General features: G+C 38.2%; 2 protein-coding genes and 2 long non-coding RNA genes across 5 annotated transcripts in view; 2 read left to right on the top strand and 2 right to left on the bottom strand.

The window, feature by feature from the left end:
- Positions 1-33,373: 33,373 nt before the first annotated feature.
- On the bottom strand, positions 33,374-47,822 carry LOC136855642 (enolase-phosphatase E1-like). Its single transcript, XM_067132834.1, has 4 exons — positions 47,629-47,822; positions 42,806-45,407; positions 41,813-41,947; positions 33,374-35,974 (listed from the first exon to the last, which is right to left on the bottom strand). Exons 1-4 carry the CDS (start codon positions 47,772-47,774, stop codon positions 35,558-35,560), a joined length of 3,300 nt encoding a protein of 1,099 aa, XP_066988935.1. The 5' UTR covers positions 47,775-47,822; the 3' UTR covers positions 33,374-35,557.
- A 7,590-nt stretch (positions 47,823-55,412) lies between these two features.
- Positions 55,413-109,975, top strand: LOC136855636 (glutamine amidotransferase-like class 1 domain-containing protein 3, mitochondrial). Its single transcript, XM_067132821.1, has 6 exons — positions 55,413-55,737; positions 65,752-65,892; positions 69,901-70,046; positions 75,857-76,026; positions 92,548-92,624; positions 109,158-109,975. The coding sequence occupies exons 1-6, from the start codon at positions 55,648-55,650 to the stop codon at positions 109,293-109,295; spliced, it is 762 nt and encodes a 253-aa protein (XP_066988922.1). The 5' UTR covers positions 55,413-55,647; the 3' UTR covers positions 109,296-109,975.
- A 6,496-nt stretch (positions 109,976-116,471) lies between these two features.
- On the top strand, positions 116,472-125,108 carry LOC136855633 (uncharacterized). The gene is made up of 3 exons (XR_010858090.1): positions 116,472-116,697; positions 119,403-119,460; positions 123,175-125,108. It is a non-coding gene; the product is annotated as an uncharacterized lncRNA (long non-coding RNA).
- Positions 125,109-136,286: 11,178 nt separating this feature from the next.
- LOC136855635 (uncharacterized) overlaps positions 136,287-144,179 on the bottom strand; it is a 16,674-nt gene continuing 8,781 nt past the window's right edge. For both annotated transcript variants that reach the window (XR_010858091.1, XR_010858092.1), the window contains exons 2-4: positions 144,049-144,179; positions 138,780-138,911; positions 136,287-137,972 (exon numbers count right to left, since the gene is read on the bottom strand). The exon at positions 144,049-144,179 is cut by the window's right edge and continues 45 nt beyond it. This is a non-coding gene — a long non-coding RNA (uncharacterized lncRNA). The remainder of the gene's footprint in view (positions 137,973-138,779; positions 138,912-144,048) is intronic.

The raw sequence follows: 144,179 nt of genomic DNA, 5'->3' as shown, positions 1-144,179 counted from the left end.
ATAATGTTCACTTTGAAAACCAATAGGCCTACCGTAGCCCCTACCGCTGTTATAGATAAAGATTGACCCTATGCCAGGGCGTGCTCGTGCTCATTCAAATTACTGTTGGACCCAAGGTAACCTGCCAGTGGAAAATAAAAAAGTACTTTTATCAATTACCATAATCGATGAAAATCAAACAACCATTGCTAGCAATACCCTCGCATGAGAGCCCGACACTGTGGGTAAATAAGTGTTAAGGAAATCCAGGATAGTTACTAGGTCTAGTTCAAGTATCAAACGTATGTTTGTTCATTTTGGCGGTTGTGCTCTTTAGTGTAAAATTACAAGGGTCTTTGTTTATGGCTTAAGAAACAGATAGCAGAGAATAAATAAGGACATTGAATATCAGATTATGATAGATTTTTGTTGGTGTCTTGCCACACTTTTGTAAGACCTGGCCTTCTTACGTGCTCGTAAAAATTCATATCATAAGCAGTGAATAGGAATTTTATTGTGAAAACTATAATTTTAGAATTCTGTTCGTTTTAGGATTGTTTAAATCCCAAAGTCATTATACATTTTTAGGTCCCTTTAATGGTAACCCATTGCAAAAATGAATAGACTGTAAGGCTGGAGGTCAGGTCAGCCAGGCGAGAACGATCTATTTTATCCTTCCAGTCATCCGTCACATCTCAAGTTCCAACTTATATTTTATGCCTCCTGTCTTCCGTGACAACATCAGGTTTCTGTCCAATTTCAGTATATTTAAATTGTTTCTCCTCTTGTCTTTCTTGTTTGGTTACTGAAGAGCCTTACATCTCTCTCTTGTTCGGATAAATATATGAACATGTGCAAGTTGACAAATGTGAATTTTGCGGACATTGATAAACCCAAAACATAGAGCGTCAATCACTGGAGTGGTGATCTCCCTGCCGACCGTGTGACCTCGGGGGGCCATATTGAAAGGTCTCGGTCCAGCTCATAGAACTATACTTTATTACTGTTATTATTATTTTTATTATTATTTTTTTTATCTGCATTATTATTATTATTACTGGACCCAATTTAACAGAGAAAAATTAACTTACAAAAGCAGGTTGGCCTAAGCGCTCCAACCGTTGTGGTCAAGGCCTAAGCATCTGCTCTTGGATCTAAGCAGTGTTTAGCATAGATGGTTCCTGTAAATTAGAGGACTTTCTTTGCATACAGTCATTAAACACTAACCAAACAGTAATGTACAATCACTAACACTGACATTCACAGTACACTTACACTCACTAAGCACACACTGCTGTATACACTCACACTCACTAAACACACACTACTGTATACACTCACACTCATTAAACACACACATTTACTATACACCCACACTCACTAAACACTCACACTTACTATACACTCACACTCAATAACACTAAACACTCACAGAATACTCAGCACTCACTAGGCACTCAATGTACTGTACACTAAACGCTCACTAAACACTCACTAAATACTCACTGTACTCAGAACACTCAGTAAACATTCATTAAACAATCACTTGTAATCCCAAACATTCATTAAACACTAAACACTCACTAAGCATTCACTAAGCACTCATTATACACTAAACATTCACGAAGTACTCACTATACACTAAACATTCACTAAGCACTACTAAACACTAAACACTTACTTACGAACCCTAAACTCTCATTAAACACTAAATACTCACTAAACCCTAAATGCTCATTAAATCTCTAAACACTCATTAAACACTAAATAGACAATGAACATTCACTAATCACTCAATAAATACTCACTAAACACTTACACACTAAACATTCACTAAACACTAATTTTCACAAGGCATTCACTAAACGTTCACTGAATACTTACTAAACACTCACTAACTCACTAAACACTAACATTCACAAAACATTCACTAAACCCTATACACTCACTGAACATTCTCTGAATACTTACACATTAAACATTCACTGAATACTTACACACTAAACATTTACTAAACACTAACATTCACTAAACCCTAAGCACTCCCTTAACACAAACTAAACATTCACTAAACCCTAAACATTCACTGAATGCATACACACTAAACATTCACTAAACACTAACATTCACAAAACATTAACTAAACCCTAAACAATTGCTAAACATTCACTGAATACTTACACTAAACATTCATTGAACACTTACACACTAAATATTCACTAACAACCACAACACATTCACTAAACCCTAAACTAAGCATTCACCAAACATTTACTCACTAAACCCTAAACATTCGCTAAACACTTACTTATTAAACATTAACAATAAAAAAAATTCACAATAGCGCTAAGCCCTTGTTCAATTTGCCGTTTACAGTGTTTATATTTATTTTAAGAGAGCACCAATTGCTCACCTTGCTAGTAGTGATAAATGAAGCTTGGGCTAGCCTTGGCTATGCATAAGCCTTATGCCCACCAACTATTCTGTTCGTGAGAAATTTATATTTTTATTTAGCCTTTTTTGGCGCAATTTCATTCAAAAGATATCAGATTACTTTTATACGTTAGCTTATATTGGATCATCATACACCATGGGAGGTTCCTATGCCTATAAAGAAGTATGATAGCCTTAAACCTTTGTAAGACTAGTAATAGCAAAGAAAGAGAGAGAGAGAGAGAGAGAGAGAGAGAGAGAGAGAGAGAGAGAGAGAGAGAGAGAGAGAGAGAGAGAGTGTGTGTGTGTGTGTTGGGAACTATATCGTACTATTTTAGCTTTCTTTCACTAATAATTAGTTGTTGAATCGTCCAATCCAACTAATGTTCCCATGCTTGGGAAGAAAAATCTGGGCCAGCCTTTTAAGCTATATATTTGTTTACAACTCCCCAAGCTTGAGAGGAGAGATCACATTCAGGTCAACTTTTCCCAACCGTTTGGAAAAACTAGTTGCCCCGTCATTACTTCCTGAGATTAACAAGTAAGGCTAAACGGCGCCTCTGCAGCTCAACATGCCATTGGAGTACGTGTATGATACCACCTTAAAATGCGCTCCAGGTACGATTTAACGCGATATTCTCTGGTCAGGGGTTCCCAACCTTTTTAAGCTGATGAGCACCCACCTGTTTTCTGGATAACTGTGAGAGCACCACAATAATTTTATAGTTTGGGAATTAAGAAGCAGTCCAATTAGTAAGTGAAAGACTTAGTCTTCGTTTATTGAAAGGTAACAAAATTTTAAATTACTTGCACTGAAGATTCAAAAATGAATTTTTACTGCTTGGATGTTTATTCAAAGTTACTGACATTCACCAATCAGGCATATTTTACATAACTGTCATAGATAATATAGTACTTTAGCGGCAAACAATGATTCACAGGTAATATGTTTGCCTCTTTAGTCAGATTATATTGATATCTGAAAATTATATATATATATATATATATATATATATATATATATATATATATATACTGTATATATAAAATATATATATATATATATATATATATATATATATATATATATAAAATGTATCACATGCACAATTGTTCTGTGCATTAGTTGAAGTACTAACAGGACCTCATTCAAACTGGATCGTATCTGATGGAGTATGAGGTCCTGTTAGTATATATATATATATATATTATATATATATACATATATATATGTGTATATATATATATATACATATATATATATATATATATATATATATATATAATATAAATATATATATATATAACGAAAAAAGGCGGAAGGGTATTGTTAATTCGGCAGTTAGGCCTACGAAGAGTTTGTGCTCGCGAGCATGATTTTAACAACTTCGAAAGAGCACAGAGAGCATCAGAGGTGCTTGTGACAAGGTTGGGAACCCCTGCTCTAGACCTTGGTCTATAGGCCTATATTATGATAAAGTCGAGTTTTTGGCTCTACGTGTAAAACGAAATTTTTGGTGAAATAATCCGTTATTCAAATGGATTATTTTGTATTGTCTGTGGGTTTTTTCCTTAATCCGTAATTCGAATGGATTATTATGTATTGTCTGTGGATTTTTTCCTTTTTACGTGTCACTGCATCTTTCTTGTTGTAATTATTGAAGCCCTTACCGGTGAACATGGGCGGAGTCGAATATAAAACATGTTTAAACGGAATTGCCCCAAGAAATATGGGACAGAAATACTTAAGAGAAGAGTCTTTCTCAAGCTATACTAAGTGTAACTACACGTAGGATCATGGATGAATATACCTTACAGAAGAGATACCCTACAAAATATAAGGAAAAGGAATCTGAGGCACAGTTCCTAGGCTATCGTAAACATATGTGAAAACGTTTGGTTATTGGAGAGCCTCACGACATGCCCGTTCAAAAAACACTCATCACCATCATCATCATCGCCTCCAACGCCGTGTGACGTAAAGGGCCTCTTTTGAAATTCCGTCACTCATGTCTTTCCTGTGCTTTCATTTCCACGAACCTTCGCCCATCTCCAGCTTCCCGTCTCATACTTCTCCTCCAAGTAGGTCTGGTTTTTTGAGGGGTTTATCGTTAATTTGTCTGCCTTATTAAGTAGCCCTTGTAACGTCTTCATGAAGTAAATTGGTCGAAGAATATAGAAGCAATTACATAAGACTGTTGTGACCAATAGTTAATAAGAATTTTTAACGCATTTCTACGTAGATGTTTCTTCATGGAACTATATTCCGAAATGCCCCAATTTCCTTTTTCCGTATTGAGTATTTGATCTGCTGTATCAGTGTCTTTCTGTGTATTTTTTAATTATAATTTCGTATATTTTCACTTTTTTGGCGGTATTTATATGTGTTATGTTTTATTCTGTTCGTTTCAATACTTTCTGTACGCTCGTATGAACATTTTGAATAAGTTCTGTTTTGAAGATATTTATGGAATTGCCTGTGACCAGGTAGAACTGCGAATCATCAATGAAAAGTTACGGTTTGCTTCATGTTTTTATATATAAATCAAGGATATTCCGACAGTTTGTATACTAAATAATGATAATTATGGGACCCATCACATTGCCTTGTGGTACTCTCCCTGACAAGTCATTCAATTTGCAATTTTACTGCATACTCTGCAACACCTGCCTGTTCTAAATCTTGTACTCTGAGCACATGTGTTACTTTATCAAATGGTGTACTGAAGTCCAGTCATGTAATCTGTTGCAGAATTACCATTATCTCTGCATCTTAGAAGCTTGTTTATCTCAGAGCTTAAAAATTCCGTTTCAGAAAAGCGATTTTCTTTTTAACGGAGGTTGATTATATGGTAAGATATGTTGGATATTGGTCTATACGATCCGAGAGATTTCTAGATCACTTTTACTCTTTAATTTAATATCATAATTTCTTTAAAGACTTCCGCTGTCTAAATTTTTAACCCTGTAGGGGGTTAGTGCCGTCAGTGCACCTCATGCAGTGCACTGTAGGCATTACTTAAGGTTCTTTGCAGCGTGCCTTCGGCCCCTAGCTGCAACCCCTTTCATTCATTTTACTATACCTCCTTTTATATTCTCTTTCTTCCATCTTACTTTCCTCCCTCTAGTAACAATTGATTTATAGTGCAACTGCGAGGTTTTTCCTCCTGTTACACTTTCAAAACCTTTTACTGTCAATATCCGTTCCGGTGCTGAATGACCCCGTAGGTCCCAGAATTCTATATTCAGTTCAGTTCTAAATTTTTAAGTAGGTTTACACAGGACTTCATAGATTTAATTTTACATATTTTTTTCGAAAGATGATTATTTGGCTCGTTTTCAAAAGTAATCATCACATGATAAAAATCTGTCTTGCTTTCAAAAATTTTTATCAGTTCGCTACTTATTTCGCCTACGACAAAATTTAATGTGTGACTAGGTCTTGTGTTTGGCTCATTTGCGTAGTTTATCTATCAGTGACTATTCAAAATATTTATGAAGTCGGTCTTAACGCTTCTGTTTTATTGTCATCCTAAGCGTCAGTTTTATTCCATCGTAACACGCCTTTACATCTTTTGTATTCACTACTGAACACTATCTTTTTGTATTTGGATACAGTTTAGAGCAACCATTCTTCCCTAAAATGGAAAACTGCAGTATCTGCAAAATTTTCGAAATTGAGATATGCCACCTATTGGGCTCATGGAACACTAATACACAAGTTACTGCAGTTTCAGAATGATTCTTCAATGCTTCCCACGAGTGTATATTTATCTATCACTCCTTGCACGTTCATTTGCAAAAAACAGTAATTAAAGTGATATTCGTTTTGAAACTTAGAAATATTATCCAAAAGTCATGTTAAAAATGTAACGAAAGAAAGGAATATTTAGGGGGTCCCATTTGCAGTATCTGCAAAATCAGTAGTAAGGCAAGGGAGTACCCTATTTTTCTCACTTTGTATTTTTGCAGGTACTGCTGTCTCCCATTTTAGGGCAGCATTCTTGTCCGTGTTCTTGTAAGTCACTTTAAATATAGATATAATAATGTTCCTTATCTAGAATGGCTCGTTGTATTCTCTTGTTTTAGTTGTTAGCGCTCAATAAGGTTAGGGAGTAATGTTGCTGAATGAGCTGGCCCTACGCCAGCACGGGCTCTTGCCCCAGGAGCCACAAGTTCTGATTGACTTGGGTACATGATCAAATGCATGGGTGGCCGATACCACTTTCTTATTTTTCCATCTTATTTTTCTTCCTGTATGGGGGTAGTGCTTTCAGTGCATCTTATACAGTGAACCGTAGACATTGCTTAAAGTTTTTTGCAGCGTCCCTTCGGCCCCTAGCTGCAACCCCTTTCATTCTTTTTACTGTACTTCCGTTTATATCCTGCCTCTTCAGTCTTACTTTCCACCCTCTCCCAGCAATGGTTTTCTAGTACAATCGGGAGGTTTTCCTCCTGTTACGCCTTTAATGTCTTCTTAACTCTCAAATTCCCTTTCAGCGATGAATGACCTTATAGGTCCCAGCGCATGTCATTTGGCCTTAATTTTTTATCCCAATTCCAGTGCCAATCTAAGTTTTCTTTACTTCACCGATAATTAATTAAGCTGTATTTCCTTTTATTCTTTGGTATCACAATCTGTTCTCTCATCTTAATAGCTTCGAATTGGTGATTCCAAAGTCGCGCTTGCAATTAGAATTCTCTTCCGCGGTCGGTTGTATTTTTCTTGGGTGTTCCTCATTTCACGCATGCGTTGTTTCCTGCGATGCGTGGCCTTGGACACTACCTACACAGTTTGGCCCAGAAATCTTAGTCTTTTGGCCTTGCCCACTCTTTGGACATTAAGTTTCCTTGTGTTGTTGCCTTTCCGTCCATATTCCTGGAATTACATTTAGGATTACGGTTCACTGTAACCCTTTGCTCTTTAGGCCTACATACGTACATCTTGTTATCGATTGTGAAGATTTGATGACAGAATGTTACAAATAATTGGTCATGGGTCTTAATATTGCACCTCTCTTGAAGTAAAAAAAAATAATATTTTAAGCCACGGAATATTTCTCCTTCTTCATAGTAGAGCAAACCTGTCATAATCTTGTTTTTTTTTCATTAGCTGTAGTTTTGATTTCTTCTGTTTTCCATAATGTTGCTTTTAGCAATATGTACGTGTTCATTTCTCATGATTTATGCACTTAATATGAGTTTCTCAAATTCCCAACGTAACATAGTATCTCAAATCCCCAACTCCCTTCGGTGGGGTTATTGCCATCAGTGCACCTGACTTGGTACACTGTAAGCATTGCTGAAGGGTGTTTGTAGCGTCCATCGGGCCCCTAGCAGCGCCCACTTTGTAGTCTTTTACTTTACTTTCGTTCCTGCCTCCTGCCTTCAATCTTGCTGTCCAACCTCTCTAACTGTTACTTTCCATCTGTGGGGTTTTTCTCCAAGTTGCATCTTTAGATCCTTGTACTTCATCTCCTGTATTTTCTGGATCTCTTTATCTTGCTGTCCAACCACTCCAACTCTTTTTTTTTTTCACTGGCTTAAGCGCTGAATGGCCGAAAGTGCCCCAGTGCTTGGCTTGACAGCCTAAATTTCATAAAATCAAATCATAAGAATGTGTGAATATTTCACATGATTTATGCACTAAAGAAATTTCCCCTTTTTGGGGTAGTGCCGCCAGTGCACCTCACGCGGTGCACTGTAGGCATCATTTAAGGTTATCTGCAACGCCCCTTTGGCCCCTATCAGTAACCCCTTTCATTCGTTCTAGTGTACTTCCGTACATCTTTCTTCCATCTTATTTTCCACCCTCTCCTAACAATTGTTTCACAATGCAACTGCGAGGCTCTCTTCCTGTTACACCTTCAAAACCTTTTTACTCTCAATTTCCGTTTCAGCGCTGAAATTGGCCTAAATTTTATATTCAATTCCAACTAGAGGAATTTCTCAAATCCCCATCGTAACTTTTGCTGTGGGGACGAATGATTTGTGATTCAAAGTATTCGTTGAAGGTATAAAATGAACCCTATTCATATGGAACAAGGCCACAGGGGTCATTGACTAAGAAGCTTCCAAAGAATATGGTGTCCATTAGAAAGTAGTAGCAGAAGGTAATAGGAAATAAGCATCAAAGATTTTGGGCACCATTTTCCATTCGTTTACTCATTATTATTATTATTATTATTATTATTATTATTATTATTATTATTATTATTATTATTATTATTATTATTATTATTAAGGAATTCACAATTTCGTGAAAAACAGTTTGTGTAATAAAAATCCACAATTACGTAGTAAACTGTATTACTATGCTGAAGACAAAAAGAAGTAGCAGAAGGCAATGGGAAATAAGTATACAAGAATTTGGCGCCATTTTCCATTGGTTTATTCACGGCTTCCGTTGTTTCTTCCATCATGGTATATTCAGAACCCTTATCTTTTCATCCCGAGCGGTTATCAGCCGTCGTCACCCCGTGGAGAGAGAGAGAGAGAGAGAGAGAGAGAGAGAGAGAGAGAGAGAGAGAGAGAGAGAGAGAGAGAGACCATGCGCAGTCTCATCGAATTTTTCAATGGCCGTTGACCCTTGTCCTCCTTTTCCTTCCCACGGACGACATACAAAGAGGATTCGAGATATTTCCCTTTTTCAGTCATTTACGTCACTGGAACACAGACCACAGTCCGGGTGATGCCACAAGTGTCAAAATTAAGGTTGGTTCTAGTTCTCCGCTCACCGTGTTATAGAGTCGAGGTTCTTCCCTCATTTGTAGAGATCAGTTTGTATTTTTCCACCCCACGGACGACATACAGGGAGGATTTGCGATAATATTCCCCTTTTTCATTCGTTTATGTCACTGGAACACAGACCACAGTCTGTGTGATGCCACAAATGTCAAAATTAAGGTTGGATCTAGTTCTCCGCTCATCGTTGTACAGATACAAGGTTCGTCTGTCATTTGTAGAGGGAGATCAGTCTGTATTTTTCCACCCACGGGCGACATACGAAGAGAATTTAAGATTAAATTTTCCTTTTTCATTCATTTACGTCACTGGAACACAGACCACAGTCTGTGTGTTGCCACAGTTTTCAAAATTAAGACTGGTCTAGTTCTCCGTTTATGGTGGTATAGATTCGAGGTTCGTTTGCCATTGGTGGAGACCAGTTTTTCATTCGTACAAGTATTAATCAGGTATTATTTACTGTTGTGCTTTATTCAGTATGCTTCATATATTATCCCAAATCTTGCGTTTGGTTTCAGTTTCAAATTTTACTCAAGACTTGAGTTTTTTCCAACATTCGACAGTGTGCCGATGTCACGGAGAACATGTTGAGACACGTCCGCCGCTCACTATAGTCTCTAGAACGCCATACATATTCCTACATTTGTCACTAGAAAGCCTTATATCCAAATACAAGAATATGGAGTAATTCTGTATTTCTGATGTCCGCAGCATAGGATTTGAACCTGCATCCAGAGTATCAGAACGAAGTCAAATTGTCGAGTCTTGCTGCGGACATCGGAATTACTTTATATTCTTGCATTTGGATCTAAGGCTTTGTAGTGACAGGCGTATACAAAAAATGTGGAGAACTCGAGAAGTTAAGAGGGCATTGCGTTTATTACAATTACATACGTATCTGGTAAACAGTGACCAGTATATTGTATAATATATATATATATATATATATATATATATATATATATATATATATATATATATATATATATATAGGCCTGTATATATTATATATCATATATACGTAGGCCAAGAATACTTTTGAGACAGTAATTGTCACATCACAAAAATAATTAGTACAATTATAAGGCTCAGGATGTGGTGGTAAAACTATAAAGGAAGTTATGATGATAAAAATTATACTAGAATTGTGATAAGTCTGTTAGTAGGAATTAGGCCTATGACAACTAGCCTGAATAGACAAGCAGGATGCATCTCAGTGGCTACCCTTTCCGCCTACTTCCAAGCTTTGGAATTCTTTTCGTGTCTTCGTTTTCCTGGCTCGTATAATCTTTTTTCCATTACTTTTCTTATCTCCTTTGATTTTTTTTTTTTGAGCCTGGGCTAGAAAAGGACATAAGATTTGAGCTTCGTTGGCCTTTGGTCTCTCTCTCTTGCTGTCTCTCAAATAAATAAGTAAATAAATAAACAGGTAAATAAATAGGTAAGTTATTAGGTAAATTAATAGATACATTGTTAGGTAAACAAATAAATAAATATGATAAAATAAAAGAAAACTCCTTCAGTAGTACAGCGTACGAATATTTGGAACATTCTCCTTCCGTAGAAGTTGACAGCTACATGATGACATTACAAAGGAGAGAAAAATTCAAGACTGTGTTAATGTTTTCGGAAGCACTTCTTCCAAATTTGAAGTGAGAATCTGGGTACAGGTTGTACTGGGGAGGTCTGGAATGACTGAAGGAAGAATTATTATAAATTATTCAGATGATGAGCCTTTTGCATTAGAACAAGCCCACAGGCGCCAATGACTTGAAAATCAAGCTTCCAAAGAATATGGTGTGCATTTGAAAGCAGTAACAGAAGGTAACGGGAAATGCAGAAAGAAACATCAGTTAACAAGTGGGTTTCAAGAGATTGACTCCGTAGGGGGATAGTGCCCTTAGTGCACCTCACGCTGTGCACTGTAAGTATTACTTACGGTTCTTTGCAGCGCCCCTTGGGGCCCAAGCTGCAACCCCTTTCATTCCTTTTACTATACCTCCACTCATATTTTCTCCCATTTCACTTTCCACGCTCTCCTAACGATTGTTCATAGTGCAACTGCGAGATTTTCTTCCTGCTACAACTTGAAAACTTTTGTACTCTCAATTTCCCTTTCAGTGCTGGATGACCTCATAGGTCCTAGTGCGTGGCCTTTGGCCTAAATTTTATGTTCCCTTCCATGCCATTCAAGGGATTGAGAAACCTAGCGCTTTAAATGTCACGCAAAGTGAAGTCTTAACATCAAACTCCTTAATATTTGTGAAGGAATAAAAAGAAGCGTGTTAGCAGTAAGATACTGCCATGGATGGAACCAAAAACGAGATGAGTTGCCGTTTCCCCAACGACATAGTCAGTGCGTTGTCGGTTAAAGGAGATCGCCATATTGTGTAGACTTACAACGGCGTGTTGAAATTATGGTGGTATCAGAACGTAAGCTCGTTTTTCATTTACTTATATATTTTATATCATTATTAATTTTTGAAAGATAAAGTCCGCAGTAGTATGTATGTATATTGCTATATACAAGAAGCTTTCGCCAACTTGGTCAGTTGGCCTCTTCAGCCTGAAGAAGCCAACTGATCAAGTTGGCGAAAGCCTTTCTGTATATAGCAATAAACATACTACTGCGGACTTTATTTTTCCATTTAAGATCACGAGAAAGTGATGATATCAATTATTAATTTTGTTTAGTCGAGACGTCGAATGGAAGAACAGTGAAAATTGACAAGGAAATAATTCTGTTTTACCATTTTTGCTTAACTCCAAGTGATTGTATGTTAAAGAAAATTAAAAAAGACTTAAGCTGCAATACGTTGGGCCTTACCAAAGTTTTTTTTTTTGTCAAATTCTTTTCATTTCTTTCCTTGCTTTCCTAATAATACTGTTCTCTTTAACTTTGTTACTTCAATTTTAGCCGTGTCATCAGCTAATTAGCCTAAGAATCTTGATATTATCCCAACATGAAAAATTATGTAACTGCAAAAATATCCTAGTGATTACAGTGGCTATATGCTATTTGTCATCTTGTCTATTAGTAATTTGTGTACAGTATACTGAACTGAGACAGCTATAGGGGTAGTAACCCGGTACGTATCCACCTTTGTCAAAGTCCAGGTTAAACTCATGCTAAGTAAAGTAGACGGCCGCACGAAGATATAATTTATTAATATAAAAATTTGTCGACCACACAATATAGAAATGGGTGTAAATAATAGTTTGATCCTCGAGGGGCTAGTACTAAACACGGCGTCCCAAGAAGCTTCCGCCATGTTAAGTACCTCGGTGGATACATACCCGCCCAAAGTTGGTAGTCAGGAAAAGAAATTATGTAAATGAGGTAGAGTCGATTAATAATTTATAATATAAGTGAACATCCCAGTAGTATTTAATTTATATCGAGGGTAGAAACTGTCAAGTTATTGTAAGTATAATGATATATATAAGGAAGCTTAGATTTTTTCCCTCCTTCAGTTTGATCTAGGCCCATTTATTTAAATTATTTCAATCCTAAAAAAGATTATAGGGAACTCTAAGCATTATCTCAAAACTGTGAACAGATCCGAAAGTATTTCTCAATATAGTCAAATTGCAAATGTACTCACTTGGTTTCCATACATCATAATTATAACCAGTTTTTTTCAAACCTTATGACCAGTATTTTCAAGGGTGTTCTCAAACCTTTTTACCAGTGCTCTCAAACAATATCATCAGTGTCTTCAAACGCTATAAACAGCGTTCTCAAACTGTTTATCATATATTCTCAATCCTTTACAACCAGTACTTCCAAACTTTATAGTGTTCTCAGCCCTCTTAAGGGGGTTCTCAAACCTTTTCACCAGTGCTCTCAAACCTTACAGTCAGTACTTTCAAACTTTATAAGCAGTGTTCTCAAACTGTTTAACCTGTGTTCCCAAACATTTAAAACCAGTGCTTCCAAACTTTATAGTGTTCTCAGCCCCTTTTAAAGGGTTCTCAAACCTTTTAACCAGTCCTCTCAAACCTTATAGTCAGTGTTCTCAAACTGTTTAACCTGTGTTCTCAAACCTTTTAAACCAGTGTTCTCAAACCTTATGGTGTTCTCACCCTTTGGGCTGTGCCTTAGCTCCTGTACCATGGACTCTAGTGGTTTTGGGTTTGAATTTCATTACCTGAGTGTTTATTGTAGCACACTGTCCTCTATTGATTAATTAATTAAACAGTATTAAATATACTTGAATAACTGAATGTCATTCCAGTACCTATTTTCATTTTTATTCATTTCTTCTTTTTTACTCCAGTTTTTTTTATCACTATGTAATTCTAATAGGTGGCAAGTTGGAATACAGGTAAAAAAGTCACATAAAAAAGTGATAAAAAAGTCATAGGAAAAAGTCATAGTAATCTTTCGTAGATAGTGACCCCCAAGGGTTGTAAGCCGGTATGTATCCACCTTTGCTGCGTGTTTAGTACTAGCCCGTTTGGGGATTTCCGCTTAAACATAAACAAAAGACTGTAAATATCATAAAGATAATGACTCCCAAGAAATATTGTGAATTCTTCCCCTGTGACTTTATTACCAGCCACCATAATGTAATTTTTTCCCGTGACTTTTTTTTTCCTAGCCAAAATTGTAACTTTTTTTTCCTGTGACTTTATTACCGGCCACCGGCAAGTTGTTATTCAATTTCTTGGCCCTTTGGTTTGTTCCTGAAGCTTGTATGTTCATTATTATTATTATTATTATTATTATTATTATTATTATTATTATTATTATTATTATTATTATTATTATTATTATATAGTGGTTGTGAACAGTATCCTTTTTCATGGTTATTTTGAACTGCTGACTAGTGAGACACTATGGTAACTTTGTATCTACTCAACTACAGTTTGCATAGCCACACATGAGCCAAATATGCCACTCCGTATGCCTGGAATCACAGTGGTTACCATTGCATCCATACCTATGGTATTATCCTCTCGTCCATTAATAGTATCATGGGTTTTATAATAATAATAATAATAATAATAATAATAATAATAATAATAATAATAATAATAATAATAATAAATGATGATGTGTTAGTAGAGAATCTGCATCTCATCTTTTGAGTTAATTTTTAGGAGACTTTCGATTAAACCTTTTATTCCTTGGCAATTAGGCGTATAATTATCTTGAATAGCTTCGTCTTCGGTGATGACAGTTATATTCTCTTGTTAAGACTTTAATCTCTTTTCGAAATTTTTCGAAATCCTCAGACTTTTTTGCGTTTAATTGTTCTTGGGACACCAGATCCAAATTAGTATACCTAAAATGTTCTTGCAGTCTTCCTGACACCAGCTGAATAACCATACCGTTTTACACAAGGTCTAGAGAGTATAGGAGGTCTTGTCAGCGCTGGCCCAAAATAAGTCCTCTTCTGCGCAGGTCGAGAGCGTGACGTCAAAACAACCTCATCAGAGGCTACCACGAGGAAGGTCATTTATCAATCCAATGGACAACAGCAGAGAAATACGTATTCGCAGCTTATTAGAAAATAACTTTCTTGACCATGGATATACTGTATATTGCCGGGTGGTACGTACGCTCACAGTGGTCCAGTTAGAGAGCTAATAAAGAGGAGCAAAAGTGATTTTCGGATAGCATATAAACTTTCCGAAAAACATATCATTGTTAGCCTACAGGTATTCAGCGCATGAGAGTTAAACTTGCCGTGAAACTGCTGTCCGAAACTACATATAAATCTGTTGATCACTTTGGCAACCAAGGTAAATTTGAAGATAAGGACTGGAAAAGTACAAGCCAGTTCATTCGGCTTGTTGATAGGTTGTTTGATTTGTTTAATTCTCGAGTTCCAATAGATAGAAAACCATCAAGAAATGCCAGACAAAATCTTACAAGACATGATTAAAACCGCCAGAGATATGAAAGTGATGAAAAGTAAAGTGCTCTCTCTATCCTTTTCAGAAAGGTCTGGTTATATCCTGCTCGTCTTTGTCTAACTTGCTGAAAATGGTAAAAGAAAAATTTGGCATGGCGTATATTCTAACTTACAGACTAAACCAGGATGGGATGGAGCACTTTTTTGGTTGCATAAGGCAAATGGGAACGTGCTCTCACCACCCACCACCAGTTGCATTTAAACATCGGTCCCAGAGCCACCTTTTAGGAAAAGGCAGCACACTTGTAAGCTCAAAGAGCAACGTTGAAAACTGCAACAGTGAAAATGTGACATGGTGCTCATTTTCCCACATCCTTGACAAACAGGACGCATCGTTCGAAGACGAAGGAAATTCTCTTCAGAAAGAACTCAGTTCATCCGCAATTTTGTTTTGCTTATCAGAATTTGATGTGGATGATCAAAGTGCTGACTTCAAAGACCAGGAAGCCTAAGAACAAACATTGGAAGATGCCTCAGAAGAGGGTTTGCGATATGTTGGCGTTTTCATTGCTCGCAAGTTTCCATAATATGAACATTTAGGGGCAAAAGTAACAAACGTTGATGACACATGGATTGGTGCCGTAAGCTTTAGAGAGGGTAAATTAATGAAACCTAGTGAAGAGTTTCTTGAACATATGAAGTGTATGGGTAAGATATTTGATTCTCACCTTGGGGGGAAAAATGTTTAACATCAGGAAAAGGAGCGATCATTAAATTAGCTGATATAATTATCAGTCACATCTAATTACCTTCAAAAGTCATAAAATATTTTGTTCGTTGGCGTACATTTTTTTGGAATTCGAAATTTGAACACAGTCATTAGTTGTTCCAGAAAAGTGGTGAATAAGATGAAAAGGTTAATGACATTACCTGTAATGCTGTTAAAATATGTGCAAAATGTGATTTTATGGATATATGTTAAGTGTGTATAATTCTAGAAATATATTTATATTATTTTTTAGAATGTTCTTTAGAGCTCCTTTATGATTTTTTGTTTTAACGTAATAAAATATAGTTTTTTTTATCTATTTTCCTTAACAAACAGATAATATTTTTTAAAAACGGAAAAAGAAGACAGCAAAGGTACGTTTTCTATAGTTTTAATGTTATTTGACGAAAATGTTCTAATCTTTCTTATGAATATTCCTTTTAACATATTAGAATGAAGAATCTTTATCAGACTATTACTTCGAATAGCTTAAAGTATTTAAAAAAGAAAAAAAAATGTAATGGCAGGATTTCAATAGGTTTAAGGATCCTGATTTTACAGTTAGGCATGTTATCAGTTTAACCGACCACCTACTAAAAAAAATAGTTAAGTTCTTAACCTTCACAGGGGTGGCCCAACAGGTTAGATGTTATAAAGTAAATCACAGTTATATTTTATCCTGTATATAATAGCTTTGTGGCAACGATATCATTAGATGGACTGAAAATGTTGAAGATACTGGCAATAAATGCGAAACTAATTACATCCGTTGTTGGTTGTAAAATTAATTTCATGTGGAAAAACGAGTTCTTTCTCGGTAACCAGTCTGTAGTGTCTCAGTTACCAGTCTGTATAGATTATGTTTTCACTGAGGGTGCTGAGTAAATTGTCGGTATCTGACTGTAACTAGAATATTTGACCAAACCGTATACACTTCTTTTTTTTTTTGAGGGGTTTTGCGGGGGGGGGACCGTTTAGAAAACTCAATATCGGTCTAGCTTTCGGTAAAAGGTGCTGCCGTATAACGCGTGACTAACCTATGGTATATGCTGAAACATGGTGCTTCTTCCCCAGGGTTACCCTAAACCTCTTCATCCGCGCTATATTACAAATAGTCCACAGAAAACTGAATCCATCTTGATGAAACGCAACGGGTAAACTGAACATGAATCCCGGAGCACCATTCTTAATTTCTTTTATAACATCCGGTTTGCCGTCATTTCCAAGCGCACCTATATCTTTCCTTGCGTTTTTACGACCGTAAAAATAATTACGAGAAGCAAAGTAGTCATAGATAGAATGCGGTTACGCAACGAACCTTCCATAAACTAACTCGTCAAACGAATGGAAAAGAAGCAAATCCACGTTAAGGTAACAACATGTTGGAAATATCTAAATCACACAGTTAAGTAACAAACCAGAACATCTGGCCGAATGAGAGTGAAGATGCCACTTGCAGCTCAAGTTGCCACTTGGTGGATTTTGACGTTTTGTAATCCAGGTGAAACGTTGCTGTCATTTCAAGGGGAAATTAATAAATGTTACAAACAAAATTATTTTCTAGGCCATGCTGACGACATTGACACGTAGTAATTTTAATAACTTATGGATGTAATAAATTAGTTATAATTCCCATTGCACTCTAGAGCCATGAATTACATCTGTACCGCTCTCTATAAAATAGTCAAGAGTTAAAATGCTGTAACTTTGGTTAGTATTCAGATTTAAGAATTACAGGCTGCCCAGGTGCAAGAACCCGTGCTGGCTTATGGGCAACTTAATATAAATCATGATCAGACCTAAGAAACTATGTTAACAAATAAGCTGGAAGCTGTATCATATGACAAGGATGTTAACTGGTAGCAAATCATGAAAGTGTTTTGATGCTATGGCACTGATGAGAAAGGTCGAAGAGGAAAGGCGTGAAGTTGCTCACACTGTGAGAAGTAATGGAGGATAGAGCCATAGCAATGGTTGTACCATAGACTAAAGGGTAGCCGCAATCTGCTGTGGCGTTTGCAAGGTAAAAGTTCGTCTTGCCATGGACGCTTGGGTAACGAAAAATGTGTTTCTAGACCAGAACAGATTAATGGAGTCAGGCCACAATGAATACCTTGTTTCTGAAGAAGGCGCTGAAAGAAGAGAGTTCATGACGTCATAGCAGTGAGGCCCTTGTTTTATAAGAGATTAATATGCTGACAACAGCTTGTATAGTTGACGAATCGCCGTGTAACACTAACGAGTATGTTCTAAAATATATTATGTAAGGTGCTCTCCAGTACGACATTTCTGTTGTACAAAAGCGCACAAGATATTGGTCATCAACTTAACGACACCTAGAAATTGACGTCTATGAAGAAATCCACGAGAGACGAACTAGGCCTAATAAAAAGAACAAGAATTGTTCAGCCAAGACTGTGGAGGCTAGGTATAAAAACTGAGAGATAGATGAACAAGAGAAGTAGGAATTCGGCAAAGCCAGCAACTAAATGTGACACGTGAGGTTTGCCAGTGTTACCGTGTAATTTGCTCCTAATGCAAAATCATTTATTTCTATTTCTACAGCTGAATATCGCTCCAAAAACATTATTTCTCATCCCGTTTAGCTCACGATTGTGTGTTAGCGCTTGAGAAGTCCAAACTTGCTGTAAATGCATTTTTTTTTTTCAGTAGGCTGACATGAGTTTCATTTTGTAATTTTTTTTTTATTTTCCATTATTATTTCACTGTTATTTATCTTATTTGTTTTTCTTTGTTAGCTCTCTTTCACAGTTTATTCTTCTTAATTTCATTTATCGCGTTAAGCTGCTTGCCCTGTCGGTGCCCTTGGACATGTCGCATTCTGCTTTTCCAGCTATGGTTGCAGCTTGGCTTGTAATAATAATAATAATAATAATAATAATAATAATAATAATAATGTTATTATTATTACGAGCTTGGCACGTGCTGAAACTCGGCGCTGCTGTTTCCCCTACCCTCCCGATCCCCTACCGACCCTGCCCCCACCCGGTGCGGACAAACAGGTTTGCAGGAGGAGGGTGGATGTCACCCCTACCTACCCCGCCCCCACCCAGGGCGGACAAACAGGTTTGCAGGAGGAGGTTGGTGGTCTCCTCTACCCTTCCGTTCCCCTACCTACCCCACCCCCACCTTGGGCAGACAGGACAAACCAGTTTGAAGGGGGTGGGTGGCTGTGTCATGTCTCCCCTACTGTCACCCGGGGGAGGGCAAACAAGATCCACTCGGATTTTAGTATTATCGATTATTATTATTATATTGTGTGTCCAATTATTATTATTATTATTATTATTATTATTATTATTATTATTATTATTATTAGTAGTAGTAGTAGTAGTAGTAGTAGATAGATCATTTCAAACAAGTGGGATTAAATATGATTGCCGTATCAGCTACATTCAGTTGATATAAAGTCTTATCAGTATTTCGGCGGAATGCAACAACAGAGATATAGCAATTATAGGAAAGATTGAAAAGACTACACATTGAGTGCAGGTGGTGGAGAAATAATAATAATAATAATAATAATAATAATAATTCAACTAAGAATGGAATAAGTTGTGAAGCTTAGCATACTAACATGTCCTTATGGGGTCAGTTACTGCCTGGTTTTATTTCCAGTTGAGCCAAAACAGCAATTTGGTAATTTGCTTACCAGTAATGGTTTCCATATGAATACTTCACAGTCATGAGTTCCCGTTTTTGCTGTTCCTAATTTCCTCCTGATGCAAGTGGAGATCACCTTTAAACAAATTTAATCGATGCGTTTGACATATTGATAGAGAAAACTGTGTTGCATTCTTGCCTTTTTATTTCTATACCAAGAGTATTCTGGGGTACCGTTACCGTTCTTCTCAGGTTCCTTATTATAAGATCCTTGCCATTTTATTCATAAAGTACAAAGATGCACAGTTACATCCATTGCTGTATTCTGAATGTGTACATCGTTTACTTCCTTAGAAAATGGCTAAGAATTCCTCTCTCTTTTATTCTTGCAAGGTGAGACAATACTGTCAAAGGGTATTGTCGTGATTGTAGTTTTGACGAGGAAATATAAGCCGTTAGAAAGAGGGGCACTGAAATGATATCTAATAGGAAAAAGCATATCGGCAAGAAATGTGATAATGCGTTTATCATGGAGTAACTTGATCAAAACACGCACTCGCACACACTTGCTTTGATACAGTAGTCCGTTCCTGAGGTGAAGGATTAGTGAATGAGCTTAAGTGTGATGTGATCAGGAGATTGTTGATAACAGATTGGGAGTGTAACTAATGGTGCGATATTAAAAACCATTTTAATTTATCGCTAAACGTTAATGTAAGTCTAAATGAAGTGGAAGATACGCATGCACAAGGGAACGGAGGCGCCATTCCTCTTTGGTGCTTGAACAAAACGGTTGGTAAGATTCGAACCTGCAAACACACTCGACTCTCCCTAACGACAAATGTATCGAATCAATTTCTACCGGTTTCCTCGAATTCTTGTATGATTCACGTGCTGTTTTCTGTCTATAGATACGCTTTGTTTAACTGTTTTGATTTGCGCTCACGTATACACATAACCCGAACATTTTTACCCCGTAAGAGGATAAGATAATTGATCGGTATATTTTCGTACGTACGAGTATGTTCCGCATAAGGAAAATGCGCATTAGTCGTGAAGGCATAGTTTTGTAAATGTTTGGGCGTTTATTCACTTTAATGAACGTAATGGTAAGAAAAGTGTGAATATTGTAATACCAAAGATAGCTGAATAGAGTAGGCTCAATAAAAATGATTGAGATAAAGGGCCTATAGGACGAGCAATTAGCTATAGACTTAGCTCTTAGAAGAAGATTATAAGCAGGGCAAGATTTCCAAAGCGGCGAATTGCACGATAATAGTTTGTTGTTATAATTCGCATAACAAACGGACAACTTCAGCCGAAACAAGACAGTTTTCATGTTCCACATGCATATGTATTTATAAAAATAATTTATATAAGTCTAGTTATATTTTTGTTTCTTTTGCCCGTTTGGACTCAAACTTCTAAGCTTTTAAGAACCTCTTTGAATCATTTCAGCTAAAAAATAACATTGCGATTAAACATCGTTTTCAAATGTAATTTGGTATTTTCACGTTTTTCGAAGTAGCACATTAATATCAGTCTTGCCAAACGCTTCTGAGATATTAAAAATCAATATTTATCAGTGGAACTGGCGGGGTTAATGCCTGGTTATCATATTTCCATGTATAGACTCCAATAAAAATCGTTGTAATATCAAACATGAACTGAAACATGAGTGGATAACTTGAATAACTTCGCACATTTTTGCTTCAGTCTAATTTTTGAAAAGTTTTTTTAAATGTGGAAGGCAACCTGGTGTCCTTTTCCTGAACATGCCCGAGAAACTTTATCTTTAGTAAAATAAAGGGAAGTATTTCAGTTTAATATTGTAAAAATGGCAGTTATCACAATTTGAAGAACTCTCTGTGGTAACAAGATCTGCACATAAATTATGACGCTGTAATACGAAGAAAGAAATGGAAGGAAATAGTTTAAGATTTTGACCAGTCGTGACCTTTTCAGTTTAAATGGGAAACTATGGAAGAAAACTTGCATGGCGATAGTGAATACTAAAGGGAATATAAATATTTTGGTCAGAACCAGTTAATTATATAAAATTAATGATAATAAATACATTTTGAAAATAAAGTAATAAAAAAATTCAAATGAAGTAGCATTTGAGCAAAGAATAAAAATTCGAAAGATCACACACACAAGCCAGTTTTAGACTAAAAGGGGTTAAAACAACTAATGAATCGAAAGATAATGGCTCCTTAGGAAATGTTCATAAACTAAGACCTGGCATAGGCTACTGAGTAAAGCCGCAGCAGGCGTATAAAAAGAAAAAAAAGAGAGAGAGAGGTGGGGTGGGTGAGGGTGTAATGTCGATGTTGCATTGGGCTCTAACATTCAAGAGAACAGGAATGGAGTTCTGGTCGCCAAATATTTGTGCTAAACGAGTGTGTCCAGTTCGGAAACGGGATACTACTCTGTTGCTAGTAATTGAGTATAGTCTTTACTTACATTTTTATCTATTTATGTATTAATTTGTTAATATATTTTTTCTTTTCTAAAAAAAAAATTATCTATTCTTTCTTTATTTCCCATTACCTTCTGTTACTTCATTCTATGAACACCATATTCCTCGGAAGCTTGAATTTCAAGTTAGTGGCCCCTGTGGGCTTGTTCCAAATGAATAGGGTTCATGTTCTGAATGTCAATAATAATTATAATAAAACCTATCTGACATTTTTTTATTTCTTGGCTTGGGTAATATTTTTTGTAAAATATTTATCTTTTGTTTTATACGTTTTGTTCTTGTATCGTTAATGATTTTTAAACAGCTTTTGAAGCTTATTTAATTCTGACAATGCGAATGTAAGATCAGTTTGTTAGACTAAGTCCGAAACATTCCTCTGTGACATGGAGAGGACAAGTCTGCCCTGTTATACTAAAGCATTAAACCGTTTATTCTAAGAGGCGTGGTTCCAAGGGAAAAAAGAAGACACTTGTCACTGCTACACTCGTACTTTGCTGAATCATTAATGAACTTCTTCAACAGCAAAGTTTTGAATCCCCTACCATAATGTGCCATTCACCTTTACGAATCAACCACTTCCATCTTTCCACCATCTAGACTTCTATTGCTCCATCTTCCAGATTTCCATTTTCCCTTATAACCTTATTCCCCTTATGTTTACTCTCGACTTTTTCCTCTACCGTACACTTCCAAACAGTTTAATCCGGTATGTACCCACCTTTGTCAGTCCAGGGTAAACTTATGCTAAGTAAAGTAAGACGGCCGCGTGAAGATATCGTTTATTAATATAATAATTTGTATACCACACAATATAGAAATGGGTGTCTATAATACTTTGATCCCCGAAGGGCTAATACTAAACACGGCATCCCAAGGAGCCTCTGCCGTGTTTGTTACTAGCACCTAGCTCCTGCCGTTGTTCTTCGCTATCCCTGGTCAGTACTATATGGTCTGATAACATTAGCCATTTACACTCCATTCACAACTTTGCAGATATATCTGATTTTCAGTGCCTAACTTCTTGCACCTGCTGAATGTATCACGTGAGAATGGTCAGGTTTTTTGATTTATGAAAGATTACTTTTTTATTTACTTTATTAAAGCTACACTTAGACCGGTTGCTCTTTAAAAATTTTATTTTTCGCTCTTACCTTTATGAGTTCTTGTTTTTTTTTTTTTCATATTCTTAGGGGGGTCTACAGTCTGATTTTTTTTCCTGAAAATTTACCTAAAATTAATATGCAGTTTTCTTTAGTATTTATCAGATGAATGGCACAGGCATCTATTCTCATGATATTTAGTGTCTTGCCTTTTTAATTTTACATCTTTTGAAATGACCCATAGCATTTATCAGGGTTTTTTTTTTTTGTTACAGTCCCAATTTCGGTACATGATTCTATAAAGCACTCAGGTTTCATTGTGTACTTTCATCCCATTGTGATAAACGTTGTGTCACCCTCCTAAGTGGTTAAATGTGTAATGGAAGAGTAACAGCACGGGCTATCGAGTCTTTCCATACCTTCTTCCGTGTTAATGACCTTTCCATTGTTTTAGTACGCTGTCAATTGCATTTGCAAAATTCATAGATATGGCATATAACCTCCTCCTCTTTGCGTAGTAGTACTTTTTCTGTCGTTGCCCCTTTATAGACTATAGAGTGCTTCTCTTGTTATCTCCTCAGCAGTGGAGTAAATTGACAAATATTGCTTTTAGTTTCCTGAAAAAGAAAACTATTGAGATGGCTATTTGCCTGTCCGTCTGCACTTTTTTTGTCCACCCTCAGATCTTCAAAACTACTGAGGCTAGAGAGCTGCAAATTGGTACGTTGATCATCCACCCTCCAGTCATCAATTATACCAAATTGCAGCCCTGTAGCCTCAGTAGTTTTTTTAACATTTTATTTAAGGTTAAAGTTAGCCATAATCGTACGTTTGGCAACAGTTATAGGCACCAACAACACAGGGCACCACCGGGCCGTGGCTGAAAGTTTCATACAGCATTATAAGCTGTACAGAAAACTCGATTTTTTTACTTGTTTGCAATGTTTCTCAGCCTTTCTTCCAGCACCCTTTATAGCACTTTCATAGAGTACTCAAGGAAGCAGTCTTTTTCCCACTTTTCTGGGCATTGTCAAATTACGTTTTGTAAGGTCATGGATAACTGGGTCTCCTGCTGCTTGTGTGAAATCACTTGGTGTTCCATATTGTCCTAAGTCTTTTCAATTTTCCATTTTCATTTGTGCCCTGTTAACCTCTTCGTGTATTTCATTCTGTAATGGTCCTGCTATTTTTCCATCCTCCAGGTATTAATAATTTTCTTCATCCAGAAGATTCCCAAAATGCTACCTTTATCTTTTCAGTGTCTTTATTTTAACCCTTTTTTTTTATACTATGCCCCCTTACATCTGACCATCATTCCTCAGCCACTTTGCTATCTTGAATATTTTCTCATCTGATGTCGAGATTCTGAAGTCATTCCCATCAACTACTCTTCTTTACCCTTGTCACATTTCTTTTAAGTCTCCTTTTTCCCCCTGTCTTCTTTTCTGCTTCTCCATTTTCAGAGCGTGAAGGATTTCTCCTCAATCATCCTTTGGACGTCTTGATTCCTGCACCATGTCTCTTTCTCTACAAATCGTAGATTTGTGTTGAGAAATTGCTCGTCGTAAGATAATAAGATAATTTATATCTTTTTTTCTCTCTCTGTTTTTCTGTCTGTATCTCTCTTTCCTTATTCATCATTTGAAGGTAATTCCGAAAGAAATCGAGCTGAAAGTAAATTCAATAGAAATCAAGCTGTTTAGCAGAGACAACCTCCACGTATAGACGCATACTAACCGGTCATAAGTCTCTTTTTCTCAATGGCATCGTGCTTCAGCAGCAGTAAGAGGTCACACTGCATGCCTCTGCTGGCTTTTGCAAGCCATTTTTGCCGTTCCATTTTTCGGGTTCCGTGTTTTTCTTCTTTTTTTCATCTTTCCGTCCCTCACCGTTAGATTGATTGGTTTATAGATTGTAGGCATACATGCCAAGCACTGGAGCAACTATTCAGCGCTGAAACGGAAGTTGACAGTGAAAAGGTTTGAAAGGTGTAACAGGAGGAAAACCTCGCAGTTGCAGTATGAATCAGTTGTTAGGAAAGGGTGGACAGTAAGATGGAAGAAAGAGAATATGAACGGAGGTACAGTAAAAGGCATGAAAGCAGTCGCAGCTAGGGGCCGAAGGGACACTGCAAAGAACCTTAAGTAATGCCTACATCACACTGCATGAGGTGCACTAACGGCACTAACCCCCTAAGGGGGTTTCACTGGCAGAGCAACTTGCAGTAATCAGAGTGGTGTTAAGCATATCACACCTGATATGACACTTGTGCACAGAACTTTTATCTGTGATCGTAAATTATACCTGGTAAGTTGGTAGTAATTTTAACTTATTGTTATTATTAGCCTATTATTCAGAAGATGAAACCCATTCAGATGGAACCCTTAAAATCCAAGAGGAACAAGAGGCTTGGCAGATAGGGGGAATAGAATGGCCCATTGTTGTAGGGGTTTTGACATGCTGCTGATGAGACTTCATACAGGTGAAATAAGTAGCTAAGTGTTCAAGTAGCTTTATTGTGCAGGTGGTTCAGTGGCATTTCAGCAGTTAAATTATGAATGTGGTAGACGTGTTGGTTTTTCTTTGGAGACACCCTGTGGTAGAGGAGGCAGCTTAAACTTGGAATTGTGTGTATATATGTATATGTATATATATATATATATATATATATATATATATATATATATATATATATATATATATATATAAAATGTACATGAATTTCTGACTCATATTGGGATCGATCCCAGGTCTTTCATTTCAAAGGCAAGGGCACTGCCAACTGAACTACACAGGTTCCAAAAGAAGTTGGAACCTAAGTACCACTGTACATAAGGCTTTTACCTGGACAGGCGTATTGCCTAGCATACCAGCAGGTTTACCCAACTGACAGCATTTCATTCGTATTATCCCTTCTGAGTGAATATTGTAGAAGTAATGAGAACACAATCAGATGTGGAACAGAATAAATTTCTGACTCGCATCATGATCGATCGCAGGTCTTTCAATTGAAAGGCAAGGGCGCTGCAAACTATTTGGCAAGGAAGTTAAAACTACATTGATAATTCAAAGGTTGGTACAGGTTCAGTCTTCAGGCCCCCAGACTGCACATACAGGTATCTCTTTACTGCAGCCTTTTACCTTGCATGTATCGTAAAATTTTGGACACATGCAAAACAAGCACTCTTGCCTGTTTTCACCAAGATTTTTATATTTTTAGCGGTGTGGAAACATGGTAACTGATAAAGAAAATGGCAGAGATTCTGAAAAGTTGTGATTGCAGAATGTCCAAGTTTCATGGCAAGTGTAGTAGGAAGATCATATTACAAATTAAGAAGTGGCCAAGAGATATGGTGTCTAACAGATGAAAACAGCATATCTCAGACTGACGAGGTCTGAGCATATGCTTTGAAAGTATGAGAATAGTGGTAGGCGTGGAAGTAACAGGATATAAACCTGTAGAAAAATCCAAGAAGTTATGGAACTGAAGAGCAGATGAAGACATAGACCTGATAGGAGTTCAGACAAAAGGTACAGAAAGGAGAGGAGAGTTGACAGAACTTACTTTGTCCAGTGCCATAATTATTATTACTCAGAAGATGAACCTATTCATATGGAACAAGCCCACAGGGGTCATTGACTAGAAGTTAAAGTCAGTTATTGGAAAATAAAAATTAAAAAATGTAACGTCTATGACGATGCTTTGTGCAATGAATTTCACCATGACAGTCTGAGTATAGAATGGTAGCCTTTCCATCTATTCACAAACATCTATCACAGGTATACCTACATTTTAATTTGTAGAGATTTTATGTAGAATTTTCTTCCTCCTGTTGAATAAGGAAAGTACTGTAATATTATTCCCTAGATGTAATTGAATCGTCTTTATCACTTCATTTCTTTTATACTATATGAAAAACATTGGACTGATTTTTGAATTTAGTAGTTTTAATCATCTCTTCATCTGGTTTTTGAAGTCTATAAGACAACTCCTGTGTTGGATATCTACAGAGTAAATTTATCTGAATCTTATGAAAGAATTATTCTTTCAGTTTTGAGAACAGAGAACCTTGATAAACTTTCAACTAAAAATACAAACAAAATATGGTCGAGTTGGCTGAGGTTTGACAATTTTTAACATTTTTTGTCATTCATGTGATTTTGGAGTAACCACACCCTGGTTTTCAATTGGACCCTTTTGCTTATCAATAACTATAATATGGGTTTATGGAATTTAGGCTAAAAAGCCAAAGACTTGGGGAGCTTCAGCCATTTAGCACTAGAGATAGTGAAAGGAAGGAATTGGAGTGGTTGGACAACAAGATAAAAGAGACCTGGAAAATAAATTAGATGAAGTACTAGGATCTAAAGCTGAAACTGGGAGAAAACCCCACAGTTGCACTAAGAGGTAACAGTTTGAAGAAGGTTGGACAGCAAGACTGAAGAGAGGAAGTGGGCATAGAGGTAGAGGGCTAAAAAGTGAGTGCAGCTAAGGGCTGAAGGGATGCTGCAAACACTGTTTACTAATGCTTGCAGTGCATTGTGAGATTCACAGATGGCACGAAACCTGTACAGGGTCCATAACTATACAGTGCTACTTGTTTCCTTGTTACCTTTTAATAAATTACAATTTTGCATATGAATTGTAGTACATGTAATTTCATTTGGGCAGCTTCCTACCCTCCAGGGGGATTACTGGGGATAAATGTTTCATCTTGTCACAGCTGGTAACCATCCTGTGAGAACTTCTCAAGCCCTCTGCATAAGTGCCTTAAGAGTTATTATCAGTCAACTACAATTTGTTGGATGTGTCACTGAAGTTATGATTTGACATAAATGTTTCCCCTTGAACAACCACATCAGGTTCTCCAGCTCTTTAACTTGAGAGGTGTGTCATCCAACCCAACATCCTTCACATCTAGCATGCAGTCAAAACCTGGTGAATTTCGTTAAGGGGTCATCAATGAAATGTTCCAAGAACAGGAAGGGAAGAAGTGAAATTAGACATTGGATCGACAGAGCACTTGAATTGGCTTTAACAGCACAGTACTGATATACTGTACCTGCCTTGGTAGAGAAATGATCCTACCCTAATTCCCCAGTTGTTGCTTGCACCCCACAAGCTAGCCCCTGCCCCCCCCCACACAAAAAATAGGAAATGGGGGGGGGAGTGAGGAGGAGGAGACAGGATGTAGTAATTCAGCTCAAGTAACCTTGACTCCCTCTTCAACATTTTCCTTTTTTTATGCATAGCCAGGCAAGGACCCTGAATGTTTCATTTTTACACCATCCTCTTGTAACTTATCTCCTCACCTATTGGTGTGTAGGTATTAGCTATCTTTAACAGTAGGTAAGATTCCACCCAAGTAATATAAAATTTTGGTATAGCCTATAACTGTTCAACCTTAACCATAAAATCAAGGTTTTTGTTATAGTAGGAACACAGAGGAAAGAACAAGTTCTTAAATGACTTCTGACTTAATGAAACTACCAGGAATTTGCCAAACTACTCTGTCACAACCACGACCAGGTTTTAAGGCTGGGGATTCTAGTGGTCAACCACTACATCCTTAAATTTCACCATGCAAAAGGTCACACAGTAGGGCACAAACTAAAAAGATGAAGTTTTGGCAGATCTAGTACACTTTGTACTAAATTTTATTTCAAAGACTTCTATAGAATGGCCAATTCATAATATTTGAACAGCTTAGATGTAAATCATTTGGAGAAATAAAAAAACTAAAGTTCCACAAATTCAATTTCAGTAATAGCAAAGAGTTACTTATTAAATCTTGTACAAAAAACATTCATATGCATAACATGTACTAAAAAAGTTTATTGGATAGCAATTGTCAGTCTATATATAAGGTATATAATATTTATGTATGAATATACACATCTATAAGTGACTACTTGTCCATAACAAAAATAGATGAATGAAATTTAATTTTAATGTTTAATCACAGATAATGATAAATTTTCATGAATTAAATCATGCGGTGCAATCATGGTCAAGTGTTATAAATATGTATGATGTATCCAGCTGCAGATACAGTTCCTATCTAGACCCCGAAAGTTCTATGAAGTAATGCCCTCAAGAAAACATTACGGAGTTGATAGATGTACAGTACTTAAGTCTCCATACAGTACTAAATAAACATTACCCATGGGTACAATTAATGTACAATCCAGTTCTATAAAATGGATTTATTCTAGAGGTTGGTAACAAAATAAAGAATGTAAGAAACCTTACAAGGAAACTCAAATACAGTTTCGACACAGAAAAAGAAAGGAAAAGAGAAATGAACAGCACATGCAATATTATACAATATGTTCAACTAAGATGGAGGGATAAAATGCAAAACATTGTTATGGGAACTTACACAAGTATTCATTGGTCACACACATGAAACTTTGAGCAATAGTCCTAGATATTATGCTGAGGTACACTAGCATTTTATATATACATAATATAGTGTAACTGTTACAAGAGCTGAAGAAACATAGAACTGACCATGGTTAAACATCTTATTTTCTGTCAAGATGCACATCGAGAATAATTATTACAATCTAAGTTACAAAGAAAATCCGAGTTATGCCACCCATAACTTTACATTCTAATCACCAGCTCATTTCTCCTGAAATAACTTGTCAAATTTCACATACTACGAGACAGTTACCAACCTGCACTAGATACAGTACAATTTTTACCGACTTTGTTTGTCCTCTTTGTAATCTTCACAACTGACTCGTCAACTTCACTTTTCCATGCCCTAGATTTCTCCTTTAATTTACTGGCTAAGTTGTCTGGTTATCATCCTTATTATCATAAAGTTGTCTAGCAGTGATCTAGTTAAACTACCATATTCAATGGCATGTTGGAAGCATAAGGTCTCCTTTAGCTATATTACTGCTCACTATAGGCATTCTACATAGCCCAAGTCCAGATGGTATTTACCTGAATATTATTACTATTATTATTAGCCATGCTCAGGAATACTACACAATAATGACATTCATGCATAGAAGCATGTCAAAAGCACAATTTCATACAAGCCTAGTTCATATATTTAGTTATGGTTGTCCTGTAATATGAATATTCAAAAATTGTTTTCAACATAAAATTAATGAAATAAAGGCCTAAGTTCAAAATCAACAGAAAATTAGAACATTTTTTTGCCTTTTTTTAAAATCAGATGTTTACTCATGTTGTTCTTTTAACATACTGATGCACAGCACAGCTTTCATTTTTCTTACGTCAACTGTATTCTGCAATTCCATAGTAAAGCTTAGAAATTTAGACTAGGCAGTATAAATACAGAAATAAGATACCGTATCCTCAGCACAAGATAAATAACTTATGGGTAATACTTTTTTAATACTAATAAAACAAGGCAAGATAACGTTCACTTGTCTATTACGACAAGCATTATGTAGAAGCAAGGCACTGCACAGAAAAACCCCATTTTAAGGCATTACCAACACAGTGCAGTCCTTAAACAACCCCCCAAAATTTGTAATTTGTATGTTTTTGGGTGGTTTTTGACTGTTGCAAAGCTTTACTTCTGGTTATCTTTTTTTTATCTAAAGTTGAAAAAAAAAAAAAAAATAATTTGAAAGACAAATGTAGTTTATCATGAAAAAAATTGATGAAATGCTGTCCTTTTTCAGGCAAAGAGTATTGTGTAATGTACAAACGAAGGTACTATAAGATAATTGTGTCTTTCACCTGAACACACACTGTACTTATCTACAGTCCAAAATAATGTTGTTAGTTACTGCAATGTTTACTATAAATAGTTATTGAAATGTTTACTATAAAAAGAACAGGTGTTTGGATTCAAACCTCATTTCACAACTTCTACACAAAGGCCAAAAAGGTCCAAGACAGCATTTAATTTCATATTATATCATTCATGGCTATGTTCTACCTAATGCTAACACAAGTGACACTGAAGACCTCCCATCTCTCATAATACTTCTCCCCATTCTTGCTTATAATTAACTTCACATCTCACTACTTGGTTAGGCATAGGTAATTAAATTCAAATCTTGAAAAATGCAAGCTGGATTTTTTAGTTTCCTCTATATCAGCTCTTACTTCTATTCCTAAATATTTATGCTTGGACACAAATGTTTCCTTCTGAACATACAAATTTCACTGTCTTGACAATTCTGCATTCAGATTCAAGATCAGCCAACCCAAATACCTCATTTTATCTGGACCATTATTTACTAAGAAAAGTTACAAAGGGTGAATAGGCTTCAAAACATAGACTTCGTACTAAAAATTACACTTGGCATTTTGCTTGATCCACAGCAAACTCACTTTGATATCAAAGTCATTGTAATAATCTTTTAGTGACTCACTAGCTCATATTCACTTTAAGAAAAGAGAGCAAGAGAGAATACCTAAAGGGTATAAAAAGGAGGACAACATAAATTGTGAAAGTTTGTCATTTCTGTACACCAAGCTAAAATTAGGACTGCTTCATAGCATCCTTTGTTTATATGCCTCATGTATTTCAAAAGGCCTATGACACCCACAACCAACTATTAATTTTTTTAACAATTTTCATGATCATGCACAAGTACAATTCAAAATATGGAATATAAAGATTGCTTGAGAAGTTTAATAAACTTTTGTAGCATTTCTTCACTGCCTTAATCAAATTACATCCAGAGACATAGGTTCCAAAAATCATTCATAAATCCTACTGCATAAATTAAAAGTTTCTAAAAGAAAACTCAACTACAACAAACCTCCTGAGTATAAACACATTGCATCACAACACAATACTTAACCATTTGTCTACTTTGCTAATTTCTTATTTCAACTCAGTACAATATCTAAGGGTTAAAACAAGATATGTGTTATGCTTACATTTTCGTCAAGTCATCAGATACCCAAGTACACTTCTGAAGTAAATATTATGATAATTTTTAATGTTTTCTGATATGCACTCATATATATTTTTTTAATCACACTTTCTAGATCAGTTAAAAAATACTTTTAACTAGGTCTACTATTCACCTCTTGTGTGATGTCTTCATTTATTAATCTCCCTCTGTTACTGTATTATCAATACAGTATTATTGTTATTAATCCTCTTCAGTCCTTATAATTCCTTTTCATATTAACCTACACATTACTGGTGTATGGAAGTAGCAGAACATAGTGTGATATCACACCATAGGAATTACTTATAGTATATGGGCTTTTCTTGAGACTTATAATTTCCCCTTTCTTTGTACATTCATAGTCCCCAAAGGCTTGGTAAAAACCACAAACATACTAATACTAACTGTTCCCACCCTCTCTATTGCCAAAATTTTAGACATCCAGTTTCATTCCTCTTTACTGTTCATCATAGCCTATAAAAAAATACCAGTAACTGACTGCCATACTATAGAACAATTACATTTCTTCTTAAGGACAACATAAAAAATAATGCTTGGTCTCAACTTCTAACAAAGTCATTGAGATATATACTAACGTTAGCATTCTCTTTCTCTTCATTAATCTCCTGATGGTTGGCCCTAGTGTTTTAACCAAGCTTTGGACTTTCAAAAATTAGTATTAGTACCCATTTACTGTACATTACTCAAATCCACAACCAAACTCAGTTCATGAACAGCCATCTTTCTGGCCATGGACCTTTTGAGTCTGACTAATAGGTCCATGGTTTCAATTATTTTCTCTGCAACTTCCACCTCAGTCGATTTAGCACTGGAGAACTTATTCATGAAGTTCTCCAATCTCCAGTTAAAAGTTTTTAGCAAGTTTCACTTTTTATGCTCACTCCTTCAAAAGAATCTTCATCCTCAATTTTGTTAATAAAAAATCAAAATGCAGACAAAAATTTTCCTTTCTCTTCATATGTGCTTGTATGATATTTGCTTGGCAATACTTCTGTAAAGTACTACCCTATGTCTTGTATTGTTGGAGAGGACGACTGGGTGCTGATTGTGTGTGTTTTGACATTGCGCAACAGTGAATCAACTGTCTTTTGCCTTTAAATAAGCACTGATAACTTACAGTAATTCCAAAGTCTTTTACCAGGATTATATCTAGGACTGAGTTTACACGCTCTGGATTGTTCCATAGAGCCTATTTTCTAAACCAAAGTATAAATTACCTGCCTTATTATCCCACTAGCAGCCTCCAAATATTTTGAAACCATTGCTTTCAGTTTTATTCCTTTATATCTTCAAATAAACTTCTGCTTTTGCTCTGCCATCAATACACTGAAAATTGAACATGATGTTTCAATCTTGATCTTCTACAACTGCCTTCTTACAGGATGTTTCTTCATGATCTTGACTCACTTATCCACTTTTGTAATTTCAAATCATTCACAATTTTGACTTAAATATGATACACTTAAAGGATAGTTCATTATTTCCATCACATGCACATTCACCATCGTTATAACTTAAAATATCAAAATAAGGCTTACTAAGAAAACATCTGCTACACTTTTATCATTGTGATGCCTATACATGCAGACAACTTGGGCTGCCCACATCTACAGGATATAAGTTGTGGTATCAACTTATGCATTTTAGATCTTGTGATAAAGTGTTGTCTATTATTACTATGTCAGAATTACTCACAAAATGGATCCACACAGGTTGGTGTGTGTATGTCTGAATTGAAAATACCACAAACAACTACGGTGTAATGGAAAAATTATTAACTGCAAATCAACATTAACATGTCTCTTGATGTAATTTGTTACAACTAGAAACTTGACTCCTCATTGTCTGAGACAATGCAATATTTTATCTGCAATTATTGCAGATTAGCATGCCCAACAGACAGAAATAAGGTAACTGCAATTTGAGGTACTTATGAAAAACCTGACACATGCTTTGAGACGCAACAGTAAGGCAACCAAGTTGCAAAATCCAAGATTCAAAGCTCTTTCAATCTTGACTGAAGCTTTTACCACCATTTGAAATGACACTGGAATGCAGGCTTGTTCACAATATTCAGTTACAGTACATAGCACTCTACTATAAAAAATTTTGGAGCTGAAGATGAAATTTTCATTATCACTTTGTATTTATAGTTTATTTTTCCAAAACTTTCCCTACTGTAAGGAAATGAAGTGAATATGATTAGAAACTTTAAACAAACAATTCCTTTCAAGAATCATTTTCTGAATAGTAAAAAGACCTAGTTCATATTAGCAGTAAGAACAATAAACGAAAAAAAAAAAAAAAAAAAAAAAAAAAAAAAAACAACTACTGAAAAAATCAGAGAACAGGCCACATATCACTGTTCCAAATTCTGCATATTAGGCTAAGTTATTTGTGATGTCTTGACAACACTAAGTGGGAAAACAATACTGGTTGAGAGAAAAGGGGTGCAACACCAAGAAAGTCAAAAAGATTTTGAGGTACCTTTTTATCGGTGAACTAGACTAGCTGGATCCACACAGTGAAAAACACATCTGTTATTCTTGTTAAAAGTCACCTAATAATAGTTGATATTAAAGACTAATTTTCATGTGAATGTTATTTGTGAGTACCCCGAGGACAATCAAAAAGAGGATTATGGTACAGATAAATAGTAATGGCTTGTTAGTGCAGGATGGTAATGCTGTCATAAGAAAATATCACTTCTCACTCATTAACACAGGTATTTTTTCCTCTATCTCATGTACAAAACAACTGCACTGTATTTTATGGATGGCACAACATTAGAACTGTCTAAAGTGAAAGTACCTGTAGTCTAACATAACTATAGAGAAGAAATATATGGCAATGCTTTATGAAATAACAATGGTAATTCTCTCTGAAGTAATATACCGACTGGACAAGGAAAAAAGGTCTTAAAAAAAATAAATAAAAAGTGACTCCGTTAACAAGATGACCAAACCTTCATCCTCAACAATGGAAAACTATTGCTTCCTGAAATGTTATCACTGTATACAATGCAAGGGCAAACTATGCAAACTTATTCACTTCTGTCAATTAAAGCTGATAAAATCTGAAAAAGAAAATTAAATATATATGCATGAAAGCCATTATACAAATTCTTTTCCATACTTAAGTTTAATATGAAAAAATATTTACACTTTAATACAAGAAGCATAACTCGAGATGATATGCCCCATTAGAGAGTGTTTGCACCCTCATAAAATATTTATCTACTGTATCCTGTACATAAGTACAATTTACAGAATAAAAAGGTAGCAAAATAAAAGATAAAATATTTCAACAAGAAAAAAAAAACAATAATTCCTCCTTTTGAGGGATAGTTTTTGGATATACCTAATTTTTAAAATGTGTAATGGAAAACAATGAAGGAAATGAAAATACATTAGCTATGTGGAATTGAACCCAGTTTTAACTGTAAAGTACACTACTATTTCTCTCTTCACAAGCACCAGAACAAATATATACCATTGTAAGGAACAATGCATTAAACATAATACCCTGATAAAATTTTCTCTATATATATTATAAGAAACTCTAATCTTTAAAGCTAAAGTCCAGCTTCAATAACCAAAACTGAGGCAAAATCGAGCCTCATTTTTTCAATATTTATGTCTCAGCTAACAACATCTACTTCACGTGGGGAGGCGCTAAGGACAGGTAGATTTTCTGGGGTCTTCTGTTGCTGCTGCTGCTGTTGCTGTTGTTGCGGCTGCATCTGCGGCTGTTGGTGCTGTAGCTGATGAGGTTGCTGACTTACTGGTGCTGAATGGGGCTGTACTGGAGGTGAAATTTGTTGAGGTGGATTACCTAAATACTGTTGGTTTAACTGCAAAGGTTTTAAGTACTTCTGGTTCAACACTTGAGTACTTGTTCTGAGCTGGACCTGAGACTGGTGTTGTAAAGGAAGGTGTCCCTGATGATGGTCAATATGAAGGGACATTAAAGGATCAACTGATGTCTGTTCAGCCTCACACGTCGCCTGTTTGATAGCCTCTCGATAAGGTCCCCGCTTTCTTTTATTATATCGAACCTGAAATATATTATTTTACAATAATGTGGAAATTTAAACATAACCAATTACAGTATCAACAACTAATGCAAAGTGCAATTTTACATATAATGAAAATATACCACTATTTTATTAGTGACATGGATAAGTATAAACATGGTAACATTGTACTTTTCCTATTTGTGAAATAAAAGTTATTTTTATAATGGGACTTGAAGACCTTTGGAACATCTGACTTGGAATTTCAAATCAGACAAAAAATAGTACATGTAATCAGATCGACATTAATTTTCAGCATCGTAAATTTTTTCACGATGCCATATGCAGTAATTCCAGTCTACAACACTCAGACATTTAACGAGTGCCTGAATATCCACAAGTATGATTTAATTGTTCCTCAATCAAGAGACTATCCTTATCCAATATAACTGACAGGAAAACAAATCCAAAAACTTAAATCCTTATCCAATATAACGGAGAGGAAAACAAATCCAAAAACTTAAATGTATGGCAAGTGGACAGTAGCAGAGGTCACAAAAGAGGCTAAAATGGAGAAATAACCTTGGGCGCTAAATGAAAAATTTAAATCAAACCAAATACAGGAAACATGATTGCTTCTCAAAGCTAACCTGAGGATGAAATTACTTCTTTGGCTTTCAACTGATAAGCTTCTCTAGAAGTCAATAAACTGTTAAAGTCTAAGTACTGTACTGTAGTTAGTATATGTATGGTAATGAAGAAGAAATAAATTTTTTGATTAATACCACCCTATGGATTGCATGGAGTAAGGATATTAGGGTGACAAGCCTCTGCCATATTAAACTACACTTTATAAAGGTGACTTCCACACCTCCAAAGATGATGCTAATAGCAAGATCTTAAGACATTGAAGAAGAAAGCACTCCCTGACTAAGTTTATACTGAATAGGGCCCTATGAAGAAGAGTGCTGTTGGGAAAGGACCAGGAACTGTGAAGATCTAGAGCCAACAAAATCTTAATGCTTGGAGTCATTTCACATCAGACACCTGCGCAAACACTACATCCTTAATTATGTGCAGTAAGAGTATTACATGAAAGGGCTTTCAACATCTCAGTCAAATAGCTAAAAATTTTGCTTATCCAGCCCCACACCTCGGAAAAAGACACCTCTCCTGGCACTGCCTGGGGTGACTACGTCATCCTTGTAGTGAAATTTGACCATGTGAACAATATTGTTGGACAGATCAAAGCAAGTCTTCTCGTAGGAAGTGTACGTCCTAGAAACTAGTAAGAGTGGCTGTCTAAATGTAGTAAGGTGACCACTGTACAGTGTCACAGGAGCTAAGAAAGTCTTGGACAACAGCCACTGCTTCCCTGCTGAGCAGGGAAGATGTAGCTTCATCACTATTCATCCTCAAACCTCATTCTGGCACTAACAAGAAATACAGGCCATCTGAGGTACCAGCTGTCACATTTCTTAGTGATGATAAGTGCTGTTCAATCTCTTGGCGAGATCTATTTCCTGATACAAGCCCTAGATGTTAAAGCTGATGGTTTTGTCTTAATTCAAACCCTGTGCTACTAAGCTTGATTCAACATTCATGTTATTTTTGAGTTATCATTGGTGCCTATGGTATGTCACTCATATCTGAGGGATGTTCAGCATCTGAACTTCCCATTCAAGTAGTGATTCTGAAATTTAGATAATGGGGTTGCAGCAAAACAAATATACTTTTATAAATGAAACCTTTTTACAGAAAACCATTAATTGTGAGTGCACTCCTTCATACTCAAGGACTTACCCTTCCTTACTCCACTTCACAAAAGTACAACTGCTTTCCATAAGTACGACTGGTTTTATTGCTGTTAATATGTTTTATTTCATACACTGAACTTTTGAAGTTCTTGCTTATTTTGTTTCCTTACAGTTCAACTTTTTGGCTCTTAATTTGAATAAATTTTCTAAAAATAGATTGAAACTAAATATGTGATTTTCTTTATAATGTATCAGATGATTGACACATGCTTCCATTGATGGAAATGTCTGCTGTCTGTTCTTCTATCCCTGATGAAATGTGCAACTGCTTTCATCAGACTGCCTTTTGCTAAATTTCAAAGAATGTGTTGAGATCATAAGATTTGCTGTCTACTTTCATCTGTGGTTGTAAGTTTTAACTGATACAGTAGTAATCCACTCGTGAGAAATGAAGCTGCCCTTACCCTCAATCAGGACATGGACTGGATCAGTGAATGGTGTAGCCAGTGGGGTATGAGGCTGAACTCAGTAATATGAAAACACTATTGATTAGCAAATCTCGTACAGATTTTCCACCCCATCCTCCCCTCCAGGCGGATAGGACTCTCCTGAATGAGTCTGAAGCTTTGAATATTCTAGGTGTAACTTTGGCCTCACATCTTAACTTTAGATAGAGAAACATTTAATGAAAGGTTCAGCAAATGCTACATGAAAGTTAGATATTGTTCATAAGGCCTCATATATTTACAACAGTTATACAATCGATGCAACCTGTTTTAGGTCATTTATCCTTCCTTTACTAGAATACTGTTCTCCCATAAGAATGTCTGTTTCTGCCAGAGATTTCTTTTAGATAGAGTGGTTCGTAGTGGTAGGTTTGTTTCCTAATACAGTACAGTGTTAGCAGTTATGATTTAGACCATTGATGGAGGGTCTCGTTTGTCAATTTTTTATAAGTTGTATTTTAACAGAGATCTTTCACATTCACAATTGATCTCGGATCCCTTTTCCTGCCGCCGAGAGCAGCCAGATTCGCTGAACAGCAGCACCAAAGTGCATTAATTGTATCTAACTGTCAAACTTTTCAGTTCCACAGGTCCTTTATTCTTCACACCGTTCGACTGTGGAACAGCTTCCCTGAGGATGTCGTGCAATTGGAACTTAAGAAGTTCAAGCAAAGATTCAGTGCATTACTACCCTAATACAATGCTCCTTGTATTCTAATAATTTACATTTTTATTTATTTATTTATTAATTTGTTACTTTATCTGTTTTTATAATAACTAATCTCCTGTATTTTTCATTGCCTTCTGTTGCTTTCGAATGAACACCATATTCTTTGGAAGCTTGAATTTCAAGTTAATGGCCCCTTGAGCTTGTTCCATATGAATAGGGTTCATATTCTGAATAATAATAATAATAATAATAATAATAATCTGCTTTTCCATGTTAATTTTGATTTAAAGTTGTAATGTCATTAAAATGTATTCAAAACGGATACATTAGCATTATTGTTTCTTTAATATTTTATAACTGGATTTTGATTGTAGTACTACAGATAAACCAGATTCACTTTCACTATTTACAAACACCCTGCTTTTTATTGGAGGGGAGGAGAGGTAGGGTTTCCTCCTCAAATAATCTCTATTCTTTTATATCATAAGTTTCTGCTTCAAAGATCTGTTCACCTTGTTCTATGGCAGTGCCTCAAAAGGTCTGTGATGTTTTTGGCAATTTCTTGGAGAAGCTGTATACTTCCTTGACTCTGAGTATTCAGCTATGAGGTTTGGGAGATTGTTTTTCAAGGAAGTTGTACAAGGGATTTTCACAGGCTCAAAGAATCCTTATTGCTTTGAATTGTTCTAGCCATCAACTGTTTTAATTTCTGCATTATATACAGGTATATATAACACATTTTTTACATCTGGAAAGGTTGGTGTAAGTCAAGTCTAATTTGGATTGTTTTTATGTGTTTAAAACCATAAAATCTGATTAAATGTTTCTGATAATTAAAAAAAAAAAAAAAAAAAAAAATAACAATATATGCAACACATTGTAAAACTATAATTAAGTTGAAAGTGATCTGCCAAGATGCTGGCATTGCTAAAACATTTTTGCTACCATGCTGGAAGGGAGGTAAGGGTAGTGTGTGTGTGTGTGTGTGTGTGTGTGATTGGTAAGGGTAGGGTAAGTGTGTGGATGTGATTGAAGTCTAAATACAAAAATGTATGCACTTCCAATGATTCACGAATATTTTGTTATTACACAGTAAGAAAGAGATACTGGTAAAGTACTTTACTTGGGAATTTTTGTCAAAAGTGGTAGCCAACTGTGTCATGACAACAGATACCTGTATGTGGAAACATTCTGACAGGTGTTAGAGCACAGGAAATATTTTGCATGTAACCTAATTACTGGACTTGAATTTGTGTTTCTCGTAATTCAGAAACATTTGAGATTATTATATTAGCAATAAAATAAAAAATATGTGAATATAAAACACATGATAAAAATTTATTAATTTTAGTAAAATTTACTTTGAGACATTCTCATGTTCATCTGCTTGATTTCAAGACAAACGTTTTGAATTATATTAGATAGCTCACCTAATGATGTATAATTTTCCATGTGCTTGACAAATTCTAAAGAAAAGGCTTGAAAAAATTACTATAAAAGTCTCTATGAAACCCTAATATAATAAATGCTCACTCTCATGCTCTCATAAAATATAACTATTACTTTTAATTTTATCATGGTTAATAACTTTTACTGGGAGAAAACCATGGAAACTTGTGCGTAACAATTAAGCAATCTGCTAGTCTATAATAAACTGCATTCCCCTTACCCCATTAATTTGGATCATTGACCCACGGACTGCGTAAGTAATCAGAAAAGCACAGATTTCCTCTTAAAAAAATGATAGCCCTAGTTATCTATTATTGGTGGTTTTCCATGAAGTATGCATTATTTCAATTCACAAAAGACAGTAGAAACAAAGAACTGATGAGTAACTCCCATATTCTTTGTGGATAATATTTTAAAGTCAGGACAACACAAGCTGTTGCTTGCAACCTATAGGTTAAGGGTTTACAGTTTTTAGTTACTTTGTCTAAGATAGCCTCTCCCTTGCCAGGGGTATCCTCTAGGGATGAGTGTTGTCTTGTCACAGCTGGTGGCCACTTTGTGGGTTCACTGGTTTGTTAAGATCAAAACCAGCACTGAAGAGAAAGAAATTATAGTTTCCCCCTCACTCAACCATGCAAAGTATCAACTTCTATGTGGCAAGATGTGTGCTGTCTAACTCCACACTCCACCAAACCCAACTTTGGTCAAGTTTGGCCGATTTCCTTGCTGTGGTCACCAACAAAAAATCACTCCAAGAATAAAAAGAGAGAGCTGAAGAATGAGGATTAACAGAGGTCCAATCTTCAGTTGAGGGTACTGAATTGGCCTTTGTAGTATGGTTGCACTTGACAGGGTAGAAAAAGTAACCAATCACTGTCACTCAGTTTCATTCAGTTGTCCCTTGCGCCAAGCAACCCCCTTGCAACAAAGTGCTAAGGCACAGGGGTGGGGAGTATATGCTAAAAGATGGGGCATAGAAGGATAACCTGCTTCCTATGAATATATGCATACCTAATGAAATTTAAAAAGACAGTATCAAATATATGTAAGTAGTCTGAAGACTAAATTAAATGATTTGGGACCTCCCACAATAGGCCTACTTGCTCACTTCACCCATAATTACTGAAGATGATATCAAAACGAAATACTTCAGTTTACATGAGATGATCTACCTAACGCCCAAAAATACATTCATTAATCCCTACCTACTCTCCAAAATACATGCATTAATCCCAACAGCATAACAATGGCAAAATAAAGTACTTGGGCAGTATAACTGTTACAAAGTGCTTTGGTATATATAGCTTCAACACATACCACTGGATAAATCCATAAAAGAAACTTGACTTCTTACAAAACTTGATAACAATCACTCTTTAACTCCTGCAGACATACACAATTAAGAGTTTTTGTACTAAAGTAAAAACTGTTAAATACACATACCTAAAAAAAAAAAAAAACAGATTTGAGGTATAAAAAGTGTATTTTAATATCTAACCTTAAACATCTGAAGAAAAGGCTGCAACGTATCAGCAGGCATAAGTGATTGAGTGGAAGAACCATACCAACTAACATGCGCCTGCTGCCACTTGGTCTCTCCATTAACTTCTCGCAAGATTCGTATTGCAATGACCTGAAACATCCACCAGAAAAAAACTTACTTGCTGCTATACAAGCAGATAAAGCCTTAAGTAATTCAAATACAGACTGTAAGAATACAGCTCAAAAAATAAAACATGATACATTTGCAATTCTCTTTGAACAATAGTTTTGCCATTATAATTTTGGGGTCTCTAGGTGCAATACTGACAAACTGTGAAGGCATAAATAATAAAAATTTTCATGATAAAATTTATTATTTGGATACTTACCTACTATTCAAGATAGCTTATACCTCCTTGCCAATCAGCACAGAGATATAAGCTATCTTTAATAGTAAGTAAGATTCCTCCCAATTAAATTTTTAACAACAAACAACTGAATTAAATTACTACCCTGCACTACCTAGACACAAATGAGTACCCCAACCTTCAAGGACTCCAGAGGTTCATCCCTTTAATCCCTTCTTTTCCCAATAGCTGGCCATTCTCCATGTCCCAAGCACAATCATTTGTATATACATTAGCAGCATGTTACATCACTTTGCCTTACACTACACTAAGTTTGATTACTTGTCACATCCCTTCCTTTGGAACCTTTCCTTCATCTAGAAATCCCTTACAAATCCTGCTCACTATTTCCCTTGAAATCCCGTACTCCTAGAACCTTCTATTCTTTAATATTTATTTGGACATACTGCCTTACAGACTTCCTAACAGTAACTCTCCAAGCATTCTCAAATTTCATCAGGTCTGGTTCAGATTAAAGGTGATAGGTTGACTTAACTGTTCAGTTCTTCATATCATATTATTGCCATTCATTCACTGTTACTTTGGGTCCTTACTTTAACCAGATTTCCTGTTTGCGCTAAAAATTAAAAAAAGATACATACCTTAGCTGGCCACCAAGGAAAGCCATGAATCTTGCCCCATACAACATCTCCAATCTTCATTATTCTTCCGTCAGACACATTACAATGATTCACTTCTTGCCAGCTCAGTTTCATGAGAAGGGAAGCACTGGTGTGGCTCATCTCCTCAATGCTTGGAGCCCGACTGGGAAAATCTGGAATGGCCCCATTACACGGGTCATCACTACCTGGTGAGTCACTTCCAGGAAGAGATGGCTCAGGTGTTTCCATCCTATATGTATTAGCTGAAAAATTGTCATTGCTATAATTTTCAGGGCATTCCATCACAGACAAATATTTCTTTTCCTCTTCCAATTCTTGAAATACATTTGCATCTGGCAATGAATTTTTGGAACATTCATTTGCTTCAAAATTATCTGTAGTTCTTTCAAGCACAGTATTTTCTGCTGTACTTTTCAATACTGGTGACTTATCCTTATCTTCCTGAGCACTATTGCTCGTTGGTGTGACAGTTCTTTCCCCATCTGAATGGCTGGAGTCACAAGCAACATAACTAGCATTACTTACTCTCTTAATGGATATGGAAAGTTTATGACGAAAGTGCTGTAAGGTTGTACTTGGCTGAGCAACTACTTTTGAATTTGGCAACTGTCTAGCCTGATTGGGATTTGTCAAGTCAACAGCTCCCTCTCTGGCCTCTGAAGCATTCCACGCATCATCTGGAGTTATGTTTTCAACAGGAATATCTGCATCTGTAGAATCTGGAGGACAAGACGAATCTTTATTTTCACCCTTGACATCAACCTGGACTTTAGTTTCTTCTTGGGATTTATGGCGACGTTCATCTTTGTGCTTCTTTTTGTGCTTTACTTTATGTTTGTGCTTTTTAGTCGGTAAATCACGTGTTGATAGGTCTACAGCTGCTGCTCGAGCAGGAGACATCCCCCCAAATCTTGCTGGAGAAGTTCCCCCAAATCTGGCTGGAGAAAATCCACCCAATCTTGCTGGAGACACACCCCCTAGCCTCAGAGGAGACATACCTCCAAATCTTGGAGACATTCCACCCATGACTGACGCAGGTGATGCATTCCCCATCATAGCCTTTCTCTGAGCTTCTTTTTTGGCTTTCTTAAGGGCTTTTCTTGCTGCTTTGGCACTCATGTCTTTTGATTTCTTTGAAATTTCTTCCTCTGTCTCTACCTCAGGTGTACTCAAGCTAACAACGGTACTCTTTGAAGGTATCTTTAATACAGTACCCTTCCCTTCAGGACCAAACGAAATTTTTAGTACAGGTGTTGATTTTGGCTTTTCTCCTTCTAAAGATTCCTTTTCCTCACACCCCTGCTTCACTGCCTCTTGTGATTTCTCCTCTTCAGAATCCTCTCTTCGGTGTTTTTTAGCAGTTTCATCAAATACACTTTCATCCCACAAATCTTCCATTGAACCAAGGGAACGTTTCTTCCTTAGACTCATCTTCTCTGATGGAATTTCCTCAGAATGGCTCTTCACCACTTTGCTATGCTTAATTTCAGATGTTTCTTTGTCTTCCTGAACTTCTTTCTTTTGCACTACAGGTAATATTGTTAATTTTGGGATAGGGGATAAGCGATCATTTAATGACTCACTGTAACCTTGTCCAGCTGCTGTTATCGTCAGCTTGTGTATGTTACCAGACCTTAACCTTAATTCCTTGGCATCCGTACGTGAGTCACCACTTTCTTTCCTAATTTTAGTATTCTCTTTATCTTTTTTATCACTAACATATTCTGAAACTATTCCACTTGTCGATAATATCATTTTTGGTATGCTTAAACTTTTTGCATCACTTACCTTATCACTGTCTTTGGAAGCTTCGTGTCTTGGTGGTGATATGGCAAGGGTCGATATGGTCATTTTGGGAATACGACCTTTTTTCTTACCTTCCTGAGATTCTGATGCTGTACACATGTTCGTAGAAAGTTTCAGTTTTGGAACCTTACCCTCACTTGAATTATTATTCTCTAAAACGGAATATGCCGAGTTTGAAATCACACCCATATTCGATTCATTATCACAGGAATCTGAATCACTGCGGGTACCTCGCGTGGATGGACTTCTTCTGTTTGTGGCTGCCTCAATTTCACTAGGTTTTAATTTAACTAATTTCGGGACTAGCATAACACTTTTTTGAGGTGATCTTTCAGACCTCCTACTGTGAGATGAATTCGACTCTTGCTGTTCCTGATTACCCCTATCTCGTGAGCTCCTGGTGTTCCCTCGTGAATTTTCATTAGAATTTTTAGCAGCAGTTGGGGGCTCAGTTGCCCTTTGCCCTTTTGCTCCACTAACATTTTCAGATTTTTCATTACAGATTGACTGACATTTTGAACACAACACTTGTCTTGGTCTTAGTCGCACTGTCATTCGTGAATTTTTGAACCGCTGTGTGAGTGAAATTGACTTTCTAAGTTGTACGCCCTTTTTATCTTTAGAATTTCCTTCTGGTAGTGTTCCATCCTGCTGGAAATAAGTGTGTCTTTGCTTAACTGAATAAAGTTTATCGTCATTGTCAGTTACACTCAGGTCAGGTGGTGGTTTTGGAGGAAACTCACCCCCAGGGGGGTATATACCACACGGGAGTTGCCTGAAAAGGAACAAGTTTAAATTAAACTATACTCTGTTTAATTTTTACATCAAATACATCTGATGTGCCTACGTTAACCTATTTGTTCCTACAAACAGAGGCAGGTGGCAGGCAAAATGAAATGAAAACACAGTTTTCTTGGATAACAGAAAGATAACAGTGGAGAAGGAATAGCCCTGGATGGCAGACTTAAGATATGGGCGAGAAAAGCAATGAGAGAGGGGAGATATTGTGTGGGCATGAAAAATGCAAGATGTGAGTATTGGAAATAGAATTGGGGTGCAGGAAATGGGTTTGTGTGGGTGGTAAATCAAAGTGGTGTCCAAGTGTGGGAAATGCTAGATGTTTTCACAAAAGTCAGACATCATCAGGGTATTCTTTATGCATAAAAAGTATAACTATTTGAGGGAAGACAAACTGGTAGCAAATTACTAGCTCAAAAATACTGATTCAAAAAAATTGTCTAGAAGACCCCTTAGTAAACCAAGGAAGGCATATGGTAGGACTCTTGGGAAATTAAGACAGGTGACAGAGTGAACAGAGGAAGATCTGTGTGCATACATGAAAAGAGAGAGAGAGAGAGAGAGAGAGAAAAAAAAAGTCATGGAAGATGAAAACTTGATGGAGGAATAAAGTTTGGAAGTGATTAACAAAAGGATATTTAAAATACAGGTATCCTAAGCAGAGACTAGGCTGTTGCACATTGGAAATCAAACTGAAAATACAATACAGTATAAAATTACCATTGTTATGGATGAAATCTTCACATATAAACATTTCAACATATCTACTTCATCACTACTGTATTATCATAATTTTTTACCATCATACTCTTTTTCATGTACTGTACAGCTTTTACAGGCTTCTCTACAATATAAGCCTGCGCAAGTGGAAGGTTAGCTTTATCTAAAATGAGTAACCCAAGTGAGTAATGCATTTCAGGAAAAATCCTGCACACTTATTGTTAGGCATAAAGTTTAGTTATGGCTCAAAAATGTGTAATTACTGTCAGCTGTGGGTTATTTTGAAAATGTTCTTGTGTAAAATATGCTATAAGATCCCTGTTATATATCATAAGGACAATGCCAAAGTTGAGGAGCTACTCTACTAGTATTTAGATTAAGATTATTAATGGCACAGAATCAGCATTGGTTTTGGTAGATAACAAAACCCATTAGGCTAACCTGGACTTAATTACAACCTGGCCCTATAGTAGTCTATTGCCAAGGGTGCCAAAATAGTATCAATACAACAGTAATAATTCAAGTATGTAATTCTTTTTATTGCCTTCTTCACTATGCATGCTATTAAAAGAGGATGAAGTACAAATTTTACATATGAAATCAGCCAAATACAAGGCCACTTTTCTTTATGGTTGAATTATCATCGTATTGAACTAGGCCTATTTTGAAATAAAATCTGTGAAGTAGGCTACTAACCATACTGATTTTCTGAGATTTACCCATGTATTCACCTAATTCTTTTCCTTCCATTTTACTCGTAAAGCTACTGTAGTACAGACTAGGCCTATGTAAAATGTAATTTACCATGTGAAAATATTGTAAACCATTATGTTTTACAAGCAGGTTACACTAGTCAATTAACTCGGCATGCCAAGGTCTAGGCCCTGCATAGCCTACCTGAACCTGAAGCCACATCACCCATTATCATAGGCCTAATTTTCCCCAAGTAATTCTATAGAAATGAAATCTAGCTTATATTATAATTATACAAAGGTAATAAGTACCATAAAACCTAATAATTCCCAGAAATCCGGAAATAAGCAATAAAAACAACCTGAAATTGCTGTTTTTTCCAAATTAAGCATTAAGACCCTATAATTACAAATTTTCAAGCAACTTTCATATTCAAATTGCAAGATCCAGCGACACATAGGGTTTTAAAAGCAATAACAAGCATTTTTAGTTTGTGCAGCTGCTCAAACACAGGAAAATGCCCAAAAAGTGCCAGCCATGGCCACTCCCTCCTCATCTCAACCTGAATATACAATTTTAACATCCAAAGAAGAAAAACCCAAGGTTTATTTTCCATCCACTGCACGGCTGTGCAACAATGAAATTCATATATAGAAGAGAGCATAAAGAGAAGGGGTTTGTGAGAAAATAGAAGCAACAGCCATGCAACTCTTTCAACACTGAGAGGGCAAAATGGCCAGAATCGAAGGCATCCCCCTTACATATTTAAAGGTATTTCTCCTCACCCTTTCGAAGAATCGAGTAAAACACCCTGGAAAACTTGAGTGCCATGATTGTAGGTCACTAATATCAGGTCTCGTTGGGCTTCCTCGACTAGGACGACGATTTCTTGGCCTCTACATATATCAATACTGCCATGATTGTCGTCCATTTTCTTCCTTTTCTTCTCTCGCCATGTTTGCGAGAGGACCTTCACAGAGGCCGCAGCCACGAAGATTTTTCTTATGTTTTCGTTCATATTGGCTATTATGGTCACTTACAGTTCAATTTGTTGTCATAATCGCATATTTCTCCTTAAATTTATACTGTCTCCTACATAATCATTCGATTTTATTAAAAAAAGCGTATTAAATATACTGTTGTGGTGGATGTCCGAACATAAATGAAATATAGATTATAGGTTATTATGGACACTTATAAGTTAATTTATTTTCATATCCAAATATTTCTTCGTAAATTTATACTTTCTCTTACATAATAATTTGATTTTATTACACGAAGCGCATTAAATATTCTCCTACGGAGGATGTCCGAACATATATGAAATCTAGACTTTAATTCTGAACATCTCCAAAGTTTTAAGTTCAGTCTCGACAGGCAGATGAGAATCACGCATGCGCAGTTACTTAATTCCCTGTAGTTGTCCCTTTGTTCTACATCAAAATGATATATAGCATTACATTATTGTCTTTTCAGCTTCTTATAACATCTGTATTGTATGCCTTGCGTTGTTAGGGTTAAATTGGGCCCTCTTTACGTGGCCACTGTAGCAGCCCAGTCTGGTTAAAGCTAACTACGCGATAATTGTAAGGAAAAGAATTTAGTGTCCTTATGAGAAGATAAAACTGACAACATGAAGATAATTTAGACTGACATGGCGAGCCTTAAAGCAGAGACTTATATTTGGCCAGTGTCTAAAAATTAAGTATCATAGCGCGTTAGCGTGGCTATATGATGTTCTCATTAGAAAATAATATTGTGTAAGAACTCTACAAACTGACATATGATTGGCCCTTTGTTATTTTTCTTTGTTACATGAACTCTGGTCAAAGGGCTATTTCAGACAAATGCTTTCCAGTAACCCTGTGAAATTTCATGCAGCATCCCATATTTTGGACACGTTCATAAAACTGCAAAGTGCGTGGGAATTAATTACATCATTTATTACTGAAAGTACGCACGAAGAGTTGTTATTTCCGCCTATGCTCTTTATGTTAATGTCAATGTCAGTGCACGTGCTAAACTACTGAGTGAAAAATGCATGCAATTTTCCAGTAAAACTGTTTCCAGTTTCCAGAGTCCTAAGTTTAGAAGATATCTGAAGTATCTGTTCTTTGTAATATTATGATATTTATGTGGATTTTAGTTCAGTCCTCTCGAATACTTAAAAATATAATTTGATAACGTTGCTCTACTGTTGAACCATTCACCCTGTTGTCCTGCGTATGGTAAAAAGCGAATAAAAGGGCAACTGCTGCGTTGCAGGTTGACTTTTAAGTCAAAGGCTAGGCCAACCGCCAAAAACTGGGGGTTACATTTTGCTTTCTCTCTCTCCCTCTCTCTGGTTCCACTCTTTGGAGAGTGTTCTGTGAGAACAAATTCATTTGTACACACAACGGTAAAGGGACGTTCTGGGATGTATAAGGCGAACTACATATTAGTGTAAAATCCACTTCGTCATGACACTGTTTTCAGTAACTGGAAAAAAATATATACTTTCAGTCTACTTGGTTTCGAATAGGAGCTTATGGTAGGCTACTGTCTTGGAGCCGCAAACTGACACTCCAAAATCAATATTCGAAGTGCTTCTTGGTTCAAATAATTTGAAATCATCCTTTGGCCGTATTGGCAATTCTTTCATGTATTTTGGACATCAAGCCCTGGTAGCCTGATGAGTCATTACGCATTAAGTTAAATATTAATCTAACTATGCTACTGGTAGCCAGTGGCGCACAATGCAGGGGCAATCCTGTCCCAAAGTGCAACTCCCTTTGCTAAACGTGCCGCTCTATTTAATATAATTTGCAGCTTGCTTCCTACGTTGTATCTTTGGTAGATTACGGCAAAGTTGTAATAGTTCTCTCTATTTATGTCGCAATCGCAAGTTTTTGTTTTCACTGAACACTCACCTAGGCATTATTTAATAAAGGTCAAGTTTCGGAGTTGATGGGTAGCATACCTCTTACAGCATTACTGAGTGTTAGGAGACAAATTGCATCACATGATTACACCTAAATCGCGTACTACGTCACCAATCAGAACTGGATTATTATTTATATTTAGCCGACAGTCAACAAGGCTTCTTAAGTTATTTTTCCATCTTACCAACATAAATTTTGTTTTATTTTAATTTAATTTTGACTACTTAAACGCCGTCCATTCCTTAACACTGGTAAGAACATAATTTATTTCTCATTTGTGCCTCCGATGTCGCTTGCGGAGAAACAAAACTGGGTGTCATCCGCAAATAGCTTGAACCTTTACCTCCATGTCCCTGTTGTAAGTTTGACAATCCAGTCGTAGAAATGTAAAATAGGATTGGAACTAATACATTTCCTAGAAGTATTCCGCGTGGGTTCCCAGTCTGTACATAGTATTTCCTGTCACACAGGCAGCCTTGCAATTATTCAAAGGCTTCTCCAGCAATTCCAAAGGACTGCAAATCATTTAGTTTAGAACTGAGATCACATTAGCCTTCATCCATCATCCCTAAGAGATCATTTACAACAGTGCATAGAAGTAAAGTTGCCATACGCCCGGATTTTCCCGGATATGTCCCGCATTTAGGTGTCAAAATCCTCGTCCGGGGGGAATTTTAAAATTTCTAAAAATTTCCTGAATTTCAGCTTTGATACAAATAAAAAAAAGATAATTAAATCAAATAAAAATAACAACAATGACGACAACAACAATCTGCCAAGCGTTACCAACTCGGCTGCCATAGCTAAACTCACTGTTAGCTAATGTTGCTAAAATAACCTGATTTTTTTTTCTCTTGTAAGTGTACACTTTATTCATATCAGCAATATTGTGGCAAAATAAAAGAAGTGTAAATGGTTATTGCACACAGTTTTCGATATTACAACAATGATGAAGAATTCAATAAATTGTCAGCACATGAAAAATGGACCAAATACTTTGAAAAATCAAAGAATATTGAATGCCATTCACAATTGCTAAGAATTGCACAGTTTTTCTTTGCTGCAGCATCCCACAATGCGAATGTAGTGCGAGTATTTTCACTAATGAAAAGTCATAGGACAAAAGACAGGAATAAGTTGAATGTAGCTGTAATGAAGGGTCTCTTTACATTACAATACAACTTCCATGAGACATCATGCAGTGACTTTTACAACTACTTAAGACTCAATAAAGTTCTCCAGAAAAGTATCAGATCTTCTCAAAAATATGGATGGGCACACGCCACACAACATGCAGCCACAGACATAATGAGCAAAGAAGACTGTAACTAGATTAAGATTAAATAGAAATTCAAGACAATCAGCCTTATGTTAAGGTAAGTTTTTTAAAAATTATTTTATCATACACACACGCGTGACATCAGTAATAGATCATACAAACTGCATTTTTTTTAACTAGGGAAAGGGGGGGAGGTGTTCCAGAGGGAACATAGAGCAGTTTCTGTAGAGTATAATTATTTTTAAGTCGACTGGCCATCAGGCAAAGCATTTACCCTTTCCAGATGACTAGTTAGTTGCTCAAGAGTAACGTATTCTAGCATTTTGTACATGAAAGCTAAATTTGGAACAGGCCCATATGAACTTCAGTTTGAATGATCAAGTGCACCTTTGAAAACTGGCCGAACAATAGCCACTTTCCACTTTAGGCATTACTTAAGGTTCTTTGCAGCGTCCCTTCGGCCCCTAGCTGCAACCCCTTTCATTCCTTTTACTTACCTCTGTTCATATTCTCTTTCTTCCATCTTCCTTTTCACCCTCTCTTAACGGTTGTTTCATAGTGCAACTGCAAGGTTTTCATACTGTTCCACCTGTCAGACCTTTGTACCCTCAATTTCTCTTGCAGCGCTGAGTGACCTCATAGGTACCAGCGCTTGGTCGTCGGCCAAAATTCTGTATTCCATTCCATTCCAATAGCCACTTTCTCGGGTATAGGGAACTTGCACTCAAAGACACTGTCATTTGTAACTTTTACCATTATATCGGTAAGATATGAAGAAATTTTCTACTCCAACAATATTAGATATAGGCATCGGATCAGTTGCACAGTTCGTTTTCTATGCCTTTTCAGAAATCCTAATAACATTAATATTTACCCCATTAAATCTCGTTAGTTTTTCATTTACATCACGTTCAGTATACTTATCTGAATCAGCGTTAAAAAAAAAGTGACAATTATATTTTCAAATTTCCTAAAAATCAAGAAAATATTATCAGCCATTTCTTGATCCCTTAAACCTTCAGGGAGCCTTTTTTTCCTTCACATTTCTAATAAAGCTATCAAGAAGTCTACGTAATTTATTCATATCCGTTCGTGATGCTGTCCTGATTTTCTGATTATGGTAGTGTTCCTCATTTTTTATTAGGTGATTGTGACGATTTTTAAATATAATATATATTCTTTCCTTGCATTTTCAGTCCTCAACCTTCGCCATTTGAACTCTTGGAGCCATTTTACCTCTAGTCTCAGAGTTTCAACGCTGGACTGGGCTGCTCTGTCTTTATTAATTATGCATTTCTCTATAGACAGTCGCTTGTCATATTCGCTTTTATTCATCCTATTATAATCTTTCATTTCACCCTATGATAAACTTTCATTTCATCCTATTATAAACTTTCATTTCATCCTATTATAAACTAAAATTTCATTCCATCCTACTATAAAGTTTCATTCCACCCTATTATAAACTTTCATTCCATCCTACTATAAACTTTCATTCCATCCTATTATAAACTTTCATTCCATCCTACTATAAACTTTCATTCCATCCTATTATAAACTTTCATTTCCACCTGTGATAAACTTTCATTTCATCCTATTATAAACTTTCATTTCATCCTATTATAAACTTTCATTCCATCCTAATATAAACTTTCATTTCATCCTATGATAAACTTTCATTCCATCCTGTTATAAACTTTCATTTCATCCTATTATAAACTTTCATTCCATCCTATTATAAACTTTCATTCCATCCTATTATAAACTTTCATTTCATCCTATGATAAACTTTCATCCCGTCCTATTATAAACTTTCATTTCATCATGTTGTAAACTTTCATTTCATCCTATTGTAAACTTTCATTTCATCCCGTTATAAATTTTCATTTTATCCTATTATAAACTTTCATTTCATCCTATGATAAACTTTCATAAAGCAATTCACATACACAGTGTGCTCTTAATAGGTCTAGGTTACGATCTATTCCTAAAACTTATTTTACTTTATCACATCATATTTCAGTACCGTTATTTTAAAGAAGATATGAGCTTATGCATTATGATGTACTTCTACAAACTAACATCCGATATACGGTTATTTTTCCAAGTAAATTAAAGCAATATCTGATGAATGTGTCTAGTCGAAATTTTAGCAAATTCATCCTAATTAACAAATGACATTTAGGATGATATTTACCTATGGCAACTTATTTTTATTGCTCTTTGCTATTATCGATTTATTGCTACTAAACTACTTATTTTTAATGGATTATCTTAAGGGTTTTTATTTTAATGATTTTTCATTTTGTATCACGTTCAGGATTTTTAAGCAGAAACGTTTACTCCGCAATTTTTGATGAGTAATGGTATATTCGTAACAATTACGTATGTATACTCAAGGTTTTTTTTTTTTTACTCTATTCGTTGGAAACACCTGTAAATTATTTTGAGTCTATACTTCTTGGTTTTATTTTTTTAAAATGAAAATGGACATAAAGTATGTCTTAAACGAGTTTTTTCTTATTAATTTACGAAAAAGAACAACGTGAAATGTTATTTAATAAGATTAATTTGATTAAGTAATGAATAAGTTTTTCATAACATGAAGCTAAATTATGTTTTGTAGACAAAATGCAAACGACGGATGACAGGAGAGCTTGTAATAGTATATCTGTCGTATAATATATACTGGCTAAGGTTTGTTGCCGTGCGACTTGAAATTAAATATAATTTGAAAGAGAACTACGATATTTGGTCCTGGATGTAGATGGTAGTCTACTTAAATGTTAGTGTGAGTGAAGCTTAAATATCAGATTAAGACTGTATGGAACTTTTTTCAAAAGATATAGATAGTCTTATATCACTCAGGAGGCCATCCTGATCTAATTCTGTGCATTTAATGATAAATTGTCCACTTGCGGGAGTATCGTACTTCTGGAGCACAGTATAAGTCAAGGTCTAGTAGGGTAGTGAAACTGAAATATGCACAAAGGACACCACTTTATGGCAACTATGTAATTAATTAACTCCTGTTAACTGGTATGTCATTTATCTTGTGCATGAACTGTGCGTTGGTGGTGTGGTCACTAGGAAGATATCTGGCGGGTTGAAGAAATTCCCTGGGACGTAAAGGGCAAGAAGTATACTTTAGCGAAGTACCTCACGTTTATAGTACTTCTCCGAAATCTCTGGGGTTCATATACAGGGAATAGGTGTGTAAACAATAAACAAGATCCACCACATTTCTTATTGTCATTGTTTTGTGACTGTATCATTGCTGTTGGTTCGTTACTATTTGAAAGCTTTAACACCATGGGGATCCCGGGTTCAGTCATGTTCAGTTTTGTTAATTTATGAATATGCTTATTTCTTTGTTTTCACACAAATAATATAAATGTCGTTCATTACATGGAGATGTTGTGGATTAATGTTGGATTTTTAACAATTGCCGTGTGTTGAATATTTTAAAATATATGACGTCTACAAATAAGGTGCGTTCTATAAAGCTGTCTTTTGAGAATTTAAAGAAACGTAACGACGAATATAAAAATATATATTCCTCCTATATTTAAATACTTTATTATGAATATTGGTTATGTATTGTCTTTTATAAGTGTAGTCGATGATGAAAAATGATGGCTGTATGTTTCAATTCAGTTATAGCAATAAAAACAAGTAGAGTTAAACTCATATTACCTAACGGCAGGAAATTATCCACCGGTTATTAAATTTTCAAGGACGTTTGCTGATAGCTGTAGCGTTTTTCCAAGTAGTAGCTCTCTCTCTCTCTCTCTCTCTCTCTCTCTCTCTCTCTCTCTCTCTCTCTCTCTCTCTCTCTCTCTCTGTGTGTGTGTGTGTGTGTGTGTGTGTTTTAACAGTTACTGCCACACTTTAAATTTAATTGCTGAATCGTGGAAGAATTTCCTGCGCAATAAAACCTCTATGATTTGAGCTGCATCTTACACCCACAAAGAAGACTTGTCGATCTCTCTAACATACATGCACCATTCACCACTATCTCGCGCACGCTTCTATGCTTCTTGGGTGTTAAGGTCCATCCTTTCTAATACCTCTTTCACTCCATCTGTTTAAACGCCATTCTTGACCCCTACACTAACTAAAAAAAACCCACTTCCACGTATTTCCACGGTCACCCTCCTGCTTATCAATTCTGAGATTTCATATCCAATATTAAAAGTTTTTATTGATCTCAAAAGCTTATATTTTATACTATAATTTTTCAATATTATAAATCTGACACGTTTGCAAGTGAGAGTACTGTGGTTAGGGTATGACCATAAGCTTTTAACAGTAGTGTATGAGGAACAACACTTTTCCTGAGGTTTTCAACATTGATTTTTATACAATATTTCTTTTTTAAATGTTACCTAACTGACACATTTGCAGATGAAAGTACCGTGGCTACTGCATGACCGTATACGCTTAATGGTAATTTATAAGGAACCATACATTTTTATTTTGCCTTTAAACGATAAGCTTGGCGTTAGGATGTCTCGTCCTCCGACACCAGGATAATAAGTGAGGAACCGGAACACTTATTGGCATAAATTTACCGTCGTGCCCTACCAAAAAATTGTCCAAAAATGTTTAATTTGTCCAGGACAGCTGCCCAGAATGTCACTGCAAGATTCTTCAGCCGTACTGCATCGATGCAAGGACCCACAGTTGCTGTTGTAAGTTAAAACCCTCAATTTAAGGTAGAAAGAAGTTTCTGCTGTTCGGTCATAGGTTCTATTAACTTTGGGGTATGTTAGTCTAATTTAGGCTGTTTTACGTGTGAGTTACTAAGGTAACTAAATGTTTTCAGGAGGATATTATTATTATTCAGCGTAGTCACTTTATGGTGTGGATTGATAAGGATTCTACAGCTGTAAAAGTTAGCGTAAGTTTAAGGTATCCTAGGTCGAAGGTAAAAAGGGGGGAGACGCCTTTCATACGGTCAGGACTTCAGAGACTACAGTAGGATGCTGTGGTCCAGGTTAGGGTAGGAGTCAGTATGGTATAAGTACTATATAAACAAATCAATATTTTGCCAGGTAAACCTACAGAACAGCTCCCCATGGACTATTACCTTGGAAATTGATTTTTCCTAGGCTATGCTTTTAGTGTTGCTGTTGGAGGAGGTGGTGTTGTTTATTGTCGGTCAATTATTACAAACCTCACATCTCTATCCAACATGGTTGGGAACCCTATGGGAACGCAGGGTTTTGGGCTGGGGAAATCTCTGGGAGAAAGACCCGACTGTCATGTTGTTGTTATGGAATGGTTCCGTGCATGTGCAAGTCATTATGGAGCCATATGTTCAAGAAGGGATTGGTTAAGGAAACCTATTATAAAAGGAAGTCATTATGGAGCCATATGTTCAAGAAGGGACTGGCTAAGGAAACGTATTATAAAAGGAAGTCATTATGGAGCCATATGTTCAAGAAGGGATTGGCTAAGGAAACCTATTGTAAAAGGAAGTCATTATGGAGCCATATGTTCAAGAAGGGATTGGCTAAGGAAACCTATTACAAAAGGAGGTTATTATGGAGCCATATGTTCAAGAAGGGATTGGCTAAGGAAACCTATTATAAAAGGAAGTCATTATGGAGCCATATGTTCAAGAAGGGATTGGCTAAGGAAACCTATTACAAGAGGAACCATACTAACCTAATGTACCCTAACCTAACCTAACCTAGTAGGCCATGATACTTAGCCGGGGGCTCTGCCTCCTGGACCCCCAGGTGAAGGAAACCACTTTTTACCAAAAGGTCCCCTATAACACTGAGTATGTGCGATAGCCTTCCAGGATAGCCACCTTACAAAAACATAAGAGTTCTGAGGTTAATTACAGGTTAATTACAGTCAACTGACAAAAAATAATGGTAAATCTTGATAAGCAACCAAAATACTATAGAAAAAGTCAATTTCCAAGGTAATAACCCCATGCAGAGCTGCACTACAGTTCTACCTTTTGCCAGGTGCATACATCATAGCCTGTAGGCTGTTGGAGCCACTGCGTAGTGGAGGTTATAAGTATATTTTGCTGAAAATTGTCAAAAAAACAAACTCATCCTAACCCCCTAAGATAAACTCGTGGTAAAATTTTCCTTTAAATCATTATTGCATTTTGGACTTGAAAATCATTATCGCATTTTGGACTTGAATATATCATATTCCCATGTGCTTTGAATGCTTCTGATGTTCATTTTGTTAGCAAATAGCCTAACTTACCTTTGCTACCTTAACCTAATCTAGGGTATGGGGTCCTTACCCTAGTGCATGATATTAGTTTGAAAATATTCCATGAACTGAACTTAATCTGAATGAGAACTAATAATGAAATTAAAGTCTTTGTATTTTACTCATTTTGTATTTTCCCCCATCCAAGAACCCTGTTTTTCCACTGTGGTCCCCCCCAAATTATAGAATACAAACGTGGGGCCCACTGTCTCTAAAAATATTCATTTGATAACAAGACAAATGTCAGAAATGTTCAAAGCACACAGTAAATCATGGGAAGATATTTTCAAGTCCAAATACATAATGGTTGAAGGTAAAATAACACTGAACTTACTTAAGGCATTATGCCTGGATGCCATTTCTGAGATAGTATGCTATACTTAGTTCCCTAATGTGCAGTCAGCCTGGGCTATTATTCCATCAGTTTATCAGTCAGTTTCCATTTTTGACTAATATTACAGTGGATAATGAAGTATGTTTAGTACTGATGTTTTAATTCCTCACTGAATATGTGAACCATATATTCTTCTAGCATTTAAGCTTGTGATTTATGCATCTCTGACTATTAATGTTGGTGCAAACCACTCATTTTTGTGTTCCCCCCCCTTCCCTGGCTTTACATGATGTAGTGAATAAGGTTTTTAAGGGGGCTGGATCAAAGGTGAGTGAATTGCACAAGCAGGAACAGTCCAGAATGCTTAAACCTCAAAGTACATGGTTTATGTGCTCAGAAAAATACTGTACATTGTTTATGTTTAAACTTAATTTGTAAAACAGCTAATCAAGGACAAAGATGTCATTGTTAATCAGCATTTGGTACATCCTAATTTTGTCTTCCCTTTCTTAACCTATCCTAGGGCACTTGGTCTTTATCTGGCCAAAGGCACCCCCTTCCTCCTCCCAACTTTATTTGTGCTAAAACGCTGTAAGTTGTATTTGAAACTTTAATCAAAATACTGTCACATATTGAGAGTAATATACACTAAACATTCGCTGACATAAAAAGAGACAAAAATTAGAACTGCATCAGTGCCTTGGTCACCTGCTCTGTCTTCAGAGTTAAGAAGAACTGACATGACTCTTCTCTTCCTCATATATTTCTGGAAGTTTGCACTTCCCTGGACTGTTGACCATCCCTGTTCCTTTGAGTCGGCTTGGTATGGTCAGTTCCTGATCATCTTCAGTTAAGTAATTTTCAGCATTGAACCAGAAGTGTGTGCTCCTACTTATCTAGGTCGCTTGTGAGGCCAGCCTGTCTGGTTCTGTTGCTAGTTTTAGGCCTGAGGGAAGAGAAGGGCATCATGCTTGGTCTCCTTTGACATCCTTGGCCTGGGACTTTTTCTACTCACTTGTCATCATGGACCACCAAGCAGGCGTAGGGTTAGGCAGATGCATCATCTCCTCTTACTTTTATCCAGGGTCCTTTTTGGTAGGTAACAGATTATTTAGTGTCTGAGGGTCCCTAGCCTATTGAAATGCTACAGGCTTAGTTGCAGAGGCACTTGCAAGAGGTAATAGAGCTCATCCTTGAACACAGTAACTTTGAAGAAGCATCCAGGCCTCTACCTTGGAAGCTGGTGTCTTCCATGGAGTGCAGCTTACACTTTGGCCTTGTGACTTCACTGCCATTCCAGCTGCCTTAGCCTCCACTTGCATGGGACTTACTGGGGATCAGACACCACACTAGATGGAGTCTGATCTGTGGATTGGAGAATTCCCTGGCCCTTAATCATTATTCCAAACTTGTTCCCCTGCCTCTGGCATGCCAGTGGAGATAAAGTGCCTTAGAGGATGGAGGCACCTGTCCCTTACAGGTGGACTTGTCCAGGTTGAACTGGTCCCTGCATGGCAGAAAGGATGTTCAAGATTTAGGAAACCCTGGTTTGTTCCTACATGATATACAAACCCTCAGTCCTTTATATTAGGAATTACTTTCAGTGAAGCTGGAAACGGCCGTTAAACTTTTGAACAAGGTGGTTAGACAGTTAACTACTGCTTTTGGCCATTGTGTGATGTAGACATGTGTGCTAGTTCTCTGCCCTGATTGCCGTTTTGCTGTTTTCCCGGTGGGATCATTCTTGTTTTTGCTTGTTGTTGTGTGTATTTGTGTGTTTGATATTAATTTTGAATTAATGCAAACCTACAAATCATATAATCCTGTTCGGAAGGCCGTCACCCAGCGTTTATACCCCGGTGTTGGCGTTAGGGGTTCTACCCGCTTCCTGTCACCAATCGATGTTGACCCTCATGTCCTCTGCACTACTTGCAGGGGTGTGATTATAATCCTCAATCTACTTGTGCTGAGTGTTGTCCTTGGTTGCCTGTGCAGTGGGCGAACTTTACTGGCAGGAAACAGTATAAGAGGAAGGCTCGGGATCTGGTTCCCGTACCCCGCTGGGGTCTTGCGTCTCCGGAGCCTCGGGTATGCGGTCTCCCAGGCCCGGGTTCCTGATACCAGTTGGAAGAAGTCCGCTCCTAAGACTGGTATTGTGCGTCTCTTACCGAGTTTCTTCGGACACTTGAGAGGAAACCGCTCCCATTGATCATTCTGTACGAGATTTGGGAGTACGTTATTGGGTGCTTGGCTGAGCTGCTTGGGATTCTGCAGAATTTCGGGCACCCCAAACCAGCATTGGCAAGTCTGCTCCCCGGTCTGGTTTAGTCACAGGACAAGAGAAAGTGCTGAAACATGTAGGTGTTTCGACACTTCCTGCCAGCTCCGCTCCGAGTGCTTGGCCAGGTTCCCAACGCAGTGTTTCGGACCCAAGGGTCGAAGCACTTGGAGACACAGAGAGGAGGTCCCATGTTCAGTCTTCTTCCCAGGAGGTTTCAGCCTCAAAGAAAACTGGAGCATGTTGGAAGGACGGCGCAAGTTCATGTCAGGCAGCTCCCAAGCACTTGACTCCAGCCAGCCCCCAATTGCGTTTGTGTGATTGGCCTCACTTGCCAGAGGGGGTTTCTTGGGTGTGCTCGGGTTAGCCTGTCCACTCTCTTTGGAACAGCGCTTTGCCAAGGTGTAGGTGCTCTCCTAGACCCATGCCACCATCACCACCACGGGTTGGTGACCGCTCATGGTCTACCTCTCCTGCTGGTTCTTCTGGCAAGACAGCTAAGAGTGCTCAATCCCCCCTCACCTGTCCCCTCAACCTCCTCGGGTTTTACTGGGAGGCGCAAGTCTGATACGAGGGATTCTAATGAGATTGCTTCTTCTTGGAGTTAGGCTACATCAAACGCTTGAGTAGTTGAGGAGGGAACCCAGGGGTCTGCCGAGGTTCTCCCTCCTGCAGGGAGAGTAGGTTGGGAGGACCGCACCTTGGAAGGACTCGAGGGTCCTCTTCCTCAGGATGGGGACACCCCCGAGATACAGAGGACCTTTGCAGAGATCATTGCACTGATTTGTCAGCATAGTGATCTTGCTGGAGGGGACCACGGCCTCTGCTGAGGAGCGTCCTTGGCGCCTTGAATCCTTCTGGGGTCCCAAGAAGGAACCAAAGACTTTGGTGGGGCTGTGCTTGCTGAGGGGGTACTCGATCAGATGAATAACTTTGTGTCTGGGCAGGAAAATTCACTTCAGTCAAACCGCTCCTTCCCCCTCCTCTGCCTCGACAAAAGCGATTCTACATGCCCTCGGAGGGGTCTTTGCCGATTAGGTAGGTTGACCCGGACCTGGTTTGTCTAGGCGCGAGTTTCTCGTTGCAGTACCTTGCTGCGGAAGGGGTCTCCCTCTTGCAGCAAGAGGCAGTGAACCTGGAGGCCACAGCTATGGTGGCTCTCCAGACAGTCTCCTGGTTGGATCTGTGGTCGTTCACAGTTTCCAAAGTTGCCGACTCCTCGGGTGTGATCATCCCTGGAGAAGACTCCATCTTTGGGAGACTGTGCCAGTCTGGAGGTAGGGCTGTCTCCTACCTAGCCCACCAGATGGCAAACCTGTGGGGAAATCTCGTGCTGAAGAGGAGGGACGCTGTCCTGAATCGGATCTCCAGGTCTGTAGGTCTTGAGTCGGCATTGGCCCTTAGGAAAGAGGTTCTGCCTCTCTCCCCAAAGAGTTGGTAGATGCTGCGGTGGACAAGAGACGTGCCGAAGACAACGACCACCTTGTTGAACTCTGGGTCTTTGTGTGTCACTGCGGCCCAACCCTCAGGTCAGGCTAGCTCTTACTTGACCCCTAAGAAGACCCAGGCTTCGAAGGGTGCTCATGGGAACACCCAACCTCCTCCTTCCACTCCAAGAAAGGCGTGCAATTGCATTCCTTTCAACCCTCTTTCCAGTCGGGAAAAGGGGACAAAAATAAGAAGAAGAAGGGAGGATGCTAGGGACGGTATTTCCCTCCAGCTGCTGCCATTGGTGGATGGATGCCTATGGAGCCACTGGGTAACATGGTAGTAACATGGAGCTGAGACCTGGGTAGTGAATGCCCTTCAGGAGGGATATCTACTTCCCTTCGAATCTCGGCGACCTCCTACCAACAACCTGGTCTGTCTCCTCACCTACGTTCACGGCTCGCCAAAGGATCTCGCACTCGAGGAGGTGCAAGCAATGCTGAGGAAGTGCGCTGTAGAAGTCGTGTTGGATTGGTCCCCAGACTTTTACAGCCACATCTTTTTTGTAGAGAAAGCCTTGGGGGCTTGGAGACAGTCATAGACCTCTCTCCCTTGAACCGATTCGTTCACCAGACTCGTTTCACAATGGAAACAGCACCTTCATTGCTCACCTCCATCAGGGAGAACAACTGCATGCTGTGAACTTGAGGGATGTGTATTTCCAATTTCCAAATAATGTACCCATCCATCTGTCCTCTCGCAAGTACCTTCGCTTTATCCTCAGGGAAGTGGTTTTCCAGTTCAGGGTACTCTGTTTTGGGCTCAAGACCGCTTCCCAGGTGTTCATGCGAGTGTTCACACTTGTGTCAGCTTGGGCCCATTGGCTTGGGATGTCTTATGAAGTATCTAGATGACTGGCTCGTCCTGGCAAGCTCCCGCTCGCAGTTGTTACAGGATGGATCGGCTTCTCGAGTTCTGCTACAGCCTAGGGGTTGTAGTACAGTAAAACTCGAGAAGTCTGATCTCATCCCCAAGCAGAAGATAAAGTACCTGGGCATGCTGATAGATACAGTAGCAGCAGGAGTTTTTCCCTTGGACTCTCGCATCAGCAGGTTCAGGGAGGCAGTGCAGCTGTTCCTGTCTCAATGGGAGCAGCCAGCTCGACAATGGGGCAAGTCGTCATCGGTCACCTGTCGTTGTTGGAGAAGCTGGTCCCTCATGGGCGGCTTCACCTTCATTCTCTCCAGTGGAGAATGGAGTACTGGTCCCTGTCTCGAGACCATCAATCCTTTCCCATTCCTCTTTCAGAGGAAGTGAGACAGGATTTAGACTGGCAGATGGACGACAGGAACCTCTTAATAGGAGTATCCCTGCATACTTCCCCTCCTGACATGCTTCTGTTCTCAGATGCATTGACTTAGGGATGGGGTGCACACCTGGAGGAGTTGCTGACTTCAGGGATGTGGAACTGAGACGACAAGCACCTTCACATCAACATCCTGGAACTCAAGACGGCCTTCTTAATCCTCCAAGAGTTTCAGAATCGAGTGATGGGACACTTGGTGGTGTTGATGAGTGACATCACCACAGTATGTCAACAAGCTTGGGGGTCTTGTATCCCATCTGCTGCATCAGTTGACATTGCAGATGCACGAGTGGGCAGTAGCTCACTCAGTAGAGCTGTCAGCCAGGGACATTGCAGGCAAGAGGAATGTAGTGGCAGACAAAGCTCAGCCGCCAGAAGCTGGTGATAGGGACAGACTGGTCCCCTCATTCAGACATCACAGAGAGGTTGTTAGAGCTGTGGGGGCTTCTGGCCATCGATCTGTTCACCACCTGGCACAACAGAAAGCTTCAAGTCTTCTGCTCTGTCATGCCAGATCCGTGGGCCGCTGCAGAGGACGCATTCCAACACCCGTGGGACAACCTTGACGTTTACGCCTTCCCTCCGTTTTGTCTGATTCGCAAGGTGATCAGCAGGGTGTTGATCACCCCGAATCTCAGGATGATTCTGGTGGCTCTGGCCATTTGGTATCCTGACCTGCTAACTTTACTGTCCAAGGCACCGAGAGAGATTCCTCCCTGGCCCAATCTTCTGTGTCAACCACGCGTGGAGCGGTACCATTGGGCAGTGCAGTCCCTGTATCTTCATGGCTGGAGACTACTGTATCCAGCATCTCGTACGAGAGAGAGTTTTCTCGCTGCACAGCAACAGAGATGGCTGGATATCTCAGACAGTCCTTTGCAGCAGTGTACCAGGGAAAACGGGCTGTCTTCTGTGGTTGGTGTCATAGACGGGATCTCTCTCTAGTCAGAGCTGCTTACCTGGCTCCTCTAAAAAGGACAGGTAGCATCTTGCCTAAGGTGCTTGGTTATGGAAGTGAGAGTGATTGCGTGAGTGACTGGCCTCTCTTCTGCCTTCTTCCTTGTTATCCTTCTGTCTCTTACTTCAGGCAGAGAGTGGGATTTGAGCCGACACATGCTGGAACTGGTGGCCGATGCAAGTAAGTTTACATTTCGAGCATCTGTTCTATTTTTCTATCACTAGATTTATAGAAGCAAACCCACTCCTTCCTCGAGCAAGGAGAGGAAGGAAACCCTGACAATAAGACAAACCCAATACTTATATTTGCCTTACTGTCACCGACTTTTAGACTCATCCTAGCCTATTTTCATATGAGGTTACGTTTCCTGCACTCATTCGAAAAGGCCCAGAAGTCTGACAATTGATCATGCAGTTCCTACACTCCGATCAATATGTCAGAGGCACGGTGTTCTTCCTCGCTCTATTGACGAGGAAGAGAAACCCAGGTGTGGCGAACTCCAGTCATTTCAGAGACCCACTCAGGTTTCTCCCCCCAACAAGTGAGTCTTCCTAATGTAAAGAACCAAGAGTTTGTATATCGTATAGGACAGATCACAAATTTTTAAAAGTACTTTGTATTTTCCCTAACTATGCAAACCTGAGTCCTTTACATTACATTTGATGCCCATCTCACTACACCCCTTAATCTGATACCTGGGCTGAAAGGCAAACTGGAATGTTTACATTCTGGCAGGGGAGACTTCCGCCTACCGGAAGGTAGTTAACTGCCTAACCACCTTGTTCAAAAGTTTAATGGCCATTTCCAGCTTCACTGAGAGTATTTCCAAACGTAAAGGACCTCAGGTTTGTATAGTTGGGAAAAATACAAATTGCTTTAAAAATTTGTGATTTTTACTTCTTTGTCACTTGGTCAAACAGGAAACTCTTGGTGTTCTGTTTCCCTGTTCTGGACCCACGAGTTGTACTGTAGGATGACTTTCGACACCCGTGGGACAACCTTGATGTGTACACCTTTTCCCCTGTCCAAGCTGATCTGTCAGGTGTTGGTCATGTCTGATCTCGGGAAGACTGTGGAGTCACGTTTTGCTTAATTGGTGGAGACCATCTATCAGCACATACAGGAGAGATGCTTTCTTACACAGCTCCGAGTCCACAGCAGATGTTCACCTGGTGAAGTTGGGCATCTTATGTGGTTGGTATCATGAATGGGATATTTCTCCAGTTTAACGGGAGAGATATCCTGCACTTTTAAGATGGATGAGCTTTACTACCTTATGTATGTGGTATGGCTTACTGAGGGTTAGAGATCGTTCATTCTCATTCATGTTTGAATTTCGGGTGAAAACTCAGAAGCTGTTAGTATTTGATAGAAGATCTGAGATTTTATGCAGTACCCTCCCTGTCAGTTGAGCTAGTGAAGTCTTTCCTCTTAGTTGGCCACAACTACCCCGTGGCCATGATTTTGTAGAGTGATCAGTAGTGTTTTATGCAATTAGTTCAGTGCCAGTTTCCTTCCCTCCCAATATGTAACAGTGGTATTTTCTGTCATTTGATTTCCATGATTCTTATAATCCTTCTTTGGAGAGTTTAGTCTGTTATTTCCTTGGGTTTTAGACTCCCTTTCCACTTCTGCTTTTTTTCTTCAGGTTTGGTAGATAAGGATGTTCATTTGCTCTTTCCAAAATCTTCTTTTCAAAAATAAACCCTTTAATATTTAATTTCTATACCATTCAAACCACTTCATCTTCCTAGTTGAGTCAGGTTTTGTACTGTACATTCCTAAGTAAAGCAAGGGTTGCAGTTTATATGTACAAAATGTTTAGAAAGTCATGTACAATGTAATATAGAAAGTACAATGTAATATAGAAACTTAGAAATGGGTTTTTAGGCCTGTTTTCCCATCTCATTTCTGATGTTGACATTACTGTAATTGTAATAGTCATAGATCTTTTACTGTCTGATGGAAGGTAGTGGATATTTACACTCATTTCCAGAGTTATATTTTTAACCTCATGACAAAGGGAAAGTTTTGAGTAATCATTTGTTTTGGTTATACAAAATAGTGAAGATATTTTTCATGGCTTGCATTTTTACAGGTTCTCTCTGGGTCTGGAGTTTATGATGGTGCAGAAATTCATGAGGCATCAGCTGCTTTGGTTGCTTTGACTCGAGCAGGTGCAACTGTTCAGTGCTATGCCCCAAATGTTCCTCAGATGCATACCATTGACCATACAAAGGTAAGTTTTTAATCTTTGTTTTTTAAGGTACAAAAAATTCCATTCCTGTTTTAGAACCCATTTCTTTTGGTGTTTTCTATGGCTGGTGATGAATATGCAACACGATCAGGTATCTCTAAGAATATCTTAACCTTGTGATTTTTATTATTTGTGGTCAAGTTTATATGATTTTAGTACTTTGGAAACCCATGCCTATAATGATGATTACTGGATTTTAGCTTAATGACTAAATCTTTTTAAGTATAATGAAGCTAGACCAGGGCCAGATACTCGAATTGTTTGATTATTATTATTAGGGTGTGATTATTTTAAATACTGAAAATCTGTAGGTGTTTGATTTTGAGGTTAATAGATTTCTTTGTTGATATTCTTTTGTATTTCTTTCTTTTTATAAATCTTAAGCTGAAAACCCTTATGGACTGAGTCAACAGGCTTAAACCCAAGAGGGATCCAAAGGCAGAGAGACAAGTTATGGGAAAAGGTGATAAATAAATAAATAAATGAGGGAATAGAATATGAAACCAATACAGCTGAAATTCTGGAGATGTCAGCAAAGTTCCCAGGCTGAATGGCTTTTGAGGCCTTGCTCTCTTGGCCTTTGAAGGTTGACCAGGTGTTAAAGCATAAGTAAATATACGATGGTGATGCCTGTAGATCATAAATATTGAATTGAATTGAATTGTGTACTTTGTATATGGCCTATCTACAAATTCTTAGTTGCAGCAATACAACAATATAATTGCGTCATTGTTACCAAATAGTGGGTTGAAAAATTTATGTCACATTTGTTTGACATTTTTATATAAGTAACTTACCAAGTAATTACATTGCTACTAATTTCACTCACTTGGTGGCTAAAATGTTTAAATTCAGGTGTTGCGCTGTTTTGTTTGGCTAGGTAACTAACCCTGCTCACTTACGGGGTAAGAGAGGAACAACTAGTAAAAGGATTCAATTTGTTTCTGCTGGCTAATGGCTGTACACCAGTTTTTAGCAGCAGTTCTGATTTTGGGATTCGTCTTTCTTATTGATTTCCCATTGTGTTTGGTGAGGTATTCTTGCTTTGATAGCCTTTTGGCATTGTTAGATAGAATTAGACTCGGTTTTTTCCATTATTGTGACTTTGATTAATTCAACTTGTACCTTGTTCACTGATTGTGACTTTAGTTGACTTGTTTGTTAAATGTCAGACTCAAGTTTGACTAACTTCAGGTACTGCAGCAAAGGCTGCACTATGCGTTTGACTAAGGAATCTTACGATTCCCATTCTATCTGCACAGATTGTAGGGGACAAGTTTGTTCAGTAGATTTAAGCTGTAATGGATGTATAGACTGGGACAGTAAGAAGTGGAAAACTTAAGATCTTACTTAAATAAACTTGCTAGAGATAAAAAGGGAAAAGTGACAGCTAGATGGATTAGTAAGTCTTTAGCTAGTCAGGAATCTCCTGTTGATCATGATATTGATAGTGCTAACATCGAGATTGACATTCCTATTATTGCTGTTGATCCTGTACCCAGTTCTCCTGTGCAACCTACTCCTTTACCTGGCTCTCTCGCTTCCGAACCCAACCCCACTGCCAGCCTTGAGTGTAAGATCAATAAAAGGTTTGAATTGATTGTGGAATCTGTTGCTCAGCTAGCCTCATCGGTTAAGGTCCCTATGGACAATAAAAGTGATTCGGAGTGCCCAGTAGCGCCTAGTGCCAGTGCAGTGTCGGTGGAGCACCTGATTGCGCCTAGTGTTAGTGATGTGTTGGTGGAGGAGGTGGCTGCCCATCCCGCTGATTCTCCTAGGCAAAGGTCAATGTCATACTCCACTAAACCTGGGAGGAATCAAACCGGTAGCCTAAGGGAGGTTGGTGGGGTCTGCCCACACGTAAAAAGTTAAGTATACATTAGTTTTACCAGACCACTGAGCTGATTAACAGCTCTCCTAGGGCTGGCCCGAAGGATTAGACTTATTTTTACGTGGCTAAGAACCAATTGGTTACTTAGCAACGGGACCTACAGCTTATTGTGGAATCCGAACAACATTATAGCGAGAAATGAATTTCTATCACCAGAAATAAATTCCTCTAACTCTTCATCAGCCGGCCAGAGGCTTGAACTCAGGCCTAGCAAGTGCTAGTCCACAGCTCTGCTGACTCGCCCAACGAAGAGCTTGCCCACGCGTAGTCGCCCCCTCGGGTGGACCTGTTGTTGAATCCCACTTTGCAGCCAAGCATCACTGGAAAGGCGTAGCCTTGGATTTGCATCGTCTTTCATCTAGCTCTGATGATTCTTCTCTCAGACGCCAATGGTGTTTTGTGGACGAATCACGCCCTTTGAAAAGGCGTGTTGGTGATGTGTCGCATTCTCCTCCAGTGCTGTGTAAGAAATTCAAGGAGCCTTTTCACAGTCTTCTTCCGTCTTGCAGTCACTGCGACAGTCCAGAGCATTTTTCATCTTTTGCCCTGCAGTGTTTGAAGCTCCCTTGACTTCCGAATGCCCATTTTCATCCAAGCACCCGGAATCGTCTCAGTGCTCATTGGCTCCCTCTCGTCCTGCTGTGTCAGAGCACCTGTTTTCTCTTGAGTGTCACAGAGCACCTGAGTGCCCACCTTCGCCTATCCACTCTGTGATGCATGGATTGCCTTCTAGGACAAAGCACCCACTGGCGCCTGAGCTCCCTTTGGCGCCCGAACTTCCGTCGGCGCCTGAGCGCCCTCTCTCCTCCATTTGTTGTGGTTCTGCTGCCGACACTTTGGCTCCAACTGCTGTTGGTGATTCTCAAGCAGATGGACATTCTTCTGTGCTTCAGTCTCCTGCACTTCAGGTTTAACCCTCTTCCAGCAAGCAAGTGCCTTCTGTGGTAGACCCGATTAAGAGCAAGCTTGACATATTTTGAGCCTGTTAAGGAAGGCTCCATTGGCCCCACAGCCTATGGACTTAGCTTTGCCTCCTGTATCCTCGGATGAAGAAGAAGAGGTTATTGCTGAAGACACTCATCTTTCAGCTTATGTGTTGCTGCTAAGGTGGCCATTTATCTTCTAGCTACCTTCCTGAGTTTCTTTTCGCCTGCAGCGCCTTCGAACTACGGGGAATGTGCTCGTTCTTCGTTTCTCATTAATTTTAATGGAAATTAAAACAGTATTGAATCTTCCAGTTCCTTGAGACCATTTATAGTGACTGGCATGGTATTGCAGAAGGAAGCATAGGATTGTTTTTTCCTACTTTCTCTTCACCTTGTAATAAGGTCAGGATTTTTGTGGAGCCAGGGGTTACGATGCACTGAAACACTCACCACTCTCAGTGGATGGGTTGTGGTTTTATCTCAGTGTAGGTGACAATTGTTTTTATTTTGGTGCTACTCCCAGGGCAAGGGCGAGCACCTGTCATGCTTTGCTAGCCATTGGAGTACTTCCTTCGCTGCAAAGTTCCCACTAAGTAGGAGGTGACCCATGGCTATACCGCCATGCCACTACGAGTTAAGATGAGCACCAGCCAGAGGCAGTATCCCAGTAGCTCTCTTAGCTGATAGGTAACTACAAGAATTGTTTTCAATGCTAGCAGTTTTTTCTATTTTCAAATTCATTACATACTCAATGTTTTGGAGGATACTTAATGTGTTGGAGGAGAATGTACCCATATATCCCACCTCCTATCAATGTGGGAATCATCTATGTAATTACTTGGTAAGTTACTTATATAAAAATGACATTTTTATAATAAAATAAGGTTTTATATATACTTACCAGTTACCTGTGAAATTTTGAATTCAAGCTGCCTTGTAAGTGAACTTGAAAATGTAGAATAAACTACGAAAGTACTTGTTCACTCACCTTCTGATGTGGATTTTACAATATTCTCAAGCAAGGGTCCCTTTGTGCTGCATTGGATATGGAATTACTTGGTAAGTATATATAAAACCTTATTTTATTATAAAAATGCCATTTTTCAGTTGTGGTTTATTATGCTGAACTTCTGGTATTTTGTTGCAATTTTTACATTGGTAATGATGTTTCAGGGTGCTCCAGATGAATCACAGTCCCGAAATGTGATGGTAGAGTCTGCAAGAATTGCTAGAGGAAACATTAAGCCTCTTGATGAATTGTCTAGTGGTGCTGCTGATGCAGTCTTTTTCCCTGGAGGATTTGGTGCTGCTAAAAATCTGTAAGTTATTTGAAGGAGCTGTAGTAAATTTTTATTGTCTTTTAGTAACATTACATATGGGTTATTTTTTGCATCATTCAAGATCCCCAGGAAATATACTGTATTCTGATTTCTTAGGTTATATTAATTTCCTGTGTACTCTAGGTATAAAAAAATGTACAGTAGTACTGTAAATCACTATTTGAAATTTTTAAGAAACAAAGTAAAATGATAAAATAATTTCATTGAACATTGCCAGCAAGCAGAATGAGATATTATATTGTACTTCATCATCACTAGTGCTTGAATATATCTCAGTATAGATATAAAAGTTTGCCACCACTCTAGCAGACACTGAGTTGACTAACAACTGTTAATGGTGAAAAAATCCACAATATTGTGATTGTAATTATATTGTATATAACAATTTATATACCAATAACTTTTGAGAACCTACTTGATTCTCCAGTCTAACCAGAAATGAAAAGTTATATATACAAAGTATAATGTTAAGAAAATATTTAGAGTTAGAGGATTTTAAAAAAACAAAATCAGTATTCAAAGGCTGGTAGGTTAGTCATTCAGGTAATTCCATCATTCTGCAGATAATGGAACTACATTTATTTGGGAGGAAACTTACCTACTGTTAAAGATAGCTTGTATCTCCGCGCCGATAGGCGAGTTGGCATTCAAACAAAAGATGCCTGGATGACTGTCTAGTACAGTACACCTGTTTTCCACCAGGTGTGTTTCAAATGTTTTAGCTCTTGTCAGAATTCTCCTTGCCACCATTGTGTATAGGCACTTTTTGGTATTTCGTGGCTGTTTGCTGCTATAACAGTACTGTAAATTTATTTTTCCTAGGGTGCCTCCACTGGAATCAAGGCTAAGAACATCAGGTTCTGTAGGAATGATTACTGTGTTAACAGGATGTTGATCAATTAGGAGATACACAGTTTTTATGACAATGGTATGAAGTGTGATCTTGAGAATAGATGTGAGGAAGTAGGGATTTTCGAAGGACTTACTGCTTAAGTTGTTTACGACAATGGTATGAAGTGTGATCTTAGAATAGATGTAAGGAAGTAGGGATTTTTGAAGGACTTACTGCTAAAGTTTGTTAGTATAGGTCCTTCGTTTGTAGATATCCTTACTCAGTCTAGACTTTTCCTTTGCTAATGCTTTACTTAGTACTGAGACTTCCTCTGTAGCGCCGCCTTCCGCTCCCCTTTTGGTTCAGGAAAAGCATATTAAGGACGTAAACCTTATTTTGGTTAGTACAAGGTTTGTTTGAATTGATTAGGGAATCGGTCTGGGTCCCTCCATAGTGTGTGATCATTTTTGTGTTCCCTCTTAGGAGGTAAGGTGTCAGTGCCCTTGCCTGTCTGTAGCCCGAGCCTAGGACTCCCCTGCAGCAGTTGGAAGAGTCTGCTGTCAGGGAACTGGGTTGATTCTCGGGGCGATGTGGTTCTGTGCCCTCTGTCACCCACCTCTCTGTTTTTCATGCTCTAAGTCTCGTATAATGCGTTACCCAAAAGGTCATTTTGGTAAATGTTAATCCTTGCTACGTATGCGACTTTTACTGTCTTTGGCACCTAGTATGAGGTTGTTAGCACTGATAGGACTAGTTATATAGATATACTGTACTAGTCAAATGCTTTGGACTTACTGAAATGGAGTCTCAGCTTAGATTGTTGAAATTTTGATCTTTTATTAAACTTTTTCCCAGGATAAATGCCTCTTCTCTGTGTCATCTTAGAGAGGTTAAGGCACCAGCTTAGTGTTTTTGGCACCAACGGGAGTTTAGTGAGAAAGAGTGTTAGTTTTTAACTTGCTCAGCCAACCTTGTTTCTGATGCATTAGGCTAATGTTTTCATGCTTATACTAATTTGGTTTGGAAGAAGTGAGAACACTTATGCTCCTATTAGTGGTAAGGCTTATGCTGCACAGGTTGAGGTGATAAGGGAGGATATATTGGTAGAAGACTTATTTTTTACCTTTTGGGAGTGAGTTCAGCCCTCAGGTTCTTTTAGATTGCCAATTGCAGACCTCCTGGTAAAGCTTACAAGACTTCAGAGCGGTTGAAAGACCATCAAAGATGCCTGGCAGGTCGTCCCTGGTCAGAAACTAAGTCATAGTGGAAAAATTGCTTCTTTGAGTGAAATGAACAACATGATATTGGTTTCATAATTCATTCTGCGGAAGGACAGTACTTTTGGCAATTGAGGATTCAGTAAGGACAAAACTACCTACAGAGTGGCCATTACATCCACAAGTTCGACAGTTGCTGTGGGATTAGAGGAGTGCTCAAATGTAGACTTATTAGCATGCAGATGAACAGAAACAACCAGTTAATTACTACTGCTTTGAGGCTTGAACAGTGGATGTGTTTCTTTAAGTTCAGCCTGATTCAGACTCATAAGTCTCCCCTATCTCTATCTACTCTAAGGAAGTATTGAGCAAATTTTAAGTTCAAGAATTGCTCAATGACTCCTGTAGATCCCCAGTAGCCTCACCCAATGATTTTCAGACTTTTTAGCTCTCTCGGTAGATGTGTCTCTTATTCTTTCATTAAGGGGAAATCGACTCAAACTAATGCATTCCATGCACTTCCACTAACTTCTGTACAGTAATACCCTGAGCTTGCACGATTTGAGTTGTGCGAATTCACAGATACATGAACTTTTCTTAGGAACTTAACTAATTGTCATACATGAGTTTTTCACAGACATGCAAACTTTTAGAAATCCTTGAGAAACCCTGCAAAAGTGTTTACGTTTAATTTTTTATGTAATTTATAAGTTCTCAAGCTTTATTGTGTAAATTAACATTAAATAATAAGAATAATTTCTCTCTCTCTCTCTCTCTCTTCTCTCTCTCTCTCTCTCTCTCTCTCTCTCTCTCTCTCTCTCTCTCTCTCTCTCTCTCTCTCTCTTACTGAGATGAGAGAATTTTTATGTTACGTGTATATGATTATTTATTTTGCATTATAAATAAATGATTTACCCAATAATAAGTATTAATTTTCAAGTATTAATTAATAAGATTAAATAATAATAATAATAATGTAACTATAATTACAAAATTTGTATTTTAAACAAACAAATATCTTTCCCTCATCTTTTGTCAACTCTTTGAAAGGAAGCTCGAAGACGAAGCTGTCAGATATGTTAATTTAACATGACAGGAACAGAGAGTGTTTTCAATTAGCGGTCAAAAGATTCTTACATAATATTCTCTCTCTCTCTCTCTCTCTCTCTCTCTCTCTCTCTCTCTCATAGTTAGCGCAACCTACGTATTACTGTTTTTCTGTATGTCTTTACCTGTACAGTAGATATTTTTAAATTGATCTAATTTTACCTGTACCATCTACGAACTGTAAATGCGCTGTTCTAAAACGTAGAGATACAGCGCATTTCAGAGCAAAGAGAAAGAGAGAATAAAGAAGTTCTTGAAAACAAGGTTGAGAAGACTTCTAAAAATAGATTGGTGGAATGGGGGGAGAGAGAGAGAGAGAGAAATAGTATATGTAATCTTCACACACTCCTATATTTTTACGCCAACCATTTATTTCTTTTTTTAAGGGTAATGTATTAAGCTAACTTTTAAATGAAGTTACAGTAACTTCAGTTTCATTTAAAAGCTAGCTTAATACTTTGGGAGCATGATTAGGGTCATATTTAGTGTTTAAAATCTAGAAATAAGTATTTATTAGCATTTTTAGAGAGTGTGCCAAACTTAGGCAAAAATTTGCCTTGCGTGGGGCGGGGTTGGGCTCTGGAACCTACTGTAATCTCGCATAAGTTCAGGGTGCATCTCAAACTTGACTGCTTGGAGATGCTCGACTGTTTCCTCCCAATAAGGGGATTTTCAAAGGTGACTGTCTCCTCCCAACAAGGGGATTTTCAAAGGTATCATGGGCTCTATCCCTAATGAAATGGAAAACAACCATGGCCTTGTGCCAGTAGCAGTGGTTTGTGTATTGCTCAGGGTGCCACTCTAGAGGAATTTTCAGCACCTGGAACCCTGTAGACATCAAAGTTTCCCTGCTTTAGATATAGTAAGACTTTTTCACTGTCTGCTTTCAAGGTTATTGTTCCATACTTTCCTTGGTATTGTGTTATGTGCTGTTAGATCTGGCTGATGATCTGCACCTTAAGGTGTTGAGATCAGTTGAGATTGAAGCCCCTACTACTTGCTATCAGTCTCTCTTTGGAATTTAGACACAGGTCTAAATTTTAGCTGCAGATTCTTTTGAGCCTCTGGAATGAGTTTCTTTGAATTATTTACTATGAAACCATCTTTGATTTAGCACTGTTAGCATTTAAAAGAGTAAATTTATTGCAAGCACTCTCCTTAAGGCTGTTGTAAAGGGGATGCTTTTTCATCATTTTGCCTTAGAGCTGAGAATGATATTAAGACTAAGTTTTTCAGAGAACTGTGAGAATCCCAATTTAACCAGTTTGGTGGGGAAGAAGAGGAAACACTTTTTTCCTGTTGGGGCAGTTGAATCGTACTTAGGTAGGTTAAGCCTGGAAGAGGCAGTTATCCTTATGTTTTGTGATTTTAGAATCCTAGAAAATCTTTTTCAAGGGTTAAGCCAGGAAGAGGCAAAGTTAACCTTTTGTTTGGAGATTTTAGAAACCTAGAACATCTTTACATCTTTCTCAAAGGTTAATCCTTGGGGAAGCAAAGTTAACCTTTTGTTCTTTGGTTTTAGAAACCCAGAATGTCTTAATCAAAGAACATGAGGTTCTCTGAGACATATTTGATTAGGCTAGTGCATGAGAACTATCTCCATACCTTTTATCTTTGTTAAAGGTAAATATTCATAATGTGAGAGCTGTTTCTACTTCATTTAGTTTGATGACACGTTGTTGCTTGAGGATTGGATTAATGCGGCGCAGTAGAAGTGCAATTTGCTTTTTGCAGCTCACTACCTTAAGTATGCAGCATCATGTTTGAAAACAGTAAAGCCCTTAGTCCGCAACTAGTAGCAGGTCAAGTCTTCTCCTGAGTTAAAGAAAGAGCAATCATTTAGGCTCTTTGTTTTAAATCCTGGGTTTTAATATTATGGGGAGTATGAAGGTACAGGTATTGTATAGGAGCATACCTTTATATCATAAAGGTATTTATTTTTAGTGAATGCCGCTTCTCTTTCATTCTGGCTGAATCAAAGTGGTTTTCTCCGCAAGGGTGCTCTTCACTGCACTCATATGAGAGCCTTGCTCCCTGAATGGAATCCAAGTTTTAGCAGCAGTAAGATCCAGAGAAGATTCCAGATCGGATAAGAATGTTTTGGGTTTCATGCAAGAAACCTTTAGCTTGATTGATTGAGCGGATTTGTCTAGCTGCATTACCCACCATCCTCTTCTCAATGTGGGAATCAGCTATCATTAACAGTAGGTAAGATTCATCCCAAATGATATAAATTTTCATAATAAAATTTATTATTTGGATACTTACCTACTGTTAAAGTAGATCCCACCCAGCATTCCCACAATTTAATGTGCTGTCAATGAGAATTCTGATGAGCTAAAACATTCGAAACACCTGGTGGAGAACAGGTGTACTGGACAGTCATCCAGGCAACTATTCGATCTTTTGTTTGAATGCTGACTTGCTTATTGGCTTGGAGATATAAGCTATCTTTAACAGTAGGTAAGTATCCAAATAATAAATTTTATTATAAAAATTTATATTGAATTACTGTGGATTTTTTCTCCCATTTTAGTGACTTGTGATCATGAGGTTGTGGTAATTGTTAATTTTATTGTGTTGTTCTTAATATCTTTTCTAAGTATTCAGAAATAATGTTTTTTTTTTTTCAGGTCAGACTTTGCTGTCAAGGGAGCTGACATGACGGTAATTGCTGATGTTGAACGTGTCATAAAAGACTTTCACTCAACTAAAAAACCCATTGGTTTTTGCTGTATTGCTCCAATGTTAGCTGCTAAAGTGTTGGGGAACAGTGGAGTCAGTATTACTTTAGGGAAAAGTGGTGAGTATTTTTCTAGTATTTAAATAACGTATTTATACTCACTATTAAATTTTAATTTTCCAGTGAGAATGCAGACCCTTATCCTATATAGGAATATTCTTGGCACAACTGGTTTGTTCGTTGAAGCTTTTAAGAAAGTATCTACAGGTGGAGGCAGGTGGGTGAGTGTGGTTAGTACTTACTCATTCACTTATGTGCATATCCTTACTGCTGTTGTTGGTCATGAATTTTTGACTGGTGGTTTTTGGAGTTATTTAGCATTGTGCCTTTTTCTCTTGGTTTGGCATAGTATGTTTGTGTTTGTCTGTTCTAGTAAGTCTGGTATGATTCAAGAAGAGCCCAGTGTCCTTGGTGAGTGTGTGTATGTGTGTCTAATTGTTTTATGTCACCTTCAAATGTTGATATTCATTCCTTCATCTCTTTGTGTGGGGGTTGCAAGTGTTCCAGAGGTTTCCTCTGGGAATTAGCTGCAGAAATTTTGTTTTAAATGGAAGGAGGCCAAGGTGGTCTCATTGGTATCGTCAGTGAGGCAGTACAGTTGACCTCTGCCTATTTGTGGTTTGATATTTGAAGCTTCACCTTTTCGTGGATTTTTCTGTGGAACTTATCCCCGAATTATTTGCGAAAAAGTTGGTAATTTGCGGATTTTTTTGTCAAGAAATATTCACTAATTACTGTATTTTCATGTTATTTTATTGACTAAATACATTTTTTATGATAGAAAAAGAATGACTAATTTTGAAATATTAATATTAATGTAAACAGCAAAATATCATTAATATGTATTTTTTCAATGCATATTAAATATTTAGGTACTGGACAGTATTTAACTCTACTTTGAATTCCTAGTGTTTTCCTATGTATTGTAAAAAAGACAGTGAAACTGCTTTAATACTGATGTACTTGAATGTATAGGGATAACTTGATTAGTTTTCACACGTAGCTGTAAGCCATATATTTTTAAGGGTAATGTAAGATGCCTTTGGAATAATATTAAAGTGTTTTAGATGATAGTTTACGGTATATTTGGTGTAGGATGATGTTTAAGGTAAACATTTGGTGTGTGAAATATTAAGACAGGCAATTATAAGCATTTTTAGAGGGAGTTTTGCTATTTGCGGGTGGGTGTGGTACACATTCCCTGCAAATACCAGGGGATGACTGTAGTATGTTTGTCTGATTGATATGATGCAAGAAGAGCCAAGTGTCCTTGGTGAGAGTGTGTCTGTGTGTGTATAACTGTTTTATGTCACCATCAGATGCTGATTTTCATTCCTTTATCTCTTTGTTGGGGGGGGGGGGGGTTTGCAAATGATCCTGAGAATTCCACTTTGAGTCAGCAGCAGAAATTTTGTTTTAAACGAAAGAAGGCCAAGGTGGTCTCATTGGTATCGTCAGTGAGATAATACTTTTTCATCTTATGTTTCTTGTTAGTGCTGTGCCCTTGATGACCTGGAAATCTTGTGCTGGTCCCACTCCTTGCCATTCTCCCCCTTGTTGCAGCTGAGTTTGGTGTGGGGTTTGTCAGTGAGCTCACGTCTCCTGTCACAATTGACCAGGCATGCTTTCAGTGACTTTCTTGTTTATTATCAGTCAGCTGTCTACCCCAGGTTGCACATGACTTGCAGTGCTGGACTTGAGCCTAAAGGTTCCTTTAGAGACCTGAGGGTTACCGACTGCTCTCTGACCTGCCTTGGTTTGTTTGGAGAGCCTTCATTTGCAGCCTTCCTGACACACCTCACTGTGGCTGGTGCGTCCTCTGTTGCTGCAGTTGAGTTCCCACTACTGCTGTGGCTCCTGGGGCCAAGGATCCTTCTCCTGCTTCTGCTGCTCCTTTGGCTGTGATTCCTGAGTCTTCTTATGGAATCTTCACCCTGACGACTATATCTATGGCTGTTTGGTAGAAGAGCTGAGCAAGAGTCAAAGTGTACTTTTTCTGACTTCCCAGTCCTGCAGTTACCAAAGAGGCAAGAAGGCATAGAAGTCTTCTCCCTGTGTCAAATCCCCCCTAGGCTTTGCATTACTGCCACTCTTTCTGGAAGAGGTGCAACAGTCAATGCTTCTGTTTGGAAGGCCAGTGTTCTGGGAGGAGGACTGATGACTCTGACCATGTGACTGATCTGGACTCTGTTCTTACTCACTGGGCCTCCAGAAGCACAAAGGAAGGAGTTTGTGCTCCCTGTGGTCTTGGATATCCCTGTTCCATGAAATTGCTTCAGGATGGCCATTGGAATTTACATGATTGTGTACCCTTCCTTGGCACCAGTCCATTGTTCTTGGATCAGTTACTGGTCATCACAGTTAGGACCAGTTCTGGCTGGTCTGGTTTTGCTGCTGTTCCTTTGTAGATCTTTCAACTGTGACACAACCTGGGTTCTTGGGCATGGGGTATGCTGTATCACTGTCTGTTGAGCAATTGCTCGGGCAGTCGGGTGCATTTCCTCCTCTGATTTGGGAACTTTCCAGGCTGTTGTAGACTGGGCTTGGAGCTCATTTGCTAGAGATCTTGGAGCTCATTTGCAAGTGCAGTGATCCCAGGGAAAGCTTCGTGACCATCTCCTAGGCATATGGTATTGTCCAAGGAGTGGATCCTGGTGTTCACCCTGGTGTTCCTTGACAAGAGTAGGCCAAGGTCACAAATTTTTATGTACAATACATGCATGTGTTAAAGTACACTTTTTATATAAGTAACTTACCAAGTAATTACTTAGCTGATGATTATGCTCGCACGGCATCCTAAATTCAAAATTCGCGGCAGCGTGTCGGTTGCAAAGCCCCATTCACTGCAGTGGGAGAGAGGGAGCGACAGAAGCCAGCGGCATCATTCTATTTTATGCTGTGCTCTCGACAACTTGTTCTCTGAGCTTTGGCTTTCATGATTCGCCAGTTGTTCATAGCTTGCTAGAAGTCGGTGAAGTATTTACTTTAGTTTTAAAGCTGTGGCTTTTGTTGGTTTGTAATTTGCATTAGCTTAATTTCCTATTAGTTTAATCATGTCAGATTCTGGTGCTTCCAGTCATCGTTTCTGTAGTGAGGGCTCTAAGACTAGATTACTGAAGAGTTGCTATGATGCATGTACCATGTGCACTAGTTCTTTGTTGGACTGGTCGGTACCGTTCTCGGCTAGCACTCTGCAGGGCCTGTGTTCAAATCTCCGGCTGGCCAATGAAGAATTAGGGGAATTTATTTCTGGTGATAGAAATTCATTTCTCAGTATAATGTGGTTCGGATTCCACAATAAGCTGTAGGTCCCGTAGCTAGGTAACCAATTGGTTCTTAGCCATGTAAAATAAGTCTAATCCTTCGGGCCAGCCCTAGGAGAGCTGTTAATCAGCTCAGTGGTCTGATTAAACTAAGGTATACTTAATTTTAACCATGTGCATTAAGTGTAGGGGGCAGGCATGTTCTAGGGAGAGTACATGTTCTGAATGCAAGGATTGGGATGATTGTACAGTAGTTGGAAGAGGTTTGAATTCCATCTTATTAAAGTTGAGAAAGATAGGCTTAGGAAGGCAGCTACTCATGCTGTAAGTAGGGCCTGTTTGAGTAGAGATTCTTCCTCTAAGCCTAAGCAAGACTCCGGTGTTGCTCTTCACTCATCCCCAGGACATATGCTCTCTCCCATCCTCAGTCCTCCCTCTCTTCCTCCACCCACTCCCGTGCCTAGCTCCCGTGCTTCAGACCCTGATGCCACTGCCAGCCTAGAATCTAGAATAGAATCTAAATTCGATAAGATCAGTTTAGTGGTGAATTCAGTTCAAAGATGGGGGTGTCCCTATGTGTCCTGATAGACAAAGTGTTCAGCGACAAAGTGTCATGTGATAAAGTGCCAAGTGATGTGTTAGTGGAGGAGGTGGTCTCCCATCCCGTCGGTGCTCCTAGATGAAGGTCACTGTCCCGCTCCCCTGCTCCTGGGAGAAGACATACTGGAGGTCCAAGGGAGGCTGGCTGTTGGAAAGGATGTGCACCAACTGTCCTCAAGCTTGGATTCAGATTCCAATCGTGGGCATCTTTCCCAGTAGGAGCCAAACTTCTCTTGTTCTAGGAGAAGTTGGATCTCAGGGGAGCAGAACCATGATCATCATATTATTAAAGGAGGGCTATTGCATCCCGTTTTCGGAGAACCCTCCTTTAATATCCTCTCCCATCGCCTTGACGGCCTACTCAAAAGGCTCAGAGAGACATTTGGCCCTTTAGAAGGAAGTATCCTCTCTCCCTCTGAAGAGAGTCGTCGAGGAAGTGGATGTTCACTCTCAGGGGCTTCTACAGTTGTCTGTTTGTAGTTCCCAAAGCGTCAGGAGGCTGGAGACCGGTCCTGGATGTAAGCACCCTCAATCACTTCGTAATAACAGTAAAGTTCAGGATGATCACGCTGGATATGCGAGATGTATATCTTCATATTCCCATTCATCCAATTTTCAGGAAGTACCTAAAGTTCGTCTTCCAAGGAAAAGTCTGCCAGTTTCAGTCCCTCTGCTTCGACCTCTCCATGGCCCCTTCAGTATTCTCTTAAGTCCTCTCTCCTCTCGCCAAATGGCCCAATCTAATTGGCATAACCATCAACCTTTACCTGGATGACTGGCTGCTTCGATCACCCTCGAAGGAAAAGTGCGTGAAGGACCTTCAGACAACTCTACGGCCCTCTCAAGATCTAGGAATTCTTCTAAATCTCCAGAAATCCCAGTTGGTTCTGACACAGGAGATTCTTTATTTAGGAATGATTCTCAACTCTCGGACTTTTCAGGCTTTTCCGTTCCCCAAGAGAATGGCAAACTGCCTACAGACAATTCGCAAGTTCCTCTTCCTTTCATCGTGTTCGGCCCGTCTATGGATGAGCCTACTAGGGACTCTTATCCATTGAGACCTTAGTCACGTTGGGCAAACTACACACAAGAGTTCTTCAATTCTTTCTCAAAGCCAACGGGGACAGGAAGACTCAGCTGGACCCAATAGTTTTTCCCATCACTCAGGAGATACAGTCAGATCTTCAGTGGTGGCTCCCTGAAGGAAGGTTTTTGCAGTGGAGATCCCTTCTTCCTCTGAGCCCCGATATAAACTTCTACTTGGAAGCTTCAGATCAGGGCTGGGGAGCTCTTCTAGGGGATCAAGAGGTCTCTGGGACGTGGTCCCTGGGGTAGACTTCCCTTCACATTAGTGTGAAAGGGCTGAAGGCTGTTCATTTAGGCCTACTACATTTCTCTTCGTTGATCCGCAACAAGACAGTGGTTGTTCATGCGGACAAAACCATGGTGCTGTCGAAATCAAGAAATGGGGTCACTCGTTCCTTCTCCCTTTGCCAGACTGCAAAGGACCTCCTTTTTTGGGTGCACCAGAATCAAGTGACGCTGGTCATTCGCTTCATCCAGGGGAAATTAAACGTCCTGGCGGATGAGCTGAGCCATCGCAAGCAAGTCTTCCTACCGAATGGACATTGGACCATAGGATTTGTGTCGACCTTTGGAGATTGTGGGGCAAACCCTCCACAGACTTGTTTGCCACATCAAGAAACAATCATCTTCCTCTCTTTTGCTCTCCAGCCCTAGATCCCCTGGCTTGGGCAACAGATGCCATGCTTCTAGATTGGTTGGGTCTGGACCTCTATGCCTACCCTCCCTTCAGCTTGGTCAGGGAAGTGCTGAAGAAATTCGTGTCTCACCCTAACGTATCAATGACACTCGTGGCACCGTTTTTGCCCACGAAGGAATGGTTCCTGGACCTTCTTCATCTTCTGGTAGACATCCCGAGGCTGCTTCCCCAAAAACTGTGGCTACTAAGACAGCCACACTTCAGGAGGTGTCACCAAGGGTTATCCACTCTCGCTCTGACAGGCTTCAGACTGTCAGGAAACTCGTCAAAGCGAAAGGTTTTTCAAGAGCAGCTGCGGAAGCTATTGCAAAGTGCAGACGACAGTCTACTTGCAACTTCTACCAGTCGAAGTGGACAGTATTCTGTCGATGGTGCCTCAGACATCACATCGCGTCTTCTGAGACGTCTTTAGTTCAGATTGCAGATTTTCTCTTGTATCTGAAGACTTCTAAGAGTCTCCTTGTCCACCATTAAAAGATACTGAGTGATGCTTTCCTCAGTTTTTAAGCACAGAGGTTTGGATCTTTCATCTAATCAGGATCTTAATGCTCTCCTTAAGTCTTTTGATATGTCCAAGCAGAAGAAGTCAGATTTAGTGTGTTGGAACCTGGATGTAGTCCTTAAGTGACTTCTGGGCCTTCCTTTCAAGGCTCTCAGTTCCGCCTCTCTCAAGAATCTTTTGAGGAAGACCCTCTTTCTAGTAGCCCTGGGTACGGCTAAACGCTTAAGTGAGCTACATATGATAAACAAGAGGATTGGGGTCTCCCAAGGGGATGCAGTTTGCTCTTTCACTTTGGACTTCTTGGCTAAGAATGAGGATCCTTCTAAGCCTTGGTCTTGCTCTTTCCATATCAAGAACTTGATGGATATTTGGGTCTGGATGAAGAAGAGAGGGGTCTTTGCCCTGTCAGATTACTGAGGTACTGTCTGCATAGGACCGAGAAGGTCTCTGGTGTTCTATCAAGAATCCTTCTCGCCCACTTTCTAAGAATGCCTTATCGTTCTTTATTTGAGACCTAATCTCCCAAGCACATTCCCGGATTCAGGAAGACACTTTGGATTCAGGAAGACACTTTTCTGTTGATCAAAGTCAAAACTCTAGAAGTCAGAGCAGTAGCCACCTCTCTCACCTTCAGACATAATTTATCCCTCTCTTCTATTCTTCAGTCAAGCTTTTGGAGGTGCAAGTCAATCTTCGCATCTCATTATTTAAAAGTAGTGGAAACACTATTTGAAAACTAGGGCAATACCTCTGACCTTTGGCAGTGGCATGGTATTGGGGGAAGGAGCATAGGAGAGATCCTCTTTCTTCTGTCTCTCTGCCTTGTTATAAGGATGTCGAGTTCTTGGGGAGCCTGAGGGTACTTTGTACCTGGAGTGCCCACCAGTTCATTTGATGAGTAGTGGTTTTTTGTTGTGTCAGGGCTGGTGACAGGTGTTCTCTCGTTTGTTGTTATGGTACTGCGCCCAGGGCAAGGGCATCTTTTTTCCTGCATTACATCTTGTCAATGATCAGGCATATCCTCTGATGCAAGAGTCCCGCTGATGTAGAGGCAACTCTCAGCTCAGCGTAGCGCCGCTACAGGTTAAGATGAGCACCAACCAGAGGCAGCATTCATCTGCTGTAGCTTTTGCCAGGTAAGGAAGCGACAGGCACTGTTTCAGTACCAGCCACCTTTTTTCTGGTTCAAGTTTTTTACCATGCCTAATGTGTTGAATTAGAGTAGTCCATTCATCCCATCCCCCTTGCAATGTGGGATTCAGCTAAGTAATTACTGCACTTGGTAAGTTACTTTTATAAAAATGACATTTTTATAATAAAATTAAGTTTTATACATACTTACCAAGTAATTACTAAATCAGAGCCCGCCCTCCTCCCCTCTGTTTCTTTTGTTCATGGACTTTGCGGCAATAAATAGAATGACGCTGCTGGCTTCTGTCGCTCCCTCGCTCCTGTTGCAGTGGGCGGGGCCTGTCACTCCCTGTTTTGCAGCCGACACGCTGCCGGAAATTTTGAATTTAGGATGCCGTGTGAGCATAATTGTAAGCTAAGTAGTTACTTAGTAAGTATATATAAAACTTAATTTTATTATAAAAATGTCAAATTTACCTGAGTCATGTAGGATAGACTAGGAAGATTGTGTACTAATTGTAGGTACTATATGGGACATAATGTATTTCCTGGCATTGAAGATGCTCCAACCTCAAAGATGCACCCCAGTTTAGAGTAGCAAAACTTTGATAGCTGTTCATTGTTGGGTGCGGTGCTTGCATTTTCTTGTCTCAGTGCATGGAATGACTTTGGATTTGGCTGCTACAGCATATTGATTATTATAATTTTTCATTTTTTTTAAAAATGTTTTGTTTTATCATTGATTTTAATTGTTAATTTTATATAAGTAACTTACCAAGTAATTACAAGTAGTGCTTGAGTTACGATAATTTGCCTTATGGTAATTTGACTTTGCGATGGGGTTAGCACTTAATACTGGTACGACAGTATTTAGAAAATATTTTAAAATTTCGCGCAGGTACCAACAGCAGCTTACAATCAGGCAGTGAGAGAGACCAAATTACAATAGACCAACTTCTTTTCCTCCATCTCTTTATCCCATTTTCTAGTTAAAAAAATAAAAGCGAATGATAAAAGTATTGTTATTAACGTTATACTCTTACGTAAATGCGTACAGCCATAAACAACCAAACAAGAAACTGCTGTTTTGCCAATAGCCGAATTGGATAACAATAGTTGTTTTGCTTGTACTTCAACAATTACCGTAGTTATGTTACAAATGACGGTAAGTAGAATATATTTTTACATTATACTCTTATCCGCTATGGAGAAACGATCAGCAATGAAATATACTGCTAAATTTAAGCTGCAAGTTGTAGCTGAATCTGAGAAAACAATGTTCATGTTGCTAATGACTATAAATTATCATGCATTGGCAACATGGATGAAACTCGACTATAAAGAAAATTGGAGAGAGAAGTATTTTAATCAAAACTACTGGGCATGAAAGAACACATTACTGCTGTTTTCACGCCGATAAAAGATAAATACATAAAGCTCGTATTATGATGAGATCAAGTGAAAAAAGCGAACGGAATCTTGATTTTTTTACACAAAACAAACATACCGCCAATGGCCAACGTTACCTATTAATGAAAAAAATAACCAAAATAATTTCACAACGAGATGTAATTAAGTTATATTTTGACTTAGAATCCCTTCTTATAACGAAAAATATTCCATATAAATAAAGTATGTACAGATTCATTTATGCTAACTAGAAGCAAGAAAAGCATACCAAGCTGAGTTAAATACACCAAAACAAACATATCACGTAATCGATTTCCAAACCAAAACATTCATTGCTATGATCGCAATTTATAATACAAAAACAATATGAGAATACATACAATATTACTGGATACAGTGAAGTAAAACATAACTTTTTAAAAGATCCATGGAAAAGATGCATGTTCGTTTATGTTTGTATAATACGATGTTAGTAGGTGAATATAGAGTACAGTATAATGTAGGCTAGGCTGCTGTATATGTGTAAGATATACCGTAGTGTATAGGCTAAGCTGATCCTTGTTTGTTATTCAATTTCTCTTTGTATTGGATTATCATAAGTCAATCTGTATGAACCTCCAGAATTAGCTGATATTAATAATTGCTATACCGTATATGTATCAAGTGTACTTTATAGTGTAGGCTAGGCTATATTCGAGATACATTTTTTCCAACAAATTATAATACCTGTACTGTACATAGCTATTAGTTTCATTTATTCGCAGCAGCTTGAATTCAGATTTCGTGGTAGCGACACCGATGTTCTGTGTAGGTGACTAGTCTTGCCCTCTTATGAGAGTTAGGAATGACTTAGCAGATAATCCTCAGTCTGTTTCTGTGACATCTGGTGTTAATACCGGATGTCGGCAGCAGCTTTTTTTTTTTTTTTTTCCCCCTAATATTCAACCGGACTTTGGTGTTCAAGCCTAAAGTTGAGTATCTACAGCTGAAAGCTTTCAGGATGAGTGTTTTCCTTGTTTGTTGTTACTAAATGGTGTCAACTGGTTTTTTTAATAATAAATACCTCTACAGTAGTGAATTTACAATCGTTTTAACTCACCTTTATGATGAGTAATGTAATAATGTACAGTGTTGCTGAGTAATGTGATAAAGTAAACTTTGCATTTGCTACCATCTTCATCAAGTAGTATAATAAAATGTAAACATTGCGTTCGCTACAGGACTGATATTTTCAGTAATGATTCTTTACATTTCTGCAAGTCTCAAATAATGTTTGTTAGGAGTTGAGATTTGTCTGTATGATGGTACTCTGTGTACTTCAAAGAATTAATTAAACATCTTATTACACTTTCCTTTGCAGAGAACTGAAAAAGTGTAAGGACAGAACGTAGCAAGGAGAGAAATCATGATTTTTTTGGTTGCACTGGGCTTTTGGAATTTTTGATGTTCTTGACAGCTGATGATCAGCTCCAAATGCCCAGGAGCACTCACCAGCTCCCGATACCTTAGCTTACGAGCTACTAGCTCGCTTGACGGCCAGTTGCCTGGCGCCATTTACATGTGGGAGCACTCAGCGCCCAGCACCAGCTCCTGATCATCTGGCACTTACTCTCCCCACATCCAATTTTTTCTCTCCTGCTACTAGCCCTCTAATTTTTTTTCTTCTTCTTGCTCCTGCACCTGGCTCCCTCACTTCCTTCCCACGCCATTGCCAGTCTTGTGTCTAGGTTAACAGAGGTTAACCCTGAAATAGTAAAGTATTGGGCAGTGGAGGAGGTGCCTACTTGTTCCCGATGCTCCTAGACAGAAAGTCCCTGTCAAACTCCCCTAAACTTGGGAGGAGGGATACTGGAAGTCCAAAGAGGTTGGGGGGGTTATGCACGGGTAGTTGCCCCCTCAGTCGAGCCTGTTGCCAGTTCCAGGTATCTACAGATAGCCACTGGAAAGTCGTTTTGCTGGATGTTTAGTGGAGGATGTGGCTATCCGGCCCTATCGGATCTCCTAAATCTGGTCCCTGTTAGACTCCCCTAAATCTGGGAGGAGGCATACTGTTGGTCCATGGGAGTCCGAAGAGGTTTTTACCCATGGATAGATGCTCCCTCAGCTGAACCTGTCACTATTTCCCAGGTATAGGTGGATAACTGCTGGAAAGGTGTACAAGTGAACCGTCACACCTTATCTTCCAGTGGATCAGACTCTGAGTCTAAAGGGTGCAGCTGGCATTTCCAGGATTCTTCCAGGCCATTGAAAAGGCTCGTGATGGAGGATCAGGCTCCCTCGATCCTTTGTAAGTGCCATGGCGACCAGGAGTCCTCTTGTAGTTTTTGAGAAAACGCAGAGCTCCCAGTGGATACCGAGCTCCCAGTGGCTCCCAAGCGCCCAATGGCTTCTAAACGCCAAGTGGATCAGAGACGTCCATGGGATCAAAGCTCCCAGGGGGATCCAAGCATCCAGAGGGATTGGATGGATCCAAGTGTCCAGTAGGATCTGATGGATCCAGGTGTCCAATGGGATCTGACGGATCCAAGCACCCAGTGGCATCCGAGGGATCCAAGCTCCCAGTGAGAGCTGAGCGATCAGTGGGATCTGAGCTCCTAGCCGATCAGAGCACCCAGCGGATCTGAGTGCCTAGTGGGATCTGATGGATCCAAGTGTGTAGTGAGATCTGATGGATCCAAGTGTCTGGTGGGATTCGATGGATCCAAACACCCAGTGGGATCTGAGGGATCCAAGTACCCAGTGGGATCTGAGGGATCCAAGTGTACAGTGGGATCCAAGGGACCCAAGCGTTTAGTGGGATCCAAGGGATCCTAGCACCAACCTGCTGTGTCCAGTGCCAGTTCCACTTTGGTTCGGCACCTGAATTTTAAGAACACGCTGTTGTTCAGTCTTGTGTGCCAATTCCCATTGAACAGGGACCAAGTCTACCTCCAGATGAGACTTCTGGGTCAGATTTGTTGTTGGTCTATTTCCTAGTCATCCAAGCATCTGTCAAGGTTGGAAACTTGGCTTTTGTTTAAAAGGAGCAAGTGCCTCGTCGGATCTAGACATTCTTGTCAGGATTGTTGGAAGTCCTGATTTTTTGGACGCATCAGGAGCACTGACCAGAGTCCTCCTGTCAACTTCCAGTCACATCTCTCGGATTTTCGAGTTTTTCCGTCTGCCAAGGATCTCTGCTTTCAGACGGTCCAAGAGTTTTGCCCTTTTTCCCCCCTTCATGCCTGCAACAATAGTAGTGGGCCTACTCTAGCTCAGGCTCCCACGAGTTGTTAGCCTGATTGGACAGACCTAGTAGGACTTTTCAATGCATCCTCCAATTTTCCTTCACTTCCAAGACTGAATGCCATAAACTTCTTGGCTCTTCACTCCTCTAAAGATTTACAGGTTGACAGCTGCTGTTCTCTACTTCCTGTCAATGGTAAAAGCTACCTTCTTCTGGTGGTCTTTTAGCAGTTTTGTTCTTTGTTGAACAACCTTTCTTGTAAGGTGCCAATTCTTGTTTACCTGGATCCTTTCCCGAGCTCCTGGCGCCACTTCTTAGTGCCTGGCACATTCATTCAAGCCCCCGGCACCTGCTCTAGAGTGCTGTCATTATATCTCTAGTACTCGCTGGCCACCTACGTAGGCCTGGCATAAGTTCACGGAGCCCAGGTTCTTAAGGTTGTGGAATTTTTTAAGCTATTATAACTTTTCAGAATTTTTCAATGCATACAGTTCTGCACATCTTTGTTCTCTACTAGGGTATCGTCGAGTCCATACTAAGCGTTATCAAGTTCAGTTTTTGTCGAATCTGCATGGATTGTGACGTTTTCACCGGGCTGTCGTAAAGTCTGCAGAGTTGGCAGCTAGTTCACATGGTTGTCTGCGATTCTGCACATCCTTCTACTAGTTTGCTCTTTTGGCTGTGGGTCTACTTGATCATCAATGCGAAGCCTTCCCACAGCTGATAGAGGATGAACTAGACAGACTCTTCCTTCCGTCTTCATGGCTGTTGAATGGGTTTTGGAGATGCAGGAAGCACCTTTCTTTGTCCTTGCCAGATGTCAGCCTCCTGACAGCACAAGTTTTCTCTGGAGTCCTTGTTCCTCTTGTATTTAAATACTTATAGTTGTTTAAACTTTGTCTTTTGGAAAGGAAGTTCCTTCATCAGTGAACCTAGTCCTGGATTTCTTTTCAATGCTTCGGTTACGGGTTGGGGAGCCTTCTTAGGGAACCGGGGTTTTTCCTGGGCGTGGTCCCCAGAAAGATGGATCCTTTACTTCCTTCTCATAGAGCTGGAAGTTTTTTCACATAACTTCAATGCTTTTTGACCTTATTGCACTCCTAGACTGTGGTAACCATTCAGACTAGACCACAGGTCTAATGTTTTATGTAAGCAAGGATCTACTCCACGTCTCCCCACCTGTATAGGAAGAGCCCTGTTTTTGTGGACAGATCAGTCAGGTCTTCTAGTCACTTGATCAGTTCATAGAACTAAAGCCCTATCAGACGCATCGAGACATCAGAAGGGGACTGTCAACCCCCTGGCTGCTGGGATCTGTGGAATCTATGGTACAGACGTATCTTGGACCTGTTTGCCCCTTCAAGGAATCTTTGTTTTCCTCCTTTTGTGGTCCATACCATCCCTATAGCATGTGCAACAGCCGCCATGCTATAGACAGATCCGTTGGGCCACCTCTGTTCACGCCCTTCATCATGGTCAAGGAGGAGTGACACAGTCTTCAGGCTAACTCCAAGTTATGTTGTCTGCTTAGCCTTACAGTAAACCCTCCCGTATCTTGGGGGGGATGCATACCACATCCCCGTGAATAGCTAAAATCTGCAAATAATTAAAACCCCTCTAAAAACTCTAGAACTGCCTATTTTGATAGTTCAAACACAAAAAACCCCTGAGTATTTTAATAGTTTTATCACAAAAAAGTGCATTTAGTCATGAAAATGATATGAAAATACAGTAATTATTGAATATTTCTCAGTGAAAAATACCACGAATTGGCGAATTTTCCGCGAATAATGTGTGTATGTTCCATAGAGGAATCCGCAAATAGGTGAGTCCATGGATCATGAGAACTCGAACACGGGGGGTTTACTGTATTCTGGCCCATATCATGGTCCCTGAACCTGCTCGGTAGTGGGCGGACTCTACAGGATCCTCCCCCACTGTGTTGTCTCGGACAACCTTGCTTCAATAGGTCTACCAAGGTAGTCAGATCTTTTCACAACAGACTCCAGACTGTCCGGAGGATTATCAATTGAAGATCTTTTTTAGACGTAATGCAGAGACCATTGCAAGACGTGGAAGTCAATCTTCTCTCGTCGTCTTCCAGACCTGGGGATTGACTTTCCGAAGCTAGTATCTCAGGCCCTACGTCTCCTCTGCGAGATGTCCATGTTCCTTTTGAAATTACCCTGCTAAGGGGTATTGAACTATGCATAACTCATGTGTAAGCATGGAGACCTAGTTCATTGGCATCCCTATCTTAATTTCCTTTGAAGTTACTGACATGCCCAAGCAAGGAAGAAGGTGACATGGTTTGCTTGTTTCTCCTTGGATTTTAGGCAAGGACAGGGACCCTTCCAAGACCTGGATCCGTTTTCTTTCTCCCTTAGGAATTTTACAGACATCCGTGTCTTCCAGGAGCTCCAGACAGCACCCGAGCTCATAGCTCGGCTGGCGTCTTGCTCTCCTGGCACCAACAATAGCCTGGCACCAGCTTTGACTATGACGTCAGTTTTTGCTCTGAGCACCCAGCAGCGCTCACTAGCTCTGAGGAAGACTTAAGTTTTCTATCCAGTTAGAATGTTCAGGTTTGAAGGCCAGCCAGAACCTATGGTGTAATGGCAAGAACTACTTTCTTCCTCTGATTAGAACTCCTGGCAGCAACTGCAACCCCTGGCACCAGCTCACTTTCTGAGAGCCAGAACTGTTCACTGGCTCTGAGGAGGAATAGAGAGCTCTCTGCCCAGCTGGATGGTATGGTATTGCTTAAAAAGCTGGATCCCAGGCCACATGTAATCCAGGGAGTTAGGGCAAGAGGTTGTCTCGTTCTCTGATTAGAACATCTTGCCCTTTATCCTAATGGACTCTTATCTTCTGAGATATGGTCAGATTTAGGAGAAGCATTTTCCTGCTTCTAGTGAAAGCTAAAGATGTCAGAACAGCCTCTACCTCATCAGCTTTCAAACACTATACATCCCTTACGTCCATTCAGCAGTCAACCTACTGGTAGTATGATTGTTCTTCATTTCTCATAATCTTGAGGGAGTTTAAACAGTGTTTAAAAATTTGGCAGTACCTTGCAATTTTTAGTTACTGGCATGGTATCATGGAAGGAAGCATAGGATTTTCTCCTATTGCCTCTTCACCTTGTGGTGAGGTGTCGAATTTTGGGGACGCGGCGGGCGGGGTGGGTTGCAATGTACCCGGAGCACCCGGCACTCTTAGTGGATGGTTTGTGGTTTTACTTCAGTGTAGGTGACAGCATAATCTGGTTGTTTTTATTATGGTACTGCACCCAGGGCAAGGGCGCCTTTGAAGTTCTGGTAGTCATCAGATAATTCCTTGACGGCATAACTTCCACTGATGCTTTGGTAGCGATTGGAGTGCTCCACTACAGTGTTCCCTCTTTAGTAGAGGTGACCCTCGGCTTTACTGCTGCGCCACTACCGGTTAAGTTGAGCACCAACCAGAGGCAGTTTATACTGTAGGCTCTCTTAATTAACAAGGAACGACAAGCATTATTTTCAATGCTAGCAACTTTTCTATTTCTAATGTTTTAGAGTAGAATATGTCCATGTATCCCACCTCCCGTCAATGTGGGCTTCAGCTATGTAATTACTTGGTAAGTTATAAAATAGAGTTTTATATATACTTACAAGTAATTACATGATCGGAGCCCTCCCTCCTCCCTTTTGATAGACATAAGCGTAAACAGACTGAGGATTATCTGCTGAGTCGTTCCTAACTTTTTCGTTAGGGGCCAAGACTAGTCACTTACACAGAACATTGGTGTCGCTACAGTGAAATTTGAATTTAAGCTGCTGCGAATAAATGAAACTAATAGTTATGGAATTACTTGGTAAGTATATGTAAAACTTTATTTTATTATAAAAATGTCATTTTTTTTAAATTTTACATCCCATCAAAGTGAAAAGTTTGAATAGATTACCATGTAACATAACACTTGAATTACCCAGCTGTGTCGCAGTGGTAACAAATGGATGGGTCCAAACTTGCACAGGATTTCAAGAATTTGATAGTTTTGGATACATGCACATGCAGCAATTTTCTAAGTCTCAGATAAAGGGAAACTCGACTGCAATAGAAAATATTAAAATATGGCATGACACTGTATTGCAAAGTTAAACTTTCTAAAAACACTGTGCAAACATGACATCTTAATTATAATATAATGAAAATTAGAATAAAAAATTAAATCCACACAATACAAATATGAAATATTTCAATTTTCAAAACCTGAAAATAATTTGCAAATTGTTACCATTTGTAAAAGTAACACACAAGCATGACATAAAAACATTTGATTAGTCTTTCCCAATTATTCAGTCATGAAATTTTTAAGTTGTCATCTGTTAAATAGGATCTAGTGTTTTTTGAATAGCTAATATTGTGAATGAGTCCTGTGAAATTGAAGAAATTTGGGTGACTTGTCTGGTTTTACAATACCAGTCAAATGTTGTTAGCCTTATTGTAGAAGTCTCAAAACTTTTTTGTTGTAACTTTCTTCCTTAGTTTAATTTTGATTGTGCATAGGTATATTTACGATTTTTTCATGATCACAAAAACAGGTTAGAATATTTTGTGCTGGTCAGGTGTAAGGTTCATTGTGTGAAGGACCTTGCTTGATTATTTTAAATATTATATTTTACAGATGATGGTTCAGGAAAATGGCCATATGCAGGTTCAATCGAAGCAGCAAAATCCCTTGGTGCCACTGCTGTTGAAAAGGTAAAGTATAATATTGCACATTTTGCTTGGAGTCACAGTTGTATAGGGATACAAAGTCTCAAGGCTTAACTCTTCAGGACCAAATATATTCTGTAATTTGTATTTTTTTAATGGTGTCCTACCACTGGTTGGGATTATTGCAATAAAAATATATATCTTGTTCTTAACCCTTAATGGACAGGAATCCTCATAGTATTAATATTATGCGCCACACTGTTTGAATGAATTTAGTGGGAAAGAGGTTCATAGCACTTCAATGGTCTATGAATGACTTACGGCAGCTTATTACCTTGGCATGGGAGAGGCATCATCAGTATGCCTTGAGATTTCAGAGGAGGATGTACTGCCACTTTGCAGCTCCAGGACATCTTTTTATTTATTTGCTCATAAATATACCCAGGGATTGCTGTTGGTTTTAGTTATATCTTTTGTGATAGTGTGTCAGCTGTAATTGTAATTTTACTAAGAAGAGTGCAGAGAAATATTAGAAAAAACATGTATCCCTCACAAAAAGTTACTGCATCTCCCCATCTCAGCTTTAATTATAGTTTTACAAAATAAAATAAAATAAATTAGAAAAACATGCATAACTTGGTAAAATTAAGATATTTTTACGAGTCTTTTGTAAAAGAGGCCCCACACAGGGTTGTAAATAGTCACTTTCAACTTCCTGTGGAAGGTAGGGAAAATTTTTTAGAATTTTTTTCTTACACCATGTGCATTTGCATATCTTCCTTTTTCCATTGATATGTTTTTTCTTAAACTGGCCAACCTTAAAGTTTGCCCGGTTCCGAGGGTGTGCTTGATATATATTTAACCCATCCCTTAAGGGTTAAGGCAGTGATTTTCTTTCTATACTTTACCTCTTGATTGCTGATTTTTTTTAATGATTGATGAAGTTATGGTGAAAATAAGAATATTAAATAGTAATGTTCTCAAAATTTTTGCCTGTATAGTATATACTTTTTCTGGGCTCGACCTGTGTCACCCAGTGAAATGGTTCCAATAGCACTCATTTCTAGATATAAATATTGCTAAATATACCAGAGAAAAAAAGCTATCCATAATGCCGGGGTTACTACCCCCGGAGCGATCACCATAATGGTGTCGGTATGCACTAGGGGTGAGTGGACTCCACTATCACAGGTCTTCGTCCAATAGATCTCTCTATTCTCAAAGTCCCAAATTTAGGTGTGCCGTACCAAAGGTTGCTTCCCCACTCACCCGCTAGGCGTCATCACGTGACCGCGTCGTTATTCCAATTTTAGCACAATATCGAGAACACGTGAAATTTTGTTTTGTGATAGTGTTCCGTATTTTGGCAGCTCATCATGTCTTCTACTGAAAATTTCCCACCATCTAAGTTGAGTACTAATTCTAGTTGGTTTGTTTAACGCAGAGGCATCGTATTTTTGAATTGTACGTAGTTATTGTTTATCAGTATAAACAATGCTGCGTCACAGCCGAGCGTGGGCTGTATGTTTGCCTCTTCCCGTTTCGACCTTCTATCTCAACTTTCTAATAAATGAACGAATTCTCCTAGTTTTTATCTTTACTCCATTTAGTTTGGAGCTTAATTGGAGAATTTACCAGGTCGCTGGTTGGAGATGAGGAATCGGGTATCAGCCTCTTCGCTGTCACGAGAGCATTAGGCTCCCCATTTTCTGACAATAGAATTCGAGTCCTTTTATCGGTCTCCTTTTTCCACCAGCGAACTGGTTCCTTCTCGATGGTGTAAATTATTTATTCATGATGATAGCTGTTATGTACAAGGAAGGATGACATATCTATTCCTGGATTAATTTATGCATGCGATTCGGTGTCAGGGAGGCCATTTTGGGTACCTTACGTTACCAAAATAACCTATATTTCTTGGACCTTCCCTGCCGTCAAGTCAACTGTGTATTTATATATGTATTTATATATGTTTAATACTAGGCTACCCCACATCACGAGTGGTTATCTCTTATATTTTGGTTGTTTATATGCTAGGTAGTTTTATTTCTAATATAGGTAGTTATCTAGCCTAACCTACCAAGGCTAGGCATGACAGTGCTCTTACATGATGTTCAGGCTACCTAACTCTCCCGACCAGGCCATTAGGTTTTTGGAAGGTGAGGTTAGGCTAGTAAGCGAGTTCCTTTATCGAGGGGGATCCTCACTTCTTATTTTGCCACCTGACCAAGCTGTTTCAGTTTTGGGGAGTGTGGCTGAGCTAGGACGTAGGTCCTTCTCTCCCCACACCAGTGGCATTAATCCTGGCCTTCCTGACCAGACCAAGAAGCTTGGTTTTTGGAGGGTAGGCTAGGATCAATTAACTCCATATTCTCGTGTATGTAGCCTAGTCCCCGTCTTTCTTCCTTAATGATTAGAATTTGGTGACGTTGCCTGAGCGTTGTCCTCGTAAGGGGAAAGCAGTTCGATTGCGTTCATCACCCCCGTAAGGTGGTTATAATCGGCGTCCAGAGGGTGCTACCCACCTGACCGGTCGCAATTCGCCGGGTTTCCGCCACTTACTACCTTTCCCATACGGGCGGTGTTTCGTTAGCTCGCTTCTAATTGCTTTAGTAGTTAGTAGCTGGAGTGTCGAACATTGTCACGTGGATGCATAATAACAGTTAGGGTATGTTAGAATCCACTTCTCCGCCGGACTGGTCTGAATTTTCGTTGTTCTTGTCCATTTAACCACCCCGGTGGATTTGAGTCACGGTTGTTGGCGGTTTCCATTATATGGTTTCCGCCCTGGGCGTTTGAGAAGGGGCTACATGCGACCCCCCCCTACTCCGCCACTGTTACGCCGTCCCCATATTATGAGACACAATGAGATTTCAGTGACTTCACGACAGAGTGTCATAGAGTACCTGATTATAACATTTATATAATGAGTTAACCATTCAGTAATTTAAGTGATGTTTTAGAACTTGCTGCCGGAATCAGTTCCGGCGGGGTTTTTGCCTTGTTGATTCACATGTGTCATCACTCTTAAGCTGAGTTAAGGTAATCTCTGGCCGCCGGACCTAGTCCGGCGAGTCTTGCCTTAATGATACTCATGTACCATCATTTCACTTGCAGATGGTACGTTGTCAGGAGCCAGGGTGCTCGGCCGTTCTCCAGCAATCGTGCGGACACGAGGTGTGCCGCTCACACTCCAGCTGTGCAGTGCATGGTGGGGACCTGACCGTTTGGCACCCGGACGGCTGTGAAATTTGCTACGCTCTCTACGAACTGGCGACCGATGATTCGGTAAGGGATGAGAGTCTGCTAACCTTTAGTCCCCTTTGATATTGATGCCTCACATGGAAATATACGAAAATTCGAGAGAATATTTCTGTAAGTCCTACCTTCTTTCCCAGTCTAACCCAGCAATCCGTGCCTCTTCGCTGTCGACCCTGAAGACCTGGGTCGGCGGATTTGGGAGGAATGTTGCGTCCAGCAACCCCTATGCGCTCTCGGAGGAGATCTGTAATCTCCTCTACCCTGGTGCCTGGATCTCCGCCGCATTACCGAGGGAGTTGGCCGCCCCACTCATTGAGAAGATCAGGCAAGAGACGCAACCCTCCCAAGACGACAACCTGTGCGGAGAGATGGCGAAAGAGGTGGCAGCTATTAACATCCACCTGGAGCCCATGAGCGTGGATGACCAACAGTTAGAAGGTAGGGTGGTAAGTGAGGCAGGCGAGGTTAGTTTAGATAGAACCTTAGTTAATTCACCTTCTTCTTCTTCCTCCTTCCAGGGGTTTCCGAAACCAGCTAACCTTGGGGACAGATCTCGGTCTGTTATACCCAAGGTGAAATCCCTAAAAAAGAAGGACTTAACAAAGCCCTCTAGACCTCAAAGGTCTAACCCGCCAGCTCCCTCTAGGTCGTCTCTGGCTCCCAAACCGGTGGCGTCCTCAAGTAAGGCTACTCCCTCTTCTAAGGGGTCGAGGTCCAGAGATTCAAAGGCTAAGTCTCCACAGCCTAGCTTTGACTCTGAGGCCTTTGTCGATCTGCTGATGCAGAAAATCGACTCCAAGGTAGAAGCTAGGCTAAACGTTCTCTCGACTCACCTGGTCACAAGCTTACAGTCCTCCGGTGAGTCAATGCAGTCATTGGCACGACAGGTGCAGGCCCAGGAAAGCTTGCTCTCCGGATTCATCCAATCCGGAGCAGCACAACAATCCCACGTTGTCCCGGATGCCTCCAAACTGCCCCCCTTTGATAAGGGAAATCCGTGGCGGCTGGCCCTGCATGCTCCCCTGCATAATGGCACACTGACCATTGAGGGTTTGGGCACTCGTCGTCTGGAGGAACTGGAGTTCTTTCCAGCCGACCTAGTACCTCCCTATCCAGGTTTTGCCAGATTAACGGAAGAAGCCTGGATTAGGTCTGATAAGGTCCCTAAAGAGACAGTCATCTTCCCAAGGGACCAAGCTCAATCCACCCTGATGCGCGCTCTCACAGATTGGGAGTGTGAGAACACGAAACTTACCCCCTTCAAGGGAAGTTTTACCATGTTCTCCGTAGGTGACGCCATCCCTACCCCCTGCACTACTAAGATTACAGAGTTGACCCTTCATGCGGGGATAGATGGCAAGACCATGCCTCAACTCGGGGAGACAGATTCTACTTCCCTTCTCTTCCTCGGAAATTCGGAGTGTTGGTTGGGAGTTCCGGCAACCTTTACGGTGGGGAAACTCGATTCCAAATGTGCCTCCACCCTATTCAGCGAGCAACTTCCCAGAATTCCGGAGGCTATGCTCAAAGCGGAATTTGAGGCCAAGTGCAGGTTGAGTCGCTCCCTGCACTCCGTCACCATCTCAGAGGTAACGGCATTGGTTTATAATGACGAACCTCTATTTCGGGTCCTCACAAAGTCGTTATTGGCTTCCTTCCAATCGGACCTTTATGACTTTGTGGTAGCGAGACAGAACTGCAGGAAACATCTTCGCAGAGGCCGCCATCAGACATGAGCCCAATAGACTTATGAAGAGTTCTATCTGGGGACCTAACCTCTTTCCAGAGGACGAGGTCAATAATGTCATGGCGGAGGCAACTAGAGCGAACCAGAGTCTCCGCTCTCGTTGGGGCCTTCCTTTCAAGAGGAAGTTCTCTGAGACCTCCGGACCTCAACCTAAAGAAAGGAAAAGGTTCAGGAGATTCCAGGGCTTTAAGAAACCTCAGGCTCAAACAGTGCTTCAGGCGGTACTGGTCTCACAGATCGGCCAGCCTTCTACATCTAAGTCACAACCTCAGCAGCAGTTCGTACTGATGCAGCCGGCTCAGCAAGCTTCTGCTTCGCCAGCCTTTGTGTCGTCCCCAGCTTTCAACACCTCGTTTGAAAGCCAAGGGACGTTTCGAGACTACAATAGGCATGCGAGGGGAAGCAGGGCTAGAGCCACCTACAGAGGTAGAGCAGCATCCCGACCTCTCTCACGTGGAAGAGGAGGCCGTGGAATCAGAGGAAGTAAGGCCTCTCCCATTCAATGAAATACCTCAGGTAGGCGGGAGATTATATCTCTTCAGGGACCATTGGACCTTCAGCCTGTGGGCCCACAGCATAATCTCAAAAGGTCTGGTTTGGAGCTGGAGCAAGGGGCCTCCTCCACCAGGCAGGTTCCATCAACATCCATCCAAAGACTTACTGGACTTTGCAAAAGAACTTCTACAAAAGAAGGCAATAAAGAAAGTCAGACACTTGAAATTTCAAGGCTGTCTGTTCAGTGTCCCGAAGAAAGACTCAGACAAACAAAGAGTAATTCTGGACCTGTCTCGTCTCAACTTATTCATCCACTGTCGTCTCAACTTATTCATCCACTGCGACAAGTTTCGCATGCTTACAATCTCTCAGGTACGGACCCTACTTCCCCGTGGGGCCGTCACCACCTCTATAGATCTTACAGACGCATATTATCACGTTCCGGTTGCGAGAAACTTCTGCCCTTACCTAGGGTTCAGACTAGGAAAACAAGCATACTCGTTCAGAGTCATGCCATTCGGGCTCAACATAGCGCCCAGAATCTTTACCAAACTGGCAGAGACAGTAGTCCAAGAGCTACGGACCCATTGGATTATGCTGGCCGCATATCTGGACGGTTGGATAATTTGGACATCCAACATCAAGGAATGTCGAAGAGCAACTTACATAGTAATCAACTTCTTGGAATACATGGGTTTCCAAATAAACAGAAAGAAATCCCGTCTAATTCCGGCGGCTCAATTTCAGTGGTTGGGAATCCAGTGAGACCTAAACACACTGTCACTTCCGTCAACAAAAAGAAAAGAAATAGCCAAAGCTACCAGAAAGTTCCTCAAAAACAAAAGAGCCTCTCGTCGTACCCAGGAAAGAATTCTAGGCTCTCTTCAGTTAGCTTCAGTAACAGACTTGCTGCTAAAAGCCAAACTGAAGGATATAAATAGGGTATGGCAGAAACGAGCCAACAGCAGAAGCAGAGACAAGCTGTCTCTGATTCCGCAGATATTGAGGAAGAGGCTTCGACCATGGTCGACAGTCAAGAGTTTGTCAAGGTCAGTGCCTCTTCAATTTCCCCCTCCATCACTAGTGATCCATACAGATGCCTCCCTAAGCGGATGGGGAGGATATTCCCAACACAAGAAAGTTCAAGGAACATGGTTGACAGTATTCCGCCAGTTCCATATCAACATTCTAGAGGCAATGGCAATATTTCTAACATTAAAGAAACTGTGTCCAGCCAGACAGATTCACATCAGGCTGGTGCTGGACAGTGCAGTAGTGGTGCATTGCCTGAACAGGGGAGGCTCCAAGTTGAGCCATATCAATCAAGTAATGGTCGCAATTCTCTCTCTGGCAAGGAAACATCTTTGGCACCTGTCAGCCACCCACCTGGCAGGTGTTCGGAATGTCATTGCAGATTCACTGTCCAGGGCAACCCTGCTGGAGTCGGAATGGTCCTTGGACAGGAAGTTTCGGGTGGATTTGCCTTCAGGTACCGGGTCTCCACGTAGACCTGTTTGCCACAGAGAGCAACCACAAGCTTCCGTGTTACCTTGCTCCCAATCTGGATCCTCTAGCTCATTCCACAGATGCAATGTCAATCGACTGGAACAGATGGCAAAGGATCTGTCTGTTTCCACCACTAAATTTGTTGATGAAAGTTTTACACAAACTCAGATCATTCAAAGGTCAAGTAGCACTGGTGGCATCCAACTGGCCGAAGAGCAGTTGGTTTCCTTTACTACTAGAGTTAAAGCTCATGCACAAACATATCCCCAACCCAAGGTTGACACAAGTAGTACAAACTCGGACTGTGTCAGCTTTCTCAAGAGTTCTGAATGCCCTAGCTTTATGGACTTCATGAAATTTGCAGCACAGAAAGGCGCTAACATTGACCCTCTTAATACATTGTTCATAGAATCAGATAAGAGGGAATCTACTCTCAGACAGTATGACTCAGCAGTTAAAAAGTTAGCATTGTTTCTGAGAGAATCTGAAGCTCATGAAATGACCACGAACTTAGCGATCTCTTTCTTCAGATCACTATTTGAGAAAGGATTGGCCACTAGTACTATTACTACAACAAAATCTGCTTTAAGAAAATTATTTTTACATGGCTTTAATATTAACCTTACAGACTCTTATTTTTCATCAATTCCTAAAGCATGTGCTCGTCTTAGACCAGCAACCCGTCCACACACAGTTTCCTGGTACTTAAATGACGTACTTAAATTTGCATCAGACACTGATAACGATTTATGTTCATACCTGAGTCTGTTAAGAAAACGTTATTCCTAGTAAGTCTAGCCTCAGGAGCTAGAATTTCTGAACTGTCTGCTCTTTCTAGAGAGCCCAATCATGTTGATTTCCTCCCGTCAGGTGAAGTTCTGTTGTCTCCGGACCTCATTTTTCTAGCAAAGAATGAGGAGCCACAGAATAGATGGTCTCCTTGGAAGATTATTCCCCTTCCACAGGATCTGTCTTTGTGCCCAGTCAATACTTTAAGAGCTTATTTAAAGAGAACTTCTAAGAGAACTTCAGGCCCTCTTTTTGTTAGGGAAATTGGAGGTAATGTTTCCCTAAAGGCCATCAGGCAACAAATTCTTTATTTCATTAAACAGGCAAACCTGGAGTCAGTACCTCGGGTACATGATATTTGAGCGGTGGCCACCTCAACTAACTGTTTCCATAATATGAATTTTGAGGACCTTAAAAATTTACGGGCTGGAAATCACCAACAGTATTTAAACGCCACTATCTTAAGTCCCTAGAGGCTCTTAAATACTCCACAGTAGCTGCAGGAAGTATTGTTCCTCCTGGTCCAGCTCAAGATTAGTTTATGTATACTCTTTGTCCTTTTGGTTTGTAATCCTCGTTTACCTATTGGTATATTCTCTAGCCTACCTGCCTCGCCTGCTCGCCCTGCTTCTAGCCTTAGGTCAGGTCTGCTTCACAGCCTGATTCCTACACGTACCGCAGATACTCTGCTTTTATTTGTAACTTGTTAGCCTTAAGTGTCTTGGTTTTGGTTAATTTTATAATTTTAGACTGTGTGCCTCATAATTTTGAAATTGTTGTTGATCTTACAACTTGAGAGTATTAAAACACAGTAAAGTTTTCTCTTAGTTTTATTTAGCTCCATTAAAGTAATCTTTGAGACCTACCACCAAGCTCTTGTATGGCTGATTCTCTGTTACGATTTCACTGGGTGACACAGGTCGAGCTTAGAAAAGGGATTTTGACAAAGGAAAAATCTATTTCTGGGAAGACCTGTGTCACCCAGTGACCCATCCCTGCACTTCCTTTCCCACCCGGGTGGTATACCAAGCTTGGTGGGTGCTAATATTGGGATGACGACGTGGTCACTTGATGACGCCTAGTGGGTGAGTGGGGAAGCAACCTTTGGTACGGCACACCCAAATTTGGGACTTTGAGAATAGAGAGATCTAGTTGACGAAGACCTGTGATAGTGGAGTCCACTCACCCCTAGTGCATACCGACACCGTTATGGTGATCGCTCCGGGGGTAGTAACCCCGGCATTATGGATAGCTTTTTTCTCTGGTATATTTAGCAATATTTATATCTGGAAATGAGTGCTATTGGAACCATTTCACTGGGTGACACAGGTCTTCCCCCAGAAATAGATTTTTCCTTTGTCAAAATCCCTTTTTATAGCATAATCGCTTGTTTCGTCCTCAAGGAATTACCTCCCATGGTCTCCCAGAACTCCATAATAATCTGGATTAGGCAATACCCTGTACTAGGCTAAGAAAGAACAAATAAGTCTAGGATTATATATAAACAGTATCCAAGCTCAATAAAATAACTTAGTTTTTTATGACTCAGTAGCATATCTGTAAAGCTACATACTAGTAGTAGGGTCTTATGTAGCCTGTATCCTTAAAGGTGATATAAACCTAGAACAGGCAGTAGCTTAACCAGATTAAGTAGGAATCCCTTTTTAAGTACTATCTTACTATGAGCCTAAAACAGCAATGGCTGAATATCAGATTAAAGGGTAGTCTCAGCCACATAAAACAGAAAACCAGATTATATGAGGGTTATTTTCTGTATAGTTTATATCCTTAAGTTTTAAATGAGCCTAGAATAGGTTAAGTGAGAACCTTCTAAGAAATCCTCTATTCTTAGCTTAATGTAGATTATGCTAGAAGCATTAATCTAACCTGTGTAAAGCAGTAGTTTGGGTTAGTTAAACAAATTAGTTCATAGCAGTTAGTCTGAATGGCATGACAATTAGAATTAAAAATTTCACATACCCATTGCAAAAGGACTAACAGTGTACAGTATAAGTAATACAGCCATATACTGTACAGATATGAAAACTAACCTAAACCTTAGAGGGTTTAACTTAACATTAACATAGATATTTAAGTACATGTATTACAACTAACATAGATATTTAATTAAATGTATTACAACCACACACTTGTAATCAAGTTAACCTGTAGTATGGAGACTATGTGAGGAACTACAGAGGTGTCCCTCATTTAAAAACAACTAATACTAACTAGCTTCTAATAACAACTTGTTTTATATCACTATGGGGCCGCCATTAGGCAGGATCCTCAGTTCAAGTGTTCCGTAGCAAATTTCTCGGTTCACTTTTTACCAGTGGGTATGGCCCATACCACCTGCCATGAGAATAGTCCTTGTAAAAAAAACAAGGAAAATTTGCTTGGTCGCCAGATATGGACGAGATTTGTAGTATGCTCCTGGCAGCAAGTTTTAAGAACAAAATAGCTCCATTTAAGCTGTCTCGATGGGTCCTAGTGTTCAGTAGGGGTGAGGAATGGGGAGATTATATCTTTCCAGCAGAACTCTGGCAGCAGACATTTAACCCTTTCTCAGAACAACATCCATGTTTGGGCCAAAGCCCAGTAACATGAATCCTGGGAGGTACTCCCAGGTTAACCCTGAGGAGGAAGTGAGGAATCTTTACATGGGGTTGACATTCTTACTAAAGAATATGAAGTGGACATTGCCACTGAAATGTCCCTGCTGAACCCAGAAGGCTCAGGGACACAAATTTTAGCTAGCCGTGGGAGAAAGCTTCCAGAAGGAATTCTGTTCCTCATTCAGCTATTGTTGTTGAATAGGATCTTTCCCCCAAAAGGGATACTAGGATCCATCTAACTCCAGCTGAAATGACTACATTTTTGGAGGGGCATGTTAACTTACCCAGGACTTCTGCCTCTTGATTAATAGGCAGTTACAGTTCAGTTGCCGAAAATTCTCAGTTAGGGTGAAGCATGATTCCGAAAAGGAAAGTCCCCAAAAGGGATACACAGTTTGTTGATACAAATTGATAAATTTAGAATTAACTGGAAACAACAAAATGAGTATCATCAAAGATGCTCTTGCCATTTTGAACAGCAACATATAAGGACAGCCTTCTGTCCCTTCACTTTCAAAATTATTAAGCATGATTTTCTGGAAATTCCAGTAAAAGGAATTTTATGCTAGGCTCTGACTCCTTAGTATTATAACCTCTACTACCTTGCTGGAAGTTGCCACCAGAAGGCTGCTGAGAATAAAATACTAAATATTTTCATTACAACTGACATCAGTGTATTACCTCTGTAGTCACCACGTTCTGCCTGGTCACCTCTCTGTGATAACCTAACGATGGCTTCTGAATCTCAATCACCAGACTGTCTCCTCACTCAGTATTCAGTAAAACAATGTAGTTAGTATACAAGATGTCATCTCAGTTTCAACTCAGATCATCTTAGTGATTCAGTTATAGCCTGGTGTATTCCATCTCATAGGTTTCTGTTACTGATTCATCATTAAAAACACTGGCTTCATTCATAAGCACACTCAGGTCTGTGTCAGCTTTGGTATATCAATCAGATTACCCCTTGTTTATCTCTTAGTCATGAAATAAGAGAAATGCTCTGCTCAGTGTAGTCTTTGTTGCTCTTCTGATACTATTTTAACTGGTGTTTTCCGCTTTTTCATTTTGTTCATGGATTTTTCGTAAATTCTGTGGGGTACCCAAGCACCAAATCTACTCCCTGAATATGTGGCTTTGTCAAGATCATCGGCGTGCTTATCCAGATGTTTTCTCTTATCTCCTCTTGATCTTTTAGCTTCACTTTCTAGAGTACTTAGAATACTTGACTGTGTTCATTTCCTCCCTGAAATTTATCTACATGTACCTTTTGCTTTTGTCTGTTCTTTAGAGTACTCCAGGTCTCATGTGATAACCAAGGTTTCTGCTTTGTTACCATATTTCCTACTAATTAATTTTTGGCAGATTGATATGGATTTTAGATGTTCTCACTGATTGTCTGCTCCTCCTTAAGTAAAGTTTTTAGAACTCTATGTGAATCATGAAGCACTTAAGTACAAACTGAGATTATTAGGAATTGTTGGATCTTTTCTTAATGTTTTAAATGAATTTTTGATAGGCAGAACATAAGGGTGTGCGTTGATGGCTAGTATGGTAGCTATAGTAATGTCATTTCACGTGTTCTGCAAGGTAGTGTTCTTGGATTTTGCTATTCATTATCTATACGTGAGGGGTGTGGCAAGGTCTGGAGAACACTGATGATGCTACTCTTCTAGCTGTTATTCCATCTTCACACCTTAGGTCTGTGGTTGCAAAATCCTTGAATAGAGACCTGACTGTTATTCATGAGTGGAGTTGTCTTTGTGCGTGAGACTTAACCCTTCTAAAACTCATAGTATGATAGTTAGTTAGAATGTTAGGTGAGGAAGAGACCAAGTGGAGTGGAGAAAAGATTAAAAACAATAAACCACTACCTACTAGTTTTTAGCAAACCTGTCCAAAAGGAGCTGAGAAAGTTACTTACAATGCTCAAACAACCACAGTAAGGACAAGGAACTATAAGACTAGAGGGTTATAGGTGTCTCTTTGTAGGAAAGGTTAGGGGGCATGTCAGTTTCCTATCTTCGGTACATAAAGTGAAGTAAATCAGTTAGGCTTTGCTCCAAAATCTTTGCACTAAAATCAAACAATCAAGGTAAAATCCAGAGGTCTGAATGGGAGATACCAAGCTCACCATCAAATCACCTAGCACCACCCAAATAGGGAAGCAGTATAGTGCAGCAGGTAAGTAGAAAAATACTTCAGTTTGTGATACAAGCATGAAATTTGGCACAAGTGCTCATTTTAACTCCCTCTTTTGAAAAATCTGGGTGTCCATGCAAAATTTCAAGATGGCCACTAGTTGTTTCGATTTCTGACACTTTTGAGTAAATCATTGTTGAAATAAATACATCAATCATTATTCAGATAATGTCTTCCTCGGAAGAAGAGTTAATTGAAGATATCACTGAGAGCTGCTACTACTATATTTACGATTGTGATAAAAATGGCATACAAAATGGCCGCCTTGAAACATTTTGCATGATAACTCTGCAACTAAGAAAGATAGAGACATGAAATTTTCATGTATGCTTACGTGAATGAGGCCAGGGAATCTGTTTCTAGTATTTCTATTGGTCTGTTATCAATATTACATCTTGGAAAGGGACCCCATAATGCTACTGAAAAGTATACAAGCACAGGACTATAATGGAGTATGATAACAAAGTATCTTATCTATGTTTGAGCACTGTTTCAATGTCTTTTTTTTAAGCTTGAAATGAATGCAAGATTTTAAAGATGCATGGTGTCACCCTTTAGTGTGACGAAGTTCTCATTCAGATGTTCTGAAGCATCATTTGCAACATTGTAGTTACTCCTCACATTATGATTACACCTCACATTTGCAGCTACACAAAGCTGTGCATGTAAGCCCCAGCCTGTAGCATTTTTGGACTTAAAGGAAGCAGGGGGAAATTTGTGAAGGAGTCAGGTAGCTCAGGTACAGATTTTACCCTCTCGGGCCCAAAACTGTACTGGCTGATGCTCTTCACCCCCGGTTGTCTTTGGCAGGGTGCTGGAGTACTGAAATGATGGTCCCATGAAAAGAGGTAGCTGTAGTTGCTGAAGGGTTGTGATCGATGTTGGCCATGACCGCAGTGGTAAACAACCGCTTTCTCAAGACAGGTGGACAGACTACACCCTCTTCCACATACTTGGTGACAGTGGCATTTCTGAGTCTGGCTGATATCTCCAACACCCTGTCATAGGAAATGCTCATGCCATGATCATGAAGCATTTCTGCCAGGTTTCTCTTCCTGGTTTTGGCATAGATAGCCATACCCATGAACACTGGAAAAGGAGTTTCCATTATCCTTTGAGTATTGATGTACACTTGCTCTATCCTTCTGTTTTGTGAAGCAGTTGTAACTAACTGGAGGAGCTGAGCAATAGCCAGGTCTGACTATGATGAGCCAAACCTTAACTGTGACTTTATATCTGCTCCATGTTCGACCATACTATACTAGTTTTGAACATGCCCTTCACCAAAGGTGATGGACTGATGGTCCAAATATGCCTACATCTTTCTGCTTTAGCAATCACAAGTTTCTCTGAAGTCAGATGCCTGAGATAGGGCTAAAGCTACATCTTTCTGCAAGGCTTCTTCCTTTTCCTTTCTGTACTTTCTAATTCAGGGATTTCTGCATCTTTAAAATTTGTCCTTTAATCTTGTTGTACTTACAGTGGGTGAGGCAGTGCCCAGTTGTTCCAGGCACTGCTGGTATAATTGGGATATATCTGCAAGAGAAAATATGACAGGACCACCTGAACTCAAGCTGGTTTCAATGATATAATTAACCAGCTCTGATAGAACCAGTGGATTTACATCTGGTTCTTCACTGTGGCATTGTTCTTTCTCAAGATTTCTAAGATGGGACTTCTCCCTATTGTAAAGGCCAGTAAGACATACAAGATCGTATTTCAGCGTGCAATTGCATCATCTGCACCTAGTTTTGCCAATAACATACCATCATTAAGTGTGTGAGTGCACTCATGTAGTCTCCTGTTGAGATCCATGGTCATTACTTGTCAAAGATCTGATACAGGTGCCACATTTTCACAAAAAATCCATGCTTCAATGTCATTACTCATTCGACGCTGTCTAGCATGCTTTTCTTGTGGTTCACTACCCTCAGCTGTAGATCTTCGCTTTCTTACACAATCAAGTTTTGCATTATTAAACATAACCCTACAGCTTTTGTGGTATTTTGCCATGTTTTGTCGCAGCGTTGCCTCTATGCCACTGCCTTCATCCAGCCTTGCTGGGTCAAAGTTAAGCGGCATTTCACAAATCTCCTGGAACAGTGGCACATGGAACAGTGGCCCATCATGTTCAGGTTATGAGACAGAGGCCAAGGGTTTTTCATTTCATCGTCCTGGCAAAGACAACATTTGCTCCAGTCGGTCTTCCTTTTGCCTGTGTTTGAATTTACACTTGCCGTTATGAGCTCTTGACTAAGGCCAAGGGGCTTTCCTCTTACCACCTTAATCTGATATGCACATTGATGTAAGGGATACAACTAGGTTTGGTCACCCTACACCTAGCCCGATCATTCATCCAGTGCCATTTAAGTCCCGTGTGATTTGTACACCATCCAGGTAAGTACATGAATGAGCCATGTAGAGCCCGACTTACCCTTAGCTCAGCTCTCCTGTGCTGGCATCTCCTGTCAATTCAGGTGTGGCTGTCTAACTAGATCTACCAACTATATATATACTTTCTACCAGATAATTGATATGGGGCTAATAGACAGCATTTGGAACACTAAACTATTAAACTACACTAAAGCAAACAGCGTTAGTAAAGCAAGATTAGCTAACACTGAACCCCATGCTGAGTTACACAGCAGTGAGGTCACCAGTGTGCCCTGATTGTGCACTGACATTCACTCTCTTAAACTAAAACTCAAGATAAAACCACCACCTAAATTATATATAGACTTGCAAACTATTATATTGAACATGAAGATATTTTTGCACACCTACTGAATCCTGAGATGCGATTATTTAAGGTTTTTGGCTGCCATATTGGATGCCATCTTCTTTATATATGCTACATGAAATCTTTAACAGAAATACAATTTACTTTTGCTTGGTGACTGCCTAAAATGTGTAGAACCAAAACAAATGCATAAAAACATGACCAGAGGCACATGAGTCCCATGTTAAAACCTTGACTAGTGGCCATCATGAAAAACGGCAGCCATTTTAGATTTTTTAGTGGACACCCAGTAATTTAAAAAAATGGCCTATGGAGAAAATGTGCACCAGATTTCATGATTGTATCATTAACTGAAGTATTTTAGTGAAAAAATTATTTTATCTGCTGCGCTAGTAGCAGGACCAACCTAACAGCAGCACCAAAGTGTATCATGCATGAAGTTCAAACCATTCCATGTTAGATCCCCAGGAAAAAGAATAGGTAGAATCCTCCCTATAAAGATGCTACTGAACCTTGCTTATACCTCCATTCAGCTTAGGAGACAGGTGTTAGACAAGCTCAGGATGTCCAAATGAATGAAAATGATGCTAATCACCCAATTGTGGCTGCACCAAGAGGGGTCCACATGAACTGGAAATGACTTATCAGTTTGGTTAACCTACTTACAGATAGTAATAATTAATTCACATCTTGTTCAAGTCCTCTTTTATGGCCCATTTCCATGGGAGAGAATTATTCATACAACTAACCCCATATATGAAAAAATGAATGTAAAATGGTAATGATAAAGAAGTTAGGTACTTTATTTGCAAAGAATATGGTGTACAAATGGTATAGGGCTGCTCTATCTCTTGGCTAGATATTCTTTTCAGGGAAGTAGTTTCTTTAAAATAGTGTTGTTGGTGGTGTGTAATTATGTTTCTTTATTTTAAAAGTGGCTAGAAAGCTTCAAGAATGGAGGAGTATGATGTTTATACATGGATGTCTGTTAATAAGTTCTTCATGTGTAATTTACTGATTTGTGTACATTATTGTATACTTTTATTGATGAGGAAACAGGCTTAATCTTTTCGAATGTTATTTAGATTTCAGAAAATTAAATGGTGTGGCAACTCCATATTCTGAAATTTATTAATACAGTATATTGCAAAAAAATGTAGCCTAATTATGATAGTTTTGGGCTTAGTTGAATGAAATTAAATTTATTTTTCTCTCATCAGGCTGTGAATGAAGTGCACATAGACGAAGCCAACCAGGTTGTAACCTCACCAGCATTTATGTATGAAGGACAGTTCCACGAGATCCATGATGGTGTAGCAAAGGCAATCAATGCTCTTCTTGGTTTAGTAAAAAATTGAATGTGTGAGATTTCTCTGGGCCATTGAGAAGGTATTTTGTTGACTGCATCTTTGATAATGGTTTTATATTTCCAAGGTTTGATTACTCCTGAAAAAAAATTTGTGACTTACAAACATAAATCTTTAACTGTATAATTTGATGAACAAAGAAAAAAAAAAATTATGTACCAGTTGTCATTACTAAGGAAAAGCTGCTTGGAGCTAATGTGTAACTAATGGAGAAAATGCTTTGGTTCATATTTTAAGGTCTGAAAACTTAAAATCCTGAGGCATGAAATGTGTTGCATTACTATATCTGTTATGATGAAGTGTTATGCTGCAAGCATAACAGTATTGCATTTGTTTAGTTTGGCATTACTTTCAGAATACACTAAGATTTCCAGGCTACATTATTAGAGATGAATATGATAAATGGTGTCATAGTTTTTAGAGTAAAATACATTAATAATGGCAGTATTAGATTAAGTAAAAACTTAACATTTGGTTGGTTATTTGTTTGTGTTTTTATTCAAGCATATCTTCTGTAATTATAGCAGTAATGGACAACCATTTATACTGTATCTTTAAATGTGTTGCTTTAGAAACTATCCAATAAAAATTCTTTTATTGGACAATGATGGATAAGTTTAGTGTAAAACAAACATGTGTAGTGTCCTTATTAAAATTCTGTGATAATTCAATAGCAAATTCTTTTTCTAGCCTATTTAGTGAATTATGAAGTACTGTATATGTTTCCATTGAATTCAATGGGTTAATTTACTTAGTGATCACAATATTTGTTATCGGCATGTTCACTTTAAAATTTTATTTCTTTAGTGGCAAATCTCCCAACTTTGGATTACAAGAAGTAAGTTTTTTTTACTCTTATCCAGTGTTTAATCAGCCATTTCTAGGTGAAAGCAACTGATGGTATCATAAACCTAAGGCAGTTGTATATCATTGTCACTCTGTAGCCCACTCAGCCTGCCCACTTTCAATTGTCTTGTTATTTCCTGGACATTAGTACACCAGGAACATGAAGCATATGTATTGTTCCTCCTTTGAGTATCTTTCCACTAAAGAGCTATAAAGACAATGGAAGTTGACTGTAGAAACCCAGTAAACTTTAACTGACTGTTCGATCTTACTTTCCAGATACTACTTAGTCCACCATCATTACTTTCAGAACCATTGTTGATGGAAGCAGAATGTCTGTTAGCTGGGTGGACAGTGAAGGAAAGCTGATGAATTGGATCTGGTAAATGTACCAGAAGACAGGGTTCCCACAAATTGCAAAAAGACCGATTTCAGCCAAAAGAACGTGAATCCATCGCAAAAACAAAGTTAAAGAATGACCAATTACATACAACTCTGCCACTGCTTCTAGGTGTAGTATCCACAAAAATAGGAGGGAGTTCAACAAATCTTCAGCTGAGAGAATCTACTTAGTGGGCTATATATGCAAGAGTAATTCCTATATTAATTCATAAGAGAATGCAGCAAAACTGATTCATCACAAAGGTTATTTCAAGTGTTGCAGAAAGGTCTATCTCTTGCTCTGCTAACCACCCCTTCCAGTATTAAGTTCCCAGATGGTCTGCCCAATTATTGTTACTGTACCAAAAATCAGCATTCAACAGGAAGAAGGAAGATGAGAATAATTAAATTGATAAAAAAACTAGAAAACTTATAAAAGATTCAAGGTACATTGCACTAAATGGTCACTGTTGCCATAAAACTAGATATATTGCACAGTACTTCATGCATTACACATTAAGGGCTCTGCAAAATTTAGAAAAGAATAAAGGGAAAAAGCACAAACTGGAGGCAATTTGTGTTGCATATTTCCAGTGGCACCCCTACTTAGCTAGTATGGTTAAGATTTGGAAAATAAATGGATATTTTGCCATTCCACCAATACATGCTTTTCTTCATAATAGAAATAGAATTTGCAACAACCATAGATTACACATACTAACCTACTGTATTAGAAAGAAAGTTTGAAGTACCAGTAATCTGGACAGGCATTTATGTAATAATAAAAATTTTGATGACAGTAAAATGCTTGTTATCCAGACTTCAGGTGTAGGAGATAAGTGGAACATGTAAATGATTTAGAATACCTTAGTAGCATGTTTTTTTCACTTTTCATAAGGATAAGTTTTATCTTTAATAAATTTGTTCTTGCAGATTATCATTTCCAAATGGTACATAAGTAGAATAAGACTACTTTACTTGAAATTCCATAACTAACACAGTGTAATGTGTGCTAAAAACATCAAAATACAAGAAAGATAAAAGTAGCCTATCTTAGGCTACTTTTGTATAGCTAGTCAACAAATTTTTCTTGCTGTTTAGAAAGCTTAGGAATGTATTACTGGATACACTCATTTTGTTTTAATATTTCATAGTAAAGTAGAAAAAATAATAATCATCTTGAGGGAAAATTTCCAAATTAAAAAATTTTGTAAAAGATCCGTTATGCTATCTTAAGAGGTAACACAGGAAATATCTTATACAAATAAGTCACGCATAAATTTAAATAACTTTTATAAATAACGAATATATCCATGATTCCATGCAGCCCAATATGGTTAATCTTGGTATGCTTATTATATGGAAAGGTTTTCTGTGCAAATGAAAAATTCCCATCTGCTCAAAACTCCATCTTCTAGTGGAATTTGAAAACAAAGTAAGTTTTCTTTTCAACTTTTAAATAAATTTGCAAAGAACCATCTCCCCACTTTTGTGCCACGCATTCCATCTAACTTCACCTGAATCTGTCCTATCCCATCCCTCAATCCTTCCCATCCCCCATCATTGATAAAACCCTGTGGGGGCGGGTTAGTTCCGTCAGTGCACATCACTTGGTGCACTGTAGGCATTACTTAACGTTCTTTATAGTATCCCTTTGGTCCCTAGCTACAACCACTTTCATTCCTTTGACTGTAGTGCTATTCATATTCTCTTTCTTCCATCATGCTTAACACCCTCTTCTAACAATATTGTTTCATAGTGTAACTGCAAGGTGTTCCTCTAGTTACACCTTTTAAACTCTTTACTCTCAATTTCCCTTTTAGAGCTGAATGACCTCATAGGTCCCAGTGCTTGGCCTTTGGCCTAAATTTTACTTTCCATTCCTTCAATTATACAAGTACATGCATAGCTTGCTGATTTTGTGAATTCTTTGTGCAAGTTGGTAATGTAGTTGTCTTTTATATAAGTATGCATAGCCTTTGCATTTTTTAATGTGTACTACAGTATATATTACAATTACAGTGCTTGTGCAACGATATACATACTGTATTGGTCTCAACAAAAGTTGATAAAGACATTAATAGTGAGACTGTACAAATAACATATCCTTCCAAATATTACTGTGAAAAATGTTGGTATGTAATTAAAATATAACAGTACTGTAGGCTAATATATTAAAATAACATATTGCTTATGAATGTATACATCCGCATCAATTAATTGCTTGTCGTTTGTTTCAGTATTAGGATGCAGATTTATGTTGGCACTCTTATTGATCTCGGTGGCCTGAATGAAGCATAGCTGTGGTTTTGCATGTATATTTGTCAATTAGCTTCTTAATAGACTGCATTTTATTCAGTTTGAAGAAAAAGTCCAGTTGACCCCCCATTCATCCCTACCACTACCCCTATGCAAAGGGGTCAGTTGCTTTGATGCGTTTTCTCTAGTTACTGTATTCTTATTGAAAGTATCTTCCACTAAACCCTGCTTCTCCAAATTCTCCTTCACTTCATCACTATTTAATCCTTTGCCTCCCTCATGGCCTAATACTCTTAACAGGTTTCATCCAAGCCCTCTTCACTCCCTCTTCCTCTTTCATCCTTACCACATGGTCATACCATCTGTCTTGACTCTTACCATATCAGTAATCTTGAACACCTCGGCATTACCCATTATTTCCTCATTTTCCATCCTCTCACAGCAAGATCCTTAAAATCCACCTCAACATCCTCATTTCTATTTATTTCAGCTTTTGTTTTGGCTTGCTTCTTAATGCCCATGTTTCTGAACTATACAAATTTGTTTTCAGAGTATTTGGCAAATGTTTGTCAGACACTAACCTTGCCACCTCTCTCCATTTCCCCCTAGATGCTTTTATCTTACTTTTAACCTTACCTTCACACCTTCCTCCTTTTTGGAACCCCCAAAGAGGGGCAGTACCGCCCAGTGCACCTCACACGGAGCACTGTAGGCATTACTTGAGGTTCTTTGCAGCGTCCCTTCAGCCCCTATCTGCCACCCTTTCATTCCTTTTATGTTCCTCTGTTCGTATTCTCTTTTGTCTATCTTACTTTCCACCCTTTTCTAACAACTGTTTCATAGTGCAACTTCGAGGTTTTTGTCATGTTACACCTTCACAACCTTTTTACTGTCAATTTCCTTTCAACACTGCATGACCTCTTAAACCCCAGCACTTGGCCTTTAGCCTAAATTTGATATCCCATTCCATTCCCTCTTTAAATTTTGAGTTTGTTACAATCTTTAATTTTGACACAATTAATGTCAGAGACAATGTTCACAGTCAGCAATGAAATGAGGAAGAGAAAAACCATAAAGTGAAAATTTAGAGACATCAGTAAATATGAGGTCGTCAATCTGAATTAGTCTGAACAGTTTCCCAAAAATTTTCCTCTCCCTCTCTCTCTTTCTCTCTCTCTCTATCATATGTATTTTGTGAAGGGAAGTTCTTATTTCAGAAGCATAATGCAAATTCAACCTCCCAGAGGAATTTTTTGATTGGATGCCCTTCTGTCAAGCACGTCCCCCAAAATGGTCCATTTCAGGACATGGGTATTTCAAATTACACATAATCAGCAAGCCTTTTTTTATTGCTTTTTGCATAGTTGTTTATTGGTAACAGTTTGTTGCACCAAAGTGACTCCAGTAACTACTGATGAAACAGCTTGAGGCGAATGGCAGGATAAACAAGCTACAACGTGTTTCGTGGTACAGGCAGTCCCCGGTTATTGGCGGGGGTTCTGTTCTGACGGTGTGATGATAACCGAAATTCTGTGATTTTCGGCACTTATTGGCGCCTCTGTTAGGCATGTATCTGTTCCAATACCCAATTATCGGCGCCGATAAGCGGAAATTGGCGATTTTCGTCGCTAGACAAGCGCTGTAAAACCGGATCGCTGATAACCGGGGACTGTGTACTTTCAATTATACTGATTTCATTCAGTTTCCCCTATTGACACACTTCGTAGACTAGGTATAGACTTTCAAAACAGATGTAATTTTCTATAGTATAAGCAGTCATTGCAGTGATACTTTTCATTGTATTCACAATTGCTTCTTATCGAATATGAAGAAAAATTATGTCCTCTTGAACCTGAATTACTTGACAAACTGACTTGGAAAACTTAAGGGGTGGTAGGATAACCAATAAGGAAACTCTATGAAGACTGCAGGGGAGAGTTTGATAGATACATGTAGGTGATAGGTATGTGTAGGAAGTACGGAACTGCAAATCTCAAAAAGGAAGTAAAAGATAGGATTGCCAAGGAAATTGAAAGGAATAAATAGACAGTAAAAAGATGACAAGATGAGGTTCTCTGATGAGAGGGGTAGAAAGAAATTTATGGCTGAATTAGTTACAGAAGAAGTACTAATAATAATGAAGGCCATACTAAATATGCTGAAACTAATTTTTGTGTAGATCCGGAATAAAATATTATTGTAAAAGTAACATTAAGTGTTTTTCTTTGAAACTTCATCAGAACAGGTGATCAGTTACTCATGGTCCACTTTCACAGGCAACAACGAAACCCACGGAAAACGATTCTGTGGCAAATCTGTCGAGTTTGACAGTGTAAGGCAGTATAGAAGTTAAAGGTAAAGGGAAAGGCATTTGGCGTTTAGATATGTTTAAGAGATTGTGCTGGTTAGTCTGCTCATTTAAGGATAATTGACACACCAGATGTTTTGCCCCTTTTCCTTTTCTATGTATACTACTATACAGTATATTGGAGTAATATATTGATTAGTACTCAGTAATATTAGGTCTATGTATTGCCGCCATTGACTGTATGCCTTGGCCCACACCACAAGTAGTATTAATATTGAAGCTATTGCGTTTTTCTCTTTTGCACTGTTTATTGTATATTTTTGTTATAAGGCCTTGTAAGGCACATGCATTAGATTTTTTTTAGTTTGACTGAAACACTTAAAAACAATGGTAAAAGGATTGGGTGTTTTAGATATGCGAATTCCAGCTTTGCAGTAATCCTGTGTACTATATCGTGCTGAGAGCTACCTACTTACAGTATACAAAGAATGGTGGTTGCACTTCATTGGTGCTGTGAGGGGCTTTAAGTTCTTGCTTAATGATCTCTCTCTCTCTCCTCATTTGACTGCATTTCATGTTCTTTATAAAAATACCAGTTACCCATAAACCTAAGAAATTGATTAGAAACTGGTCGGTACAGGGAACCTTTTATATGTTACTCCTTCTTATCATTCTTGCCACAAGTTAACTACAGGCCTGATCACCTACTTAAGGTCCTGATATATCCAGGTTTATTAATACAACTTTATCGTTGAATAAGATATCGAAGCTGCTTTGCGATTTGCCTTTTCCCTTACTAAAAGAGGTTTTTGAGTTCCTAAAGATAAGGTCTTGATTAAAGCACAAATCTTAGGGCAAAGCTGTAAGCGGTCTTTTCAACTGTTATTCACTAAATGGCTGTACCAAAAGTGACACTTTTCGTTATTTACGTATTTATTTACTTATTTGTTTTTGGCTAGAGCAGGATTCCTACATCTTAGAGTTTTTCATTTAGGGAGTCTGGGAAGAATTCTTTGAACATCAAATCCGTTAAGTGGAAAACTAAATTTTTTTCCACACTATTCCCTTCCTGAGATTGAGTCAGAAAATGATTTCTTGATTCAGTAAGGGACTGACCAAAATGATTTATAAAGAACATATCTCATTATCGTTCTGTTTTTAGTGGTTTAATTCTCATAACAGAGCCGTCAATTTATCTACTTCATAATAAAGGCTGAATCACTTCAGGCATAGTTATAGACGATTGCCCTGACGTAATGACTGCCGCCAGTGTAATTGTGCTTGTTGAGATCTCCGTGTTTTCCGTTAGCCAATCAGGAGCCGTTATCCCCGACTTTGTGAGAACAGAATGACTTGGACGCTCGTGATTGGTTGAAAACGAGTGGAGAGACTACTGGAAAAACCTCAAAACTGACTTTGCAAATCAGTACCAAATGCATCAGTTTGGTCTGTGATGTCAGTGGTTCCGCGCTGCTTTGTAACTGCTGCTTTGTGATCCAAAGGAAAGATTTTGTTTGAATCTGAAGATTGCTGGCCGTGGGAAAACTTCGGCAGCGAATTTATGCCCATGAAAAGAAAGAAACTTGGCTCGTCTAACAGGTATAGGAAAAATGCTTTAATTTGCAGAATTTTTTCTTACAAATGTTTAATTCAAAGTTTCTCAGGTGGGAATTGAGTGGGCTTCCAGTACTTTAAAACAAAAGGCCGGCGTGGTTATGGTAATTTGATAACTCATAATAATGTTCAAATGATCTTAAAGAATTTTCGCATGCTGCAGAAAATTGGAGATGATACATGCATGTTTGCCAGGGTTAAAACATGACCTGTCCCATATGGAGCGAATGCAAATGAATTTTTTTTGACAAATCAAATTATGCCCAGGTGGCTCTTGACTTTTGAGCTGCTGGATTTAAAAGATCGTGTAGCGTAAGTTTTTTTCGGCTAGGATACTAAAGTACTTGTTAATAGTAGTGGAATGAGTATTCATATTCAATTTTACGTATATTAAATTGGGGACGGAAAAAAGTAGCAACTATAACTGCACCTGATCTTGTCACAAGACTCCCCCGTGATAGTGCTGCGGAACTTTTATTGGTTATTTGCGAGGCCTTGGTTTAAATTTGTATCCCAGATTTAGTAGTCTGTCTCTTTTATGTTCACACAGGCATCAAGAGTCAAAATTGACTTTTTCTTTTTCCATGATGCTAACGTGGTGCTTAGAAAGGAGCGGGTAACTTAAATACAGCTAACGCCAGGACTAGACAGGCTGAACGTGTGATTGTTTGAAATAACTCATCCTATCAACTAGTTCACGAATGCATTGAAACAGCGGAAGGTGTATCGACATGACTGTAGTCCATCCTAGCAACCACTAGTTCCAAAACTTTTATATTAATAAAGACGTTAATACTGTGATGCATAATTTCATTCCCAGCACTGAATTCGATCACTGCAATAGTCAAATGATGGTAATAGTTTTTTTTTCATGTAGAACATAGGGGCAGTTAATACAAGTCGCGTTTTCCAGTAATAATGAAAGCTTGCCTCTCACTTCAGTATTGTCTGTGTTCCACAGAGTCCGTGAACTTAGTTTGGGGAGCGATAGGCGAGCGCATGCGCTGTGCATGAGCGATTTGGTGTTTTATTGTTTTTGTGACGTAATAATTAATTTTCAGCCAGTTACTTCACAACTATAATCATTAGATTTAGATGCTTATAGAATTCTAGTCGAATGCAGTCAAGCCAGTATAGACAGTTTTTCGAAAATACATTGACTAATAAATGCTTGTAAATAAAGGAATATGCTCACGAAGTATTATCTGATTCAGATTGATTACTTAGAATTCTCTAGTAAATTTTTACGTCTTTTACAGCTCATTAGGTGATAATTTTTTTTTTTTATATAATTTTGCTGAGGTACATTAGTAGCTCCGCGGCGGCGATTTCCTTCTAACTTGACTTTTTCTACAGTGTTTTGGTTGCTAATAATGGATTTATCTTCAGTTTTTGTCGCACGAATGTAATTAACCTGTAATTAACCCCTGAAGTCCATCCAACAAGGGGTTTCCATACGCGATCTTCACAAGACAGGGCATGGGTACGTCTGTTTGGAACGGTTCATGTCCCGTCCGGTAAATGCAGTAACTTGTTAACGTATGCGTACCCGCCGTCCCTCCCCGGGCCAGTACTAAACGCGGCGAAGGGACATTCCATCCCCCCGATGCCAGTACTAAACACGGCGAAATGCATTTAACTCCCTCCTGTTGGTGAATGGCTGCCTCTCGTTTTTCCCCTCCAGAGGGCGCCTCCCCAACGTAAATACGTCCGCTCCATTTCTGTGTTATCCCCCACCCAAAACCCCGATTTCCCAGTCCCCCTTTACTGTTGAGAGGAGTTGGGGGCAAATAACAGTTGGCTGACAACGAACTCATCGCCAGTATCAGAAGCCCTAAAAGTGTAGAAAAAACCAGTTTCCGAGGTAAAATCAGGCGCGGAGCTAGCACTTAGAATTACCTTTTGCTAAACTTGATGATAAAAATTAAATCAGTAATAAGGCAGTGACTGTAAGCTTTTAAGAGCAATTACCTAAAAATTATTTTCAGATTTGTGGATTTAGCTCAGGTAAAATGTCCTCTATCATTGTAACACACGCTCCCATTGGGAATGACGTGTTGGTCATTCAGAATTTCAGTCGACTTTTAAGTTTTAAACTTTCAAAACGCTAACGTGGTAAATCTAAAGAGGATATAAATTTCTCACATAGGGATCGAACCCAGGACTCTTTAATGAAGGCAACGAGCACCAAGAGGATGTTATAACGTTTCGACTTGCAAAAATAAAAAGCCAGAATATAATTTTTGTTTTAAAGAAATTTTACCTTTAATATATGTTTAAAACTGCTGGTGTCTCTAAGCCACAAGGGAAAGTAATCACAAGGTGTGTAAATACAGTTAGCAGTAATTTAATGTTTTGAATGATGTGGAGGTGGTCTAATTCATGGGATTCAGCAAATTGCTAGGGCGGGGGCGGTTGCGGTTCTCGATCATCTGCCAGTAACTCTTAGCATGCAGAGAACAATATATTAAATTACTTTTATTACTTTTCAAGTGACAAACTTTAGTCAGGGATAATGCAAGATAGGTTACCAAAGAACTGGGATATGGTAAGACAGCTGAATTCTGATGAGAGTTTAAATCCAGCAGATTCTAAATCAGGATTTTCATGTTTATTTTTGTAGACTAAATGTAGCCAGCAATATAAGTGTTTTATATATGAAATAAATTAATTCTTTTCATTTTTTACAGGTGTGGCTTTGAACCTGCAGCTAAAATAAGAGCGATCGAGTGCCTTGGATCTCTTAAGGTAATTTATTTTCCTTTAAATTATGAGGTTTCAAAGACGCGTAAGTCAGGAGTTTGGGTCGTTTCGGCCGTAAGTCATTTAGACCGTAAGCACCAGTAAATACGTTGTTTTTGATGCTACGGCCTAAACTTACGGCCAAAACGACTAGGTTCGGAAGTCAGTCTTGGTTTAAGGACCTATAAAGCTTAGAATGTTGGTTTTCAGTTTCAGTAATTTAGATGGATGTTCTTGGTTAATGTGTATTAACCTGGTAATGAAGCGATGGAAAGGTTTTAAATTCGTAGCGCCAGGTGCACAGTATGCATTACTTAAGGCTCTTTGCAGCGTGCTTTCGGCCCTTAGCTGCAACCCCTTTCGTTCATTTTACTGTAGCACCTCTCATATTCTCTTCCATCTCACTTTCCACCCTCTCCTAACAATTGATTCATAGTGCAGCTGCGAGGTTTTCCTCCTGTTACACCGTTCAAACCTTTTATTGTCAATTTCCGTTTCAGCGCCGAATGACTCATAGGTCCCAGTGCTTGCCCTTTGGCCTAAATTCTTTATTCAATCAATCTAAAACCAGGTTTCTTATTTGAAATAGGAATAAGGAATTGGTCTGTAAATGCAATTCGAATGTGTCTGCATCTGTTAAAAGAAACTGAGACCAAACAGGACTTTTCTGTTAAGTGTAAGTGCCCAAAGATGAGGCGGCCACTTCAATACCAGAGGTTTTAAAACTGAGGATTTTATTGAATTAATCTCCAACTAGAAAGGTTGGATTTACTGTTATGTTACCAAAGTTCTACTCCTGTTTGATTTGCCTACATGGCAATATTCTTAAGCTGTTAAGTTTATTGTAAACGTGTCATGCAACTGAGCTCTCAATGATGCAAGATCATTGGATAGCAAGAGTAACTGGCAATCGACACCTAAAGGATAAGTAGACACTGGCAGGAGTTATCTTTATAATAAATATTTTATATATTGGAGTACAGGCAGCTGAAATATCAGTTTTAAGAACTTAACAACTGTCCTTAAGAAGCTGACATTAGGTTTAAATAGAAACTTGAAAAACAGCACAGTATTTCTAAGGGTATTTCGTAATGCATGTGAACTAAGTCAGTGAGATAAGATAATAGTTTACTCTAGGGGTCGACAAGTAGCTTTTGGCTCTTAAGGAGGTTGCTGTGTGTCAGCGGATCAAGGGATGATGGTCTTTATTGGTCAAGTGATGTAAAAATAATGTGAGGTATGTTGGCTCTTGATACGGATTAAGGTAATATTTGGTTAGCCATGGGTAAAGGTAGACTACACAAGTCACTGGATTGTGAGAGCAATGGATAGTGGATCAAAGTAAGGCTGACATATCAATTGATGAAAATCGTTTAATAATTTAGAAGTTTTAGCTAACGGCACGATGTCTGATTGGTAAAGGCTTGGAGTCTAAGCTATTTTTACTATTGATCTGTAAATGAGTAAGTCACGATGTCTGATTGGTGAAGGCCTGGAGTCTAAGCTATTTTTACTATTGATCTGTAAATGAGTGTTTTAAGTCATGATGTCTGATTGGTAAAGGCTTGGAGTCTAAGCTGTTTTTACTATTAATCTGTAAATGAGTATTTTTGTACTTTGTATATGTCGTTACCTAGCACTATACCTGCAGCTTTATTTGGGAATTAGGTATTAGTTCAGAATTTTAATTAAAGCTCATTCAGAAATTTTATACCCCATTATTCTCATTTCGTAAAAAATGGTTTGAGCTCAAGACTGAAGTAATCTGGGCCCATCGTGAGAAGGGATGAGGAACAGTTGGTCTAAAAGCACGTAGTATAGACGGACGAGGACCTGTAGGAAGGCCCAGAAAGTCATAAAAAAAGGGGGGGGGGGATGAATGACGATCTAGGCTTTACACGAGCTGAAGCAGATAATTCACAAGACAGTGTATAGAGCTCATTTCACGCCTTGTCCCCATTAAGTCAAACCTGACATATAAACCCCTAGGATGTTACGTACCAGTACGCCATATCGTTGTATATTCTATGTTTAAAGTTAAATTTATCAGTAAACTGATTAAAGTACAAATTGGTTATTCAGTTAAATAAATTGGTATTCAAATTATTAAAGTAATTATTGGTCATACAACCTAAAATAAAAATTGGTTACTCTACCAAATAAGTTACGCAGCTAATTATGTTAGGTACTCAGTGATAAAAAATAGTTAACTTATGGTTACATCAGTGACTTGTTATAATACCCAACTGATTAATGATTTTGGTTAAGTTATAGCAAAACTGATTAGTCTACTTAATGATAATTCGTAGTTAAGCTGGTTTACGTAAAAAAAAAGAAAATCTAATTGAATGGTTACCGTGAACTGTTTATTTAATTGGTGGAAAGAAAGTTTTTTCAAGTTCATGGAGTGAATTAGGGTAGGATTTGTAATGGTGGTTGAAGGTTGGACTTGGTAGAAGTGAATTCAGGTACTGTCTGCCTAGTCAGTGGATTAACTAAGGCTATGGTCTCAGTGGTATGAGATAAAACTGGCTAGTTGCAGATGAAATTTACATATTTTTAGATTGCGTCAGTATAAATTTCAAGGGCTTGATTTGATGGAAATTTATTTTTCATCAAATTATGATTTGAAAGGATTTCGGTCTAAGTAATTTGTTCATTTAATGTACTAAAAATGTGTTTGTATGGACATTGGTCTCTTTGGCAACTTGATTTTTGAACTCAGTATTGAAATGTGTCTCTGGTATAATACTATTGTGTACTTTTGATGTTTATCAAGTTTGTATGCTTACTTTTTTTCTGAAAATTTTCGCTGTTAGTGTTTTACCATTTAACAAGGAACCAAATGCTGATACTTGCATTTCTTGATTAGACATTATGTAAATAGTAAACAAGAGTTCTCAACAATCTATGGTTAGGTAGGCTAGGTTGCCCGGTGGTGTTATGTTTATCACTGGGTTAAGATGATAGGCAAATCAGTGGGTCACGTAGGACAATATATTCAATGCTTTATGCTATGAAAGGTTGTTAGTTAGGCTAAGTTAGAATAAGTTATTTTAAGGAACTGAGGAATTGGGATAGTCAAGTCAATGGACTAGGGCAGATTAGTTTAGTCATTGAATTAAGTGTGACATAAGCTGGTAGATAAATGTATTACTACAGGTAATGTCAATCAGTGGAGTAATGAGGGGTAGCGAAATATGTGGATTAAAGTTGGTTGATTAGTGGCCTAACATAAGGTAGGTAAATGAATCGATTTAGGGCAGGATAGGATAGATCAGTCACTGGGGTAATGTTGGACTGTTAGTGAGTGGAACAAGCTTGGAAATGTTAGTCACTAGATTAAAACAGGATAGGTTAGTAAATAGCTGTGTATATGTTCGTTAATGAATTAATTCTAAAGTTACTGGAGGGTTTGTATATATGGGGGTTTAATGCTGATTCGATTTGTAATCTAGTGGTTGTCATTTGTGCTATATGAAATAATTTAGTTGCATACTGATCTTGTTTAACGTTTTGGAGTCTGTGTTTAGAAGCCCAGGAAGATGTGCCAGTACTGAGGATAAAACAAGCCTGTCCAGTTAATAACTCATCTTGACTTGGTTTTGTTTTGCAAAATATTTTGTTTGACTGTCCCTTTAATGGCATGCACAGTAAAATGTGATGACAATGTAGAATGTTAAGCTAACTGATAACTAAAAAAATTTTTTTTTTTTTCAGGATTCAAACGAGCTACAGTATCAACTTGAAAACCTACTCCGGACATTCAAGGAATCACGTTGCATTAAGTACCAAGAAGAGTTCCCAGCGAAGTATACTTGGAAACCTGTTGCAGATTATATCAACTTAACCACATGCCACGAAGAGTTCTTATGGGAAAAATTGTTTATATTAATTTGTGCTTTTTAGAAAGCAACAAATAAATCCACTAGCGTTGTCAGCCCGTTACCAGACAGAAAAGTTTGGGTATTGAAAAACACGCCATTGACTGGCCTTGAAGTTCGTTGTATGGAAAGGGAGGGGCGTTGTAAAGTAAATGTGATATTTTTGCACTAAGGAAGTAACCAAATTATCCGAAGTAGTCTCTACACTTAGTGTGTTGCACTTAGTTTAAAGTTTTGATGTCTATGCATGTTCGATGGAAAAATTTAGTCTGCTAAAACTAAGATTCACATTTCACACACATCTATGTATGTAAACCTTCTTTAAATACAATTCCAAATGCTTTAGAATGGCATTGTTATCAAAGACCAGCAACGAACGCATCCATTGTTTTTTACCCCAAAACATACTACCATATAATTTATAAGCTTGACTGGATTGCTTGGTAGTTAACATTTGTTCAGTAAAGTTTGCAGTTGTAAACTAATAGTTACATGGACATAAGACGTAAATGAGATTGAGCATAAAGGCTGATTCACATTATAATATCACGTCACCGACACGTCACGTCAAAGTACGTGGGAATTTCATACAAGTAATCAAATGGACTTCTTCATACCATCACGTTACGTCACCATGAAGCACATCACGACCCGTTTTCTTAGAAAGAATATTTTGACGTGACGTGACTGGGCTTATGCAAGTTTCTTAACGCTAAATCTGAGGGTTGCTGAGGTTGGGCACGAACTGAACGGGATTGTGATGGATAGTGTGAGTACAAGGCACGGCTGATGGAACAGTGGCTTGATGGTATAATGTGAATCAGCCTTAACTTTAGGTAATTTTGTACATGTCATTAAGAAACTGTCTAAAAAAAGGCATATTAAGTTCCATTTCTTACTGTAATTTCTCGATTTTCAAGAACTGAGGCAAAGGTCACTGCCCATAAATTATTCCCAAATAGCATGTTTATACAATTGTATGCACTGTAAACTACTACGTGTGACTCTAACGTTAATGGACTTTTAATTTAATCTATTTCAGCATAAAATATTCTGCTAATATTTGTGTGTAACTTTACCGTTTGCTATACCATTACATCTCCTCTTTTCGAACTGTCAGTTGTTAACCCTGTTGCAATTTGGTGTACTATAGTTTCCAACTATTCGTTGAATATACATTTCATAGCATGTCAGTCGCTATACTTATAGTTTCATGCAAGTTTTTCATAAGTTATTTTTATGTAAATTTCTTCTGACAGCTATTTATAATGCCTTGTCAATACTTTCCGGGCGCTGATATAAGTTCTGTCAGATAGTTTTTGGAGAAAGTCGTATTTTCAAAATCGCCACTTAAAATTTTTCGGTAAATGCCACAGACTGTTAAATAACGAAATCTTTGTTTTGCTTGAATGTTTCTAAAAAGTGCAGCACTGCAACAGTTAATTCGTAATCAAGTCTTCACGTGACGTACGTAAGCAAAGGGTAACAAGCAAGTGCAGTAATTTAGCAATCCATTTGTCGTCAAATCTGAACATGACATACGTAAGCAAGGGGTAAAGAATGTCTGGTTACGGTGGAGATTTAAGCTGTTTTAAAATATGGTTTCCTATTACTCTCAAGTGACGGAAACCTGTTATGGAAGCTTGCAAATGCCCATGTTACTGCGTAAATGCTAATTAAATTCCCCCCCCCCATTTCTCTCTTCTTGACGAATTCAAGTTTGGTATCCACTGTAATATTTTTCAAGTTTTAAATAAAGTCCTGACTTACTGTATTTGTTCTTTCTCCCCGAAGGTGTTTTAAGTCTTAAATATATTTTTCACCAGGCATCTTGTATATGGTATAGTGGTTCACTGTAAATCTCGCCATTTTAGCTTTACAAACTGAAATATGTTCATTAATGCAGTCACACGTAGAGTATGCAAGTCTTTGTTTAATATAAACGATAATTTTTAACTTTTGGGTGTTCTTAGTGAAACTGTCACTTTCAAGAATCATAGCCTCTAGAATGACGAAACTTCGTGGAAATGGTTAAGCCATTTCCGGGGTGTGTGTGTGTGTGTGTGTGTGTTTTTTTTTTTTTTTTAGCCAAGTATATTCTCTTGTGTATGTAACTGGCGTTGTCTCTTCTACTTCATAGCCTTGTTGAGTTTGTTTTTGTAAGATTGTAGGTCGAAAACTAGTTTAACAGCTTATTGGAAGACTACAGATTGAGGAGTGTTAACATAGCTTACTGGAAGGCTGCAGATTGAGTATTGTCTTTAGGGATAGAAATCTCAAGAGGGAGAAATAGATCTTAAATGCTAAAGTAATTCTTGGATGAAAAGCGTCAGTAAGGAATAGTTCTTGGAGGTTATTCAGGAAAGCAATTGATAGTTATAAGAACACTGAAGTCTATCATAGTGGGAATGTTGAATTGTTATATCTGTAGTCTTTAAAGGGAGAGCGTAAAGGAGGGTTAGTGTTTTTGGGAAGGAAAGTTTTTGGAAATTTCATGAAAGGGATTCTTTTGGTTTAAGAATTCTTTTGGTTTAAGAATTCTTTTGGAGGGGATAACTTTTATACTAAGCAAGTAGTATATGTTAAAGGGGACGGCAGAGGACGAAGTTTTAAAAGGGTATGCCCAGGTTAATGTACTAGTAGGAAAAGTTTCAGGAATCGAATATTGTAATGAAGATCTAATGAAGCACTTTCCCACTGTGATCTTTAAAGTTCAAATGTAATGGTTGGTGGAAAACTTAAATAGGGTTGCTGAGGGGAAAAATTTAAACTAGCGATTAGAAAAGTAGCTCCAGAACTTGACTGCCTAAAAGTTTTAGGATCACAGCAGGGTTCGCTATTCTTTACGAGAAGATTATTGGGTTCGTTATTCTTTACATGGGAACAATCGGGTTCGTTATTCTAGACATGATCACTTCGGTACCATACATTTGATCCCCCAGGGGCTAGTAATAAGGCGAAATACATTTGACTCCTCCACGGGGGCTAGTACTAAACACGGCGAAACTGTGTGTGATCGCCGTGCTTAGTACTAGCCTTCATGTGGACTTGGAGTAGGGACCGGAAAGGGTTGGCCATTATTTACGTGGGAATCATTGGGTTCGCTGTTTTCGACATGATGTTGGGTTCGCCAATCTTGACATGATCCAAGTTTTTTGTAAAGTTTTTCTTGGTTTAAAGTAGTTGCACATAATTTAGAAAGTAAACTCATAACTACAGTGAGGGTTAAGGTACTTTCAGTCAACTGTAGCGTAAGCATTAAAATCTGTATTCAGTTTTGTCATTCTAAGGCTATTTTACTTTTGTTTAGAAATGTGTAATGTTAAGACCCAAGCGTAATTCAAGTGTTTTGGAGCCCTGTCACCTACAAAGAAGATAAAGACTTCAGGATGGAAATCTGTGACGTCAAAGGGAGATTTAAACACTAATTGCTTAAAATATGTAGAAACAGCTTATTAATTACAGAACGTCCAGAGTAACCTAAAGATTGGCAGTAAAACTGATGACTTGTCAATTTTCTAAGAGCTCATTCTATTCTAATGATCTAAGACATTTTAGATGTGAAGTCACTTATTTCCATCCAGGTCTTAAGCAGAATATTTCTTAAGTGCCTGTAACCTTGTCCATTAAGCACCAAAGCTTTACTAAGGTAAAAGTGCGTATAGGTCTTGGCAGGATAGTTTTACCAATTTGTCATAAACAGCATTGTCAATTAGCTTGAATCATTGCAGTATAAGATAGAAAATGACTTTGTGCTGTAATTCAAACTTTTGAAATGAATAATGTAATTCGGGAGTATAATTGCCATAAGGCGAATGCTTGGCTTCTCGATTTCCTACTATTAGTAGCTACGATCTTCCCAGAAACCTCTTGAAAATCTGATTGCGAAATGAAGTTTACAGTTTTTCTACCTTGTTGGGCTTAAAACCAAGGTAGAACTACCCACAGGAGATAGGCTGAATGGTTCATTTCATATATGGAGGTTCAAAAGAGCCCTGTGGAGATCGTAGTAAAAAAAAAAAAAAAAAAAACTAAGCTTTTACTGTTTGGCAGTTGTGCTCCCCATAGTTGTACTTTAACAAAGTTTGAATTATGGTACATAATCTTTCGTATTCTATATTGCTATTATCAGACCAGTTATACATTTATGTCAGGTAACCAGTAAGTTTAAAATGTAACCTCTCGTTCTCCTTTCTTTGTAAACATAAACATTACCATCTTTGTACCAATAAAATACAATAATACTGTAATGGTTTTTTTTATTGCCTTGATTTATGGTATACAACAGTAAAAAAGAGAAAAGTGAAACAGTTGATTTGACAAAATAAAAAATTACCTCTATAAGTGAGTATTCTCCCCACACTAAACGTTCATATGCCCGAGTGTTCTCCCCAGACGCCTCCCCCCTCTTCCAGCACCAGAAAATGCCTGTCTCCCCGCCGAACAAGGTCCAAAGAGTTCATGAAATAAACCTCGCTTTTAACTGTAAAACCACGCGTTCATTTAGGTAGCAGTTCCTTCCCATAAACAGCTCGTTCGTTCTCTCACTGATGGAATGAGGGCAGTACCAATATGCGTTTTAAGAATATGCAAACTTAGTCAAAATATGGTCAAAATACCCGCTCTGTGCTCCGGTAATTCATTTTGGGCTGCTCTATCCACTTCTAGGATCCAGTTGTCTTGCAAGTTTTATTTTTTCTGACTAAAGTCATGGAAATAATTGTCTTGCTATTTACTTATGATTAAGATCTTTAAAGCCTCAGACTAAAAATGAAAGACGCAAGTCAAGTTTTGACTCGTGGAAACTTCAGATGACTATACAGTACTTTTATTGGGTATGTACTTGAAAACCACAAATTCTGGCTGAAGTAAAACAGAATATTTGTTAAAATCTTTTATTGTAGAAGACTGAATGTTATACACGAGACAGGTTTCACTACATATTTTTTTTTGAACAGTTGAATATGCACACATTACAAAGCCAATGATAAAAATTTTAAACCTCATTTTCCGGAAACTCAAACGCACCCAGCGCCAGAAAGTCATAGAAAACGTGGCATTTCATCCACCAGCAGGCACACGATTCGAGTCAGGAAAGTCACTGAAAAGGACTGGCTTGCCTCAAATATGACTTACTGAATGATGAAACGTCTCGTTTTCTGTGTTTTGCTGCATATCTGAAATGCATCTGTGGTCCAGCATTTGAGGTCACAAGGGTCATGACTGTGTAAATAAGTAATGCTTCCTAAATAAAAAATAAAGAAGGGGAAAAGGAAAGCCCACCAAGGCCTCCCCTGTCCCACCTGGTAACGGAAGACTTTACTAAATGTTTTTCTGAATAAGCAAAGTTACCAGGCCCTTGAATGCTTTCCTTGTCCTCCTCCTTTGAAATATTTTATTATAAATTTTACAAACAGTAATGCAACTATTGTGAGATAAACACCCCCAGGACTGTCTGAAGATCTTTTTGAAGGCTAATAGCACAGCTCTTAAATTAGTTTTGTTTAATTTATGGCAGTTTAACGAGATCACATGGTTCTTTATTTAAAAATGAAACGTGAAAATTATGCTAGCTAAATTCTAAGATACTGTATAGCTAGATGGGAAGAAATTAATATTTTCCAGTGTAGGCCTAATCACAAAACTAAATCTTGTGGGAGGGGAGTCATCATTAGTCCCATATGCAACTCCAGCGCGATCCATTACTCCAGACCCCTGAAGCTCACGGAAAAGCAACTACGATCCCACAAGTGGTCAAGATGTCTCTCGGTTTCGTCCCATTTCGTGTATATGATTGAGTCGGGTAAAAGAGAAGAGACGGGCAAGATTACTGCCCTGGCTACCCTGTGCTTCTTCCCCCAGCAAGATAGCCAGATCGGACCGAAGTACACATTCACCTTACACGTGGACCACCAAATCACTTTAGCCTCATCTGTGTAATAAGTTCTCGAATACGAACCCTTTGGAAAGCAACGCGGAAAGGTTCCCTGAACATGTACTAATTCAGAAAGTAAGACAACATACTTTTTGCGACTGATTTTCTTCGAAACAACAACAACTCTGAAATACTGAAAGCTGTGAACAGTCCACTTACAGTATTTCATTTGGCTTTCTAACTACTGAAAATCCATAGCGCCTATTAAACTCATGCCTCTACTAACTAAACAATATGACCTACAACCTAAGAAAATTTCCCTGGAATATGTCATATTTCTTCTTAACAACACGAAGGGACACCGACAAAATGAATAGCATTCGACGATACAGAATTATTGCCTCATTTATGAAATAGAGAATTTCTAGCATCCTAGTCCTCTACAATTTACATTGATGATCCATAGTAACAATGTACAACAATCCACCGTTAACTTTTATATACCTAATAAAAGTCATTTGGCATTCACCATAAGAAAACTATTAAGCACCTGCCGAAAATTGTATTCCCTTTCATTCTCCACGATCAGTCCACCCTGAAGATGTCTGCACACACACACACACACACACACACACACACACAGAGAGAGAGAGAGAGAGAGAGAGAGAGAGAGAGAGAGAGAGAGAGAGAGAGAGAGAGAGAGAGAGAGTCTCTTTCTTGAAAATCGTAATCGATTAACTTATTCCCTACAAGGAATCTACAGAAGAGAGAGCAATGCAAACTCCTGAAGTGGTCATTTAAATGGGCATTCTGAAGAGAATTATCGGTATCTTGGAATTCTTTTAACTTCATCTCTGCATTTACTATGAGTCTAAGTAACAATGAAATCGAATATCTAGTTTCAGATAATTGTGAATACAGTTTCGACCTCATGAATATTCAATTTTATTTTATTTTTAGTGGATCGCCATGATGAATTTGTTTTTTACATAGTACTGAGAAGTCAAACGTTGCATTTAATTAATGTAAACATTATTTGAAAAACTCTTGACGTTACAAATAAATATGACCAGCAGATCTTACATTTGGGACGGTTTCTGTCTTCATCATCATAGCATTTAAAACATGAAAGCGAGAGAATAATTAATATTAAAAAAAAAAAGAATGGGTGGAGTCTCAGAAAGCCATTTTCCATTGTTAATATCATGACATTAGGGATAGTGGATGATTCTTAAAAGAGACTAGATTGACCAAAGATTTTGTACTAAACACTCATAGGAAAGGACCAAAAGATCTACTCTTTAATAATAAGAAGAAGAAATGACTTGATTGCAGCTTAAGAATTAACCCCTGAATCATTTAAAAGAAATTAACTTTTAGGAAGTTTTATATTCAAGATTGAACCTCTGAACGTTGCAATTGTCAATGCTTATTGAAAATTTATTTAAACTACTCACAGAAATAATGGTTAGCTAAAGATTATCCAGTCATGAAATAAAACTCCTTTCTAAGCTATGCTATTAACCCTGCAAAATTATTCCTAAGCTTTATCTACTCGTTTGACAAAGAAGAAAAAACTATTAAAATAGATTTACTCTGAGACAAAAAATATTATGAATTTTTTTTTTCTTGAAAACATAAGAAATACCCTATTTATTGCCCATATCTACTAAGGACATAAAAAAATCGGATCTTTCCTAGATAGTGACCCCCAAGGGTTTTATCCCGGTATGTATCCACCTTGGTGGCGTTTTTAGTACAAGTCTGTTGGGGATTACCGTAAAAACAGTCAAAAGACTGTAAACATAAAAGATACTGACCCCAAGAAATATTAGTCCTAACGACCACCGAAAACCCTTGCGGGTCACTATCTAGGAAAGATCCAAAAAATCTAACAGAAGGGAGGAAAAAGAACGCTCTACCCTAAATAAGAAGAAACAAAACTCTCAAAGCTGAACGTTACAACCACCTCCACAAATCCTCACCAACTCGGTGGACGAGGCAACGCAGTAGGCGACAACAAAACCAAAGGTTTCCTTTTAGTAAACCAGAAACGATTGGGATCACGACACCTGCACAAAACAATAAACTAGAGTATCTGGCGTTTATTACTATCACTGATGTACATAGAATAACCATTTGCTAAAAAGTTAAGAATTTTTAATGTTGATAAACTTATGGATTCTGTAACTATAAACAATTATACGAAAATATTCACACTTGTCCAGACTGCCTATTTAAAGAACCCTGACAGTTCTCCCAGTTTACGCTTGTTATTCAAAATTTACTTTTGACGAGAAAGCTTAAAAAAAAGTAAAAATAAAAACTCGTTCTGGCACAGACAAGAGAGAGAGAGAGAGAGAGAGAGAGAGAGAGAGAGAGAGAGAGAGAGAGAGAGAGAGAGAGAGAGAGAGAGAGAGAAATTGGAATCCTCGTTTCGATACAAAAAATTAATTCTATAGAATAATGTGACCAAACTATACCCTGCCTACATTTCATAAGCTTATTCGTATGAAGCTGACAGCTTTCAAGATTTCAATTATCCCTGCCAAAACCTATCAAACATTCAATTGAAATTCAAGTTCCCTGTGCCGGTTAATGATAAAAGATCGCCTTTGAAAATGCAGGGACCAAGGAAGGACTTATTAAATTTTTGTAGACTCTACCTTTATTTCTTATATGCCTGGAGTTTTCTGTTACTTTTTCTTCAGGTTTTCAGTTACCTAAAACTTTGTTGCCCTGCCACATGGAATTCACATATTAAGAATGTCATTCCAACTTTTCATATCTATGATTTCAGTAGTTGTATTAGAATCATATCAAATATTATTGCTGTTACTACAATATGTACCTTGGTAATCATTCTAGCTCTGCTGGCGACTGTCTGCCCATGAAAAACTTGAAAGTTTCGTCGGGTTTAAATTCAAATTCAGAAATTTTCTAATCTCAGTTAAATAAAAATTGACTTGTAAGTTTGTGTAAAGATACTGGACATAATTCATGTGGCAGTGGACTCTGTATTAACGAGTTTTAATACATAGATGATCACGAACAAGTCAACCCTTACAATACTAAGTCAGTCACTAAGCAGATTACACATGACGTCAGACTTAGTGAATGTAGAATATGGAAAAAGCCTTGCTTAATGGTTTGTGGGATCTCACTATTTTGTTCATTTATGCCCTAGTAAGCAAAAACAAAAAAAAAAAAAAAAAAGTTGGGGGGGATATTTTGCTAATTTAGAACACCAGTGAGTTCTTAATTGCCCAGCTAAACAGTGCGAGCTTCACAAGTATGTCAGTCGTTTAATACTTGAGCGTTCTCGATTTCTTAAGAAACTATTTATAAACATTAATACTCACAATATAAAAAAAATGTTCACTAGAGCAGGAGCTGTTTATTTTCAAATGCTTAAACTAGGTATATTCCAGTACAGCAGTATCTCATGCCAATACATTTAATGAATTTACACACTGAAACTGACCTCAAATCTGAACACCTTCCTCTTTATCAGGGATAATTTGTAAAAAAAAAAAAGTACCAACTACAACCAAGAACTACTTCCGAAAAATATTGAACAGATTAAACTGAAAAACTGACATTCCACAAAGATAATTTCAGCATCCTAATTGACGTCACATGAAAAACCAGGTCAACTTTACAGCATTAAAACTCACAACCTTGACCGCGCACGCACACACACACACACACACACATACATACACACCTGGAGAGCTTCCACACCACCGACGAGATATCCGAAAACTTAATACAGAGTTCGTCTAAAGATGGCTACGGCAGTTCTTTAGCCCTTCTTTATGTCAAGGACACAAATGGTAGAGATCAGAGACAAAGTGGACATTTATGAGCCTAGCTGGACTCCTTTCCAGAAAGCCCAGGGATCTCAGTGTAACAGAAAGCACTGAAATGCAAGACCTCAGAATGACCCTTTTAGCAAAATCTTCAAGACTTTACAGTTAGAAATCAAATTCATTAACCTTTGACATTTACTTTACATTAACACTTTTATTTTTATATACTTTTATGAAAGTTTCTCTAAGATATTTAATAATACTTCAACAGTTTTACATTAACCAATAGAATTCATACATTCCTGAGTGTATTTTAAATCACAATCCTTTTTTTTTTTTACCTTATACAAAATGTACACTACTTATATTACACTGAACATGACATTTGATAATTTGACATCATTGAAATTGTAGTGCATACATATTCAAACCAAAAAAAATATATATATACAAAATCCTGTTCGCTTGACATTAGAATCTCCTACAATACAATATAACTATGAATTAAAAAAAATGAAATCTAAACAAAACTTAGTAATTCATACAAGTCTAAAAATGTTTGGAAAATCAGCAAGAACATGAAAATTATTTGAGGCTTTCAAACAACTTGAACAAAGCATGACAAGACAAGTATTGGCCAAGACTTTGGTTGTCAAGAAAAACGCACTTAAACAAGAATGCTGGAAAAACAAGTGGACTGAGTCCCAACATGTTTACCAAGACGGCTATCAACATTTTGACAAGTACAGCATGTGCAAACCCGCACATAACGTTACTGAGCCCATTACATCAGCAAAAGAATGAACAAGTTCTGTACATGGGAATTTCACAAGCGACCTAAATGACCATTGGTTCATTCCGTTAAAAGCAAAATTTACATCATGGACTCTTTGGCCCTTTTTTGGTGAGGAATAAAATGGCAAATTCTGATGCTAGAAGAGGGAGGAGGCCAGGGGCAGACCTCAGTCATATGAACGTTGACTGGGTGGGTTTTTTTTAAGTCTTTTTAACATTTTGAGTTTGGGAGTGGGTGGGATCAAGGCGAGGGAATGGGAGATCTGAAACGGTAGCTGAGCATCAGATGGAAAAGGAACTTCTGCAAGATTTAATCTAATTGGATATTTAGAAAAATCTCCATATAGGTTGAGATCGGGTTCACATTTAACATTCGTGCGTTCAAGGTATGTTCCTGTAGCCCTACAGAGAGAGAGAGAGAGAGAGAGAGAGAGAGAGAGAGAGAGAGAGAGAGAGAGAGAGAGAAATACATGCAAATAAAAACTTCTGAAAATGGGACGGCTTTTGAAAAAAACCAGTCGGGAACCATCACATTCGATAACCATGTACACATTTCCAGCTTCCGCCATTTCATGCATTCACACAATTATTTATTGCACATGTACATCAATTACACCCCACATACTGCACTAAACACACCAAAGCGGTTTATATATCCTAATGCTAAGAAAAATTACCCAATTTATGTAAGGTTTTCCGGGTAATCATTTATTCCGCAGTTCGTCTACCTATACCCTTCATTGCCCGATCTGCTGTGACTATAATTTATACCTACTCAAGACAGCGTAACAAATTCCTCATTCTATCATTCGGAATTTAACTTTCATTACCAATTAACTGACTTCAGTCTTATGCTTTCCATATCGAGTCTCAGTCTTAAACTTACTCTTAGATATCAAAGTTCCTTAAGTTCCCTAAACATTCATAAAATCTCAGGGAGCTGCCTTTCACTTTCGTCATAGAGTGCAAAAACTTAAGGAGTACTTCCATGCACCTACTACATTCCGAAAATTGATCATTACTTTCAATCGCATTTTTTACCACTTTCTTCCACTTATCTATAATCCATAACCCCATACTTTATCTTTTTATCATTTCGTTACTTTACGAAAACTTTTCTTCGTCGAGGAAAATGAGAGAGAGAGAGAGAGAGAGAGAGAGAGAGAGAGAGAGAGAGAGAGAGAGAGAGAGAGAGAGAGAGAGTCATATATTTTCCAAACAAATGTTAGCATCAATGCCGAGGCAATAAAAAATAATCTCAAAAGGGGGGAAGAGAACTTAAAATTTTTCATTAATTTACGAAAGTGACCCCACACTTTACTGGAAACTACTGTCCTTTACAGAATATATATTTAAACATCTTGAATATGGAGAATTATAGTTCATTCTTTTCTAAAGAATTCAACATACAGGACAGATTATCTGGTTATTATCCCTTATAAAATTCAAGATACAAAAAATGGATCAGCAATCAACAATTATCCCAAATATGTTTTACTGAAAGGTAAAATATTTCGTGTAAAGCCAAACTTATAATTACAAAGCCTAACTTCGACAAATTTCATTATTTTCAGAACATATCATAAATGAAAAACTGAAGGGCTACACCAGAACAACATACCTTGATATTCAAACTGCAGAAGCTCCCTTTGAATGTCACAAAAATCAAATAATAAAAGTACCCAAAACCTACAGTAATATTAATCTCACTCTCATCAGTTACAAAGCTTTTGGCAACACAAGATTTAATCTACAAAGCAATCCCATGTAACCTACTTTATAGCACCTTGTACAAAATACGACATTTAGTTTATAAAGTTTCCTTAACCCTTGCACTGACGTACATTTTACTCAACATTCTAGACTTTAACACTATGAAGACATGATTACACAACAAAGTTTAGTGTTTAAAAACCATACAAGTAACTCCCAAATCTCCCAAATAGACCTCAAAACAAATAAGATAAAAGAATTTTCTTGAAGCAGCTAATGTTATTTAAAAAATCTGAAAAGTTGAAAAACTCCACAAAACACTTCAAAATCAGAAGCTTAGTAGACACGAAACAGGTCGTGGGACAGTTCCTGAAATGTTATAGCTAGTAAAAGCCAGAATCAAGAAAGCACGCCTCCGCTGAAAGTCCTTGCAGAAGAGGCCTCAGAAATCAACTCTATAAGTAATTATTATGGCACTGAAGTAAACTGCAATTGTGAAATAATAACCATCTGTTGCTACAGAACACCACCACATCATCTCTGTTCCTTCAGTTGCCAACTTTAAATTCGATATCAAAGTCAGCAGCTCTCTGAAATAGCTATACTGTAGAATAATTATGAATTGTTCATACTACCTTCTGTATTGACATTTTTGTTATCCTCTCTACAGGCATTCACATATTAAAGCAATGCTTACCTATCAGAGGACATGTTTTTGTTATAAAAGGGTTCCGCGCATGCGCACACCACTAGGGAGCCATATGTTCTAGCAGGGATCGGCTCAGGAAAGGGAAGGAACCAGAGGTGGGTAGGTAGGAATCCAGCAGCAAAGTGAGGAAAGTTCGTCAGCCCTATTCTAAAAATAGAATAACCGAAACTAATAATGACAATGACAGCCAGCAAGCTTCCTCAAGTCTCGAAAACATTTGCAATGACAGAATACAAATAGATCTTATGATATTTTCCTTAGAGTCCATGAGAGTTAATTTTCCGTAAGAGCAGTCTTGTGGATAAAACCTGCATTTAAAGTCATCAAAAAACCTAACTGGAAATTAAATTTTCTTGACAGGTAAGGCTTTCAAAAACTGGACTAGGTAACTTCCAGGCAATCTACTGCCTTAAAACCATCCTAAAATATAAAATATCCCAACCCATCCAGTGAAAAAAGGCAAGATTAAAGGGAGAAGTATAGCAGAAATCCACTTCACCCAGTTATTAACGCCAGTCTTGGATTAACACTAATAAACACTGCCAGGAAGCTCCACAGAATTGGACAGGTAAAAGCAAACTTTAACAGGAGAATTATTGTGAGAACCCTCAACACCTCATATGACTATGGAACTGACTCACACTAGTACCATTTCAAAACTTATTACTTAAAACCAACTATGACAAGAAGTATGTCAAAACTTTTGTTATAACTATAAGATGTAGCAAGCGACAGTAAAACAAGCCAACACAAGTTCCAGCAATAAACTTTTCAATTCACTGAATACCAAAACTACGTCACCTTAATGGGCAACAAACCTCAAATTATATCACTATATTTAATTCTTTAATCTGAATTTTATTCTACAGATACTATGCTTGCTTGTCAAGAATACACTTTTGATTTTCGTTAAACAGTTAGTCCTTTTCTCAAATTTACAACACATATTTTAAATGCTTTTCATTATTGGAAATATATGTATGCGATGTGAGGTTAAGGTTACTGATAAGTTAAAATAATGTTATTCTGACATTTTCACTTTTAAAACTAGTTGAAATACAAATCCACTGAATGAAAAAGTACCTTCTGAAGTAGATAACAGCTGGCAAATTTGCAAGCAAGGAAACCATGAAAATAAGAGTTACAGGGCCTACAACTTGAATTATATATAACTTTTTCTTTGGTATTAATAAAATAGTCACTAAAAAGCTGTATACCCTATAAAATAACCATTTCCTCTAGTATAAGATTTTATAGATGTCAGTGCACTGATGAGAGTGAGATAAATGATGAGACTCTAAGTAAATACAACAAGGCAAAAAACTACAAATGGCAAACTGAAACTTGCATCAAATGCACTAATGTAAATATATCTGATTATGAGTTATAATGATATAATTAAATTTTAGATATGAATTTAGAAACTATGAGGTACAAAAACACTAATTATTAGAGCCCAAGTTAAGAAAAACTAGCCAACTTCCAGTAAAATCTGACTTCACTGACAAAATATCAAATTAAAAGGGTCTCATAAACCTATATTTTCAAAATTATGAACCTTCCCTACACTCAAAACTCAGGTGTACGCTCTTGAAGCCATAGATCCTATGTCCTTCTTGCCACATAGAATAGACATTTTTCATCTAGATAGTGGAGTCCTTAGTGTACATCAGAATCAACTTCATGGTTTTAGGATTGGTAATCTCTTCAAGAAGGGAACCAAGTTTAACCTGTAAGAGAGTCAGTAACTGAGATGAGGTGAACTATTCAACAGTAATTAAACTTAAGTCTTTACTCCCATCCAAAGCACCAATGAAAATAGTCTAGGAATTCTGAGAACGTTTTTACAGTAATTAAGACGCAACGTGCTGGAAGCTACAATGGAAATAAAGCAAATACTTGATATTTCCTTACGAAATTTCATTAGCAATTATGTATCTATCAGTTCAACATTTTGCTAAATGCTGTAGATTACAACAATTCCCTACAAATATTTGGAGATCTTTGAAAATTCTTTTAACTGCTAGAGCATTAAGCTATAACGTTAAAAAGTAGAGCTGCCACACATGCTCATCCTACATTACCAAGCAGCCCTCCAGAGAGTCTGGGCATCATACAAAGGTCCCAAGTTGAAGCAAGTGGAAAAAATCAATAATTTGCTGTTTACCAAAACTTGGCGCATGAATGTAGGGAATTAGCCCACAAGCAAGTACTATGAATAAGTTCAACAGTGAAGTGATTCAACATGCTACAGATTACCACTTTGAGAAATGACACATTTTGTAACCCTAGTAAATTCTAAGTAAACAATGACGACACAAGTCCTGCGAAAAACATAAGAGTATACAGCACTGTCAACAATTAAACTGTTAAGATTTGTTCTTATACAACGCAAGCTAGTCCAATCTTGCTTTATAGAGCATTTGTACACTAATAACTATCAAGTTATTCTTGCTGAAATTTATGCAAAATCCCTCTTAAAAGTTACAGATGAATTATATTGTAAACTGAGACTGCATTGTCAGATATATGTATACTTAGGTTCATCCCGCGAAATCCCAGTTCCTGTAGTTTCTTTTTTCTCCACTTAAGTCAAAAGCAGGGATTTCTGCACTGGAAGTCTTGCTGCTTCTGTCTTTTCACCCTCGGCTTTTGATGTACAGGCAAATCTGGAAGACACATTGTAAATAATTTATACTTCAAATGGTCTAGAAAAAATTCCTTAAAACTAGTAAAACGACTGGTATCCAAACCTTTTATAATAGACACGTAAGAGAAAATGTCTTATCAATATAGTCCTTGATGAACATTTTATTGTTTTCTGTCGTCTGAACTTGCTACTTAAGATAATCTATTGAAAAATTGCTACAGGTTAAAGCTTAAGAGGACACTTAGACAGATTACAAACTCTAAGCTGCTAGTTAAAAAAAATAGGCAGATTACAAACTCTAAGCTGCAAGTAAAAAAAAATGGGCAGATTACAAACTCTAAGCTGCAAGTAAAAAAAAAATGGGCAGATTACAAACTCTAAGCTGCAAGTAAAAAAAAATTAGGCAGATTACAAACTCTAAGCTGCAAATAAAAAAAAAGGCAGATTACAAACTCTAATCTACAAGTAAAAAAAAAAATCTAAATATCAGGAAAAACGACTGCTAGACAAAAGTTTGAACGAAAACCAGTGATAAGACTTAAAAGAAGACGTAGATAATTTTTTTTTTGGTGAAAAGGCACTTACTTAGCCGCGAAAGGTTAATCAAGTTATTAGTACCTAAATATATACCGAAAAACCAAATTATAGCTTTCCACTGGAAAGGGGCTTAAATTGTAATTCACGGGAGCTGCTGCAGTGAATTCTACTGTATATTTAAAATGTTTATAAAGTGAAACCCATATAGCAATGTGGGCCTGTTAACTGGACAGGCGGAAGTACTTTTATTCTAGATTTTAGGAACCAAATAGGACCATGGGCCTTGCCAAGGAGGAGTTGGAAAGCGAAAATCAAGCACATATAGAAATATCTTGCAGATTGCAACCTATCGTCCACGAGAAACTATTAGGGGCGCAGCCACGTTTCCCGTCCTGCCGAAGGAGGTATTTAATCCTAATCCTAAAAGGTACGCTTTCAGGATTGACCTCGAGGTTAAGGTTAAACCTGAGAGTGGACATATTCGAGAGTGCAGTCCAGCTGTTTGCTTTTACTCACAAATACTTCGTTTTGAAGTAATGTATGCATTTGTATGCATGCATATATGTTAACGTATGTACTTATATACATAAAAGGTATATATATATGTATAAAATATATAAATATATATATATATATATATATATATATATATATATATATATATATATATATATATATATATACATATACATATATATATACATATAATGTATATATATATATATATATATATATATATATATATATATATATATATATATATTTATATATATGTATACAGTATATAATATATATTTATACAGTATATATATATATATATATATATATATATATATATATATATATATATATATATATATATATATATATATATATATATATATATATATATATATATATATATATATATATATATATATTGCAACAAATGAATGGGATCTTTTTCTCACAGCCTCACCTGTTTTTACAATTTTGCAACACAGCTGAAAAAAGGAATATAAAAATCATTAATTACTAAAACTGTGGTTTCAACTCGCCCCTTCATAAACTCTCTTCCATTCCCCAAAATGGGAAGCCTAACCCCTCCTTCTCTGTTCAAAGTGACTGCTTTTTAGGCCTAATTCCAGGTAGCCCTGCATCCAGCTAGGCAAGGGAGGAGCCAAAAAAAGAGAAAGTTGCCCCCCCCCATTCTGAACCCACATGGGTTGACTATTGCCATGCGGTCGCCATTAAAGGAAACATGACAAAGATTGACCTTTGCACCATCTGGAAGACAAGCGGTGCATAATCCTCGAAGGTTATAAATAGACACTGCAACAGAAATCGAGAGAGAACGCTTAGAACACGGCCCGAGGACAGACGTCCTTGCTCTCCCTGTCCTTCTGAACCACGTGTTTCAACACCGGGGCCTCGACCCAGTATACTTGTAGTGGCATTATAATTCCCTCCTCCATTGTCAGCACCCTATTGAATGAAGACATCGTCATCTTGACTAAGGTAATGTGCTGGAGTAAGGTCCTTTTAGCCAGTCACGATCCCTGTTATTTCTCTGTCTAATGTTTCTTTTATTTGTCCATTGTGTGATCAACTTCAGTAATTTGTGTTGGAGCATTCAGTGTTAACGTAATTGTGCATTAGTGTTGAACTGAGTTATCTGGCACCATCTGTGCATTCCTCAGTTTCCCTTTGAGAGTCTTACTATTACTGCAAGTAACCGTCTTGCATATATTTGCAGATAGGCCTCAACTGTAGAATCTCTCGGCCGATCCATGTGCAGTTCCCCTTTCCACTGCGATGTTCCCTGTTGCGAAGATATCGTCAGCGTAGAATATTTATTCTGTGTAGGATTCATTATTTTAGCATGCCCTTGTTATCATCTGCCCAGCAATTCGTCATTCTTCTGATGTGTGTTGTTATGTAAATATAATTAATTAAGAGAACCCTTGAGTTTACATAATTCCCTCACATGAAGAAGGCCCTAAGCCATAGATTTCCTTTGTTTTGTCTACGATTTGTCCTAATATTGAGACAGATATTTATGAAATAAAAGGAACTCTCCTGTGTTATCCGTTGCCGCCCAGAGTTAAGTAAGTATCCCAGGACATTCGTAGCAATATATATATATATATACATAATTATATATATAGTACATATATATATATATATATATATATATATATATATATATATATATATGTATATATATATATATATATATATATATATATATATATATATATATATATATATATATATATATATATATATATATATATATATATATATATATATATATATATATATATATATATATATATATATATATATATATGTATATGTATATGTATATGTATATATATATATATATATATATATATATATATATATATATATATATATATATATATATATATATATATATATATATATATATATATATATATATATATATATATATATATATATATATATATATATATATATATATATATATATATATATATATATATATATATATATATATATATATATATATATATATATATATATGTTAAATTTTGTACTGGGCAAAATTAAAAATGCATAACAAGGTCCAAGTATAATGCTTTGATCTTGTTGTGTTTTTGTATTGAGGAATGGAGGGAGGTCACAGTTCGGACCTTGCTCTTAATCCATCCCTACACGAGGAAATGGCAGTGCCGCCCAAAAATAGGGCCAAATCTACCAAATTATCACCCTTTGTTCCCGAAAAGCTTGAACGGGTTTAAGAAAATATGGCAGCAGTACTAATCACTATTTACGCTAGCTTGGACGAACTAAGGCCTTATTTAAGGCAACGATAGTTTAAGAGCCAACAGCAAGCTAGGACTAGTTACTGTTAACAATGAGTGGCCAGAAATAATCAAATTAAAACTAAAGCAATAATACTTAAAATCTGTTTTGACCAGCATATTAGCGGCAATTTTCATGTGAAAATGTTCTTCCGTGTGTTAATTACTAGCATCAATGCTCCCTGATTCCTCTAAAACATTTTTTTTCTTTTTAGAAATATGAGTGCGCTTAAATCCTAATAACTTTTTGCTTTACATACATAGAACATTGGAAAACACATTTTATATAAAATACCAATAATGCCCTTAAGAGCTATACTGTATATTGCGCACAGCAAAAAAAAAAAAAAAAAAAAAAAAATCCATGTCATGCACTTACTGTACCATTGTTTTTCCCACAACTCTTTCCCCTGTCTTCACTTTTTTCACGGCTTTCGCTTCTCCAGAACTACTTTGTCACCATTTTCATACTCAAATGCATATCTGTACAAACATAATTTTCATACAGACAAAGAAATATGGGATTATTTCTGTCCGCCGCTGCCAAACCTCATTTCGATGACACGTGGTCAGCGAGGTCAATTAAAAAGCCAGCTCGATCAAAAACAATTGCAACGGTGGTCACCTCAAGCAGCCAGTGTCACTGGACAGTACGGGTAGCGCAACAAATCTCCCCACCCAGCACCTTCACTCTCACGCCAAGGAAATTGTTTATAACATGTTAAAATAGTTTATTTTACAGAAACAAGGGGGTCCCTGTAATTAATGGTAAACCAGTTTTCTCTCTTAAATGATGAATAGTTTATTTTAACCTGCAGAGGCACTGAAAAAATTTAATCACGTAACCAAATAAACAACTGTTAAAATGGAATATGGACAAGAATCAAATGGCCTACAAAGCTATTCCTGCTGAATCACCCGCACACATTTTAATTTTGTTAATGCATTAAACACATTATGGTATAATCTGGTATAATTACAAAAAATACGATTACTATTTCATAAAGCGCGCAAAAAGAAAAATCATTAAGGAAAATCAATAAATAACAGCTCAAATTTACTCAACGCTGTTTCGTAAGAAAACGAAGTACAGTAAATGACAGATCTCTGGTAAAGGCATCAACAAGGGATTAACCTCGATGATGAGATTTGAAATGGTAAATAGATCTGGCAGAGCTGTACTCTTTTCCTGGCCACGCCCTTGTGGTCCTAGAATATCGGAGACTATAGATTTTGTTTCCTTGGTCATTATTGCTATAGGACGATTATGATTATAACTCTAGAAACTCACTTGCAAAACCAATCTCGTCTTTGCAGAGCACATGCTATCCCCAGTAATGACAGCTATGGTATCCTTCTTGCAAAACATACTGTGACACTCAGTATTCCTTTGACATCATATCCCTTGGAGAATTATGGGATATGGGGAAGTTCTAACCTACATGAAAGAATATGTGTTTTCTTACTTGGAATATAAAATGCAAAAGCTTTTTAACTTTAGTATTAGGATTTTGGAGCATAGTTGGGAAAATTATTGAATATTTGAGAGTTCTAACCTAAGTTTATAAAATTAGGAGCATTCTAACCTGAATTAAAGAATGTGGGAAAATTATAACTTGACTTAAATATGGAGAATTTTAATTTAGATTATTTGGGAGACACAAAAGCGCTCTAACCTCGATTGTTAAATATGAGTCTTCTAAAACACCTATCATAAGTTTCAAGTAACCCAGCAGCGCATAAGAAACATATCCAATCTGTGAATACTTAAGCTTAAGCATTTCTCACCAGAAGTGAAGGCAATCTGGCTGTTATGCTCATTTATCAACTCCTCAGCTGTATTCCACCATATCTGCATTGCTGCCTCCACAGTTGTTCCTGTTTGTCAGTCTGCAGTGGTCCTTGTTCACTATTCGTTT

Source organism: Macrobrachium rosenbergii, chromosome 3 (genome assembly GCF_040412425.1).
Source record: "Macrobrachium rosenbergii isolate ZJJX-2024 chromosome 3, ASM4041242v1, whole genome shotgun sequence".
NCBI lineage: Eukaryota > Metazoa > Arthropoda > Malacostraca > Decapoda > Palaemonidae > Macrobrachium > Macrobrachium rosenbergii.
This window is presented reverse-complemented; position numbering and strand designations above follow the sequence as displayed.

What these genes read in the sequence shown, in the direction of transcription:
- LOC136855636 (XM_067132821.1), top strand. Translation starts at nt 55,648, where the DNA reads ATGTTTAATTTGTCCAGGACAGCTGCCCAGAATGTCACTGCAAGATTC. An exon ending in AAGGACCCACAGTTGCTGTT is followed by an intron (nt 55,738 to 65,751) that starts GTAAGTTAAAAC and finishes GCATTTTTACAG; the next exon opens with GTTCTCTCTGGGTCTGGAGT. An exon ending in TATTACTTTAGGGAAAAGTG is followed by an intron (nt 76,027 to 92,547) that starts GTGAGTATTTTT and finishes TATATTTTACAG; the next exon opens with ATGATGGTTCAGGAAAATGG.
- LOC136855642 (XM_067132834.1), bottom strand. Translation starts at nt 47,774, where the DNA reads ATGGACGACAATCATGGCAGTATTGATATATGTAGAGGCCAAGAAATC. An exon ending in TTCCTTGGTGGCCAGCTAAG is followed by an intron (nt 41,948 to 42,805) that starts GTATGTATCTTT and finishes TGGATGTTTCAG; the next exon opens with GTCATTGCAATACGAATCTT. An exon ending in CTTTTCTTCAGATGTTTAAG is followed by an intron (nt 35,975 to 41,812) that starts GTTAGATATTAA and finishes AATATATTTCAG; the next exon opens with GTTCGATATAATAAAAGAAA.